At 38.7% G+C, this 144,179-nt stretch overlaps 1 protein-coding gene across 1 annotated transcript; it reads left to right on the top strand.

Annotated features, from left to right (window-relative positions):
- The first annotated feature begins 65,819 nt into the window (after nt 1–65,819).
- LOC762451 (D(1) dopamine receptor) lies at nt 65,820–121,420 on the top strand. The gene is made up of 3 exons (XM_030985798.1): nt 65,820–65,884; nt 95,110–95,186; nt 119,016–121,420. Exon 3 carries the CDS (start codon nt 119,405–119,407, stop codon nt 120,782–120,784), a length of 1,380 nt encoding a protein of 459 aa, XP_030841658.1. The 5' UTR covers nt 65,820–65,884; nt 95,110–95,186; nt 119,016–119,404; the 3' UTR covers nt 120,785–121,420.
- Nucleotides 121,421–144,179: the final 22,759 nt, after the last annotated feature.

Below are 144,179 nucleotides of genomic sequence, written 5' to 3'. Positions count from 1 at the left end.
ACATAGTACACCATACTGATGTCAGTAATACATGTATAAGCATAACATATTAGTTGTCACATCTATAGGTTTCGTAAATAATAAATTTCTATGGAGTATCATCATTCAGGATTATAAGTACATGGAAAGATGGTGCATTTTTAAACGCTTACAAAATGCGACTTCGTGTTATTCTATACAAAGAGGAGAGATAGAGCTATATACTACTAAATTGGATGTTACTCTTCGCATTCAATTTCAGCGTTACATTCGTGACCAAATTGGCACCCTCTGAGGAGGCGTTTACGAGCATGCAGGCAGACGCCGTTGCTTCAAACTCTCGACCTTTATAACCCACATTCGTTTCAACTGTTCAAGAGATCGAAAGCTAAAAACGAAACGCCGAATTCTTTTCAAATGTCACCAGGTCGTCGAAGTCCGAGATAAAAGTTGGTCCAATCAATTACGAATGTTTATCTGTGAAAGTTGCAGTGATTAACGCGCGAGGCTGTTGATGAGTCGGGCCCAGACGAACATACGTGTTCGCATTTTTGTTGGCGCCACTTTCTTCCATATTCGCACGTGATCGTAATGCTTTACGGCGACTTTTAGCAGGCGATTTGTGAGAGACTTGCTAGAGAGAAAGTATATGGTCTGGTGATGAATACACAAAGGATGATGAAAAGAGATATTTTAATGATTCACCACAGACGTCATCATGTCTCAAACATCGATTTTAAGCTTCATGACTTTTTATATGACTTTGAAAAAGGAGACAAATGCCACAACAAATGACAATAAAACAGAGTGATACATTACACTCTTAAGAAATGATTTATAGATGTATTATTACTTGATAATCAGAGACAATGTATTTCCTTTGTTCCCAAAGAAAATGAGCCAACTGTCTTGCATTCGTTCCTTGTATTTTTCACTCCCACAGTTTTCATTTCATTTTTTTTTTGTACGACGACAACTAAGTTCAGTGGTATATTTGTAAGTTCGATGACATTATCAGACGTATCAGATATCTTATTTGACGTGTCTTCTTAGAGAGAGATGGAAACAAGAGCTTCGGTTCCTTCTCACAATATTGAGGAAATGTCATTTTAATTGACCGAAACCATATCGCTATTATAGCCCGGCGTCTTGATTCAATACATATAATGAGACAGGGATGCTTTCAATAGAGATTCTAATTGTTTTCTGTCTCTTTCATGTATTTTTGTCTTTGGGCTTTCGTCTTTGCCATGTCATTGTATGCCTTTTCTTTGTCTGTCTCCGTGTGTTTATCTGTGTCTGTCTGTCTGTCTGTTCATCCCCTCGTTCTTTCTGTGTCTGTCTCTCTGTCTATCTCTCTCTCTCTCTGTTTCTCATTTGTAATACTACGTCACATATCCTATGTTTCTTCCTCTTCTGTCGCCTTAATTCTTATGTCTTTCTCCTTCTCTCTCTATATCTCTTTCTCTCTATCTCTCTTTCTCTTTCTCTCTTTCTCTCTCTATCTCCCTCTCTCTCTATCTCTCTCTCTCTCTGTCACTCCATAACCTCTCTACAATTTCGATCTTCTCCTTTGCCTCTTTCATACCCGTATATTATACATGTACATGAATACATACATAATGTGAGACGGGGACAGAACTATACTACATTATGTTCCTTTTTCATGCTTGACCTGTGAGACCTCCATCATTCCATTCCAATGGCGCCGGCGTTCATTCCAGCGCACCGCCATCATGAGCCAAACATCTGTTAAGACATTCGAAACACGTCGAATGTTTTCAACCGTTTGTACCCTGCTCAATTGAATGAGCATAATCATATATATATATATATATATACACAACTCTCACTCTGTCGAGAGATGTTGCTTGATTTCACCCAAAAGATATGATGAAAATTATCTTTTTCAAACCACTGCACTTCTTCGACAATAACGAAATGTGTACAAAAGTTGTAGGAAATCTTATATCTTTTCAGATGGTAGCAAACAATCATACTTTACCTATTACATTTCACACATGGAGATTGTTGTGAAATACAGATACAGATTCCTTTTACTCTTTTATGTTTGCGTTCCTCATTTGCTTACGTAGTCATGCTCATGTTTAATGCTCAAGCGAGAAAATGTTCTAAACAAAATCTTCATTTCTTCTCACATTATCTATTGCTGCATAATAATGATAATTATATTGATCACCACATTTTTCTTGGCAAGGCAATATTTTAATATATGTGATATTTTTAGCCATTCATACGTGACACCGGCATAGCAAGAGATAAGATACATGTATGCACAATGAGTATTTGCTATTTATTTGTTTAATACTGCTTTACATATTTATAATAATAATAATAATAATAATATTGGATTCTTATCTATCTTTTTCTTGAACGATCAAGTAAGATAGTAGTCCTACAAGTAGCAACCTATATGCACGAATCATTCTAATAATCAAGGTCCCTTGGAAGAGCAATATTCGTTATTGAAAGACCTACCCTGTTTAAAGAAGTCTAAAGATAATAAATAAACAGGGGGCTCTTGACGAAGGCACATGATGGGATACACGCAGTGTGCACCGCCTTTGTTTATCAATACCTTTGCGCCAGTGTACACGAAATTGTATATTTAATCGTTGATTACAAGTCGAACAAATATTTTTTCGAAATTGGAAAATAAAATATTTGCTCATTTATTCGTTATTTAATACTGTTCACACGTATTTGATATGAAATCTCGTATCCTTGATACTGTGATCTTGTAAAACAAAATACTGATATAAACCAATTCATTGAATTTTCATTATAAATACGTCAGGGGCATTACCCGACAAAACATTAAATATGAATTATCATTCTGCCGGCGTTCAAACGGCTGATGGTTCGGGGCAGGAAAGCATCCATCTCAATCCATGGAATCGTGAAACAAACAACATTTAATGGCAATGCAAATTATCCCCGAGACATCCGAGATCATCACCAATGCAATTATCATTCCTCGTGCCCGATGAAATGTCAGGGTTTAGGTCTGAGACGTGGACAGAGGGGGAGAGGAACAAATCTTTTATGATCTTGAGATTTATATGGGGCAATTATTGAGGCCGTTCGTCGTACAGCGACACCTGTCATTTGTTTATTCCGGTATTTTGAGGGAAGAATATTTCCTATTAGTATGTTCCGTTTTTGTTGTTGTCATGTTGCTGTTACAGTGGGAGATGAATTTCCTTTGCTTATTGAGTACTTAGACGAAATCATTTTTTTATTCCTGCTTTTTGGTCTTTTGAGGGGAGAATATTTCCTATTAATGTGTTCTGTTGTTGTTGTTGTTGCCATTGTTGTTACATGAAAGATGAATTTCCTCCGCCCATTGAGTACTTGGACGAAAAAAATTACAGGATTGCATAATTATTGTTCAGTTTTGGATCCGGGGTTTGTTGTTTGTGTTTACTTCCAGAATCATACGGTGCACGGATCGAATATCGATACCATTACCGACATCTACAGGCCTTTCATAGTACAACTCTGCTGTAGAATTCGTCTTCATACGAAGTTGACGATCACCATGGGTTTTTACTAGCACTAGTAAATCCAAAGCTTGATAAATCACTTTCGTATTTTCGTCTTTTCATCCCTCTATCATGCCCTAAATCTGCCATGCCTTTAAATAGTTCAGTATAAAATCCAGGCTAAATGTACATGTATATACCTTTTTTGTCGAGAGTGTATAATAGTCCGCAAAACATAGACTCATATTTGGTACCTTAACACAATTCCTCATGCCTTGTGCAGAGCCTATACCAAATATATATGTCGGTCTCTGACTGTGTGAAGAGCGACTGCAGTAGAGATGCTATTGTAGTCTCATAGTGCAGACACGGTTACACTGACTCAATGACCGACAAGGGTTAGTACCTGCAAACTAGGTGTTATACAGCACATGTAATATCAGATATCCGCCTATTACGTCACAATTGAATCGTCAATTGCATTTGAATGTACATCTGTGCTACTCATTGAGTAGCCTATTACGTCACAGGTGAATCGTCAATTACATTTGAATACACATCTGTGCTGCAATGATACCTGAGCCTCTGTGATTGAGTCAGGCATATTAAAGAAGGAGATGTACGAGACAATCTTGCCAAGTAATTCCCTGATCATAACGTAGCATATCCATGGTCACAGCAAGGACGTACTAGACAAATTCTCCATAGACAAGCGCGTGGATGGCGAGAGTTTCGTCGCTTGTTTCCTGATAGACCTGGTAAAATCTAATTAGGAGGAAGTTACTAGCGAAATACATGTACCTGGGAATAACTTTGCAGCTTTAGCCAACAATAACAAATTCAAAGAGTGAATACAATTGTCGTTAGGCCCTTATGTGTGTCTTTTCAGTGGATGTCCCATGTCTTGCTGATTAAGTAGTTGATTCACCTCATTGTGCTAACTGTATAACCCTATGAATATTACTGTGCTTTTTGTTTTGTTTACCAAGGAAGGACTGTATTGCCATAGCAACTCCTTAATTGATTTTTTTTTGCTATTTATTATCCAGGACTGTTAATAAAGCTCGGATTTAAGGACACGACATTTCAGAGATTGGACTCACTGCTTTAGGAATCATAACACATTGGATATAATCAGAAGAAGAGAAGTTTGAATCCGAATTGGAAAGGTAAGCTTGAGAGTAGGACTTGAGAGGATGATTTTTAGTACTAATTTTTTCTTGTGTTGAAATGGAATACTCAAATCTCAGTAAATACAAAACAAAACCAACAAACAAACAATACTGTAAAACATAATCAAATCGGGGACTTATCCCAATAATGTCGTTGGATATACGAACATTCTGATTCCCCCCCCCCAAAAAAAAAAAATGTCTTCGTCCTTAATTTAATGAACTGCTGTCCTTCGCAATTCGCATACCTGGACGTACAGTGAAATAAGTTAATCTAAGGTCTATAAATAACGTAAATCATTTTCATGAATATGTATCATTAAAAGGTTTATTGTGTACGTTTTGTTCTCACCCCACCCTACCTCACAGTCACGTAGCCCCTCCCCATCTGCCACCCCATTACATTGGTTGAAAATTACGAAGTACACTGATACAATGTGACATAATTATGTTAGCCAGCAGACAGCAGACGTTTTATGTAAGGTTGATCAAACAATTCGTGGCCCTGCGAACATTATATCGCTTCCTGTGTTCTTGAAAACAGCCATTAACATGGCTACGCCCAATAACTATTAATGTGATAGTTTACCCCCAAAATGAATGAATAAAAAAGGAAATGGGGGGAGGGGGTGAGGTCAACTGATTTTGAGTAGATCATCATCTTCCCGCGAAAGACGCTTAATTCCTCGAAAACACATTTGTGTCTATAAAGCATTGATACACTTCTACTCTACATTGTAGGTCCATCCTGAGTGTTGCAGTGATTTTTGTATAGTTGCATTCAGTTGGATATCCAAGGGGATTTAATTTTAAAGATAAAATTGCATCTTGAAAGAAATCGTCAAGAACTTGGTTTAGAGGGTTAATTGTTTAGTTCATAAGATTAAATATTTTGTGAGGTTTTTGGAATCGTGAAAATTAACTCAGTCTTGTTGAACATCACATTAAATAATCAAAAACCAAGACGATTTGTTACCTTCATTCGTGGTTTATAACTATATCACGATCATCTCTTGGAATTAGCATATTCCGAATCGTATAATTTGCATATTTATAACGTACTCCACATCGATAAGGGTACTTGGAATTATACACCAACACGTGATATCAAGATAATGCACCAGTTTTACTAGTACTACTACTACTAATACTACTACTACTACTACTACTACTACTACTACTACTACTACTACTACTACTACTACCACTTCTAGTACTGATACTAATGATGTATAGCGCTGATGCCTGTCATATCTAGTGTGGCAAATGTAGATTATAATGTCTTGCCAAAGGACTCGAACTGCGAACCATGTGATCCACAGTCAGGTGACGTGCCCACTATACCGCAACACCTCCACAAGTATTTAGAACTATTTCTACTTCAAAGCAAATTCGAGGTTATAAATGGGAAATGTGGTCATCGCAAGAGTTCTCTTTCCCACGTGTCATCGCCATATTAAAAATGTAGGAATAGAAAAGATTACAAGACACTCTACACTCTTTTCCAGTACTTTCTCTTTAAGAAGAACGGAGTAGGTGATGTGGCCATGATGGCGTGGTGTGAACATTAACTAACGCCAGTAACGGTGTCTTGTGAAAATGTATCAAGTAAGCAGCTGTGGCCCTATGAATTAATTTCAAAACATATGATAATGGAAGGGTTAGATGAAGGGCGGAATGTATTTTGACAAGACTATTAGAGCGAAAGGTCACGGGTCATGGATATGCTTTAAATGTAGTGCAGGTCTTCAATAAGAGATACTTTCATTTGTTTTGTTTGGTATTTTAACAAAATTTTGCATGTCTATGCAGCGTTCCGTTGGAATATGTCGCCTTTTATCTTGCGATTTTATGATAACATTTTATTTTAAGCTTCAGTCGCATTGTTAATTTCGCTTAAATCATATCCCTGTGAAGTATCGAATATTTATCTTGCATTATTAAAATCAGATTGGGGAAAATGGTCATAAAACAGCTATATTATATATAAAAACTTACAAGAGTACAGCCTAGCTAGTTTTTCGAAACTGTCATAAGTCTAAGTTCGCGGACGACCCATAGAACCGCGTGTTAATTCTATAACACCCGTTTCAATGGGATGTCCAAAAAGTTAGACTTATGACGGTTTTGAGAACGCCCTCGAGGTCTCAGAAAGTGCTGAAAAGCAAAAATAAATAATAGATAAATGAAAAATAGGTAGATAAATAAAGGAATGAATGAATATTTATTTTTTTAAATAATATGTGTCAATTTAGAAAATGACTGAATAAATAGATAAATAATGAATCAGTGAAAAAGAATGAATTAGTGAACAAATGCAAAAACAAATCTTTTGATTGGATCCGCCCAATAGGAATGAAGATTATTTTTTTAAAGACAGACAATAAAAACAACAACAGCAAAACAAAATCCCTCCTACGATGAAGGCGATAGTGATGGTTATTCCGGGTGTCCCGATTAATCGGAAATGGTTCAAATTAAGTCCGACATATTTTCGCAAATGACCACTTCATTGACCAAAATGGCCATGCCTCATTTGCCCCTCAAATGACAAACTGGCCTAGATCAATAACTCCTTGCCTAGATTAATAACAGGGGTACGATTGCTTGAGCTCCTAATGCACAGGAAATGGACCGTAATGTTTCTGGGTCTCTCGTATAGAGATGTTCTATTTGTATGAGATGATACGACTTGCTTTCATCTGGGCGACTTAACAAATCTGACCGCCATATACTATGGAACTGACCTATAAAGAGGATATTTTAGGAGTCAAACTGGACATAATTTTCAGATGATATTTGTACATTGACCTTCTATCGCCCTATGGAGAAGTAAGAGCCTCTACATGCCGTGACAAGGGAGATAGGAGGAATCATGCATCTTTTATCAATGTCATCGTGCCCTTTGTAATGTTGTAAGGAAAGAAAATCAGAGCTGCTGATTATGACTTATATTTAAAAATCTAATGTAGGCTATTTACAAGTTTTTATTTTAGTGTACATCCATGCCAATTTTTACATTTAATTATGTCTTCTGTTTTATTTATATAACTTAAGACATAATTAAATGTATAACTTGACATGGGTGTCCATTAATAAATGGGGTACGATTATTTGAGCTCTTAGCTCTTAATGCACATGAAATGGACCCTTTTCTTTTTGGGTCCGATACAGGGATGTTCTACTTATATGAAATGATACGACTTGCTTTCATCTGGGCGACTTAACAAATCTGACCGCCATATATATATATACAATTATGTATATGTACATTTTATATGTAACGTCTTGTATCACATTTAACGATTACAATTTACATAATATTTGACGAATAAATCTAATCAATAAAATCAGTATGATATATCATGTAAGATATGGCATTTTTACGAGATTTGTAATTAGGTAGACTCATAACGGACTGTAAAGGTCATTTTATCGCAACAATCATATCAAAATTGCTAGTTTCCCCCTGGTCTGCCATATTCTACGGCAACACAATTTTTGTTATAATTACTGCATGGTGAGCGTAATATGAATATAGTCACGAATTGATTTATTGATCTACTTCATATCTTGTGACGGCTTTTATTTTCATCTCATTCTTGAAGTTTCGACAGTTACCGCGCTCGGGATATAGTTGTATATTTTGTTTTGTTACCGCCCCTTCTTCAAAATACATACCCATTTCGGAGGGTAGGAGTAGGGAATTCCCTGGTAAGATATACACATCGCGGTGTTGTTATATTATTGCATAGATCCGGTGAGGCCTTTGACGTATATCACCTGGCTTCTGTTCTTCGTTGCCTCGGCGTGTACCCAATGGCGGCTTGGTGTATCTATCCCCGGACAAATAAACATGCCATGTATAGAGCGTATATTCTGACATATAAGACATCTCCAGTCGTGACGGAAGCATTGCTAGTTATTGGATGGTCGGTATATACAGCATGGTCGTAACTCGTCTTCAGAATTTGGACGTAAATCAGTGCGATTTATAGGTTAGGGACTATGCTAACCATGTTGAATGTCAAATTTCTCCTTAGGTTCGACAATGAATCTCGCTTCACTCCGCGCCTAATATTATCGATTGTCAGAAGCAATTTCCACATATTAAAATTTGATCGCGTTCTATTTCTCCTCTTTTCATCATTCTGCTTTATGACATGCCTCTACATCTTCCTTTAGCGAGTGACTTTTTCATGTTGTCTGGGCTGAAAATCTAGATTACCTAATGTATTCACAAATGTTATTCAAAGATTTATTAAATGCATTTTCATTTTGGACCGAAATAGCGAGTCACGATGCTGCTATTCGGTTTGCTCCATATCTTGTAAAACATTTCGTAGATCTGAGCTTTTGTATATCCAGTTGGTAGTTTCTGTATATTTTTCTTCTTTTCCTCATGTGTTAATGTCATTCGTTGCATTAATTAATCAAACGTATTTGGGAAAAATTATAGTGAATATTATTTTGTCAAAGTTCCTTGCTTGGCATGAGTTTCATAGTTGCACTGCCTATAGAAAAGGATACTTTAACTTATGGGTTCATGGAAATTATGTGATTTCGAAGATTAAATGGAAATTTTATGTTTTCCTTGTTGCTCTATCAAAGCTAAGCCGTTTTTTGTCATGCAACATAATAGACTTATTTCATTTTGGAAAAAAAGTATAATATACGACGGTCACAGTTAGATACGTAATTATATAAATCGGGTTGTGAATCCGATTCTAATTTTTGCCATCATTGATTAACAAGATGTGTTGGGAGGCCTACTATCCCTTCCGATCTCTATCTCTCTCTCCCTCCCTCTATCTCTTTCTCTCTATCTCTCTCTCTCTCTCTCTCTCTCTCTCTCCCTCTCTATCTCTCTCGCTGACAAATCATGACACAGATTCGAACCCCATGCGTACACTGATATCTTCACTGGTTAAATTAACCTCTAGACCACACCACCTCTTTTACGAATGTCAACTTGAGATTAATGTGAGAAAGCAGTTAGGCAATCTAAATCTATTTTGCGACCCTTGACAGAAAGATGTGAAGGTATGTCTCTCTCTTCCTCTTTTGATAGATAGCACAGCACACTGCATTCGCATTAATAAGATATAGGTTTGTCACTATGAATTAGACAGACGATCCGTTTATCTTGGCTATGAAAACAACAAGCCGTTGAGAGTACGTGGCTACTCCCTGGACGGTTGGGCCTATGGTGTAGATACAGGGGGAGGGGGCACGGGGGGAATGTGATATATAAAAAATAAAATGAAATAAAAAGAGGGAGGGAGAGGGAGAGATAGTGAGGGGAGGGAGAGAGAAAGAAAAAGGAAAGAATATGATCAGAACCCACTTCCACGCCTCCATTAAATCAACTGTGGCCGTGTTCATTGCCATTCCATGAACCCAATAACATCAGTGCTTCCCCCCCCCCCCCAAAAAAAAAAAAAAAAAATCGTGCCCCGAATATCTGAACTCATCCGATTGCACACGGAGAGAGCGCGCCAAAAATAATAGGACTAAAATGAAAATAAAACGAATGTTATAAAAGTCCCTCTCACCCCCCCCCCCCCATCAATGGCCACGTCAAGTATATTCTAAAATTCATCGCCTTAGTAAGACTAGTGTCCCCCCCCCCCCCCCATCCTCCCCTCCTGCTCCGGAAGGTAATTTTTCATAGTGCCTAAGTCATGCCCTTTGAGTAATCCAGTACCTGTTTCGCTGGTAATAGTACATATCATATAAATAGTTTAGGTTTTGATGGTAAGAGAAACTCTTACCGTTATAATTGTATTGCATTTTGATAGACGTTACTTGAAATGTTTTACGTATGAATGCGTTTGCTCCTTCTACAATTTACACTGTCACCATGCCATGCTTCCGTTTACGTCCCAGAAAAACTCCTTTGTGCGTATTGCTTACATGTACAACGCTTCTAATATTTCGATTATGTTATTTCCTGCGCCAATGGAGCCTGTGAAGGCAATTGGCATATACGCCAGCAATACGCCAGAACAGAATGCCGCATGCCGTGTCAAAAATCGTGCACCGTGCCTGTGGTACACGATGCGTCATTTATTGACGTAGGACTGCGTCAGTGGCTAGCACGGTTTATGACGCTCCATGTGAGAGTGAATGCAAAACCACATTGCAAATCTTGTTTCTGTTCTTGCTGGCGCATGTGCTGATTCACTTCATTGACCCGATTGGCGCAAGTAACAGCGGAATCAAAATGACGCCTCGTGTTCAACTAACATAGTAATTTGACGTGTTATGTGTTACGTGACAACAAGATCTTGCGCGTATATACTGAGCTCTGTGTTTTAAGATACAGAAATGTGACGCGTATTTTGATACACTGTATGTACGTCATCATGAAGGGGAAAACACCGCCGCGGTTTTATCGCGTCAAATCAGTGGTAAATCTACCACTGATCTCAACAAGGCAAAGTAACTATTCGTAAAGATCAGAGAAATCTACCCACTAAAATCCGTACTCAAGGTAGGGCGTTTTACGATTCTGACCAATGAGACCCGCTTTCAAAAGGGAAGTATTGCCAAAGCACGGAAACTATACGTAGTAGGTCCATGGTGAAATTGATCGTCACATGAAATGTGCAAGAAGCTCTGATACAAAGGATATGGCACACGTGCGGTTGTGGCGTAGTATGCTCTATTGATGACACACATACCATCAAGGCAGCGATGCGGTTGATACACAGTCTTTCGTGGCTAGGCCACCTGCTCCTTCGGAAGTTCATGTTCACGTGAGGGCCCATCCCTCATCCAACCACTCCTCATCTAAGGCCAAAGGGGGCAGATTCGGGGTGGAGTAGGATAGGGAAGATGACCAAGGAGGGTGGCGGTGAACGTCCAATATCTCTATCAAGCCTTGTACGCCCCGCGATTTTATCTCACGAATATGAATTGATTAATGAAGGTGGTGCTCGGAAAGTTTTCCCTGTTTCTGTCGGAATGTGTACACTGCTTAAAGCATCTTAAATGGTTGACAACGATTTCAGTAAATGTACTATGCAAAATACTATATCTCCATTTTTGTTAAATATCACAGCAATTAGTACATTATGCATTATCGCTATTAGTATTGCTGATGAAAATTCGTTCGATAATTCGTACCAAATGTACGATTTGGTTTATCAACATTTCAAACAGTTTTTTAAATTCTTACTTAACTTTTCTCCAAAATAGACATTAGCAGAAAAAAATTATGAAGTGTTGATATTTTACGCTAAAGAAGTGTTCGCTGTGTTATTTGCGATTTACCTTAATTAATTCAAATGTTATCAGTAACTCCTAGATAAGTCGTTACTAAAATAATCTGTTGATAATGTTCAGTAACATGAGTGAGGAGGTTCGGAATCCTTTCGTCATTTAAAATTAGTTTCTCCGTCCTTTGAAGATTGACGGTTTGCCTTCATTTTGTCAGTCAAGGTGATGATTTAATTCAGGATGGATAAATCCAAATCGAGCAGAAGCTATTCGAATGTTATCCATCAGCAGAGGATCTGAGAGCCCTATGCGGTCATTTGTAATCAATCATATTACATTGTAGTTCCAATGGTTATGTGGCATGACTTCTTTTTAAAACAAAACGCAATTTAAATTTGCAGTGAATGTCTTTAAAGAGTAAACTAACATAAGTCCATTATTTCTTTTAATATAAATGAAACACTAACATGGTTCCTTACGAGTTTTATTTTCCCCTGAAGCAAAACGAATAGTACAGTACCTCAAAAAGGAATAGTATTCCTCAACATTAATTCACAAATTTTCCAACAGAGTATTTCGGGCTTGACAGGAGATCGCCCAGAACGGCGCCCTCACATCTATGTTTCGGTCAATGTCTTTGATGGATTGAAATGTTTATCAAGTTGTCTTTTCTCTCATCCCCATCACTCACGGGAGCAGGTGTGCCATACTTCCCTTCAGATGCAACGATTTCGAAAGCAGGATGCGCACGCTCCATTGTTGTCAAATTGTCCTGACGAAGAAATCCTTCCGAATAATGCGTTTGCCCAATAGCCCCCCCCCCCCCCCATCCTCCCTCCCATTGCCTACAACTATATATATGCATACCTTCATTGGATACCCATTAGCAATTATCGTGTACAAAATGGGGAATGTCCCCTTAACACGATCGCAAAGACTTTCAAGAAATAAACACAATGTTGATTAAAATACGGTTTTGCATATAGCCTACAGAAATCATGTTCAAGAGGACAGGTCTTCGGCACAGGGAGATCGCAATTGCCGAACGTTGATTTCTTGAAGGTCTTTGCTTTTTGTGTTTCCTGTATTATTTGCTGTAAGAAATATAGCGTTACCGTCAAACCTCATTTAGCGGCCACCTGTCTAGAAAGACTATTTATCTCTAAATAGCACATTTTGTTTACCTTGATTTTTTTTTAATTGAAACATGTACTAAAGGAACCTGCACTTAATTAAGGACCACGTGCCGATAAAGACCACTTTTCCTGTCCCCCTTAAAGGTATAACAAAGTTTTGGGAAATTTTGAAAAATGGGTGGATAGTTATTCTTTACAATTTTGATATATTTGGATGCCCATGTGGATGTATTAAAAGCACTAGAAATTTTAGCCCCTAAAACATTTCTGCTTTCGAGAAAAATTGAATATAAAGATTTACCGGTGCTCCCGGTAAATTTTTTAAAAATTTCAAATGGCTCTTACGGCCGTATTATGGTAGATGCGACTATGAAAATCTCAGAATATGTAGTTTTGGTGTATACTTTGCGAACGGGAATAGCTCATCGGTCGATTTTAGTCAAGAAACATTGTTTTATAGCTTATTTGATATCTTGACCTTGAGAGGGAGCTATACAACATAAAGTGATTTTTAATTTCATAACTTAAGACTCGATTTCGACCGCGACGACGATCACTGAATATTGTCGCATATGCTTCCATTATGTTCATTTGAACCAAATTCATGACCCCATACCAGAACTTTGTATTACCTTTAAGCGGTCTTTATATACAGGTTACACTGTATTAAAACATACAGCATCGTCAGATGAAGACAGTACCCTTTAGAATGCCCCATCGTTGACTTCCGCAATATAATCCTCTCGTTTTGTCACCTGCAGATGGTGTATTATCTCTGTTCGTTTCTATTATGACATCATTATTGATCGGCAATTGTGATTCGAAAAGATGTGAATGTTCTGTTGTTTTGTTTGCTGTGAGGTGTTTGTAGAAGCGCCACATTCGGAAGCCGTTTATAGATGCGATATCACTGACTCTCCCGGCAACATTACATTTTCCCATGCTGATGGTCTGTTAGACCTTCGTATATCATCAGGGGAAGGATGATAGTCTGTTTGTTACACCTTGGCATAATTATGAAGAAAAGGATCGTCGACCTGACATAACTGTTTACATTCCATGACAACTTGGTGGGTGGACGAACGGAAAAGGGGTCAATCTACTTTCGGGGGCTTCTTCTTGTCTTCGCTGCTCGATTCATTGAGCATCCCGGCCCGTGCAATCAGCCGACAATGATTGTCTGGTCGATGACGAGGAAGGATGTAACACCCCTCCAATTGATCGAAGAGAGAGAGAGAGGGAGAGAGAGAGAGAGAGAGTGAGAACTAAAGGGGGCAACTGCCATGGTAGCATAGGAGGGCATCCCGATGAGATCACATAATCATAATAATAAACAGGAACAACTTATTTGAACCAGAAATCTCATTGCCAAACAGTATAGCCCCTATATTCATTAACTTTTACTGATTACTTGTTATTGTTACTTCTCAAACCCAAAACCTATTTTAAAAAAATTATAAAATAATAAATTTAAAAGATTTGGCTTAACGCGATTGACTGTCATAATTTTCACAAACTATGTAAATCGGCAAAGAGATTTATTTTCTTCCTTTTTGTTCTTCTTTTTTTTTTAGTGTATGTCACTTTAGATTCACCCATAGCGTCTGTTCACTTTTTAAATTCTATTCTTTAAAGTTGTGTTTGTTTTAGGTTTCTTTAAATTCTTTCACGTTTATTACACATTTACATTTAGGATATTTGTTTTCTTTTGTTGATTTTATTCTGGTCAAGACATAGTGGTGTAGCTTACTTTCGTTAAATTACTCATACTTATATTGTTTGATCAATTGTATTAGTATAGTCAAACATCTGTCTGAAGATGGTAAGGTCATAAACATTATTATTTTCAAATCATTTGTATGTTTTAAAGGAGCTACGATGAATGCTCGGTTACCGTTCGTATGTCCACCATAATTTTGATCGGTGTCGTTTCAATTAGGAGTGACGGAGCCAACGTAACTGCCCCACCCCCTCAACGAGAAGATCATTGCAGAAAATGCACTCTGAAGGCGAATTAAAACAACGGAATGGTTTCTTTTTTTCTCACTTTGTTTAACGTTTGAAATGCTTTATATTAGCCTTATATGCAAGCAAAACGTTTACAGAGGCCAGATCTGGTTTCATGCAGGGAAATCCATTTCATAGATAAAGTATCTAAATAGTGAGCATTTATTCATAATAATTTTTCATGTATAATACTGTAAAATTAATATGCATTGAACATTATGGTGTACTTCTCCAAAAGTGAAAGGATTATACTTTATGGTATGACAATTGCTTTGTTACCCTTTCCAGCATTTCATTATAAAGGACTTTCTTTTTATCTCACACATTTTCTAAGACAAATGTTCGATATACATAATAGAGATGGCTTCTTTCCAATGCATTTTTGAATTATGTAGTGTAATAGGGATCTCTAACTGATTAAACTCGTAGTAACGCACACTCGAGCTCTTTTATGTTTCCCATATTGTTCCCTTCTCTGTTGGTATGTTGATGTCGATCTATATTTCGTTTCGGAAAACCGAGTAGGGCCATCTGCCATCTCGAACTGCTAAAAGTGCAACCATTTCCTCGCCCCCCCCCCCGCCCCCTGCCACATCAAGTATGTCCTGTGGCGTCGCTACGGACGGCACAGAGGCTCGTGTACCTCCAGATAAAATGGCCAAAGTAATGAGAGAGAGGGAGAGAGAGAGAAAGAGAGAGAAGGAGGGAGAGAGGAGAGGGAGAGGGGGGACAACGACGATCGCAAAGTCAAATAAGGCAAATTTGCTTTAGAATTGTGCGTCACCTATTCAGATATGTGAACATGACTGTGACATATTACGTCATCCCAACAAGATTAAGCAATGCAATAAGGTATGGACATTACCTTTAATCATTACCATGCTTGTCCTGATTTCTTGAAAGTCTTTTCGATGGTGTTGTAAGAAGGGAAAGGGGAGAGGCAAGGTGAACAGAAATTGATACGACTCACTCCCACACGCTTCCCTCCTACACATGTAGCTCTATCACCTGGTTCTCTCACCTTTTTGTATTATATCCAAGTAGTATTTGGTGCCCCTCCCCCTGACGCCAGTGCCCCTTCGATGACTGGATTAACGCTACGCCACTACCCGTCCTCGTTCTTATATTTTAAACTTTCCATATCCCCCTTCCCTCTCGATCACCCCTCTTTCCGCATCTTTAATCCTATCCTTGTCCTTCCAAACCCCCTCATTATATCTGTCCTTCACTGTCTACTGGCTTACTCCCCTTCTTCTCTCTATCACGATTGGAGAGTCAAATAAATAGAAATCTATTCACGCTAGATCAATACCCATCACTCTGGCTTCATTTCGACTTTGTTTCATCCGTTTCATCCTCCTTTGTGAGACTTATGTGGCGAGACAAAGTGCTTAACAATGACCAAAAACAATTAGGGCGTCAGGCAGAAGTACTACTGGCTTAGATTGTATAGAGGTTCAGTTTCAGTTTAGTTTCTTCTTTTTTCCACCAAAAAACAAGACATTAAAGGTACTATGTCCCATTAACAACCAACATCAGATTCTGTAGAACTTTGCAGGAATTATGAATATGTCACGCATGTCCTATCTTTGAAATTCCAACGTTAGCAGTGTCCCAGTTTTCAAATTATGCAAGGAAACCCGTTTATCTTCTAGCCTTCACTGTCAGACACTATTACATGTAAGTGACTGACTGACTTTTTTTCTTTTTTTTTTTAAAATAACATACATAAAATGAGCTGCAAAGCAAGGAGGTATCCCCTCCCTGAATAACCCACTTCTTGTAATTGGAAATTTATGTTATCAATATGAAGATGCAGTGAGGCAATGATGTCACAGACTCATGAGTGAGTTGCCAAGTTGTCTTGTGGTTTCAAAGTTCTTCATGTCATTACAAATTAATAATGTTCCTATTAGTTATTCGATTTTGCTCAAACTTTTTTTGATTTTTTTTTTTTTTTTGATTTGTTTATCTGCTTCTATTTAAAGTAAGATTTTTTTTGGAGTGGACTTGGCCTTCAATTGTAGCACTTTGAAGAAGAAAAATTATATCACTAGTTTTGCTTTCGATCCTCATCTCTATAACAAAGAAGGAAACTCCGCCCCTTTAATACCAAAGGCGGATTCGAGATTGTGAGAAGGTTGTGGGAGGTGTTTGAAACAGGGAGAGGACCCTTTTGGTATAGGGGATTTTTGTCGTCGAGTGAGTTAACTTTTTGTCTCAAGAGAACGGCCGATTTGTCCTCAGCCTTGGATCCGCTATGCTATGTCCTGCTTCCATAAGGTGATTACTTAATGTAGCGTAATTACATTTTTAATAATCGATGAGTTTAACATTTTAAAGGTTGTCCCGAGTCGGCCAAAAGGGAATAGGTGAGGCGGAGAAAAAAATGTTATCCATCTTCAGTTCTTCACATCATGTTTTTTTTCAAATGTCACTAGATGATGTAGGGTCTACATTTACATAGATAAATAGAGAAGGGGCAATCCATTCATCAAACAAACAATACATATATACATCGACAGACTAGAGAACAAACGGTATTTATGAGGCTTCTTTCTTTAGTGTAGTCTCATATTACAGACCCAGTAGATATGATTGACATAATAATGGATCCTCCATAATCGCACCAACCACAAACCATTTACTTTGTGCCGAGTTTCCTTGTTTCGATTCCACTCTATTTTGGTCATGTCATCACTACGAATTAGATTTTTTTTTTTTATCGTTTTATGATATGATATGAATTTACATGGTTTGATCCAATAGACTAATCACCACGCCCCTGGACACCCTCGTGTTTGCTTAGACCATGTTTGTGCACCTGTAGCACGATACAGGTATGAGAAGCCTCTCCTAGTGTCCCTTGTAAACTAAAACTTGCTGTTGTTGTTGGAATTAATGGCGTTTCCATCGTCATTGGATGATTTTCGCCTCTCTTAAAGATAAACTCCAGTACTGGTAAAAAAAAAAAAAATAATAATTCTCACAGAATCAAACGAAACTTACACTAAATGTTCAAGATTACAAATAAATGACATGTGCCAAACAATTTTGGAAGAAAATGTATACTGGCTGAGTAATGAGCATAGAAAGACAAGGAAATCAAGGTAGTACTAGCCCCGACACCATGTGTGTTGTCCCATATATAGCTTTCTATGTGAGTGCTTGTTACTTTACCAAGACTCTGTCAAATTTATTATGATTTTGATGACTCCAGAACCTTGCAGTGCACACCAATACTTACATGCTACATGATCAACTGTTTCTGATCCTTTCACACGTTTTCTTTCACAATGCAATCGCATTACCAGTACTAAAGTTTATCTTTAATGCCCCCTTTCTATACTTCAGCCAGGAAATTGTAATATTGTTACGTTTGTAGATTGTTTGTTTGTTTGATTTAATGTCAGGATTGTTCAACTTAATGAAAAGAAATGTACAAACTAGGTACATACATATTATGAGCATAAGTCAAAATACGTATATAATCATATCATTATATAAACCAATTAAATAAAAAATACCTTTAAAAATAACATAGTTCAAAAATCATAACAACATTGGAAATGCAGGAGAACACCATCTCAAAGATGTTCATGCGTGGGTATATATTCGTTCGTGAAGTAGGCAAGTTGGCGATCACTACATAACACTGAATAAACGAGTATTACGCTCCCGTGCTTAAAAAGTTGTGCTGCCCTCTATATACCCACGCATGAGCGACTTTAAACTAGAGCTTGAACGGGACTGCGGCTTCAGGAAAGGAACCTATATAGGTGTCCAAATGTATAATATATGTAATGTGAATATGTGAGATGTAATATGTGAGTATGATCAATAATAAACAGCATAAACCTCACTTGATATTGACCAATATTAAGCAAGTATTAACAGATGCGAAGACGTGGAGACTAAATGGATGAGTGTCATTTTCCTACCCTACTATTAAAAAGATTGTACATTCTAGACAGTGAGGTCGTTCACACTACGATCCAAACATCACGATGTAACGGTGAAAGTTGCATTTCATCTGAGCCAAAATGGCGTAGTTGCTAAGCCACACAACAACAATGACTTCGTCTTTAAGCTTATCTGTACTAGTTTACAGGAGGGATTAGACCGCCCTGCAAGGTCACTGGACAGGTAGTTATCTCATCAACTCAGCTTTCAGTTAACATAAGAAAAAGAGGATCACGGGGGACCAATGGTCACCGATTAGGCATTGTATGGTATATAGAGGGCGCAAGTAGTTAATCACATCCATTCAAAGCGAAGGGGTTTGATAAACATAATCACCCCTCAAAATTACCAAAACACCGAAATCCATGCATCCGAATTTTTCCTTTTCAGATGAGATCCGAGTGTGGATCTAAATGGAGTGTTCAAGATGACTTGATAACTATTGATTAATAACTTAAAGACGCATTTAAGCAACTACATTACCCTTCAATATAAACCACATCCATTCCGTCTCCAAAACCTCATATTTACTCAGGCAGCACAGCATTCTTTTAACACACCAGATTCCGAAACGATTTTTTTTTCCCTAACGAGTTCGGCAACCTCCGTTTCGCAATTCACTTGTGGTTTAAGTAAAACATTTTAATATCCTCCAAAGGAAACTCTTAAATTGAAGGTGGTTCTTTACTTGTCGAACGCTGTTTTCTCTGAACAGTAAATGTCTTGTGGTTTCTATCGAAGCAAAATTTGTTCATCCATTGTTTGATAGTTCATGTATTTGTTTTTCATTACGACGCCTTAACGTACATGTAGTATATTTCTTGAGATATATAATGGAGCCTTCGGTTGTAGTTTACTGCTTGATATTATTCATACTACGATGTACATTTACACTTGCCAATTCCTCATTTAATATCCAAAGTTTGACAAAATAAGTACACAATTAAAAAAAGGCCTGCTTAAAAATTCCAGGCATTATATTATTACCTTTTATCGGAATTATTACAAACTTTTAGACCCATCCCTGTGGTTGTAATAATTTGTTTGTCACTACCACAATTTTTTAAAGGCTAAAGGCATCAAGCCGTTTGACTAATACTTTCATATCCCTCGTCTTAGTGCGAACAAAGGTGTTTTGTCAAGGGAAGCATTGGTTTTTACCACGACGAAGCCCTTTAAGTTGCGTTGTCGAATGGTGAAGTCTTAACTGTGATCAGTTAGCCGGTTGCGAAAGATGAGCTGATGCATTGTTCAATGAAGAGGCTCGAACAAAAGGTACGACGCCGAAAAACCCACCTCTTCATTGATAGACCGTTGCTTAATGCCTAGCACGACCCTTTTCATTGTTCTCATTTCTTACAGGAGTCCTACCGGTATTATCTCCTCTTCGATTGGCATCACCGACTATACAGGCCATTAATAAGGGAAGAGGTTTGTTGGAGTAAGTGAAAGAGCCGCCCCCCGCACTCACTCTCCCTCTCTCTGTATAGGCCGACAACCTCGAGGTTTTGTTTGTCAAACGCAACGCACGCCGTTTCATCATAACATCTATATGTCCTCGTGGAAACGCACACTTACTTCAAAGCGCGCGTCGGTCTGCAACGTTTTTCTTTAAATAATATAAAGTACCTGGAATCAAAGCGTAAAGACGTACCACGATGAGTTAGTACATTTGCGTTTAATCTGTTGACTTGTTAGTGCTATCTTCTGACATATCTTTGATTACATTGCCCTTGGTTGTTTTCCTACAGTACGGAACGTTTGGAATACCCCCGGATATCTGCCATCGCACAGCGACGACAAACAAAGTCGTATCAGTGGACTATACCTTTGCAGTGTAAACTAGAGCTGGTAAGTTTAAAATAAAAGCATTTTATTATTTGATTTTCCCTTTATTTCCTGAACATTGGAAGACGTGAAATCGAGATAGGGGGAGTCATTTAAGTAACCAGCATCTTAATAGTTTCAAAATCATCGCATGTTAATAATACTGCTTTTAAACATACAAATTACGTTTTGTATAACTATAAGCCTTGCTGAATGTTAACTCGATTTTCTTGAATACTTAGAGTTTTGGCTTTTTTAAGGATGTGTTTTTATTTACGGTTCATGAATTCTTAATATTTGTTATCGTCAGTCAGATCTCGCTTTCTTTCCTTTATGGGGATACATCGGCCATCTTCGGTTATATGTATAGGTATACCCAAGTAGTCATGAATATTGGTGACGGAGCACACGTGTATAGGAAAGTGATAATACGACCTTAACGACATGAGATGTGGAATATATATGTTTATGTTCTCATTTAATACTTGTTTCTTGCATGCAATGTAAAGTCATTATGTTAATTACTTCTAATGTATAACAACTGCGTGTAGTTGTCATGGTGATCATGATATGCAGACTGTTCTAATTAATTAGCGAACTGACGTATACTCTGGCATAAAAGTACTTTTAGTGAGAGAAAAGGGGGGGGTATATACACGTAGATGGGAGGGGGAGACAAGGGGGACCTGGATTTTTTCTTCTTCAGAAGAAGCATTTTACCCCCCAATTTTTTTAGCAGGTTGCCCCTAAATGCTAAATATTGATTTGAAACCTCCAACATTAAGAAAATAAATATTTATTAAGTCATGACTGTGGCCATTTTTTAATGAGCAATCTTCTGCTGAAACAGATTCGATAAACAGAAGTCAGGGGAAAGTGGGATTTCTGACTGTTGGCAGTTGTCATGAAAACTTCTGCGAATCCTTAGACCTGCTTAATACATGTACAATACAACACATGCTTACCTTTTTGAGTTATTAGCTACCTCTATTAACGTATTATACATGTATTCATGCGTAATGAAGAGGAAACTGAAGTGCAATATTCCGATGATTGTTGCGGTGTCTCAAAGCAACATTATATTGGCGTAGCGTGGATTCATCTTTCGAAGGGGCCCAAGTGTCAGGCAGGGGGAGGGGTGTATTAGAAATATACACTGTATTAGATGGATAACACGTGAGACACATGAGAGAATGAGTTCACAGAAGGAGTGTGCAAGAGGGGGCTGGATCATCTTCTGTTTACATTCTCCTATCCATGTATTTCTCTCGATATTTTTATTTATATTTTCGCAATTCGATGGATGGGGGGGGGGGTGCCCCCTTGCCCTCAAAATACGCCTCTGAACATGTACATGTAAACGCGATTCACCAAACTTATGTTAACAAAGGATAATCCTTTCGTCAAAAAGAGCGTTAAATGAGCTTTCAATCATTATTACATTTTACATGGAATTTCGTCGGATTTGACGTAATGCTGCGCTATGAGTATGTCCCCTGAGGTGGAACTGGGATTTAGATCCTGTAAGACCAAATTACTGAATGCCATCCCTAAAAATTTTTCCAGAAGTTGACGAGGCGATCGAGGCAAGGATTGAAAAGGTATTGTTGTGTTTCGCTCTGAGATGAACGAAATCATGCATTGCAACACCTTGCATCAGAGTTACCCAAAAAGGAAAATGGGCAGCCCCTAAAATGATAATTTTAGAGATTCTGTTAGCACATTCAATTGTATTTCTGTAAACAATTGTTTGGAATATTAGCTTTAGGTACTGTACTCCCATCCCCTGTTCCCCATGAAAACCTTGACACGCTATCGCCAGACTGAATTATATACATGTATGTGAAACTGAGACTTCCATTATCATGATTTGTATTTTTTCTCTCACAAGTGCACGGTTTATTTCCGGATTGTTTTTTAAGTACCCAGAGAGCAAATGAGCGGTTGAAGGCCAGTAGTACAGGGGGATCACCCCAATGGGTAAAATTACTAATCTAATAAAGTAGGAAACTAATACATGCTTAATGTTAGAAGGACGTGGTTTTGTATACATTTAAATGTACTTTTCCATGGAGTTAACGCCTTTCTGTTTCTAAGCACACTTCAACTCTCTAATTTATCAAATCACACTAAATTTATTAGCTCACGAATGGCGCCGAAATTCGACAGTCGATAACGTCCAGTAGTAGATTTTATGGCAGTTTTGTAGACATTTTGGACCCACTCGTATTAAGTGTTTGATTTACTATTAGACGGTTCATTATCTACAGTGTTTTATTGTAATGATGTTTACTAATGCTTTTCAGTGGGCTGCGGCCTTCAGATTCTCTAAAAATGTTCATCATGATTTGACAGAAATACGATTGGAATATTGGCTTGTCGCCTCGGGCGCGATTCTGGATATATATATATTTAAGGGAGAGGTTTGGGGGTGCTTCGGGGGCTTGGGGGCTTGTGGTTTCTTGCTTTCATTTTCTGCATGTGCTTCGCTTAACTCCGTTTTTGTTGTTGGGGGGGGGGGGGCTTGAGTTTGTGGAGCCCCCAGCCTAGAACCGCTACTGTGTCACCCCCATTGTACCCCTCAGAATAGCTCCACTTGACCCCAAGTTCTTGTATAGAGTGATGATGTCTTCAAGCCTCAAGGCATTATATACCCGTATCATAATTTTGATCTGAGCTTGTTTTGTGTCTTCCTTGAGGTACACATGTAATTTCAGTTCAGTATTTTCAACATCGCATTTTGCTCATAACTAAAATCAAGTACAGGTGTATACATGTATGCCTTTACTTGCAGAATAGTGAATTTGCTGACTTGTATGCATTTCACTCTCGTATACTTCAGTCACAACGCCAAACTGACTCCACACCAAACCCATAGCGACCGATTTTTGCTATTCAGGGTAATGTTATACAGTATTATGTTTGGTCTTAGTCGGTCTGGGGTCGGTCTCATCGGTGTAATTCCTCGATTACACCACAACACCGATCGATTTTAACCATTGGGGGTAATTTAACTGTTCATTGGGTCTCTAGTCGGTCTGATATCGGTATCGTGGGTGTGACTGAAGAATAACATGGTTATGTGAGCAGGGGGGTTGTAGCCTTCACTGCTACTCATTACGGATATGTGCCTACCGGGTATTGTAAATATCGCATTTAAAAAGATAAAAGGTATACCAAAAAAGTGTAGTATTAAACGTATGGTATGAAAATCCTCTCATCAAAGAGATGCAGAGGGAATAATTATCAGTGCAGGAGTGAAATATTCTCAATCCACTACCTAAACATGCAATCACGTCAAACGGCTTCGTATCCAGGCTCAAACCCTATTAGAAGCTCCAAAAGGGCCAGCATTTACAATCGGCTTCAAGACAGTCTTTCTCAGAACGCTAGGAGTCTGTATGAATATTTTTAATGAGGACCCTAGGCGGACCATGAACAGGGGTAGGGCTTCGTGACTGTGGATCGATTCGTTCCCCCCAGAAGCTTCCGGAGATGTGAGCAAGAAGTTGAGGTTGGGCGCACTACCAACAACAAAATCATGTACGTGGGACTGCAGGCTAAATTTCTCGAGGGCCATCATTATATGTAGTATGATGCTTGGCTGTGTGGATTGATGGTATATTAAATAAGCGGATTCTTAAAATAGGTGGAATATTAATGTCATTCTGAAGTGAGGTTAGTGACCGAGTCCTCTGCATTGTGAATCAATGGCCTAGATGTCAACGTATAGTTTACGAGATTAATGTACAGCCCGGGTCAATGTTCAGTTTATTTAATTCAGTCCAATTGGAGTACAAACATACATTGCGATTAAATGACAAGGCTAATACAATTAATGTTAGCCGCACATGTAGTTTGAATTGTGGATAGTCATAAGGTTCAACATAGATAGCCTCCAAACATTACTCACTGGCAGAGGGCGAAAAGGGCGTTACGCCCCCCCCCCCCCCAATCCCTGTTTGAATGTCTGAGGACGATTCAGTTTGCATGTCATTGCAATCAACACGAGCGGCTACACAGATACATTATACCCCCTCACAGCCCCCCCCCCCCCCCCCCCCCTCTGTTTAGGAAGGATCCCTCCTCCGAGGTCTCGGGTCTTTGGACTGGGTCATACTCCCGTTTCATCCTGTGCTGTATACATATACGCCATTGAAATTGGATTACTAGAGAGGATGGGGGAACACAAAATTCAGTAATCTATGAACTTACATTATCGATTCCTCGTTAGGCCACTGTAGCTTTGTCTAGTTATTATATAATCAATCGTCATAGCTCATAGAATTGTATTTACACAGTATTTACATAATTATCTAGGGCAATACGAAACCTCGTAGAGTATCAGACTGCAAGTCGATCGGAACAAATACATTAAAAAAAATTGATCATTCAAACAGATCATACAGATGTGATTCATGTAACACACGTTTTGTAACCATCCAGCCGACTTGCGCATGCTGTTGACTCTGAAGCAAGAATGCTTGTTTAAGTTGCTAAGTTGACGTCCAGAATACACCGGGCACAAATACGCCTCAAGATCTAACGGCAAAGACCCCCTTTCGTTGACTTAGCATCTATTTTGAGCGTGTATTCTTACTTAAACTGTTTGCCGAGGAACGGCTCGCTTGTAGCACCGTGCATGCAGGCAATCCCGGTGTAAGATACACACTTAAATTGCGGAGAGGTGAAAAGGTAAAAGGCTGTACCAACACTGTCGACGTGAAAGGTAATCTTCTCGTTCCTGGCGCTGCAAAAGGTGAAAAGTAGAAGAGACAAAAGGGGTGGAAATTCAATGATAGTTGTATTTAAAAAAAAACTGATTGGTTCGTATATAGTTCCATTATTGTCCAGACATGAAGCATTTTCTTGTACATGAAGCTATCAGTTTCACACCCCCCCCCCCCCCAATACCTACTTTGTAATAAATTAAGTGCTGAATGTTTTTACAAAATGTGCAGAACTCTGGGTACATGCGCGCCCTCCAAATCCCGGCAAAAATGTTTAGACCCGAGAACAGAAATGTTCTTCGCTTTGTTCAAATTTTCGTATGTGTGTTTGTTGTTGTTGCTGTGTCTTTTTAATTGTCAGATTGTTATACCTACTTTGTAATAAATTAAGTGCTGAATGTTTTTACAAAATGTGCAGAACTCTGGGTACATGCGCGCCCTCCAAATCCCGGCAAAAATGTTTAGACCCGAGAACAGAAATGTTCTTCGCTTTGTTCAAATTTTCGTATGTGTGTTTGTTGTTGTTGCTGTGTCTTTTTAATTGTCAGATTGTTTTTGGTGTGCACTTATTACCTCCAACCCCCCCCCCCCCCCCCTCCCCCGAAAACTGTACCCTCCAGTGAACTACATATACAAGGTACATGTACATACAAAAAGGAATGGGCCTATCATGTAATTACATTGACGAGTAAATGTCAAAATCCAAGTTTACAACAAATCACTTAAACACAATTTTCTCCAGATGTTATATTTAAAGGTACGATACGTCTCTCCTCCTCAAGAAAAGTATGCACCGCACGCACTCACCAGCGAGTTTGAGAAGCACTATATATATTGGCGTTCTTCAAAAATTCTCTGATTGGATTGTATCGAATTTGATCTTTAATATTGTCAGGTGAAAATTCAAGGTTCATAATGGTGATTATCAAACAAAAAAGCATGTGCTATTTTCGAATAATCATAGGAACGTAAGTAAAGCCGTTCCGATGAATCCCTAGGTATTTCTAGAGTACCCTTGAGTACCATGCCCAGACGACCGATCATGATTGAGTTTTCTTTTCCTGGTCGTTCAGACGTAGAATCGACGCGTGATGGAAGTCATCTATACCTTATTTAGATATCTTTTTTTGCTTTATAATACATTTATAATGTGTTTTCACGATCAAGATCGTCTGTACGCAGACATCGCATCCAGGGGCGAATCCAGGATACCGTGGAAAACCCAAGAGAGAGAGGGGAGGGTTATATCGAGAAAAAAAACACAATCGGGGGGGGGGGGGCGGGCACACACGTGTGCTTAAGGGAAATCAAATTAAATAAATTCATGTAAATAGAATCCACAATAAAATATTTGTTTATACACGTACGTTCGTTATGCTACTAGAGTTTTAAAATATTAAGGGACACGGGCCCGTTATACCCTTCCCCACCCGATATTGCTCACATTTTATGTGTCGATAACCTTTTATGGAGCTGTTCATGTTGAATAATTTGTGCGCTCCGTGCGAGGTGGCTTTTGGGAGTTATAGCTAGTTGGCGATTGTACTCATGTATTATGAATAATGACATCACAACGTTATAATTATACGCTTTTGGAGGGGTTGATAGTGGCGATGCATGGGAATTGAGAAACCTGAGGTAATTTTAATCACACATTCGATATTAGTCGCATAACATTATTTCTGAAGAATGACCTTCTATTAAACAACGATGCTTTCAAAGACATCGGTTAAACGGGCCCCGTTTTCTCACTTAGATTGTCAAGTTGAATTCCAGATTACAAGTGTTGGAGATGTTAACACTGTAGAGATTAAAGATGCTTTAAAGCCGATTTACACAAATTTGAAGAGTAATGATGATAGCATTAAAACATCGTAGCTTTCGAAACGACGTTTTGATTTGAGTTGTATATTCCACTACTGTACTTTAAGCTTTAGATTCTTACATGAACCATGGTAGGATTACTTGCACATGAATTAGTAAGATTTTGGCCGTGAAAAGTTTTGAGAACTATGAATCACACATAATTAAAATAAACCAAATTATCATTAAGTTTCCGTGACACTTGGAAAGGTTTTCCAGTGATATTAGCAAAATATATTACCATAAGAATCTGTTTTCGTCCATCTCGTACATAATGTTTAAAAATTATTACCCTGAAACGTACGTTTTACATAATCGATGTGATACAACTATTTTAATGGTATCTTGAGAGAGAAAAATGGATTATACAAAAAATGACATCAACAGCAGTCGACTGCATCATGGGAAGAAAGAAATAAAGAAGAGAAGGTAAAAAAAAAAACTGGGGGGGGGGGTGAGAAGAATGATGGTGAGACATGATATCATCGCAGTCTCTTCGGAACATCTCCTCGCTATAAATACAGAACTTCGTGTTCTTTTGACAAGGTATCCAAGTTCCATATTACATTCCGTCTCGAAGCCGAAAGTGCAAGTCTTCAAAGGCTTCGCCTGGGCAACTCTAAATACATCTCACTTTGATCTTTTCGAACCAAAAATACCTTGGTCGTGATCCCAAAGGAAACAACCCTTTGAACTCCATTTCTCTTAGCATAACACGGCTGCCTGATCGGCATGACCAAAGTAGCACGTATCCCGGCGATACCAAAGAGGATGCAATGAATTTTCTTCCTCTTTTTTCTTCTTCTTCTTATTTTAAGTGTTCAAGAAGTTTCGTTCAGATATCCATCAAAATTCTTTTAGGATGTCGTTCCTGGCATATTTTGGGGTCTGATAAATTGGAAGATAGATGTTTGAAAGATTTTTTTGGAATAAAAGACACTTCTTAATACCAGGTTAACATCCTACAGTCAAGTAGAAGATGAATACTCATCACACCTTGGTTGAAAGAGACACCTTTAGATAAAACGCCTCGTCAAATTATAAATACCTTACCCATGCAGGTGCGTCGGCAGTAGGAGTTAAGGTGTGACACCCCTTCACGGTATTTTGCAGCATCTGATCTTTTTTTGTTTATAGTCTGCCTTAGAATGTTGTCGATAAAATGTTTGGCCGATTTGGTTCATTAACCCCCGCCCAACAAGTTTTCTTGTCACACCCCTGGGTCGTGACCGTCGTGACCGTTTATTACGTGGGAATCTCGCCCACTGTCTTTATCGGAATAAACATGTTTACTACAATATCCTTGTAAACAACTTTATTTCATCAAAATAAATTTAAGTATACCACTATAAGGGAAAGGTAGATGTAGACGCTATTTTTTCACCGCTTCCCTTTGGATCATTCCTGTTCCTGCCCCCAGGTGTATCCTGGACCAATTCAAACACGAGACGTTTTTACACATGGAACTCATGAAACCGGAACTAAGAGGAGAATCTACCTGTCAATCAGACACTTCTCCAATGAACGTGAAGTAGGGCAAAGGTGTCTCCCACAAACCAGACACAAAATCGAATTTTCTATTTAAATTGAAAATGTAGTCTGCCACATTTCATCACTTTAAAGGTAGTGTATCCCTTTTGCAGCCAACATCGAATTCTGTAGAAATTTGCAGGAATTATGAATATGTCACATACATGTATGTCTTATCTGTGAGATTGAAACGGTATCAGTGTCCTAGTATTTAAATAATGCAAGGAAACCCGTTTACTTTCTAGACATCACTGTCAGACAATATTGAGAGACTGACTGATATCTTTTCCCTTTGGTAATAACATACATACAATGAGCTGTCAAGGGTGCAGAGCATTTGTCTACATCAATAACTCACTACTTGTAATGGCCAAAATTACACTGATTGAATATTTGCGAAGCATAAAACGTAAATGTGCGACCATTCGATGTGTTGTTTAGGGATAATAGCAGATTGTGTATTTTCGTTATGAAACCCTTTTCCTCCTAAACGTATCACCATAACTACTATATGTGTATTATCATCTACCCCGTGATGACAATTCCGAATAGGTTCTAGATAGCTCCCCCAAACAGCAATATCATTGTTGATTTACATAACCTCACCATGAACATGTATTTCTTTTGGGCTTGTCCTGTGTATACAGCCAAAGGTTGTTTCGATTTTTAGTTTACTTTCTAAACATGACCGAGTCAGAAGACAATTATTTGTGCATGTTGCAATAGAGACCGAGAATGAAAACATTCCATATATAGTTTCTTGTTGCACCTTTTTTTCCTTCTTTTTGATGGAAAGCGTGTCAAACATACAGCCTGACAAAATATATCCAACTGTCGCTATAACTATAGGTTGCGTATGCATTCAAGTGGCTAAAAGTTAAACGAGGGCAATTTAAAAAAAACTTTAGAATTACGAAACGGTTGCTGAAAAAAAGTTTAACGAAAAATCTGCATATCAGTTATATGGGTCGGCCGTTCAGCCAGTATATATATATTTTTTTAATCTCTTTTATTATTATATTCAATTTGTTTAAACTGAACCTAAACTTCGGACCCCGCATTCTCCTGTCCACCTCATTTTCTATTTATCATCAAGCCCTCAAAATTAATAATCATTTTGTCGGCCTGTCTGTGTCGGTCATTTGATAGGAACGGACAAAGCAGCAATAATACTTTCACCAATCTCCGCCCATCCAATTCCCTGGTGTAGATCCAATTATTCCCCGGATCGGATTGCTTCCTTTAATTACCTGAAACAAAAAGTCTCTTTTAATTAGAGATGGATCATTCGAAGTGCTATTCAAATACGAATGCAATCCATGCACTTTGCGGGAGAGTACATGTACACGTCGGCTAAAGCCATGGCTTTTCATATCTAGCCTTGCCTCTCGACATTACAGCGGTCAGTGCATTAGTGGATCTCCTGTCATTGGCTTCTGCTTATTTATCCTATGGAATGATAGCTTGATTCGTCGCTGTCATGCTCAATTCAATGGAAGTCGTTAGATATGTAGCATGATGGTGCATATGATTGCCATTTGTGTTGGTGTAGCGGCGTGTGTCCATCTATTGAGAGGACACCCCTTCCTCTTTCGTATGAAATTTTACAGGACAAAGTGACCCATCAAAGATGTAGATCTACAATGTCGGCAAAGACACTGACATTGGAGGGGGCTGATTGTGCTGACTAGGTGGATAAGTGTAAATAGAGAAAGACACCAAATACGGGAGAGTATAGGAGGGGTCATAACATTTTCTTTCACATTCCTTATCAACAGTCGCTCATTTTTTTTCTCTCTCTCTTGTTAAGATGATGACACAGACCCCCCCCCCCCGACAAATAATAATTAACCCAGGCAGTTCCAGTTACCTTTTGCTTTAGAATGTAACCCGAAAACTATTCATATAGGCAATACAATGGATATTGAAATTGCCCTTTTGCCCTAAATTATTATCTTGATAGTCTTTGTGATCTTGCTTTCTTTCCTCCGTTCGAAATGAGGGAGGGGCACATGCCCCCACGCCCCCGCCCCCCCCCCCCTCCCCCTTGAGCTCCTCCACTGCCCATCCTTCCTTTTCAAGTCATGAAATGAAGGTTGATATCTAGTATGGAATGGGTGGAGATTAAAACGTCTGTTTCGCGTCCGTGACATGTCCAACTGATTCAGCTATCGTTTGATCTCTATTACATAATGGATGATGTGTGATAAAGCAAAGATGTTCTGACATGATTATTTCGTACCATATTTCTTCATGCTATCAACAGCTGGTGAGTCATCAATTTGCTGACTATAGCATCATTGTTTCTAAGTATTATTCCGAACCCTTGTAGGTCAAAACCTATATACATGTAAGTATAAAATAAAACAAACGTAAAGAAAATCAAACTGAAAAAAAATCAATTCAATTCAATCTTTAATAGCACAAAAAGGAGATATATACGAGGAACATAGATGGAACTTGGAAAATAATGAATTACTCTTTCGTCATGGTAAACATGTCTGATGTCTAAGGATGAAGTTCAGAATGAAAATCTATATTGCACCTACCAATTTCCCATTACATGTACCCTATAAACCTGCGTGATGTCCACATACACTACATGTAGATTGTGAGCTGCAAAGAGCGCATCTACATGTACATGCATTTGCAACGGGTTTAACTACAGTTTTCACTCCCGATCGTCACTATGCTTTCATTAATGTCGCATTTCAGGGCAGAATAAATGTCTAATAATTGTGATATTTCCTGCTGACAGCTACAAGTACCCCCTTCAAACCATTCAAATTGGACTTGATTTCCTGCTTTTCATCGTACAAAGGATTGTACCAGGTTCTTACAATATATTTTTAAATAATGTTCTCTTTCAATTTCGTATCACATCACTGTGAAAATATTTAATTTTACATAATTTCCCATTGCACAAAAGGCCAGGAGATGACGGAGGGGGTGCTGGGCTGGGACTTGTCCCTCCCCATCGTCCCCCCTCTCATAATAATGTAGTAATCGATCAGGTTTGTTGAGACGCTAAAAAGTCAGTAGGATTATGTTCGCAATTTCTTTGATTCCATTGAGATAATTGGTGTGGTCAACACAGGGACCATAGTAACCTAATTAAGCTTGTCATTTGTAGAAATTGGTCCCATTTCAATACAGATGTCGGATGAAACCTGATAAACATCCATGCATGTTATATCCCATGAGCTACGACCATCAGATCGAAAGAGAGCGAATGATCAGTTCACAAATGTACTCAACATTCATGCATACCTATAATAATGTAATGATGTATCGTGACAGGACCAGTTTGTCTAAGGCTTTCCTAAATTGGAAACCAATTACATCAGCCCGTATCATGGCTAATGGCATGCAGAAACAGACCAGTGAAAGTAATAATTCGATAAAGGGTTTAGGGTAAGGTCAGAGCATTCGTGAAAAGTGCATGCATATATGAACGGACAAGTCGTCAAAGATTACATTGATTGTGATGCCTTCTGAGATGTGCTTTGGATCAATACATCTTATTACTGTATCACCAGGCCCATTGTAGCGCGTTGGGACGAACATTAAGTTAGCCTGTGAAGCGTTCTAAGAGGCTATTTTAAAAGGAGTCGGCAATGTTGAAGTGACAGTACAAAGGGTGTAACTTAAAAGATTGGATGTCGAGCGACAATGCGCAGAAAAGAATGACTATGGTAAATGAGTGAAGGAAATTTCTTCTAATGCCACTAAATGGATTGTAACTCTCCCTTGGCTAATAATGTTGAATCTATTCTTCTTTACACTAGGGGGATAATGAAAAGCTGCACGTATGGTGGGCTTTGCAGGAATAAACAAGATGAGTAGTATGACAATTGTATTGTCCATGGAACACAAAACGTCCTTTGGACATAGGTGAAAGTTCTAGTAGGGTTTTAACGTGGAGGTGTCATGGCATAATGGTTCATTTACGTGACTCTCAATCCAAGGGTCGAGGGTTCGAATCCCAGCCCGGCACTAATGCCTTTGACAAGACATCAATCCAAATATGCCATTCTCTACCCAGGTGTACAGATTAGGTACATGCCAATCGCTGGGGTAATGATAATTACAGTGCCTTCAGGAAGGACACCGTTGATACTGATGAGGCTTCCCTTGGTAAACAAAATCATTGTTATTATTTTCAACAATGTGTGCGTATGTCGGCCGTGTACAATACATGTATGTCTACAATTTTGTGTTTAAAAACCATTTCATTGTATTTCTAGTTGTGTAACATTATAAACTTCACGATTTCTAGTTAGTGTGCACCTGCTTTAAAATGGATCAATACAATTAATTCAAATTGATTGATGTGATTTGAAAAGGAAGAATCTTCTATTAACTTATAGTAATGATTTGATGAATTAATTCTACCATTGTAACTCCACATGATGTCGGACAAGGCCAGAATATTATCATACGTTTATACCTGCCCTTTCTCTGGCATTCATTTTTAAGTCGTCTACAAACCACAACGATTAAATCTTGGAGACAATCAATAAATTCACGTATACATTTTCCACAGCCGGATGATATTAATCCCATCATGTACAAATATATATTGACAAGATTTTTTTTAAGCCATTAAAATAGAAATCTTGATTAGAGGAAGACAAATATAGATTTAGTTTATCCTCTGATTAAATAGGAACAAATATAAGTAAAGACTTGCTGATGTCTGCAAGCTCGTGATGACGTCCAAAACGTACCGAAGTCCACTGACTGTAACGTCAAAATCAATGTCTCGATAATACTCCCTGCCCCACGGAAAGGTCGTATTATCCTATGGTATAAATACGCCAGTTGTTTTGTGCTTATATTGTTGATCCCAAAATCACTGCAAGAAATCGAAACTGTAATGCTCTGGATGGTGAATTACGGGAAATATTGAAGTTGATTGCTTTGCTAGTAATCCGCCTTTTTTTTCCTGTCGATATTCAATTATAATCATCATTTGGGGGGGGGGGTTCGGGGGAGGGTTAATAATTACAATAATTACAGTGCTTATATAGCGCCTAACACTTACTTTGTCAGAAGTCTCTAAGCGCTCTACAATAATGCAGCATAATTACCCTGGGTTAGGGGTCGAGCTTGTTAATGTCGGCTGGGTTCTGTATGTTTAGATGCATTCGAAATCACATTTTCTTCTTAATTGCAAATATGAGGAATTTAGAAGAAAAAAACAAAGTTAGAAAGAATCCTAGCCACGCAAAATTAATTTGTATTTCAATTGATTTATTTGTTATTTCCTTATCGTTCGGTTGATAATTCTAACACAGTAACAGCAAAAGCTGATTTCAATGGACGTCTACCAATTGAGATACCGCTGTCTCAGAATTGAAATTCGACCAATATTATCTCTGTGTGGAGACGTGAAAAGACATGTAAATGAACCATAATCAGTTAGATACACACGAGGCCTCTTCTTTTTCTAACGTAGGACTGCGCTACCGACTTGCGTTTGTCGCGCCATTTGGGGGTGCTAATTTACAAAAAGAGATTGCAAATTAATTGTTCACGTGTTTGCGTCGAATTAATGGCGCATGTACCAATTACCATTACAGGCTTAATTAGCGCAGATAATAGCGCAATCGAAATTACGCCTCGTGTGCAGCAGCGCATTCGGCACGGCGTCTGTTGTATATTTGAAGCAGCTATCACTGAGTTCACTTCAGTATACATGTATTATCTCGCTTTAAACCAAGGGTCCGGTGAAAGATTGTTGGTTGCACAATCGAAACAGGGTTGTAATACGTCGGACCGTCTGTCAACAGAAGCTTCTTGTAACGCATTCTCCCAGGTTCCTGTTACTGGGTTGGTGTATTAATAAACCACTCTCGGTTCTCAGACCGAATATCATCATGATCATGTCCGGTTATAAAACAAAGCTCAGGGCGTATCCAGCGGTAGTGGCAAATCAGGGGGAGGGGCTGGGGTTCACTTTTTTATTCCATGAGACGGAGCACTGATTTAGACAGTGATGGATCCAGGGTGCGAATCGGAACCCCCCCCCCCCCCCTCCCTTGGCTTTGGCGGCCAAAAATAGGGGAAATAGTAAAACAGAAAGCTACGGCAGAAAAAATGAAAAAGAATAGAGAAGAGAAGGAAAATAGGACAAGAATTCTAGTCGTCGATGTCTCATCATACTCTTTTTGTGTATTTCACAGTCTACGCAGCCAATGGTTGCAGTGGTCTTGAAATCCGTTGGGTGTCCTTTTTGTTGTTGTTAGAGTGCTTTCCATTTTAAATAATTACCTTCAGGACAGGGATGAGAAAATGATTCTCGCATATATGTAAGAAATGTAACTCTATCTTTGTTTTTACACTTCAAATGTCCACGCTTCGTGATTGTCTCACTCTGTGTCTCTACATATTTTATGACGCCAATGTTTTTTAAAATCCATCGTGTCTAGGACGTTGTCCTTTAGTTTGGGTTTTTTGAGGAGTTGTCTTCGAGGATGTATACCAAAGGAATTCCCGAAAACAAAGCGAAACTCTTGCGTTTACACTTCGAATATTATGTATGATGACGGCTCAAAATCGTCCCTCTCTGTGTCACTGCAGATGTTATGACGCCAATAATATTAAAGTCCACTGTGTGTGATAATGTCCTTTGGTTTGGGGTTTTAAGGAGTGGTCCTCAAGGGTACCAAAGGCATTCCAAAATACAAAACGAAACTCTTGCGTTAAACACTTTGAATATTGATGACGTCTCAAGATCATCCTCTTTGTATCGCTAAAGATGTTATTACACGAATGGTCTTGAAATCCACTATGTGTGAAATTGTCCATTGGTTTGTTGGATTCCTAGACAGTTGCCTTTTAGAAGGATTCCAGCATACAAAGTAAAACTCTTTCGTTCCAACACTTCGAATATTTTATGTGATGACGCCTCAGGATCACCCTCTCTATATGTCTCTACAGATCTGATGACGCCAATCTGCTATCGCATTGTTCAATGTCGTCACAGATTTGGGGAGCTGGTTCTGGAAGATGGTGCTGTCAATTCCCTGCCTTAATCATTGATTCATGTCAACATGATTGTAATTATTGTTTCTCAGATGTTCCTCCATCTGGGTCCAGGGTTGCCCTCGGCCCACAGACTCCAGTCAAGGACCCCAGTGGCCCGCGATTGACGTTGGTGTCGCTGATATACGTACCGCCTCTCCCATCTCTATCTTTCTCTCTCGCTCTAAATTTGTGTTCCTTCTTTTCTTTCTGTATTCTTCCAATTCTTCAGTTATGATGGTTGATTCTAGACCGATAAGTTAGCGCCCGGTCGGTTATTGAATGTAGCTATTTGAAAGACCCTCACGCATGTCATGCCTTCATGTACGTTGTATCCCTGTTCATCTCTGCCCCCTTCTTCTTCTTCTTCTCTTCCTGGACACTCTCTCTCTCTCTCTCTCTCTCTCTCTCTCTCTCTCCCTCTCTCTCTCTCTATTCCTCCGTTCTTTTCTATATATTCACATTCCCCTTTATACCCCTACCTTCATTATTCTCGTCATCCTCACCCTTCTCTCTCTCTCTCTCTCTCTCTCCCTCCCTCTATCTTGTCATCTCCCTCTCCCTCTCCAACTATTTCCCCTTTTTGTATTGTCATCTCCCTCTCCCTCGTTTCTCTCTCTCTATCTCTCTGTCTCTCTTTTACCTCTGTCCTCTTCGATTCAGTTTAGTAGTTCAAAAAGTTCAGCATGAAATAATTAATCGTGTCAACGCACAAATATCCAAAGTACGGACTCAGGTGAAAGCCCGCCTGATAACAATGTTCGCGTTCCAGAAATATTACGTGTACTGATCATTCGACCCCCAGGTGACAGGAAAGCTAGACCCGAGAGTTGATTAAGATACTTTTACAAATAGAGCGTTAGGCGAGTTTCTAGGCCGGACTAGTCCTCTGTGTATATCACTGCAAGGAAGAAAACAAATCTGCACATGGGCCTTTCTTCATTTGCAACATTTGGAAGGTAAAGCGAAATTCTCTTTTGTGGCAACTTGTATCAGACTAAGAGATGCTCTTTCTTCACTGTGTGATAAATGCATTACTTACAATGTACATGATTTATTGATCGAAAATCGAAATTTATTTGATAAGAAAAATGAGAAAATGGAAAAAAGAAAATTAAAGAATAGAATGAATCAAAATGGGGAATAAGTAGATTAGGAAATGAAAAAAGGTAGGGTATAGGAATTTTTAAAAAAATTAACGAGGGGAGGATAGAAAAAAAAATATATTCTTGTGTTTTTTAGACAAATACTTTCACTGCATGGACTTTTTGATGCCCTGAGATACGTTCTACTTTGAAAGTTCTGCATCGATGACCAGCGATCAAAACAACAACAAAAGAAAGCCAGTCAAGTGATAAGGTGACCGCCATCAATAATTATGACGTCACAATGTTCATTAACTGTCGTCTGCTAATCTTTTGGGTAATGATTACTGTGCCATAGTCTATTGTCACTCAACTGCCTTCAATTTTCTGTAACTAATCTCTTTTAATCTCTCTCTCTCTATCTCTATCTCTCTCTCTCTCTGTCTTCTCATATGTTTGTTGTGGTTTGACACTGGAATCACGTTATGTTTAGTTTCATTTCTGTCGTTGTTCTTTTTGGCTGGTGTGTATAACTTTAAAATAACACTAAGCACTGTACGACTGATGCGTTCTTTGACGCACCTTGTGAGAAATCGTTGTAAGCGTTGAAAATGTAACCATAAATGTTTTTTTTTTTAACCTTTCCCTCCTTTTTTATTACCCAATATCGGGTAAATTCTTACCCAACTGTGTTTGTAGTGTACTGATCTTTGCAAAATGTAACGTTTGTACAATTTTGCAGTAAAGATACGTTAAAGATTAAACGCTATGCAATCATTGGCACAAGCAATGATAAAAATTTTCCATATTCGACATAAATGCGGCTAATTGGACACTCGGTTATTACATTTGATCGATTTGGGTCGGCACTCGACACCAAACATAATTATTCAGTCGATGGTTGTATATTAGTATTGATATTTGAACAAATGTTATTGACCCATTTTCTGCCTGTCTTGATAAAGCGTAATTACGGGACGTATATAAGGCACGACTCCTGTTGGTTTTGGTGTCACCGTGGAATTTCTGAAAATCATGGGAAAGCTATAAAGTTGATTATGCAGTTCGTTTTCATTTTTTGAAGTATATATTTTTAGCGAGTAGATGAGAAGACCTCTGGCATTTAGAAACGCGAAAAAAAGTGTTTGAACCTGGTATATTATTGGTATCAAAGCTTTTATGCAAAATGTACATGAACTCGTTGCGAATTTTACCTGCCGGCTGAAGGGATATTCTCAATATACTTAAGGTAACATTATCATCATAACTGTTATCATAATAATAAGATAACAGCAAAACAAAAAGTGTAAATATCATAAGTGCATATCGAAAATGGATCGAGCATCTACCTGTCCAGAACATTAAGAACAATGTCATGCATACTTTTCGTTCACTTAGATATTTCTTTCAGAGTGCCAATGACTTTGTGAAGTACTTCAAGGAAGAAAGAAAAAGATCTCAAGATAGACAAATACGAAGATACAAGTTGAGCAGAATCATACGCAAAACAATGATCGGTAATTGAAAGCATTGTACTTTGAAAATGGGTTTGTTGCAGGGGCACTTTTAGAGAGTTCACCAGGTCACCGCAGAATGAGTGACATTTGAGAACGCATATATGTCTAATTGTTTCTCGATGACCTCAGGCAAATAGAACTTCCAACCTCTTCCCGCCTTCTTTCTTTTACCGTTTCACACCAAGAGGACGGTTGAGAAAGAAGAGGCGAGCCGTTATTTTGGCGTGAAAAGTAGATAATACGGTGGGTCTTCCTTCGGTGGTCTTCAAGTAGTTTACTCTCTCCTGCCGGTGAAGTGTCCGTCGATTGCATTGCATAAAGCCATTGGTCAACATCCCCGCCATGTATTTGCCAATCTATTTCGGTCACTGGACAACCGGCTTCCTCCAAGTGGCATATTAGTTCTGTTTGTTGGACAGCTTTCCCGCCTTTCATCCCCTTGCAGGATTACTAGACCGCGTCGTGTCCGCGGAGATTGGCTTACAAAGCAAAGAGGAGGGGGGCTGATGGGGATGTCAGGAGTGGGATTTAATCGAGGGTCGGTGTGAAGTGGTTCGATCCACCAGCTTCTTGAGTGGAGGTGGTTGATGGCGACACGCAGGATCGAGATGATAGCGGTGTGGGTTCTTAACCACTAGCCATGTTTTGATCTTGCATCTTGGTGTAATGGACTCTGTATATTGCAAGACAAATACCGATGAGTGTAGCGTAAGTAGGCTTTCGATCTTCAATGAAAGGTGCTTGAAATGGACTGTTTAACATGACTTCTGATATTTTCCATGTTTACTACAAAGTAAGAAGTTTTTAACTCCTGTTTATATTGAAAGTTACCAGAAAATAGTACTGAACCCCTCTAATATATTGAAAGTCACAGAGAAACTCCCCAAAATTTAAAGTTATTGATGTAATGTAAATGGTCGAATATATATTTGACTTTGATGATCAAGCTTTTTTTGTCTATAATTTTCCACACACATGATATATATCATCAGTACTGTCTTCCAATGAACAGTGATGTTTTGTCAAGTTCGTAGATCCTACAGTGTACCTGTAAATAGAATTGCCTATCATATACAAAAAAAACATAAACTGATATGAAACTTATAATATCACCAAAATGTCGACTTAGGATAATATTGTTTGATACAATCATGTCTGTTTGAAATGATAACGGATTTTTTTTTTTTTATAAAGGAAGCAAAAATATCGTTTCTCGAATACATATTGTCTTTCAGATCAATGTACATGTAGTCCTACAATCATAGGCTACATGTACACTGTACCTATATCATTTGTAATATCAGTTCAAATATATTTATGGCATAATTAATTACATTATTTTCTTAGACAGATAACACAGACATGAACATTACAATGCTTTATACATGTACTTTCTAACTCAAATAATATACAGTAAACTCTCTCTCGCTCCAGCCCCCGCCATATTGGTAACGGTTGGTCAGTGAACCGGTTAAGTCATTATTGGCTTCTGGCATTTTACGCCCGGATCACGCCGTGGCCGACGATTTAATACCAGTAGTAATGTTTTATGATCCATTAGTATCTCCCAATAACAAATATTAAAACGCATGTTTCTTCTCAAATATGTATTAAATGAGAGACTGCCCAAAATTGGAGGTAATGTTAAATGTCTGACCAATTTTGAGCATTTCTATGACCGACTCGGGTAATGTTACGCCAAATGACCATAACTGAACGAAAACAAGACAAATCCCTTTGTAATAGTTCACAACTTCACATTACCCACAATTGTAATCGATTTCAAACGTTTGATCTCCTAGTCTAGTAATCTTAAAGGGGCATGTTCCCCGTTTTCCAGAGGGCGCTCAAAATACGTACGCGCTGGCGGACGGTGCTATGTCTGCCTATTGACACCAACAGAATACGGCTTTTACGCAGATGGCATGTTTCTATAACTACACTGGTGGGAACGTGCCCCTTTAATTATCATGACAAGATATACATTCTGGCTGTCATATCACTTACCCCTTCATGTTTCCATTAATTTTCGTAACTTTGCTAAAGCTTGATCACAGTAGACTTTCTGGGAATTTTTTTCTTTTTTAGTTATTGGTATTCATCTGATAAACAGAATTCCATTGCATTTCCTTGTTCTTTTGATAGACGCCATTACAGAACATGAAATCGATATGAAGTGTGCGACATGATTCAATTGACTTTCTTGAAACCTTCGGGAAATAACAGTTTGTCAATAAAGTGCTTTGCGTTCGCTGGGGTTGAAAAATATGATACATTAATATAAATAAATTGTATTAACACATATTACATGAAGAACGTGTTCTTGGAAGGTAGACAAACAGCCTCGAAAGAACACAGGTCGGGTACTTAACTTACACTTTATTTTGAAAGAACGTTAGCAAGTTAAATGACAAATTGATCCTTTGTTAAGTGCTTTGGGATTTCAGTAACTTCATCTTCTTCTCCTGTTGTGCCCTGTTGATACAAGTATTTCAATGTTGCTTAAAGTTTGTCTGGCATTGCCGCTGGTTATCAGCCAGGTAACAATCTCTAGATGGATGAGAATAAACAATGGTTACCGGGTTGAATGGAACGAGTGCAACGCATTTACTTGATACCCACGTCCAGTGTCATATTTAGGGGGCCGCATCACCGCCATAGCCCCCTTTTTGATAAACCGAAGCTGTCATATCCTACATGTAATTCATTATTCGATATGGAACGAAACACTCTATTTCCACATAGATTGGAGTATACATGTATGTTACATACGTTTACATGTGACCAGAATCGATTGTGACAGTCCATTGCTTATTCGATATTAGTCTACCAAAGCCAATAGAAAAATATGTACACATAAAAATTGCCCTGTAACTGTTTTCTTGTGCTTCCTCGCCCCAAAGCACTTGTGAAATTATTTAAAAACTTGTTGCTGTTTAAGACTTATCAGAAGGGCCATTCCACCCCCCCCCCTCCCAAAAATTTAAAAAATACTTTCTACGTCCCTGTCAGAGTATCTTGAACCCACTTGCTTTCCAGACCTAGAAACACGTTGACGTTCCCTTGCGACTGGCAGTAATGGTTACCTTTCTCGCAAATCGAAAAAGGGCAAAGGGAAGTTCCTTGAAACTTTGTCCACGGGAAAAATCAGAAGAGTTAGAAGCGCCAAGGAGGAGCATAGGACAGCATAGATATATTAATAGGGGATGGAATGAGCCCTCACACCTCGGTCATACCTCCCAATACTCCAAATCGGCTGATTCTTGTGATGTAAATTCAAATACAGTCCGACGATGGTCTCGTGTCGGTCTTGTTGGTCTGACTGAGGTACAGTATTATCAAGGTATTGGATAGTCAATTTTGTTTCAAGATATAGCATGATATAGTCTAAATTTGCAAAATAGAGACCATTCTTGTTCAAAACAACCGTGTTTCTTCTCCATACTAGCTGATGTCCCATCTCATAAAGCTCAGTTTATCAAGTAATTTCCTTGAAAATGTCAAATGATTCTGTCCGATCATCATTGTACAGACAATCGACTTTTGCATTATACTGAGGAATCATTTCGACTTATCCGGAAATCACAAACGGCATGGTAATTTGACATTCCGCATTATATTGGTACGTTATTGTTGTTTACAAACTAAATGGTCTCTTAACGGTTGTTTATATGTTTTATATTGGCTTAGGAACCCGCTTGGGTCATTTGTTAAACTCTCATTCGCAAGTCAGTTTGGCTAAGGACGACACAGATAATTGCAGTAAATGATCTGCTGGCATCGATACAAAATTTTCAGTCAATCCAATCATTTTTCTTCTGCTAAAGAAAACTTTGGCCCTCTTAATTTCATCATCTATTTTCCTTAGTACATAAAATTAGTTTATTAGTGCTTTAATACCAAACTTGTTAGCATGTTTTGTATTTCGATCGAGGACGAAACACAAAGTGTGATATATGACTGTGTGTCCTCGCACGTATTGATATAGATTAAGCTTATAGACTGGTCGAATAAACGCCAGACTCTAAAGACACTGAGCATTGCTGAGAGTGTAAAACCTAATAATGAATTATTTCATCTTATTAAATATCGTCCTAGAACTATTCATCCCACTTACAGCACAGACGCGCCATGAATCTGAGGTATATCGGAATATTCATGATTATTGCGGGAAACAATCTGCGTGGATTACAGAAAGAGAAGAGCAGAATATTCGACACAACTAGAGAACAAATGGGTTTGGGGTGAAGCAGTTTCGACTTGAGCGACACAAATGCACTATATTCCACGCTTTACGGTTAACACAGGCTATTAGGCAATTAGCAAAGGCATTTTTAAAAGTCAGGGTCGCGCGCTCTCCTCCTCAATGTCAAAGTCACATTTTGTCCACCGCTTAACCCGTTTTGTCATTTGCATCTCGTGACTTAATATCGAATACGCACTGAGGGATAGTGAAAGTGACCTTGTACTTGGTTCTCATTAGCAAGCAATACTCGTCTACAACTGTACCTCTCATCATTATCATCAGATATAGCCCCACCCCCCCCCCCCCCGAACCCATCCCACCCCACGCCCATCCACCCCTCCTCCCTCAAGTGAATATGATTGGTGTATGAATCATCGTAAATATATTTCGGCGAGCCAGACGGAAAGAGCAACCTGTCTGCAAACTTGTTAACACGATCAAGGGGATTGTGAGTATATTTCTCATTAATAATTCATAACTTGGACACGTTACGGGAGGAATTAATCCAGCAAACAGTTCACGTCGGCGTTTACAGACGATCTGAATTTTGTTTCAAAGGCAACGCGATGAAGGCTGCGACTCACATTGATCATTTTAATAAGCATCATTGTAAATGAAACGTTTGTATTTTTCTCTGCTTGCATTCCCGTTTGAAAATATAATCATATTTTCTTCATTAGTCGTAACCCTCGATTTTCCTGGTAAACCGCGAACCATGGGAATAGTACTGTAGGCAGTTTGACAGTAATTTCACTTGTAATGACGCTTGATAGGATCTCCGCTTTGGTTATCTCTTTTCTCAAGGGCACTTCTTAAGGTGTTATCGACTACTGTCGCAAAACACGAGATGGTATTTCTTAGTAACGTCAAATTAATGGTATATTTAAAGGAATAGACAGGTGCGTGTCAGAAACGTTCTTGAATACAACGGAAAAGATGAAGTAAATTTCAATTTTTATTATTTAAAAAAAATGATTACCTGTACGTCATAATTAACATCATTTTCATTCTCGTTTCAAAAGTTAAGGTGAAAAATACATGTGATTGCTTTACAATTTCGATTCAAAATGGCAGACGACCAGTTCTATGGCAGGAAACTGTGATGAAAGGGATGAAATTATTGTGCTAAAATATATCATGTTCATTTGTATGCGTACATTTATAGACTACTTTTTTACAAATTAAATGATTACCGTATCGACAGCACAAATAATCTAATACTATCTCTTAAAAAAAAAAAAATTTTGATAGACATTGAATAGGTTGAGGAAAAAAATTATTAAAGCTATTGAAATGATACTGTCACTCTCGCTCACATTCATGCAACAGGAAAGAAGAATCTTATTAAGGGTTTAGGTTACAAAATGAATGATTACTTTGAAACACTTGTAATATCCCCATTTGAAATCAAAATCCAACGCATACTTTATATCGTATTCAGTAGGAATATGAGACGTAGAAATGCAATGCCCGGCCTTGGCGAGCATTCGTACCCGGTGTCAATGAGTGTGTGAGTGTATAGTATTCCCAAATCGCATGTTCCATCGCACTGAGGGTAATTAGGACAAATGCAACTCGCACTTATCCGCATCAGAAAGTAAGTCAGCAGACATTTCATGCCGTCAATCACGAAGGGGGGGGGGTATTATCGAGGGAGGGGTTTTCCATCGAAGAAGGGGCACACGAGATGGTGATGGGGGTGATGTTGTGTTTTCTGTCCATGTTGGTGTGGAAGTCACAACCTTAGGGGAATGTTTGAAATACATATGAAGTGTTTTGTAAAAGGTTGTTGCTGATGGATTCTAGTTGGGAGAATGTCATGCTGAGATCCATTAAGGTCAGCACCAACTCGATGAATATCGATTGATGTCGTTAGTAATCAAGAGTGCCGCTATTAATATGAATGACTTGATCTTCACTACCGTAATTAATAATATTACCATCATTAACATCATCATCATCATCATCATCATCATCATCATCATCATCTTCATGGGTGCGATCATTGACGCCATCGGTATCTAGTTGCAAACCTTTACTGACATTGAAAGAACTTCGACACTGATTAGAAAATACACATTTCATTCTGTCTGTTTTGATGAAGAGTGGTAGACGCACCCTCTTCCCCCCCCCCCCCCCCTTCGTTGTTACCCCTTCCGCAGAGATTCGTCCTAGTTTAAGAAGCTTGTGGCGCCAAAGCGAATCATCGTGAGCAGAAAAGCAGATTGCAGATGGATGCAGGCCAGATCACATGCATTCCCCATCGCCCCTGTCTCCAAACGTTTTATTAATGCGAGTTACATCCTAATTAACGCCAGGTCAGCGCTGCTTCAATCTCCATTTCCACACTATCCTGAAGTCAATGACTGAATAATCGGTTCTGTCATCACGTATGCCCGTTATCCACACAAGACGTCCATTACTGACGTAGTAATGCGTCAGAGACTACTGCGCCACGTGACAGTGGTATCTGTTTCAATGGGAATCCAAAATGAACAGTGCGGAAGGCATACCATATGATTGCAGGGCCGTCAGGGAGAACAGTATTCATCCTGATGAGGCTACCCTGAGTAAACAGGACATATTATTATTATTGTTATTATAACATATCTTTAAATTACTGACGTATTGATGTCTCCATCATTGGATTCAAACTATAACTGGTATTTGGTTTCGTCAATTTCGTCACTGTCACACAGTGTGACAGACAATTTCTGGTTTGTTGAATTTGTTCATTTGTTTTTATTGATGTTTCATACTCCGGAGTATTATTCATGAAACCATAGATGTACAACGGTAACTTGGGTTCATCAATATATATATTTTTCTTTTTTTGTTTGCAGTAAGTGTCTGGGCTTCAGTATGAATGAAATGTGGTACCTGAAGTACAAGCAACGCTTTACTTTTTAACTTTAAAAACAAACAAATTGGTCGAAACATTCGTGTGTTTGTTTGTTGTTGTTGTGTTTGTTTACCTTCCCTCTACTACCCATTGCCCATCAAGCCAATGAAACTAGAATGTTAGAACGGGCAGTAGTCACGTGCATCTCCATACTACGCTCCATTCCCAATACAAACAGCTGATCTATTCGACATTTAGGATATTTGGGTATTAAATCAAACCCTGCGATGTTGTCAACAACGTATCATGCACCGATGAGAGCCCCATTGATCACGTAATGTTCATTGGTCATTGCGGGTAATGCCAGGTTTTCGGGGCAGTGAATCGCTCCTTCCACATGTCCAGGGGCATCGTGAGACCGTTTCTATTAGGGATAAATGGGGATGATGGACCACATTTACCGACCAGTTAGCCAAACAATTTCCGACGATCGATGACAACAACAAAAAAATTCCGCAGACTCATGTGACGACAGTACTTGACAAGGATGAACACGGATATAGTAAAGCCCTCGCTTCTTCTGGTCTATTAAAGGCATCGAGGCCAATGACAGGTAAACAATAGTGATTGGTTTTTCTAATACTGGTTTCAAAAATGACCTAGAAAATTAAGAGATTACATAATCATTTTAAAGTTATGTAATTACCAATTTTGCCGTTATAACGACATCAAAATATGTTGTAATGATACAGCTGCTGCCTTGTTAGTATTTTACTATATGTTTTTCTATAACGCATTGTACATGTAGATATGTACATGTACTACAACTACTTCAACATCTTACTCTGATATTACCAACATAAATCAATGTAAATACAGCTGTAAATAATTTGATTATTGCGTCTTTCTATTTGGAGTAAAATGTATGTATAACTATTATTGCTTCTACTACATCGAATGTACTATAACCAAATAAAAAACAAGAACATATTAAATGGTTTATTTTCTGTACTATTTATGAACACCAATTAGATAGGGCATAACCGACGGCATTGTAAATAGTACGCTATTGCATCTGTGAAACAAACACAGTAAATTCACTGTGCTATGATATTGTGGATGCGTGTAAACCAGAGCCACTCACGCAGCTAGCAGGGTCTCATCTGGAGGGTTGCATTCTGACTTTGACCTTGTAGGATTCAATTAGCGCTCCCGAAATGACGCCGATCTATTTCCGTCAATACGGCCAGAGAATCACGATATAGTTTCTATCCCCCGACATCAGATGCTAAAAGTTATGGGCCGCTGCATCCGGGAGGCTGTCCCCACTGCCGTTTACCCGTGGCTGCATCCCGCTGACCTCTGTAAGAGTATGTTCGTCACTCAAACTCTTCATCTACATAGAGGTTGCAGGGACGTCAAGGGCATCCACAATCCATTAAACCCATTACCTCGCAGAAATGCGAAAACTGTTGCATGACCCGTGCGTCTTTTGACGGACCTTTTGCTCGACTGCCCATGCGAAGTGAAGGCAAATAGATAGAAACTCGGTTTGCTTGGCTAATTGACCACCTTCGCTCTACAGTATCAACCAGTGCGCCGCGCACGTTTGCATCTTGCACTTAATGTACCAAGTGCTTTGACCTAGGCGACATTCTGGGAGCACATGCGAGGCTGGACGAAGAGGAGAAGGTGATCATGGAGATGCCAAATTTGAAGAGCATTGAATAGTGTGAATACTCTTGATTCGTCGTGCGGTTAATATTGAAATATCACAGTAATACTGCAAAGACCGACAACAGCTCGCTAATAAAACAACACCCAATAACAATTGCTACAACAAATACATTGCCCCGAAAGGTCACGAATCGGACGGTTAAGAGTCGGTCTAGCGTCGGACTTGTCGGTGTGACTGGGATATAAACCAATCGTAAACATGGATGCACGCAATATTTGCACCATCTCCTTTTTCAAAGTGTCTTCACTGCTTGTAGTCAAAGGGCGTTCTATGGCAGGTGCCCGATTCTCTCAAGGATAATGGCACTCATAGATCAATAGAACATTACCCTGCTTTAAAAATGGTGCTGTTAGTGGAAAACAAGGAAGATCTCGATTCCGGTTACATTATTTTTTAAACTATGACACGAGGATTACTGACATGTTTAAAACAATACCGAAATATAATTGTTCTTTGATATCAAGGGGCATCGTCGTTAAAATATACATTGGCTACATCAAAATTCGTCACGCTAATAGCGCACTGATATGACTGACGCTAAGGTTTCAAGACATCGTTTAAAGTACTGATCTAAGCTCGTCATTCGTAGTTTTGGCACATATTCAACTCAATCCTTCCATTAACCTGTTTCGGTTTCATAGGGCAAAGTAAGAAACCGTGACGATAATATTGTGCTGAATTAATCCTCAGTGGACTAGCATAATCGTGCGCTAGATATAAATTAGCCCTAAGTATGCTAAGAGGCTCTGGTATCATTTAAAGTTCGGATTCTACTAAATTCGCATTAGCTGCAGCTTAAGTTATGAGTAGACTTTCATTGTCCCTTCAAGTCAGGAATACGTACAAATCCCCTTTTCAATATATCCACAAATCCAGGGCCTTATTAACCTCAAGCGCACTCAAACTGAAAGCGTGCTTAGTTGATTAAGGGTCCCATATACCTCCATAGTTTTGATACATGTTATATGCAGGGAAAGTACGCTGGGTAGGCTGTTTTGTTCAATTTCAATTCAGTAATTAAGGTGGTCAATTTGTGCCACCATTAGCGCTACAGCTATTTAGGTGATAATACATCTCCAGACGCTGTTCGTAATTGATCTGTGCTTAGAGTAACACGTATCGTGATCATCAGCTGCTGTAACTTTTGAAAAGTCGATACGACATACCCATTTTGTACTACAGGTAAAATGCAAAGTAGCACTATAACCGTTGTAAGCATATTAAGTGGGACATAAAATTGCCGATATGCGTCACTAGAAATACAGAAGCCAATCGGAGGCGGTGGTTTTCTGCTCTTTAGAAAAGGAAGCACTTTAGTAACGTTAATGAGGTGTATTCTGCCGCGAAGTCAATCAACGGACACGATTACCAAGTAAGTAATTTCAAACATATTTTTCGAGAAAGGGTGATACGGACCAAAATAGTTCGACTGTTCCTTTTAAACCATTACAGCAACGCGGCGGCAATTACTTCAAGCGAGTATTATGCATAATGATTTCCTATTTTTGTTCATAAAAAAGTCTTTATTTGATAGACGAGCACATCGTGAAAAGGAAATTTACTGAGTGATTGAAAGACATGGTTAATAACGTGCTCCCAAAATTGGAACCTCTTAATTTGTCCCCGATGTTGGTTTGAAATCGTGATGAAAGCTGGTCAGAAAAGAGAAGAACAAAATTTGAATTAAGGCGTAGGTGAATGGAACATCAGGGGGAACTAAAATACTTGTCATGCATGTGACGTGGAGCTCAATGACGATTGCGCCTTTTAATGTGTAAACACATTTTTACACCGATTACTAAGACTTTCACGAAATCGACTCAAGGGCCGTTTCAATAAATTATATCGCTTTTAGATATCTCACATGAATTACGTATATATTTAAAAACATGATGAACCGGTCTTTTGAAGTTGGGTTAGATTGATATTTCAAAAGTATTTGCGATCGTGTATCTTGAAGATTATTTTTGGAATATTGTATAGTAGATATGACATAAAGTGCAGAAATATTGTCAGTTTGGATGTCATTTCTTGCACTCTCTCTCTCTCTCTCTCTCTCTCCTGATGCATACTTTAGTCTCCCGAAACCGCAGATGTCCCGAGCCTGTTATGGTTCCGTCACGTTAAGCAATGTTTGTTGTTCTCCTGCCATGCGAAGTCTTTCTTGTCGATTCAATGGCCTCTGTCCTTCAATGATTCTTGACGTCTCTGTTTCCATGAATTACAGTTAATAGTTCAGACGTGACCCATTGAGTAGTCGAGGAGATATGGAGAATGACAAACTTCGGGCAGACAATATGACGAGGACGCTATAAGACACGCGTGTTGCTCCACGAGAGCGTCGAGCGCGAGTAGCCGAGAGCAAACCTGGAATAAGCTCAATTCACATGCAAACAGCGCTAGCGAAACGGACAAGCTTTCGCGGGGAATGTTGTTTCCTCTTCTCACACACTCTCTCTTTCTCTCTCTCTCTCTCTCTCTCCCTCTCTCTCCCTCTCTCTTTCTCTCTCTCTCTCTCTCTCTCTCTCTCTCTCTCACACACACTTTCGCTGTCTCTCGTGCTCTCTGTGAGCGAGCGCTCTTCGTCTAAAATCAGGAGAGCGGAATTTTGATTTTCCAACAGCTGTCTGCACTCGGTGCCAAACCAGCTGTTTATTTACACGTCGTGCCGATACCAACGGTGGCGTGCGACAGCCTCGTATCCCTCTCGCACACACAGTTCCAAGAACACACACGCGCGGGCACGCACACAACTTTCACTCTCCCTCCTTCCCTCCCTCCCTCTCTCTCGGTAAGTTTGGTCGCTACAGTGTTTTGGCGTCTTTGAGACTCTTTCATGGTGCGGACGGATCAGTGGGCAGAGGACGTAGTTTGACATCTAAAGTAGATAACGACGTCCTGGAATTTGGAATTAAGACATTTACTCGTGTTGTAATCGCTTTATGAGGTGAGTTTTGAGTTTTCTCGAGAAGAAGTAATGCATTTTAGTTACAACGACTGCCCCCTTTTCTTTTCGCAATCTTTCTATTTTACGACATCTGCTAATATTGGTTCTTCATTATTGCTAATTGCGCGAGATACATGTATAAACAATCTGTGAAAAGTATGAATGCATTTCCGTAGATAAATGGTTCGCATTAGTTCGTATTGAAACAATTTCATACGAAATTATTTGAAACTCTTGAATATTTTTTAGCCACGGACTTAAAGGAAAGCGAGGCAAAACAACATTTGTAGTATAACTCTGAGCCATGCATCCCGAGCAATGACAAACGTCGATATATAATATTTGATGATTTATTGTCTACAGCTGTATGTACAGAATTACCCCCGAAAATGTCTGCAATATTGAACACATTGTTTCATACTTGTTATTCAATAGCGCGTACAAAACAAGAAAACCTTCAAGTGCTAGATTGTGGTGTGTGTGTTTTTTACATTGTGTCGATTGGATGTTAGCTTGATATCATAATGTAAATATGAAGTCCTGATATAAAAGTAGAACACCATTCATCCCCTACAAACGAACTCGTCCCACGTCATGCAATGGTTTTGTTATGGAATGCCATGCAATGATCATCATCTTCATTCAATTTACCAAGCAGATTTAAACTGGGGGCTCGTCCCAAATGTGCTCCATACACCTGTAATTGATAGATTTACGAAGCCATCAATGTCAACTATATAGGAATGTCTGACTCACAGTACCACACAGCTGGCCTGTTTCACTGTGAACCTTATCCGATTGTACCACAATATGCCCTAGACGAACGGGTTAAATATTATCGAACAGCCGTCTAGGGAAAGTGCCAATCCATGCAAGCAACCCGTGAATATTGTTGGTCTTGCATGAGTTCATGCTGTATCCAAAAATAAACAAAACTGGCGTAGGCGCCTCCATTTTATCGTTTACCTTAATTAATTTGGTGTGTGTTTCTTTTTTCTTTTGTATTCAAATGATATTTCATGCAAAATATATATAGGATCACAAAAAAACAATCCCACCAAAATGTTAATAGCATAAACTGATATCGGTCAACGACATTTGTCTTTATTTAATTTTCTAAGATAGATAGCATACTTATGGGCAATTGTTGTCGTGTTTTGTAGTTACGATTGAGTCAGGTCTTGGATGTTAGTATGGAGTTTTCATTTAATCAGCGGAGAATCTTTAAATGATTAAAAGTCAATTATCATTTGGGTGCCAAGGCTCGATTAATTCTGTAGCAGTCCTGTCTGCGACAAACGAAGGCCATGTGTGTGGTCACTTATGCATCCTTAGATAGCTATCGTATGTGAAGATGATGCACTATTCTGTTTACGTGGTGTGGTGTTATGTAAGCTACATTGCAGAATTGTGTCTGTGAATGGGTCTTTAAAAATAGCGTTGAGTTCTGGGACCCGTTTCAAAAACCCTTTTTGCAATGACTAATTACAACAATCAGTGACAAATCTGCTGATAATCAATCAGAAGCAAGGATTTCACTAACTCATAACAAAAAAACAGTCATTTGTGACTGATGGCAAGTTTTGTGAAACGCCCCATGATCATGCTATTACATTGTGAAACAAATTATCTGGAAGCAATTGGGATAGGCCGATTATGTAGTACTAAATAATGTGAGGATTTGGAATCAGCAAAAGGATTAGAAAATGTACCCAATCTTGCTGGAAAAACACACACACTTTGGAACTACACTTGCATGTGGCGTGAAAGCATGGTCCAAACTATTCAGCTATTGTCAGAATTCAAATAAGAGAGAATTTGAAGATACTTATCAGCGGATATTTTTACCATTATACTTTTCTAAAGTGGCACAAACTGAATGTTTCAGTTTCTGTTTCTAGAATGTAAAAGCTCACCAACAAATGACTTTCAACTTTCTCAGACGGCTACCTTTATTTTAAAAGCTTAGCGAAGTGATAATCATAAGCAGCAATCAAGCCCTCGTTTTCTCGGCAATAATGTGTTCAAAAAAGTGCATTACTGATGTGATTATGCCAGAGGATGATGGGAAATGATCTAGAAAATGGGACTATAAGAGAGGACGAGTGTGTTTGTACTTTGAGAGAGAGTGAGCGGAAGAGAGAGAGAGAGAATTGATAGACAGAGATAGAAAGCGAAAAGAGAAAGAGAGAGGAGAGAGAGAATTTGAACGAAAAGAGAGAGGGGAGAGGGGAGGTACATGTATGTATGTAGAGGTCTGATGATAAGTTTAAGTTTTGTAATTATTGTAAAATAGTCTTAATATTCTTTAAATATTTCTTTTACACCCTGGCGGTGACTGTGAGCCACAGTCAATCTACACCATTTTCCGTTTTTCCCCTTCTTTTCTCATGCATTGTCGTCTGATATCATGCTTTAAACTTGTATTTCTTATGAATATTACGTTCCATGTTCTACACACTGTCTCAAGTGAAAGACAGAATCCATTCATCTTTGTAAACGATTTTTAATTCAGACTTACAAGCCATTATTATTTTCGTTCAATGTACTTACCTTGTTAGGCGCCTTGAGCATCTCTTGGGGTGGATATGTGCGCATTATAAATGTTGTTATTATTATTTTTATTATTATGCTTGCATACCCCTGTACGATCCAGTTTGTAAATTACGCAATTGCCTTTTGTATGTTGTAACCACTATTTGCATACCCATATGTTTTCACAGTAAATTAAGACCAGCTATTTCTATACAAATCACATGTCTCAACAAACCAGAGTTACTGCATTCTACCCCCAACTGTTCCATAGTTATCAATGAATGATCACTTACATTTACATGCTTTTGCAACCCTAAACGAGGATGAGTTGAACGACATTTTTTTAGTAAACAATGATCTTAGAAATTCTTCTCCCATGACCAGCAGAGAAGGTGCAGTCAACTTTGAATTCAATAGTATTAACTATCTTAATAATGAAATGCCTGAGCTCCAGCTTGATCTTGATGTAAACGATGTTTTTATAAATAATGTAACTTCTAAATATGTATTACCTACTCAAAAATCTAAGATTGCTCCACCAAATTCCAAAAATACATTAGAAAAAGACAGGGAGAGAGACAGACAGAGAGAATGGTAGAGAGAGCATGGATAGTGAGAGAGAGATAGAGAGAGAGGGGGACAAAGAAAGAGAGATAGAAATAGAGGGTGGATTATGAATTTGGTATTTGTTTTTCATACCTGGGTGTATGTATGTGAGTGTTCACAGCTACATGTATGCGAGTGTACACTTTTCGTGGAAGCATACATTCAATCATCGAGCGTTTAAAGACTTTGTTTATTACATTAGCGACTGTATATGCTGTTATTACGTAATCACTTTGGCGACGAGCTTATACCGGTGGTGCTATCAATCGTCAATCTACATTCATTTATTGGCAATCAGTGTTAGATGCCAACTCCTTTCTCGATAACGTCCTTAATGGTTGGAATGTGTAGCGTATGTTACGTAAAGGAGAAGAGAAAGGGACATGAGGTACTGTAGGAAGGACTGTAGGTGAAGGTTTCAGGGGCGTATCCAGGATTGTCAGAAAGAGGGGCCGTTTATTTTTTTCTCCCTCTTGTTTTCCCACTCTTATTGGAATACTAATTGTTTTACAAAATATCAGACAAGTCCTCTAATTCTGGGGAGGGGGTTGGGTTAACCCCTGTTAAATTATGTTAGTATTGTTTGCCCCCCCCCCCCAGGAGGGGGCGTAGCCTCTTCTTCCACTCCTGTTCCGTCTGTAGAATTTAAAGGGGGAATGAAAGCGAAGAGATTAAGTCAAAAGAGAAGATTTCAACATGTCCGCTGCGCCACCCCTTTAAAACATGCACTTCCCAATCTGGCATACCATTACTTCTTTTGTATTGAATGTAAATACACCCAGGTTTCAGCATACTTTCTAGTGACATATAATAATATTATTCCATTCTCACTTTATCTGAGCGGTGAGGGGATAATTGAATTAAATTAAAACGGCACAACTGCAATGAAAGAGCATTCAACCCACCCAAAACTGGTGCGAGTTTTAGGGTAACTTGTTAATATTCTTGAGAAAAGACATTTATCTGAGTATTATCATGACAATGTTGTTGTTGCGATATACTAAGGCGTTTAGGGCAAATAATTTATTGCTTTATATTTCAATAAAAAGCCCATTTTGCAGATGTCATCAATAAGAATAAAACTACTCTAAAATCCTAATCCTGGTGCGATCAATGAGAGTGCAACATAAGAAAGCATTAGTGGTTCAACGACTCAAACGAGCAAGATTATTTTTATCACCATGATTAGAGGATGAAAAGTTCCACAGGTCGATAGCACCGTATGTACAGACCCGGGGGCTGGCCGACGGCATGTTATCCATGTTGCACTTCAGCAAGTTCAACTTTCCGAAAGACATTGCTGGTTTTATATCTCCCATCCATCCGCGCGCGAAGAGTGAACTAATAATTCAATGACAGTAAGTTCAAATTTAGGAAACATATGGGGAATCTCCAACCAAGCCCCCATTCATTTCCTCCAGCCTCTGGGGTTTTAGACCTGAGCCGAGTGCATTTACAGTGCCTCATTTATAACTGAAAGACGGTGATTCCGCTCCGACAACTCAGCTCTGAAAATGGATCCCATAAAATACGTTGAGATCAGACTTAAGAAGATCGCCGAAATCGTCTAGACTTCTGAAAGGTACTCTGACGCATCCATCCCAACTTCCACGAGTCATTTCAGACCCGAATTTAGGGGATTTTCCTCCAAAAGTACACCCCTGTTCACAGGTCAGCCGTATTTTGTGTGTCTATGGCGGTCATTATTTGGGCATAATATTGGGCGCGGTGCAAATTTCCAAGATAAAGCCCCCACAATCCCAAAGAGGGGTATAGCGTTATCCGTTTCATTTTAATTGGCATGGTTTTAAAAACACCTGTCTGCCCGCGGTATGTTCCTATTTTAATTACTTAGAGCTGCTATATTAGATCAGTGGAGCTCGGGACGTTTATAGTCGAGGGTTAGGGAGATAGCCCTCAGCAACGAGAACCAATATATATCTGGTGACCGATTTGGATAAGATTCATATTCTATCGTCTTATAGTCTTGGCTCCAAGAACTAAACAAAATCTGAAGGAGGTCGCTTGCTGCTGGACCAGTTCTTCAATGTTTCTTCTGCTTTAGATTATTAGCATAATCCCCTTCATTTCAAATAGTGGTTTTCATCGACTAATCTTGCTTCCATCACAGTATGTTTTCTGTCATTGATTTAACACGGGTCTTCTTATCCAGCATCTAGCCATTTCCTCTAGTGTATTAATTTGATATCGCTTTAAATTGCTACATGATCCTCCTCCATTTTAAAGGTTATTTTAGATGTACACCTATCCTTCAAATCAATGTTGGCACATGATATGGCAATTACATTGAGGTAGAAATATAACGTATCACGCAAAAAATGACATCATTATTTCAAACTAATAAGGAGTCAGTTTAAAGGCACTGTCGAATATACACATTTCAAAGATCATGAATTTCTGTAAAATAATTGACAGAGGTAAATGTTCTGTATGAATTATGAAAAGTTTAACAATGAAGCTAACGACAAAGAGGAAGGGAACAAAGGAAAAAGAGGAGGAAAAAGAGGAAGAAGAAGGAGAATATGAAGAAGAGAGAAGGAGAAAGCTCCAAGTTTGACAAATCTTCACCTCTTCCTCGTTTAAAATCTGCAACAAATCAGCCATTTCCCTGCTAATTATATGTGTAAACGTTTCAGCTATTAAGATATAATGTTAACACGACACAGGTTATTCCATACGTGTAAGCTCCTCTTTTTTTCCAATCTTTTACATTAATATCTATCCTAAAAGTTGAAGTAGTCGTCGTAGCCTTCGGCATGCACCCTCTGGAACCATTATCCCTATAACCTAGTTCTTCTCAATCGTGTGCCGATTAAACGAGAAAAAAAATACAACCACTTAGCATGCTTAGTGCGAATCTTGTTGTAGAGTAGCCAGATTTGATAACATCATTTATTAGAATCTGGGTCAAAAGTTGACTTTCGTTAGTGCACTATGTTCATTTGTTGGATTAAGTGGGTTACATTGAATTACGGGATGCACACGTTCCTCGTGTTCGGTAACTGTAGCTCAATTTACGCATATTCTGCCCGCTAAGAGCCAGAAGGGCGTTACCTCCGTGTTTAAAGCTTATCTGCCGTAGTTTACAGGAGGGATTAGACCGCTCTGCAAGGTCACTGGACAGGTGGTTATCTCATCAACTCAGCTCTCAGTTAACATAAGAAAGAGAGGATCATGGGGGACCAATGGTCACCGATTAGGCATCGTTTGTTATATAGAGGGAGCAAGTAGCTACCAGTAGTGCAGTGGGCCTTTAAGGGATAGTTGAGTTCTTGTTTCAGACCGCAAATGCCTTAAAAGTGCATGGTTAATGCTCTTATTCTTATTAAGGACATTTCTAGTGCCCTTGTAGGACTTAAAATCGCTATAAAGGTGAATTTAGACCGTGTAATGTGTGAAATTAAGTTTAAATCTGATCATTCCAATTCAGTTTCACTTTTTTTTTTAAACACGGTGACCGTTAATTAAGTAATTACTTCATAATAACAATACACGGGTCAGCTGGTTGTGCGTATTATTATACCAACACTAAAAGCCATTAAAAAGCCAACATAGCTTTGGCTGGAATAAAACGTATAACGCGCTATTTCGTTTTTTCCAACGGCTGGTTCAAATTATCTACTATTTGTGGTGGTACACAAATATTAGAAATGGTTATATTTATGGATATTTTGGCCGTCTCTGAACCGACTTTGATCACACAAAGATGATTTTGTCATTTGAATTGTATGTTTTTTTCAAATTTGACACTCAGTTTTTCATTATCTCACCACCCCCCCCCCCCTCCCCCAACAACAACAAAAAAATAAAAAATAAAATAAAACAAAATTGTAGCGCCCTCTGCAACAGAACTCAACTATCCCTTTAATGCTGTGGGGTAACCCCCGCCTTTCCCCCTTTCTGGCGTTCAACAGACGATATATGAGTTTACTCATATTCAGATTCATTTACTGATTTTTTATGTCTACATGAATTGCTGTGTGTGCATGCTTGGTCGATTGCAAAGCGAGCAAACATTATTCTTTTAAAGGGGCATGCAACACGTGCGCCATCATTAGATTTGAGTTTGATAATGGGAAACAATTGCAGTCAATACGTGAAATGGTGTATTCACGATTAATTGCAAATAAGCATTATTTTACATCCCCAAAAAGGGGAAAATAAACTAATTAGAATTACTACATTGAAATCAATACAACACTAGCATGTACATAGGTGTTTTTTCTTCATATAGTACATGCTTCAATCGTTGATTGTTGTTTTGCTTCAGTTTTTTTTTTTTTTTTTTTTTGCTTTTGATATTCGGAGTACGTCCATTCGGAATTACAAGATATATATTACTAGATCAGGTTACTTTCGTGACCACTAATCAGATTTGCTTATTTGTTCAATTTCGTTGGTGGTAAATTTGTTGTTTGTTGTAAAAAATCAGAAGAAAATATTTTCTTTCATATTTGATCGTACAGTCCTTATTAATCATCTTTTGCAAAACTAGTTACCCCATTGTCACGCTGTGGTTTCGTTGAATTTGTCCCCTAGATGTCACCATAGCATCCGGCGATCGAATAACAGAAATCAAATACTTTAGTTCTATTTGATATCTCTCACTCTCATTCCTCGTGATGTACTTTGCCTAATGCATTAGCTCGACTTCTTCCTTATCGTTGATTCGGAAGGCATTAACAGATAAGCATATATGTTTTGTACGATACGTTGTTGCTCTAACGCTTTCAGCTGAAGAGGGGGAGAGATAGGGAGAGGACGGAAGGGATGGAGACAGGGATAGATAGAGATAGATAGAGAGATAGAGAGAGATATATATATATAGAGAGAGAGAGAGGGAGAGAGGAGGAGAGACAGACAGAGAAGGGAGAGAGAAAAAGAGAGGGTGTAGAGTGAGAGATGCGGTTTGAGAGACACCATTACCGAAAAACTAGTTTATCTCTTAGTCTCTGTCTTCATGTCCGAATCTTTTGAGTGATTTATTGCATTATATTTCCCAACAAAAACTGTTGATAACTTGATTCTTCCCTTGCACAGTGTTCTTATGCTGAGATTTGTTCCATGACACATGCTCCGCCGACGATTGCTCCGCCGACATTTACTCCGCAAAACGCGACAATTGCTCCGCGACATTTGCTCCGCGACATTTGCTCCGACGTCAAATGCTCCGCCGACAGTTGCTCCGCCGACAATTGCTCCGCCGACAGATGCTCCGCCGACAATTGCTCCTCCGACAATTGCTCCGCCGACAATTGCTCCGCCGTCAATTGCTCCGCAAAACGCGACAATTGCTCCGCCGACATTTGCTCCGCCGACATTTGCTCCGCCGACATTTGCTACGCCGTCAATTGCTCCGCCGACAATTGCTCCGCCTGAAGCGACAATTGCTCCGGTGACATATGCTCCGACGACATTTGCTCCGCCGACAATTGCTCCGCCGACAATTGCTCCGTCGACAATTGCTCCGCCTGAAGCGACAATTGCTCCGGTGACATTTGCTCCGCCGACATTTGCTCCGCCGACATTTGCTACGCCGTCAATTGCTCCGCCGACAATTGCTCCGCCTGAAGCGACAATTGCTCCGGTGACATATGCTCCGACGACATTTGCTCCGCCGACAATTGCTCCGCCGACAATTGCTCCGTCGACAATTGCTCCGCCTGAAGCGACAATTGCTCCGGTGACATTTGCTCCGCCGACAATTGCTCCGACGACATTTGCTCCGCATGAAGCGACACTTGCTCCGGTGACATTTGCTCCGACGACATTTGCTCCGACGACATTTGCTCCGCCCAAAAACTGTCCCATTAAATACAAATGCTACTAGTACTACGACAAATGCTTCGCCGACAATATTTTTTTTTCACGGGTTGTTTTTGTTTGTTTCTTTTTTTCTTCATTTTTTGAATGCATTTCATGACATTATGTAAATGAAATGAAATGAATGAATGTTGATAATGTGGGAGGAAAAAGCAGTTGCCTAAAAGTCATTTCGAATATACTGAAATAACTTTCCATCTATCACTGTACGTCCCACATAATGTACACTAAACACTCATTACATGTCATGGGAAGTTTTTTTTTTTTTAAAGTAGAGCAGCAAGCCACATTCCCCAATACGCGCATACCTCCTAGTTAATTCAAACAGCTCATCAATATGTAAGACCTGAAATTACCTCAATGGAAGAAGACTAATAACATGAGAGGAAAGAAAAGAGCAAAAAAGACAACCGTTTTTTGCTATTCCCCATAATGTTTGATTTAAAAAAATAAAAAATAAAATTATAGCTCCTTACGCAAGTTCTCCGGCGAAAGATAATTACTCCGCTCAAAATCTGTTTCATGTATTACTCATTAGCTGATCCAAAGCTCAAGGCTATCTCTCTCTCTCTCTCTCTCTCTCTCTTTCTCTCTCTCCCATGCTCCTCCTTTTCCTGTTTACACCGTTTTCTTGTCTTCTTTGCTCTTTTCTTTCCTCTCATGCTATTAGTCTTCTTTCATTTCCATCACTTCTTCTCTGCTCCCCCTCTCGAGTTCTATTTCTCTCGTGAAATTGAAACGTAAAGTAATACAATCATGTAGTACATTCTTGTTTAGAATAATATTTTCAATAATATCCAGTCCATTTTCTAAAGGTTTCTTTCCTTTAGTTAAGTGTATGTAGCTTTAATATATATATGTTAGTGTGCAAAACACTCCGTTTCATTCGAGTACTTTGTTTTCACTAAATAATTTAAGGGACTCACGAAGCCACCGGAAGAAGAGCAATTGGCTTATCATGAAGAACTAACATCAAACTGCAACAAAATGATTTGTATAAATGTGAATAAGCAGAAAGGCTGCCATCTCATTTTCCCGTCTGAATGGGTTCTCTTCCTTACGTATATAAGTGCCCTTATTTTCTAAACTTTTTTTTAATATTTGTGTGTTTATTAAATTTTCAATCATATAAAAATTACATATTTACAAGTCATTGGTAATAATTAGACAAACAAAAAAACCAATATGTATAAGAACAACTAACAATAATGAAAGAACAAGAAAGTTATAAAAAAAAAACATTATAGTAAAAAAAAAATACACTGTACACATATAAATCATAGTTTGAACTCCAGTGCATAAAGGGGAGTGAGGGGGCACAGGAATAAAAGTTAAATCAACATGAGTATCATAAGTCAAATCGCCATTTCTTAAAATGCGAAACAAGCTTGTTCCTTTTTTTCGCTGAGAAATATTCAATATCTTTTTGTTTCTTTATAAAACTCTTAAAAAGATCAACACTTGGTAAATCCCCCTTACTTATTTTCTAAACTTCCATGATGACCTATTACATTGTATAATGCTTTACCTAGTAAGATGCATTGATCGAGGTAATTTCAGGTATTACATATTGATGAGCTACTTGAAATTAACTAGGAGGTATGCGCGTATTGGGGAATGTGGCTTGCTGCTCTACTTTTTTTTAAAAACTTCCCACGACATGTAATGAGTGTTTAGTATACATTATATGGGATGTACAGTGATAGATGGAAAGTTATTTCAGTATATTCGAAATGACTTTTAGGTAACTCCTTTTTCCTCCCACTTCATCAACATTCATTCATTTCATTTCATCTACATTATTTCAAGAAATGCATTCAGAAAATGAAGAAGAAAAAAAGAAACGAAAAAAATAAGTGTAAAGAAAATATTGTCGGCGAAGCATTTGTCGTAGTACTAGTAGCATTTGTAGTTTATGGGACACTTTTTGGGCGGAGCAAATGTCGTCGGAGCAAATGTCGGCGGAGCAATTGTCGCTTCAGGCGGAGCAATTGTCGGCGGAGCAATTGTCGGCGGAGCAAATGTCGGTGGAGCAAATGTCGGCGGAGCAAATGTCGGCGGAGCAATTGTCGCTTCAGGCGGAGCAATTGTCGGCGGAGCAATTGTCGGCGGAGCAAATGTCGGCGGAGCAATTGTCGCTTCAGGCGGAGCAATTGTCGGCGGAGCAATTGTCGGCGGAGCAAATGTCGGCGGAGCAAGTGTCGCTTCAGGCGGAGCAAATGTCGGCGGAGCAAATGTCGGCGGAGCAATTGTCGCGTTTTGCGGAGCAATTGTCGCGTTTTGCGGAGCAATTGACGGTGGAGCAATTGTCGGCGGAGCAATTGTCGGCGGAGCAATTGTCGGCGGAGCATCTGTCGGCGGAGCAATTGTCGACGGAGCAACTGTCGGCGGAGCAACTGTCGGCGGAGCAACTGTCGGCGGAGCATTTGACGTCGGAGCAAATGTCGCGGAGCAAATGTCGCGGAGCAATTGTCGCGTTTTGCGGAGTAAATGTCGGCGGAGCAATCGTCGGCGGAGCATGTGTCGGGTTAACCGTTTTGACCATCTTGATGTACCATACGTATTGAATCAAATATAAATTACCTTCATTACTAATTTTACCTGGTTATTTTTTATAAAAACAACTTTAACTCTGTCGTGCATTTATCAAATTAGTTTTGACCATCTTGATGTACCATACGTATTGAATCAAATATATATTACCTTCATTACTAATTTTACCTGGTTATTTTTATAAAAAAAAACGACTTTAACTCCGTCGTGCGTGCTGACCTTTGTACAAACAGTTCATTTTTCTCGAGCTTGATACAACCAAATTAATCACAAGACAAAATTGGAAAATCAATAGTCATTAGAACTTGATATTCAGACTCAGCTGGGCAAATACACTTAGCGCAATGACGAATTACTCCAAATTTGTCCATTCTTATTTTTCGTGTGGAATATTTACGGAGCGATTAGGGATCCTAATTTAGACGTGTTTTAGTGATGGGTAAATTGGCAATGTATTTGTTTCCATAGAAGAAAAAATGAATGAAGCTTTGCAGAAAATGAAGGGCGATGATGTACATGTAGAATTTCTCTCTCATTGAAATAGATTCATTAGAATCTTTATTCTGAAAATGACAAACAGTATTACAAATTATTTTTGTGAACCATCATGGTAGTAAATTCGTGATTTCACACCGTAAATAGATCAAATGTTTGTGGGAGATTGATTATTCTAAATACATTGTTATTATTCAAAACTAGTATTTAGGCAACTAGTTACAGTTATTTTCATACTGCATAAAACGAGGCAATTCAAATGACCTCTTTTTTGTAGTTTCATCATTCTGAAGAAAAAAAAAGATCTTTTTAAGTATTACAAATTGTAGTTAATACGCCATTCACTTGCATTGTATACGCTGATGTACATTTCGGGAAAATAAGGCAATTTGATCTTGAACGCACGTTTACGTTTACGTGATTAATTTTAGAAATCTGTACACGCATTTTTCATATCACATACGCACATGTCATCTGTAGGCCTTGAAGAAAAAAACCTATTAGAGCGGAGATAATTCATATTCAATCAAAGAAGACATCATCAATCTGCCATTATGCCTCGATGAGTCATGTTTAATACATTTCTCAAACAGATTTGTGTAATGTGATAAGCACATATTATAAAAAAATATATATTAGTAATTTATATTTGACAGCATATTTAAACAATAATGTTAATATCTAACGAGTTATTCCGCCGTTCGTACTGATTATGATATCTTTCACAGATTGTTCATAATTTCTTTTTATAAAATTGCGAGACAATTTAGCATTTATAGAGATTCATATTGATTTTGACTCAATTTCTTTCTCTCTATTTCTCTCATTTTCTCTCTTCTGTCAGTCTCCTTTTTTTTTTTTCCTTCTTTCTCTTAGTTTCGTTCTTTCTCCTACTCTTTTTTCTTTCTCTCTCTCACTATTGATTTTTTCCCCCCTCTATCATTGGCTCTGTCTCCATCTTTTGCAGTTCGCATTCCTTTTTTCTCTCCATCTTTGTCCCCTCTCATTTTCTATCTCTCTATCCTTTTTTTCATCGCTTCTCCCATCCATGGTTGAATACCCGCTGAAAATCGTAATGAAATGGATAGTCACCAAAACATTTTTCTTGCAAGCTCCAAGGAAGAAGACAAAAATTCGGGTTATGAATATGGAAGAGTTGGGAATTCCCGTCGATATATTCCTTGCATGCAAGTCCTCTGGCGTGAAATCTGTCTCCCTCAGCCCACGCCTTGCCAGAAAATACACAAGAGAGAGAGGGAAAGAGAGAGAGAGAGAGCACTCGCCAATTATTGTTTTCCTATTTTCACATCGGCGCTACCGTCGCATCACTGCAATTCGTTCCCCCACGCGCACACTATTACTACTTTTCTTGTACGTAGGCCATGCATGCATTTTTCAGTGCCGCACTCGAAACAGGCTCGAAAAATTGGCGCCTGCTGAGAACATTTAACATTTAGACAATTATTGTCTCCTCGTCTTTACATCTTGGCAAACTCCTTACCACTTTGAACGTGAATAGGTCATTACCTTTAATTGCCATTTATATTTTAGTTTTGATATCACAAATATATTTTCTCAAGGACATCTATCTAAAAGGGTACGATAACAGAAAAAATGACACTACTGATTTCCCATCTGACGTTTTCGCTTCTAAAAATACACTTTCAAAATTATATTTGATTATGTAAAACTACTTGGTGGTCGTTGTGTAATACAATACTTAATTTCTTTAAAATTTCTCAATCATATCTGAGGAAAGACGTAAAAATGTTCATTTGTCAACTGCGAAATGTTAGTAGAATTGATGAGTCTGATATACTTCTCATATTACACCGACAATTCATTATCAGAAGTAGACGTACATGTATCTATTTAAGAGCAAATTCTGATTTCGTTGAACTGTTCTATTTTTGCCAACAAGAAACTTGTTTACCCTTGATAATTCCCTTAAAAATAGCTAATTGTCGTAAGTAATATCCTGAGGTGGTGTTTTGTTTTTGTAAAAAAAAAAAATCATGATTAGCGTCATCATGGGATTGAGAAAGGAAAATTATTCTAGTCATAAACAGCTGCATATTTGACCTTGTGAAATTAAGCAATAGAAAGAAAGCAAATATTACATTTACCTTAATCTATCATGATGTCACAACACTTCCTGTGCTATCTATTCGTATACTTCGCTCTACCATACTGTATTTGTTATATTTGTTTGTTTTTTAAGCATTTTGAGGACCCTGTACTTTCTCGTCAGTATTTTACAGGACAATTTGTAATGAAGTCACTTACACTCTAAGAAAAAAGGGTGCAAAAAAGGGTGCAAAATAAGAGTTTGCACCCTTTACATAAGAATGAACCCTATTGAAGGAAAAGGGGTTCAAAAAAGGGTGCAATATAAGATTTTGCACCCTTCCCACAAAATGAACCCTAACAACCCAAAAAGGTGCAAAATAAAAGTTTGCATATTGCATGCATATTCATGATTACTTTCCACGTGTTCACATAAAAATACATTTATCATATGATTTGTTAAGCAAATTATGACAATGCACATCAATTTTGTGATTTGTATTTTCCTTCGGCAATCATTAACCAATAGATTATTTTGTCTGATCATGTTACAATTACATTCACGTTTTAGCAATATATATATTGATTATATGATTACTAACCAAGAAACATCATGCATGTTTAATATGTATATCTGTACGAGCAAATATCAAGAGTATTCCTCGATGATGGGTGCAGGATTGCACCTTTTAAAGGGTGCAGGATTGAACCCCTTTAATAAGGTGCTGCTATTGCATCGGTTTGCACCCCTAAAGGAGCAGGATTGAACCATAAAGGGTACTAACATGTCTCTTAAAAGGTGCATTCTGGCACCCTCCTAAAGGGTGCAGGATTTAACCCCTAAAGGTGCTGCTATTGTTGCATCGGTTTGCACCCCTAAAGGTGCAGGATTGAACCATAAAGGGTACTAACATTTCCCCCAAAAGGTTCAATCTGGCACCCTTTTGAAGGGTGCAGGATTGCACCTTTAAAAAGGGTGCAGGATTTAACCCCTAAAGGTGCTGCTATTGTTGCATCGGTTTGAACCCCTAAAGGTGCATAGTTGCACCATTTTTTCTTAGTGTGTAGCAAGGGAGTAATTTCCAAAGCTATGCTTTTTCGTTGATATCCAAATCCTGATATTATTTTCTTTGTTTTAAGAAAGATGTGTCAGGTAAGTTACATAATTGAGTGATTCTTGCCTCCTCTGTATAACCACAATGATGATGGCGTTCTGAATATGTTTCCTACAAATTAACATATTGTGCAATTACGAATACTTCAGCTACTTCAGTTATCAACAGATAATTGTTGACAGCTGGTCACTCCAGCAGTCCTTCTAAGGAGAATATGACATAATGCATTCACTCTCCCATTCACTGTTCTTATTTCTCGTACAGGTGCAATCCTGATTGGCGTAAAACTCTCTTCCTCACCTTTCAAAGAACACATCAGGAAAACAAGGTAGGCAAATCCACCGCTCTTGATGTTCGTTTTGTTGTCGCTGTTTTGATTGAATCTAAGCTTAAAGGGAAAATTGGGTTCTGGTAAGAGTGAAAATCAGACGTACGAGATTTCTCATTCTATTTGCTCAATTTCATAGTGGCGATGTCACATTAAATTAAACTATCTTGAAACAATTGGAAAGCTTACAGTTGATTGTCATGATTATGTAATACATAGGAACTCATTGTGTACTGTGCGTTTTTATTGCTGTTCAAATGAAATGGAATGGACTCAGTCTTCCTAAAAGTCACTTGCACTACAAATAGAACGGGTTAATGGGGCTACATACACACATATGGCATAAATGTTTGATCCAAACGATTCAGCCATTTCTCATCATATTTGGAATATGTCGGTTTTTAAGTGCAGTCATTTTTCGGGGGACATCTCTACATGTACTATGGTATTTTGCCAAATTGACAACAAATAATGAAAAAGAAACCTTTTAAAAATCTCAATATTATCTTTAACCGTAAGATAGTTGTTAATAAAGTATCGCGTAAACATGGCATCAGGTGTAATAGATTCGTGTGGTAATTATGACCTTTTGTGCCGAGGACTTCAGAGACCGATGTAAGTGCGATCGGAAGGCACTGTGGTGACGTGGCTGAATGCATGGTTTGTTCTTTCAAGTATCTTGGGAGTTGTACATCTACATGATTTTGGTATCATCGAATAAATACGTTTTCTTGGGATTTTCAGCGAAAATGCCAGTAAAGTGTGAATTATGATAGTTGAATTCATAAGGTGCTTTTCCCAGAAGAGCCATTGAAAAGGTGTGTAGCCCCCAATTTTAGCCAAGTGGACATTATGATAGTTGTATTCATTAGGTGCTTTCCCCAGAAGATACAAAGCGTTGAAAAGGTTTGTTACCCCCAACTTTAGCCGAGCTAGTGTAAAAAGGGCGCAATTGCATTTACGGAACTCCTTTCTGTAGGAAACATATTTACCTTATCAGTTTCGAGAGTGGCATATATGAAGTGATGTCTCCACCCAGAGGACGTTAGATCCATGTGATACCTATTCAATTAACCTGGGTGGAGAGCGTCAGTTGTAGCTTTACTACTGTATGCCGAAAATGTTAGCGCTGTGCTATGGATACGAACCCCGTACCTTGTAATTCATAATTCGGTGACTTATCCACTTGACCACTGCACATCAAAATAGCGAGTTATAGAAAGTGCCACGCTATCTAGGAATATGGTATGGTTTTCTCCATCTACTCGCAGTGGATACCTAATTGTAAGCACATATATTTAGTATACCGTTTATACATTTGATATGATTAAAGGTAATACAAAGTTTTGGTATGGGGTCATGAATTTGGTTTAAATGAAAATATTTGAAGCATATGCGATCCTACAATATTCAGTGACCGTTGTTCCGGTTGAAATCGAGTCTAAAGTTATGAAATTGTAAATAATAAACTCTTTATGTTGTATAGCTCCCTCTCAAGGTCAATATATTCATTTAGCTAAGAAACAATGTTTCTTGACTTAAATCGACCAATTGGCTATTCTCATTTGGAAATTATATATCACAACTGCATATTCTGAGATTTTCATGGTCGCAACTACCATAGTACGGCCGTATGCGCTATTTGAAATTTATCAAAATTTACCGGGAGCACCGGTAAATTTTTATATTCAATTTTTCTCGAAAGCAGAAGTGTTTTAGGGGCTAAATTTTCTAGTGCTTATAATACATCCACAGGGGCATCCAAATATATAAAAATTGTAAAGAATCACTATCCACCCAATTTTCAAAATTTTCCAAAACTTTGTATTACCTTTAAAAGCTGTAACTGGAAATTAATTCATAATGGAGGTAATATTTCCCGTTTTCTCAGGAGACAACTTAAATAAAATCTGCATGGCTTGGGTCATCACAGGGACACCACAAGGTCATGTATGTAGTTATCATCCATTGCTGTTCAAACATGAATACGTTTGTCTTGTTAATAAATTTATGGAAAAAAATCACCTCCAGTGGAAGGCTTTCCAATACTGGCAGACATGATAAGTCAAAACATCAGTCTTTAATGATTCAAACGTGGGTTGTAATGTCTATAACATAATTTCATGGTAATATGCTAGATTGTGGAAGAGGAAACGTGCATTTCTTGAAAGACGGGGACAACAAAAAATGGTGCTTGTTTTGGAGGAAGAGGCGCCACCGTTCCAGCTGTAAGATCTATTAAGACGACGGCTCTCCTTCGGTCAGTTGCACTTCTAGCCTTTAACAGCATCTGCGCGAAATCAGGCTAATAGTGATGACGGTGTTCGCTTAATTAGCATAGATACATTCACTTCAATCACACGTGGAAGATGGAGACGGGGGAAACTCAAGGAGGATGGAGTTTTTTCTCGACGGGAGGAGAACTGTATTGCGGGGTGGCGACGCTGTTGCTCCAGCTGTCGACACCGAAACTCCTGGCGGCGAGAATACATCATTCATGTTCCATGCCATGTTATCCTGCAGGCAGGCTTGGATCAAATGGCATCAAAATCAATCCCTACCAACAACGCTGATGGTGCCCAAAATTTAGTTTCTTGGGAAGTGAGGAAAAAATTACGTTGTGAGAAATTTCAGGTACTACTAGCTGTATCCATTAGTGTATACTCTTGGTTGGCTGTATTGTTTGATTCAACAGAAGATAGGATAGCCGAAGCCAACTAATGTTAAATGTAAAAATAGAATGGCAATTAAAGAAGTATTAGTGCGAGCAGTATTATCTGTTTATTTGTAACCGAAGCAATCAAAATGAATTGAGTGTATAACAAGTTAGCAGCAGCATCAGCAGCAGCAGAAGTAGTATTATTAGTAGTAATAATAGTAGTAATAGCAACAGTAGCAGAAGTATTATTATAGTAGCAGCAGTAGTAGTAGTAGTAGTAGTAGTAGTAGTAGTAGTAGTAGTAGTAGTAGTAGTAGTAGTAAAAGCAGTAGTAGTAGTAATAATAGTAGTAGTAGTAGTAGTAGTAGTAGTAGTAGTAGTATTAGTAGTAGTAGTAGTAGTAATAGTATTAGTAGTAGAGGGACAGGAAGACTGAATATTTCATGGGATTATACGGTGAAGAAAGAAAGTAAGGTTGTCTAAATGAGGAAGATGCTCGAGACAATAAGAAGTGGAGGGAGTGTCATTTTGGCACGAAAATCAGCAAACCCTTGTAAGAGTGAAAATTCTTACTTCAATGAATGAATATGATGATGATAGTAGTAGCTGCAGCAGCAGCAGTTGTAACAGTGATATTAAAAGAGGTGGTGGTAATAGTAGAAGTAGTGTTATGAAAAGGAATGGTAGAACTGCATGTAGAACAGGTAATATTAGCAATAGAACAATGTAGAGCTGGGAAAGGCTGTCGTTATGTAACATTTATAACATTATGTAGAAGAACGAAATATTCTAGAAGTTGAAATGTATAGTTAAACACAGCGACATAAGAATAAATGATAAATAACACAAGAAAAAAGGAGTACATGATGCATCGTTGAAATTCTGAGAAATATACGGATTAACAAACTAGGTTTTTAAAAAAGGGGAAAACCAAAAGAACCTATGACGATCTAATAAAAACGAGTTGTAAGAAGCTAGCAGCAAAGGAGAAAAGACATGTCAGAGTCTTAGATTACATGTCTGACATATGGATTCGAACAGATGAAGACAAATTAAAGAGAAGTGTAACAGCTCTAAAATGATGGCCGATATTTGATGAAGATGGATGCGGGGGTGACCGATATCGCTGAAGAAAGAAAATTGGATTACTTTTGATGACGAAACCCAGAAATTAATCCTTGAGGAGTCGCTATGGTACATAGCTTTGCCTCGCCCGATGAGGATGATGAAGATGGAGGTCACCGGGAGCGTAAGGGGAGGAGGGGATGCCAAGGAGCGCATCAGCGGTACAGTCTACCATTACCAGCCAGGTAACTCACACCTCCGATTGGCTCAGCCAGGGGTAATGAGCCGACACGAGATATGGGGTAAAGACTTATGTAAAGGTAGGATCGGTTATGAAACGCTGCCAGGAGAAATCCAATGATTGAGTGGAGCCGGGAAATAAATCTTACCAACTTTAAGTGATAGCTATCGACATGATAAAGATGCGTTGCTAGCCTCTGCCCGGTGTTCATAAAACATGCAGGGTTAAACCACGACTAAGTGGGTAGAATTAGTCCACTGATGCCAAGTGCCAACCTATTCATCCAATTTAAATTATATTAGATCTTTGCCTAAATGAACAAACTAAAATCATGACCCCAAATAGACATGATGAAGTCTATTTCTCTATTTCATAGCTTTAATTATTTCGTCCAATCCTTCGATTAAAGAAGTATTATGCAATAATAGGCCTGTTTACTAATGATATGCGAGTGACGTCATAATCCCTCGCACCCTAGCGATTGTTACTACGTAGGGCAAGCTTTGCGTGGTGCGGCACGGTCGCCACATTGTTTTTCCATGCCCGCTACGCTATACACATACAAAGCCATTGCTAGCGACCGCGACGTTTTTTCACCCTAATTTCTACAATGGCATCGCCTTCGACATCGAGTTGTAGTTCCAGCAAGCCGTTTTCGCAGTGGACAGTGAAGGAGCTCACCGATTATTTAAGAAAGAGAGGAGTTACGACATCAGGGTACAACAAACAGAAACTAGTTCAACTTGCGACTGCTGTGGCCGATATCGCTTTGCCCCAAGACCCCGACCTTGCGAGCTTCGACTCCGCACGGTCGCTGCGGGAGAAGTTGGAGCGTGCGGGGTGCTCGTTCGACGACCCAATGAAAATCACCGGCTACACCGAGAACTTTGAAAGTATACCAGATTTCGGATTATACGACATTTTCAACTACCTGATAGTAAATAGAACTGACTACGACAGAAAGAAACTCAAAGCATATAAATCGTTTGAGGACTATCGTCTATTTGCTGACGGGAATGTGGAGCAAATGAAGTTCAATGAAGTCCATTCATATGGGGTCTGTCTGCGTACCGTGAATCGCTGTTACACGTGCCGTAACAGCAATGCTTACCTCCCATTTTTGCGATATTTCGTCGGATTTCGGAAAATAAAATCGAAGATTTGTCATGTACAACTGAGAAAAACTATATTTATTTTAATTATATACCCTAAGGTTGGAAAACAAACAGTTTTAAACGAAGTTTATTAGGACGATGATCAGCCTTTTTTTCCTCGCATTCCCCACATCGCCGTATACAAAGTGTGTGTAGCAGGGCCGTAGCAGACACTGCGCTCGGTTTGTTTGCCAGAGCTTACAACCGTGTGCAAATTTAAAGGTCCGTGAATACATTAGTAAACAGGCCTATTCGTTTGGAATAAAAAAAACTGACACTGTCTTGGTGCTGCATAAGATATTGGGCTAGGTTAACGATCTGGCGTTTGTGATTTAATGGCTGTTGAGCTTGTTGAAAATGAATGGTAAATTTGTTACTAGCTGAAAATGTCAGTACGAGTGAAAATAGCTTTCGGTTGTAGTCTTATGTCGTCTAAAATTCTAACTAGCTTATACCAAATATGTTTCCCAATTATGTTTCCCAATATTAATAGGAAAACTTCAACCAGCACTGGTCCCCCTTGCAGCCATCCGTGTCATTTAGACGAGTAAAGGTCACGCCAGGGCCATTTTTAATGAATTAATTTTAGGTGTAGGACGTCACTGGTGTACTAAGTGTGAGCTCAAGCCTGTGGGATGTATTGGGATAAGAACATTATAGCTGCGGGTGAGAGAGAGAGAGAGAGAGAGAGAGAGAGAGAGAGAGCAAGGGTGAGAGAGGGAGAGAAAGAAAGGGGAGAGAGACGAGGGAGAGAGGAGACAGAAAGTGGAGAGAAAGGTGATACAGAGGGAGGGAGAGAGAGATAGAAGGACAGAGAGAGAGAAAGAGGGAGAGAGAGAGAGAGAGAGAAAGAGAACAAGAGAGAGGGAAAGAGAGAGAGGGAGAGAGAGAGAGGGGGGGGGGTAGAGGAAGGGGGAAGTGTAAGGAGGGTCTGGGAAGAAAGTTAGAAAGAGCCATATCGAACTCTTTTTACCTCACAAATGGGAGATTTTTGGTTCGATACATCGATTTTGTCATCTATTCTGCAGAGATACCTAAACACTTCGTACATACCTGTATCTTATAAAATGATAGTTGCTCTGAAGCAGAGAGCAATTCCATGTTTGCCGTCGGGATGTAACAAACGTTGTATCCTCCCGATTAATTAAAGCATATAATGGAAAGAACTGAATGTTAAAAATTCAAACTCACTTAAAAAAATGCACTATATATGAGTCCTAATTTCTCTAAAATTCCATAACCATCATCCTTGAATTAGATAGACTACTTAGTCGCAGTCCATTTCTCCCAATTTTTAATAAACCTAAATTACATCGTACTATGTAGGTCAAGCAAGGCCATTTCTGCTCTGGTATTATGTGTATCATCGTTGTAATATTTACGTGTTCCCGCCTACAAAATATAAAATGAAAATGTTCCTGATTTCATCAGGTATAATATATCCGAGCCCCAGGCAAGTTGAATTATTCCCATTTTTGTGTAGATTTTGTTGTTGAAATGAACATTATATTCCACTTGCTGTCATGGCCAAAAGGGCATCCAATTACTCGTTTTAGCAAATCTAATACTACCGAGCACAATAACAATACATCGTTATCCGATGTAGTTCCCCATTTTATTTTGATACTCACTGTCTCCTCGTAGTCTGCAGGAACAGACGCTGAGTTGACACTTAGCCACAATTCCTAAAGCACTGAGCAGAGCCTAAATCGGTCAGTCTGTTGCGTGTCCGAAGCAGCTACAGTAAAGAGCCTATGCAGTTTGCTGTCAGCCTAGTCTCACTGTAAAGACACTGTTACGCACAGCTACTTTAAAACAAGGGTGTCTGTCTGCAAACTAGTCTCCTACACATTTTTGCGCGGGTGGCTCTTTTTTTAGCCGCCCTTTGAGCGGTACCGTTCCCTGGTTGACCCGGTGCATGGCGGATCATTTCGTGGCAATGAATGGTAAATCAGAGCCAGACACGAGCCGAAGGACGATTGAGACGGGGGTTATTCGATGTCAACCTGTAGGTCCGCTGTGTTTGTTTCCGTATATGTCTACATCAAACTTTCCTCTCTTTCTGTTTCTGTTTCCATCTCTTTTTCGGTGTAGCTCACCCACTGCTAACTCCCTCTCTTTCACAATCGTTCTTCTCTGTCTTGAGCCGCCCCCCTACCCCTACTCCCTCACATTGTCTCCACCCCCTCCCCCTCTCCCTCTCTCTCTCTCTCTCTCTCTCGTTTTCTCTCTCTCTCTTTCTGTCTTTGACTCTCTCACCATCTCTCTCTCTCTTTACACGGACTTTATACAAAGGCCCATACCTTTTCTCTTCTCCTCTCTCTCTCCCAATCTCACTTGTCACTTCTGCCCTCCTAAGCGCTCTATTCTTGAACTTCTGCTACCGCTAGACCGGAAATATTGCTAACTCATGGAAATCACAAAACGCCTTTATTTTGCTTTAATGGAGTCTGCTGGTATTTAAATGTTCTGCATGTATTTACTTTTGATGTCGTGATTGAATTTGTAAATAAACGTGTAGACTGATTTTGATCATGTTATATTTGGATAATGTATCAAATAGGAATCGTTATGTAGAATTTTTTTTGTAAACATTGTGGTCTTTAAAAGATTAGTCGAATTCAGCAATTACGAAAATCACAGACGCTGAAAAGAAATTTGAAATCTGAAATTTCCTCGAACGTGTAAACTGTTTTCAGTTACATTAGGATGTTAGGGGCCTACGAAAGACATATTTTTCTCATATTACATTAAATATAATTGCTGTGACGTTCTCCCAGGTGGGAATACCAATATCAGATATCCCACAAATCATTAATCATTATTATCTAATATGATGGTTTCCTTTAAGTACTAAATTTAGACCACATGAGAACATATCACAGAGAAACATGCAGGCTGGTGCTTAATTAATTTTGACCGCTGTTTGTTTGATACGCAGACGTGCCCCGTCAGTTCACGCTTGCAGTCCACATCGAACAGAGAAAAATGACTATTTGTCTCATAATTTATTTATCGTGGATATACGCTTAATTTCATTTTTGTTGTGAAATTTGGAATACTACTGGTATTTGACAGTCAACGCATACCACTACAATAGTTGACGGTTCGTTGCATTTTCATACGTTATATTTGCAAGAGTGCAACAACTCTTGCATGTTTACAAAACATGCCTTAAAAGGTCATCTCCCTCAAACTCGGGCGGATTTTATTTCTACCTGCAGAATTTGAAATGCCAAATATATTTATTGATATATTGCTTAAATGCTGAGTTGTGCAGTTGGTCATCTGCTGTGCTTCAGTCTCTTTGACCGTCTGTATCCAGTCAAACCTGTCAAGAACGACCGCCGAAGGGGATACAAAAAGGGTCTCTTGGGGCCGGTTTTGCTTTAATGAGACACACTGTTTAATGATAATGATTATGGTCGTTATAGACAGGTGTTCTTTCTATACAGGCGGTCGCTAAAGCAGGTATCTGTCTAGTAGTGGCTACTCTCTAGATCCGTTACAATCATAATAACTTATTAGGCCATTTACACTAGCACTAAGGAACCCGTCCAAACTTCGTGATTTGTATTGTAACATTGAGTTTTTTTTACCTAACATCGCATTGATTAGTCTCCAGTGTAAAAGATGCCTAATATTGGCAGTTAAATCCGGGACCATCTCTGGCTGCCGTATTTAAAATTCCACAGAGGGCCCATAATCATTTCAACCTTCCGACTCTTTTCTTCCCCTCCCATCTTCTTCTTCCATTAGACCCTTTGTCCGAAGCAATCACTATTGTTGAATGGGACAATTTTATTTGCGGTTCTAAGTATCTGTTGTAAAAGAACCGCCGCAGCGAGAAAGGGTGCTTAAGAAATAACAAGAAAAGATACCAATGTGTTCAGTATCGATTAGTATACATCCATCAATACGCTATTTAGTACGTGTCGCTTTATTCCAGTTTGAGCGTCTCTCATGGGCAAATTGGCAATGCTGTTTAAACACATAGTAGGTTTAGTATACATACATGTACCCTACCCACTGCACAAGTAACGGCTTTCTAAAATGTACGACGATTAAGGTAAGCAACATTTATTTGTTAGAACATGGAATTTATTATTTGTTGTATTCAGGACTTGATACTAACATGGCTAAAGTTATGTTGTACGTGGGAGCACCATGGTATTTTGTAAAGGATCTAGTTGCCTACCACAAGGGAGGTTCTGGTTTTATTCTTTGCTCGGTGTTGACGTCCTTTGACAAGGTGTTTATGTGCCCACGTTTGTCTTCCTCGACCCAGGTATACCAAATGGGTACGTTGATATTTCTGAGGTAAAAATGGTTACAGGGCCAAAGGGAAGAACAGTTTTCTTACTAGAAAGGTTTCCCTGGCTATACAATACCGTGAGTAGTAGTAGTAGTAGTAGTAGTAGTAGTAGTAGTAGTAGTAGTAGTAATAGTAGTAGTAGTAGTTGTAGTAGTACATGTAGTTGTAGTGATAGTAGTAGTAGTAGCAGTAGAAAAAGAAGAATTAGTAGTGGAAGTGGTAGTAGTAGTTGTAGTAGTAGTAGTAGAAGTAGCAGTAGAAGTATTAGTAGTAGTAGTAGTAGTAGTAGTAGTAGTAGTAGTAGTAGTAGTAGTAGTTATAGTTGTAGTAGTAGTAGTAATAGTTGTAATAGTAGTAGTAGTAGTAGTAGTAGTAGTAGTAGTAGTAGTAGTAGTAGTAGTAGTGGTAGTAGTGATAGTGGTAGTAATATTGTTGTTGTTATTAATTTTTTGTTGTTAATTATTATTTTCATCATTATCGTTATCATCATCATCATCAACAACAACACATAAAATATTCACCAGAGTCACGAGTACTTTGTGCTCTGATGCAGAGTGGAAAAGCGGCTAATGGGATGGAATCTTGTGTGTGAAATATTTCGCCCTTATTTATTTGGAATTCCAGGAAAATAAAATTTTGCTGAGATATAGTTTTATACTTTCAACGTCACATTCAATATTGAAGGCAATTCAAGGCATGTATGTAACATACAGCGTATCATTCTTATCGCATAATTTGAATGACGTCTTCCCAGCGTGAGGTTGTTCAAAGTTTCTCTCCAAATTGTATCATGCAGTTTCTGTTTGATAATCACCCTACTCCTTTCCTCACATTCTTTCCCTGTCTGGTTAAGGCTTTTCCCAATCCTTGTTAGATTCTGTTACTAATTTCCGATATCGTACGAGAACTTTGATTCTTTACACTCCACTTCGAACCCACCAAACAGTGTTCCCCTTTTGATAGTGAAGATACAGATTACATAATATTTGTACTTTGTACCTACCGTGTTATATTTCATTCATTGTTCCTACCCTCATGTCCATGCAGTATATTCCACTTTCGACATGTTATACCTCTTTATACACTATTATTTTATTTCTCTCCTCCTTTTTCTAATTCTCTCTCCCTGATTGCCCTGAGTCTCTCTTTCCGTGTGTGTATTTCTGTCGGTATGCGTGTGTGTGTGTCTCTATCTCTATTTCTCTCTCTCTCTTTCTCTCTCTCCCGCTCTCTCTCTCTCTCTCTCTCTCTTCTCTCCCTCTTTGTACATGTATATACATATCACGCACACACACACACACACTCTCTCTCTCTCTCTCTCTCTCTCTCCCTCCCTCCCTCCGTCGATCCCCCCCCCCCCTCTTTCCTCTCCTCTCTCTCTCTCTCTCTCTCTCCCCCTCTCTCTCTCCCGGGTATCTGTTGCTCTTTCGAGGGGGTGACCGGATCGATAAGGTTCGCAGACTACGGGTCTGCAGGCGCGTGTTCGTGCGTACGTTGCACGACGGCGAAACCCAACCCTCAACTTTAATAACATCACAACCCGTCTGTCCTGTCTTGCCCACCACATTATCTCTCCCGTCTTCGGTCATCATCTGCACTCTTGAGCCGTCGCCGTCCGCTCTAAGACCACTTTCCGACCAGTGCTCGTTGCCTCCAGAAACCTCATCCCTATTCCCATCGGCTAGACCCTTCATGTGGATGTGACAAATTTTAGTTTTTCAACCATGGATGTTAAATAGTGATTGTTCAACTCTTTCCCGCCGCGGCATTTCGTCCACTTGTTCCATGGTCCCACTAGGTTCGACGGGTGAATCGGTTGGCAGCGATCGACGCACTTTCTCGTGGTGACTATACAGTGAGAGATACAGTAGTTGGAATATCACACGGCGATCATCATGAGGCACTTGTTGCTTCTCTGATTCTGGTCTTGCTGTCTGCATGACTGAGGCCACTCCAAGCGTTTGATGGTGTCCGTATACCTGTTCTAGTTTTAAATCGGATTTTTCGGTTGATGTGCAGGGACAGCATGTTTTAAGGAGACACCCTCCATTACTTAAATTGTAAGTACCCATGCAGTTTTGTCTAGGGCATTCATTCGTTTATAATCAGTTCATTTGTGGGCAAGAGGTGAAATGAATCGCATTTAAAGACCTTCTGTACTAGTGTAGAGGAGGGGTTAGACCACCCTGCAAGATCACTGGACAGGTGGCTATCTCATCAACTCAGCTCTCAAATAACATAAGAAAAAGAGGATCATGGGGGACCAATGGTCACCGATTAAGCCTTGTTTGTTTTATAGAGGGCGCAAGTAGCTACAAGTAGTGCAGTGGGGCTTTAAAGGAATCCCATTGTGTAATGAGCCAAGTCGTATTTCTCTCTTCTCTTAGTAAAGCATATGAAACAACTCGGCCATTTACGCATATGATATAATATAGCGAGCATATAGAATATACCACATATTGTTCGGCATACTTGTCAAGTAGTTTATAAAGAACAACAAAACGTGTAAAGCAAAAGATGAAACACTAAGTAAGATAATAAGCCTTTGTCAATAAGGTATTAAGCTAGTCCACCTAAGTGTTCTTGATATTGTTTTAGAATAAGAATCATTACTCCATTACTGCAGCTATTATTTGACCCGTGGCCTCTTTTAAAATAATCAATAGGATTTGATTCGATCCATTCACTATTATTCGCATTTCATGTATGTAAACAATGTAAACTAGGTGATCGTGTACTTCATCGCATCATAATGTTTGATCAGATTCAAGCGGACAGCTGCATTTGACAATATGTGGAAGATAACATGACATGACAGATCAATAATATGATAAATCAGGATGGAAAGGGGGCAATCATGTTCCACTGCTATTGCTAATATTTCATAATCTTTCGGGTGATATGTGTGGCAGTTTGGCAGAAGTATATTATCTGCAATCGATCGTTTGTCGTCAAACGTGTAACAAGATATATGTTGCCTTCACGCATGTATATATATAAATCGATCGTCCCAATTTCGTTTCACGAAGTTATGCATCTGTGCTCAACGAGTTCTGCTTTCTGCGTGTGTATAATCCAATAAATGATTACACTATTTATTCAAAATGGAAATGAAAACAAAAAACAACAAGCTGGGACCTATTTCATAAAGGGATGATTAAAATGTAATTTCTGACAAAACGTTTTCGTCAACACGTCGATGGAGTCTTAATCTAAACGGTTCATCAAGTGAAAGAAGAATTAGGTGCTGGAAAGATGACCTTAAGCAGGCGATGCCGTGATAACACATCTTACATAGAACATCGTTTACCGCCGAAATAGGCAGAACTTTTTTCTGTCTCTCCTTTGGGTTTGTCTCCTCATTCATTTGTGACTGACTGCGGAGGGGAATGTGCTTAAATTGGTTGGCTTGACTTCCTTACCATGACTGGCAGTCTTTTCCTGCGACCTTATCAAACACAAGTCGTCGCTAATATAATTACCCTCAAGCGTCCATCTTTGAAGGGTAGAGCATATGACCACTTAACCTTGTCAGCAACATACGCAGAACAGGCCAGGTTTAAAATTCGATAGGAGTGTATAGGGAGGAAGAATGTTAACTCTTCCAGTATACCATGGCGAGATATTTGGGACCTTAACGGTTAATGTTTTCAGTAATGTACTGACAGCATCGTCAATTAGTGAAGTCAATTATGTTTTTGAATTAACAAGAATTTAGACACTTCCAAGGAATACGTTCTTTGTGGCTGTAACGGTTAAAGGCATCATTTAACAATGTTAAATCTTAGATGCATGGCCCTACGTGTTACCAGTGTTTGTGATATGGTGTAATATTGAAGCCCTAAACAAATTGCGCTTCAAAATGATCATGAAGTCCCTCAAAAAAGTAAAAAAAAACTTTTGAGTGACCGGCTTTACCATACTCATTTTCCCCAATAGACTGTAGTCTTATGAAAACCGTTAGGAAAACGGAAAATAAAATATCGATTTCCAATCATAAATATCTTGATAATCAGACAGGCGATCGGCTTATAAATTTCATGGGATTCATGTATGCCCTAAAGGTTTATAATTATGATTGCAGCATGAGCTAAATCAAGGATTTCAGTTTTTAAAGGATCTAAGACAAAGTTACCAGATTCCTTTAATATCTTGTCATAACTATGTACTCCATCAAAAATACCACATGCTGAAGTCAGTATTGCGTAATATCATTGGGTTGCAAGGAAAGGATGGGGGAGATAATTCCAATATCAAAAGTAGATGTATCACATATTGAGTCAGTGGCATTAGGGGTGTGTACGCTTAATCGTGTTAATACATGTACTATGCTCCGAATACTATACATTGAAGTCATTTTCGTGAACATATTCAAGGTTACCGATCGCGTGAGCAAGAAGTGTTTACAAATTTAACCAGTAAAAGTAGAAGAAACACGTATTAAAATTATCGATAATTTCTATTTCTAAGTCTTTTTAAATGAAACCGAAGTACCAAACGATTAGTATCTGCCGGTACTTCGCGCAGACGTACCACACATTGCAGTACATGAAATGCCCTTGACGGATCTCTGTCAAAGACGGAGTTCACCCGTTAAATGCTATAGACAGATGTCACTAAATGATCTATTTTGGGCTGCGATATTTGATTTAACGCTCAGTCTTGCAGGAAAAATAAGCATAACAAATGCTATGTATGTACATGTATATCAACATAATATCATTAAAGTCTGTTTCATAAAGAGCCTCTAAATCCCAAAAACAAAATGACTGCAGAAAAGGCTATAATATGAGACCTCATATAGCGGCGGGAATGTTTTCTTGTACAGTGTTTGTAAATGTTCGTGAAATGAAACGCGAAACGTTTCTACTGCATGTTCCATCAAATTTGAAATGTGTGATACTTGAACTTGATATCCCGTATTGATTTGGCGGCTTTGAAGCAATATCGGTCAAGTGGCGTATCCAGCAATGGAAAAAGAGGGGATGGAGTGCGATGCAAAATCCTCGTTAGACAGGGGGGGGGGGGGGGCACTTAAATGTACATTTTCAAACAGCCCCCTCCCCCCCCCCCTTATGTGTTGTATACAAAGAGCATTTGCATCTTTCCCTTGGGCCGGTTTCTACAATACGCTGGATACGCCATTGACGGTCCATTCACCTCCAGAGGAACAGCAGTTGTTACATATAGGCCTAGGCTGACAACTCATAATTATAAAGGGCCTTCCCCCCCCCCCGGGTTGTTCTCATTAGTCAGTACAAGGACGGTCAGGTAACCTTTCACCTTTCCGAGTCTGCCGACGTCTATAGCAGACCTGCCTACGTCTGCAGGGTTCAAAGCCAAGTTCGTGAGTCAACTTGCGTTCCGGATCGACCGCATGCGGTGCGGTAATTGCCCGATAAAACCGGAGAAGCAATGTTTGCGTGCAATGGGCAATACGAAACTTTGTATCAATTTCAATAAAACTGAGACGTGTTCATGATACAATGGTCTCAATAGGCTCAGGTGGAGAGAAGGGAATGTATTCATGTATGGCCAATATGGCTCAAGGCATGGGCACACAGAAACAAAATTATGTTGGGGACCGGGGGGGGGATTCAATGAATTATTGATAATTTATTGCATTTTCTTTGTTCTTTTTTATTTGTGGGAACTGCACCCTACCCTAGCCCCCGCTGCGTACAGTCGTGGTTCGGTGGCCAATCAATAGCCTCGTAACTGTGAGGCCCCATCATCAAAACCGTGTTGATGTGCCATATTAGTGCCCTTTTGTGGGGCATTAATCCTCATTACTGTCATTTATGAGGGCGTAGGTCCCCTAGTTGATAAGCATAGTAGCATACACATGCTTTAGGAGTCACGCAAAACAAATACTGGCAAATTAGTATTCAATAAAATCTGAGAATGTATACTATTATCTAGATCTATTAGAAATAAATCATTGTCAAAATAATTCCATAAATTGGGGTAAAAAAAATTATTCCAATTATATGAGCGACAGTGTATATATTGCCGTGACCGAGGATTATCCAATTTGCATTATTTATCTCTATTCTGCAACTCTAATTATCTCCGTCTCTAACTCTACCACTGTCTCTCATTGTCTCTCCCTCCCACATTCTTCGTCTCCCCCCCCCCCCCGTCTCTTTTCTGTATCCGATACAATCTACTACCTGCGTTCACCTATCAATCAAGCGCTGTTATCAAGAGAAACAGAATACAAGAAGCGCCCTATAGCTGGAAGACAAAAACACAAGTTTAGAATAGTCACGTGGCCAAACTGGAAACTCAAATTCTGCTCCCAAGTACGCTCTAAGTGTTTTAGCAATACACCGGTATCAGGTGTAGAGTGCACGGGTGTAACCCCATCAGGTTCTCTTGCTGGAGATTGTATAAATTCAAACCAAGTACCCATGGATACTTTGCTTTCAAGGTGATGTGGATGGAGGGGAAGTTATGGAGAGGGACACGAAAGCAAAAGAGTGAACCACTCACACCTGTAATTCAAGCTCCGCGTAGGCTCGCATGCTAAATCGCTGCGTTTTCTTTTTTTTTACAGAGATTGCCTTCGCCATCATTTTTGTTATGTAAATGTTTCGGAGAAGAGCTTTTTAACTGAGAAGAGATTCCTAGTTGATTTTACTGATCATTTGATCTTCGTAAGTTTTTATTTTATCGTTTGATTTCTATTGAGTTCATGAGGCCTTCTATTGTCGCATTGGTGTGACAACCTGTCCGCCTCTGTGGTGGGGATACTTATGATAGACTCCTTCTCAATCTTGTATAACTTCTCTAGAATACACCACACTGAGCATGTTCTGCTATCATTTGGTTGCCATTTAACTCAGTGGTTATGAAATCATCTCTGCTCTGGACCGCCTGATCGGCGTCATTGCAACATGATATGAGTCAAATAGTAATATGGAGAAGGCGTGGCTTGTTGCATGAGAAAATCAGAGCCGTCTGTAAACAGACTTTGGACAACGGTCATTTCAGTGGGTAGCAAGATGGTATCTGTTGCTGTGTCAGGCAAGCGTACACAAAGATGCTCCGTACATATTGCTGTACACTGTAAGCGAGTTGGTCAAAATATGATTGGTCCGGACGAAATATAGTCTTTTCTTTCTATATCTGGTTTATCATCTCTATCAGAAAGTATAGAATCTCATAGTGACGTAACATGATTCTATTGTTGTTTGGAGTGTATATTTCTAAATTTTGGACTGTTTCCATGGCCTGTGGCGCGGGCAGAGATATCAAGTGATGATAATAATGATATCTGAGTATCGCGATGGCCCATTTAGATGCGTGTATATGTTTCCGGAGACTGAGAGGGTATAATTGGATCATAGCAATATCACAGGCATTTTGAGATGATTTGGACAGTTCTGAAAACCCACGCATAAGTTCGAAAGTGCTTCGGATGGGAAGTCAAAACCTTTGGACAAAACCGGTTATAATTTTTGTGGAAACTAAACCTATTTTTGTTAACTATTCATGATAAAACTTTCTTTACCATTGATTTGATTTTCTAATTTGTTATTTAATTGAAATTGTTCTAAATATTTATTAATGAATCACTGGTTTCACATTGCTCCACATTTTTCTTTCTACTCTTCACTATCGGGACTTTGTTCCTGGTACTGCAAGTAAACCCATAGAAGAGGAATTCTCGTCATTATGATATTCATCATTACTTATACGATATTCAATAATTACTTAATAGTGGTGGCCATCATTACTAACATGACAGAGCGATCGGGATCGTTTTCATTGCAAAGAGACGGCCATAGATGAAGAGAGAGAAAGAGGTGGAGTGTGACAAAATTGTATAACAAAAAGGTATAAGAAGGGGGAAAACATCTGATAAACACTTGAAGGAAGAGAAGACAAAATGCGATACTATTTCTGAAAGGAAACAACTCAAAAGTGCATAAGTGGCATTGCGCTTGTCCATTCCATGGGAGACGTTGCGACAAATCTTACAGGTCGGTAATGGCACTTTCTGACAAAACAACGACCAAGGATAATGGGAGAAAAGATGATGATAATCGCAAAGGAGAAGATGTGGGAGGACATTGATGCCGACAGGATGAGGAAGGCATCTTCACTTTCTCCTTGATGATAACAACTTCACGACACGTATGATTTAGTTTCCAGGCTCAGACCCTTTTCAGTCGTATCGCCTAAATATGTAGAGTACCTGTAAGACCGTGTAAAGTAGACTGCTCGGTCTACTGCTCTCCATAGGCCATGTATTATAGCTAGCTGGTAAAGCCAGTGACTGACTGATTTGGGATAGAGGCTCGGAAGTTGACGACATTGTCTTTGAGCGTAAATAGATGTATCCTGTATCCGCAGACTACGTTTGACTGACAGTGACAAGCAGAGAACTTGTGTCCATTCCTCGAATAATCCATATATTTCTGGATTCTATCGCAGCGCGTTTCTTCCATGGTTTTCCCATCTTCTCTGCCACTGCCCTGGAAAAGATTAATTTTGACACACTCGTTGCTTGTCTCAATCTGATTCCATTAAGTGCCTTCTAGTCTTGGGAACCAGACCTTTTCGTTGCGAAGGCGCCACTTTGCGATCTTACGTAGATGTCGTGTCAATTGCCCTCCGTTTCGTTTAGATATATGATCAAGTCTAGCCACCGTTTCATTATACTTTACGATCGTAATATAAGGAGAACAATTACAAGCATTCCCGTCCCAGAGTATAAAGTAGTACAAATTGTTATGGGTATACGCAAATAAAGCAATGATAAATGATATGCGATGATTGGATTCGGAAGGTACAGTATACGAACATTGTTTTATAATTGTGGCCCAGGTGGCTTTTAGATTTACCTGAGACGTATTAAGTTCAATTTTGAGACGTTTGCAACGGAAATCACTCCAAGATATGTGATCTAACGATCATTTTAAGTGTTTCCATAAACGGTACTAGAACTTTTCTAATGGACATACACTTTATACGTTGCCTATAGCTTCACGGCTCCATTGCGCAACCAAATACTTGACAATGTCAGGATAGGTGGACAATGGTAGAATAAGGGGGAGGTGGCAGAGATGAATATTAAACGGGAAAGAATGAGAAAAAGGATGAAGTGGGATGGGGTCGGACAAAAATGGTGGCTGAGATATGAGATATGAGATATGAGAGAGAGAGAGCTACAGGTCGTTGATGGCAGGGACTGACAATGTCATCCTGGATAATGCACCAAGCCTGGCCCGAGGGCTCGAGATGCATTCTGCGGCGAATACATGCACTCGGCCACAAGTAAGTGCCTGCCTGCCCCGGGGTCATTTGGCGTTTTACGGAAAAAGCAGACAAATTAAAAAAGGAAAGAAGAGAGAGGACATAGAGAGACAAACTGTGAGACAAATTAAATGTCAGTGTGTACTTGACATTAGGATGGAGGATGAAGCATAACAATATAAAGTTGAACAAAAATGATCCTTTTAATTGGTAAATTGGATAAAAACTAGTTCAAGAACAGGCCAAAAAGGTGAAACTGACAAATGACATTCAAACAGATTCAGATAGGAAAATATTAAGCTGGAAAGCTTCGTTATGTGTGTCTTTTTTTACTCAGTAGTTTTCTACTGTCTTTCTTTGGAGGGGATGAATTATAATGCGATCAATTTTCAAACAGGCTTGCGTGCAGTTATATTATAATTTAATCCAATTAAACATACATTGATTTATCAAATGACAGTAAATATTGTGCTAACACGGGTTATCTTCTTATTTATAGCCCGACATTGTGTTTACTATAACATTTATGTTTCTATGTCCAATGTAGGCCAACGACCGTTTCTATTTGATTTGATTCCTCATCGAAACCCCATAAATGTTTCTTTTGACCTTGTCAAAATCTGTTTGCTAGTGATATTATAAAGAATGCCATGCCGTATATTATAATATAGTCCTATAAATCAATGGTAATGTATCTGTTGAGAGATATGACAATGGTAACACCGATTAAATTATATTTAATAGTCTTATACACTGTGATCTTAGAACATAATATGAATTTATGTCTTCTGAATATTTCATATGAAGACAAATTGTTGTTTCTATATACTTCATGTAAATACCTCATTAAAAACTGTAACATTAGAGCTCCTTAATCATGTTAATGTTTTCCAAATACCATTGATAGAACGAAACCTTGGTACTGATGTATCATGGTACCTCTTTTTATAAACATGTAGGTCTAATTGATTGGACTATTATAAGCAATAATTGTAAATGTCATTAGCCTGACCATAGTTTAATATAATATTATGTTTGCCTCGTTTGTATACGTCAAACGAAGGGGTACATGTAAATTTTATTTCATGCTGATACCTCATTTGAAACATCTTCATTGAAATTTGAAAATTATTACTTATTATGGTTTGTCAAATTCCGTTTGCAACTGATATTGTAAAGAGCTTGGTATTACAGGTAACGGTTCATTGTAATCTACTCCTTTTATTACCTACTATGATATTTTAGTTTTTACCGTTTTCAGTCAGAGCTATACTTACACTTTTTATAACATTATATATTTTATAACTTAAGCACAAAAAGGTAAAAGAAAATTGCAGTTTCTATTTCTCATTTATACCTCATCGAAACTGGGAAATATCACTTATGACCGTTGACCAAAGGTTATTTTAAAATTATCGTCACGCAATGTATGCGGTCATCGAGAGATGTTAGTGAAAAGTAGCTCTATTAATAGAGCTATCAAGTTCTGTGTACTTTAATTATTGTTTGCATATCTTCGAAGAGATGAGAGTATTTTTCTTGGTGATACTATGTAAACAAATCAGATTGGAAATAAAACTTAGGGTAGTAATGACGTTCTTGAGTGACATGTGTATATTGTGTTTAAAAAAGCAGATATACATTATATGACAGAGAGTGATAGGGGGTGGGTATAGTGTAGGCTATGAGAGACAGGCGAAAGATGTACAGACAAATAAAAAGAGAGAGGAATATAACAATTTAATAAAGATGGGAGATGCAAGAGGGGATATAAACAAAGAATAATTGACAGCATATGGAAAGGGAGCTAAGAGGCAAAATTTATAGAGGAGTATGAATCGAAACAAAACATAAATATAAGATTAGGTCAGTGACACCGCTTATCATATTGTTAGATAGATAATTATATCAGGAATAATAACAGTAACACTGTTAATGATAAGAATGATATTAATTATTATGATGTTTTTTATAATAATAATTTTAATGATAATGATGAAAATGATAACAACAATAATGATAATAATAATGATTATCACAGTTATGATAACGATACTAGTACTAATTATGAAGGAAATTAAAATATTTATAATGATAATAATTAGAAGAAGTAGAAGAAGACGACGACAAAGGAAAATAAATGTGTTTCGGTATGATTTTTATTGTATCAAGTTTGTAAACGATGTACCAGTAATAGTCCTACATAATTCCTACACTTAAAAATTGCATGACCGTTTGTTACGACAAAATCTTTGTGCGTATCTCAGCTTAAACTTAAGGTCAAGCGCATTAGCGAAAACTAATTTATTTCCTTGATACAGTGACAAGAAAAGCAATGACCGCGTCACAAGCTCGTCCATTAGAATAACTATTTTATTTCCTTGATACAGTGACAAGAAAAGCAATGACCGCGTCACAAGCTCGTCCATTAGAATAAAAGGTCACGTGACCCCCAAAGGACTTAAATAGGCAGATTATTTGTCCACCTAAATAATTCAGTTAAGTAAAATCAAATCATCCGGGATATCTTGACCTTATAAAATCTGGACACAGTTACGATTTTTGTAGCGAACGAAAAGTATAGGCGGAGAAGAAGAGGAGAGGTTGAGAAGAAATGGAGGAGATATATTGGGGCAGAGCTTGTGAGTCATTCAATAAAAATAATATTGCGTATAATTATTATTCATAGATAACTAAGTGGCCCTTAAGCTAGGTGAGTGTACAATCACTCATAGTTTTGTGAATCCTTAAAAGAAGAAATGAATATACGACAGCTTGCATGAGTATTTAAACGAACAACGACTGTTTTCATGACCTTAATTCTCGGTGGTCCAATTATTTATCAACTTGGAATTATATGAATCTTGTGAATATTCGCCTTTTTTTTAATTTGGTATTGTGCATATTGCAAGTTGTTTTCCATTTTATCTGGCGCATTTTCCCCTTTCCATTTATTTGTTTAATATTTTCCTGTACTTTCGTCATAGTAGTGCCTTTTTACGAAGCACCATACACAGTTACGTTGATCATTTTGGTTCAGGTGTTCGGAGATGCAATTTTGCATGCTGCGGAACTAACTAATACCAAAGTCACACCAATGAGACCGATACCCGACCGATAACAGACCGAGCAAGAGAGTACATATCCCCCACATGGCTAAGATTTGGCCTGTTATCGGTAGTTTAGTTCGCGATGTGCTGGTGTGACAGGGATGACGTCTCTGGGTGCAATCAATAATTACATTGACGCAATACGTGAACGGTGTCTAGATTGAGTTTTCCTGGAAATTGTTAACAGATTGCTTGTTTGTTCCTTACCGTTTGATCACATGTATTTCAATGTGTTCGTATTCATCACAACAACATATTTTTTTATGTTGCTTGACAATATTTAAGTGATGATAAAATCAATCTAAAGTTGTTTTTTGCAAAATGATAAACCCTTTATATTTTTTCTTTCTATAGGCAGCATCAATAATTGTCTATTTTAAACAAATTTGTTTGCGTCATCCACTGTTTTGCAAAGATTGATCAATGATGCAAACATGTCAACGTCCTTGTTCACTTTTCAAGGGTATACAAGGTACACACATAATTTACAGGGGAATGTCTCGTCCGACATTATCCCGACTCCGAGCCGACTATGGTCTTTTTCTCTAGTTGAACGTCCTTCCGCATTTTCAATTTAAGATTCATATGAACATTTTTGATCCCGAATCGAAAGATTTATCTTTCCTTGAGGATTGTTTTCCTTATTAGAGGTAGACTTGAGTTGCACCTGTTGTCTCGTCTGCTATGTATGCAGGAAGTCCCGTATTTTAAACCAAGTTGATGTGCCACTTTCAACCTGTTTAATCCACCATTACCAAGTCCCTCGACTATGGCCTGAATTGGTAGGTCCTCTGGTTGCTTATCTGCGAGCAGGTGCGTTTATTCTGAGCAGTTAACCCTTCGCTGACGGGAACCTGGTGGTCCCTGTGTTATACCAATGGGACCCAGACAATTCAGTAGTCGACGGCTTAAGTGAAATGGATGTTAACATCACTGAATTAATCCTAGTGCGATTATAACATTATTTCCTCAAAAATGTGATTGTAATTGCGTCATAGGGTGAACGATTGCCTGTATTTTAGAGGCAGCGTCCTTCCTGTACGAGTCGTGTCCCCCTGCAAACCCTCATCCCTCTTCCACCATTTTCCACCTAAACTCTGCCACTACATCATACCCTTCTTACCCCACTAATGTTCATTCTTAAAGATAAACTCCAGTAATGGTAACAAAAATAATAATTCTCACAGAATCAAACGAAACTTACACTGAATGTTCAAGATTACAAATAAATGACATGTGCCAAACAATTTTGGAAGAAAATGTATACTGGCTGAGTAATGAGCATAGAAAGACAAGGAAATCAAGGTAGTACTAGCCCCGACACCATGTGTGTTGTCCCATATATAGCTTTCTATGTGAGTGCTTGTTACTTTACCAAGACTTGGTCAAATTTATTATGATTTTGATGACTCCAGAACCTTGCAGTGCACACCAATACTTACATGCTACATGATCAACTGTTTCTGATCCTTTCACACCTTTTCTTTCACAATGCAATCGCATTACCAGTACTAAAGTTTATCTTTAAATCCCTTCACCTGTCCTCTTCAAACATTTGTCTTTTTTTTTCTCGTTCACACTGGGTACATAGGCCTTCTCCTACCCGATGCAGAATTCGAAAAATCCCGTGATTTCTGCTCTAAGGATAATTCAATAATATGCCCCAGGACAGAGCACTTCAAATTCAGCATCGGTCCAACAAGTGAACCCAAGCGAATATTTTCTCCCTTGAAAGAAGAAAGTGGGAACTGACATCCCGTCTGATGATTCGAGAAGATGGGGTGAAGGCCGCTAGACAAGTATTTTCCTTTTATTCCTGCTCTTGCTGTAGCTTTCTTTCCCTTTCCCTGATTGTGTTGACGATGTGACAAACTTGACACGACGAATCCTTTGACCTTGTCTCTAGTCAAAGGTATGCTTAAGTTTGGTCGTCGCCATGAGCTGTCTTGTTTTGACTGCATGCACCTTGTATGGGACGTTATGTAGAAGATCCATAGTGATGATTTCCCAAAGTTCACATTGTATACAATAATATTACATATAGCATTTTACATGAGTGACTAATATACATACATGTGATAAACAATACGAAATGTATTGTGCGTGTGTAGAGAGTTTCCTTTACAAGACGATTTAACCGAATGTTCAATTCCATTATGGATTGAGGAGAAACTTTGGTAGGTTAATAATATATTAATAATCATGAGAAGAAATTGGTCTTTGAATTTACCTGAATTATCTTTGCGAATTAGTCCATCTAACTGCCCGATGTTTGTCGTTGTCTTTTCTGTTATATGCATATAAGAATGAGCAATATTTAAGTTCGCGTTCGTTGAAGTGAAGTGAAAAAATATAAAATCTTCCTACAAAATAACTTTGTTATCAACAACGATCTCGTAAACACAATCCAAAATCTCATGAAAACGTTTTTTCGGGCTTCCATGAATCGACTGTTGTTTTTATCTCACAAAACTCTCTCTCGCCTCATGGGACGAAAATATTGCCATTTAATATCGGGCTTTTGTGGCAGTTAGGCGGAAAACAAACTGTCCAGGTTTCTATTTTGCTGGTGGATATTGGAACTTGGATCTCATGATAACATTTTCCGATCATCTCGAATGTTTTTGTTATCTAGCTGTGCCTAGAGTCTCAAATAAAAACTCGTTTGGATATCTCTTTTAGTGTAAATGATATGTCGTCATGGTCATGTATATAGGTAGCCTCCCACTACTTATATTGATGTATGCATTTTGTTAAGTGTGTTTGTTATTCAATATTTAAGCTCTTCGTAAAAACAAAACTCTTGCGATTGTTTTGTTTTCCCTCTGCTTCCACAACAACATGGTATATTGCTTTGAAGAAAGTTTGTGTGCTATTTTCATATTCAATGACAAACGAAAACGAGGTAAACTTTAAAACAAAAAGAAGGGTATGTGTTATTTCAGAGGGTGTGTGTGCGCGCGCGTGCGAATGTGAAAAAGAGAGAGTAAAAGAATAGAGAGAGTGAGGGAAATACAGAGGGAAAAGGAGGGTGGAAGAGAAAGAGAGTGTTAGATAGTGAGTGTGTCTTTTTGTGTGAGAGACACAGAGAGAGAGAGAGAGAGAGAGAGAGAGAGAGGGAGAGGGGGAGAGGGGGAGGGGGAGAGCAGAAGGGAGGCAGTCGCACAGAAATAAATGACAAACATGGAGAGGTGCAGAAAAAAATACAAGCGGACAGACAGCCAGGCAGACAAACAGGCATACTGACACAGACACCCAAGACAGACAAGACAAAGGCAAGAAGATAATGAATGCAAATGAGAAGACGTTAGTAAGCCCATCTTCAGACAGCCTCTGGTACCTAGGCAATAAGATCCTCAGCTCGTATTGTCTCTTCCAACCGCATCCCTCGTCACCGGCGTGGTTATTCACCCCTCGTCACACAAGTCATGATCGCTGTCATCATCGTCGTCGATTTCTTTCCCATCACATCCATCGAGCACGTCACTTGTTGGTGTGCGGTCAATCCCCCTTGCTTTATCTTGTGTAGCAAAACTTTGCAAACAACAGTCCCACCCTATCGTTTTCAATGACGGTCGGTTATTCACCTCTCGGCTCTTAGCTATGCCTACAGGTCCTTTCTTCCTCCCTCCTTCCCCATCCCTCCCCTCTATCTTTCTTTCTCTCTCTCTGCCTCTTTTCTTTTCTCTCTCCCCTACTCTATATGTCTCCCTATGTCTCTTTCTCTCTCTCTCTCTCTCTCTTTTTTTTCTCTCTCCCCTACTCTATATGTCTCCCTATGTCTCTTTCTCTCTCTCTCTCTCTCCCTATGTTTCTCTCTCTCTCTCTCTCTCTCTCTCTCTCTCTCTCTCTCTCTCTCTCTCTCTCTCTCTCTATCTATCTATATATCTATCTCTCTATCTATCTTTCTTCATGTCAAGGGTACCATTTCACAATTAAAAATGACGTACTTGATACGACGCGGCGCCAAATTTTTCCTCAGATTCAATATAGATATTGTTTCTCGCCAGATTGCCACGTTGGATTTGATTGAAATGAAATGTTGACAGGAAACTTTTCTCCAAGTCGTAATCTTTGTATCAAAACGTCTTTGTCCTGTTTAAGAAATTATTGTCAACCCACCGAATTCTTCTTTTCTCCATTATGTCCATGACCTTGTAACCACGCCCCCCCCCCCCCCCCCCCCCCCATCTTTCCCTTTCCAACTCGCATTAATCTCTCTCTTCACCCTTCTTCCTCGTCTTGTCATTTCCTCTTTACGTGTATATATTGTCCCCCCCCCCTCTCTCTCTCTCTCTCTCTCTCTCCCTCTCCCTCTCTTTCTTTTAATTCTCTCCCTCTCTCTTTTAATTGTATTCAATTTCAGTTTCAGTTTCAGTTTCAGTTTTATTTTTCATTTCCAACAGAACAGTAATTATGACAGGAAATCAGATATACAATACAACATTCAATAATATAATACATTTTATTAAGTCACTCTCTAAGTTTTGTGCGCAATGGCTTTTTGTTATCATTCTACTACTGTTATAATGATGCAATATACATGGTATGTCTAATGAAATTATTTCCCTTAAGTTTCAAATGTACCATTAACTTGATTAAAAAAATAAAATGGATAAACGTAGTTACAGCCACTCCGTTAAAATGAGTGACTATGTCCACAAGAAATGGGTGCATATATCTGTCCCCTTTGGACTTGCACGCAGACTGCCTTCAATAATGAAAAGGGGTCAAAGCCAATGACCGATGGGAACAAATGGAATAGCGTTATTTCTTTATCGATTGGTCTTGACTGCGGTTCAACAATTAATGTTTTCGCGAGGTTATTTTAAGAGAGCAACTGCGAAGCTATAGAGCAGTAAAATGATTGGTTTTTAGTCTTCTTCGACTTTTGTCTTTTACATATAAACACAAAAAACAAGAAAGGGGCACTACTCAAAATGTATTATGGATATTATATTATCACAGGTTCTATAAAGATAATAGACCCAGCACCTGACTCGTGACCTTTTGAAAAATTGGAATTTTAGATAGTTTGTGTGTTAGAACAAAAGAGGAAGTTGTCCGCCCAATACTACATTCAGCCAGTTTGAAGAGCCTATAGTGATTACAACTTTCAAAAAGTCGTAACTTTCTCATTTTTTGTCCGATTTCATTCGCACTTTCACCATTGTACTTCTTTGATTTTTCTGTTTTCCTCTAGAGTATTTTGCTATCAAGGTTGGATTTATCTTTAAGTTGTGCTCAGCCAACCTGTATCTCTCCCTCACTCTCTCTCTCTCTCTCTCGAATGAAAAATCGTAATCTACCTTAGATCTGAAATTATGATAACAAGTAATTATAATGTTCTTATCTCACTCGAAGTCAAATATAAGTTTTCTCTTTCTGTACCATGCCTATACATTCTTTCAAATCGTCATGTCTACGGAATACATTTTAAACGCTCCGAAAATGTAAAAGAGATTTCAGTGAATATACTGTGAACGAACTATTTTCGTGAATTAAACGACATCGCATATCTACGAATGTCATTAATAACATGTTTGTACGAGTAGACAGTTCTGATCTTTATGCCAATTATGTTAATGTAAATGTCCTGAATACCTTCTGTACGTTCAATGCCATTTCCAGAATTGTGAAATTGGTTTTGACCTGTCTCTTTCAATATTTCGATGACAATTCCACGTGTGATGAATTAAACAGCACCGGGAAGAAAAGAAATAATCCAGATTTTTTTTCATTTGGCGCATGTAATCAATCTTTCAATATCTTTGATTGCCTTAAAATTGCTTCCGATGAGGGGAGATAATTTTTGTTTTCATGATTCCGTCTGCTTGAAGAGAGACAAAACGTCATAGGGCCGCAATTTGTTCGCGTTTTTGGTGATGCATTTAAAGAGGTCAAGTTTTCAGGAATAGCGAAACAAAATAAGTGCTATTTATAATTTTTTTTTTCTTATCCATGTTGAAAAACATAGAATCATTGGTCATTGAAAAACATTGTTCTTAATATGTTGATTTTTGTTTCCAATGTGTATGGAAGCCGTTTACAACTTTATACCAAATATTGATACCACCTGTTTCTGTAGTCCCATATACCCATAACTCTTTCTGAGATTTTCATTGTGATTTCCAGAAGACTTTATCTGGTTGGAATAATTTTGATTACTTGAAAACTTATGTGTGTTTTTTTACTTCATGTAATCATCCATTCAGAACTAGTTGTAGTCTCTTTCAAAATATATTTTCGTTACCAGTACTCGACCTTATCTTTGACCTTTCGTAGGGCCTATATATATCCTATCCCCTTTTCTATTTTAAGCCTGAATCGTAGCCAACGAAGCCCTGAGGTAATCGAACACCTTCACATAACTTCACTATGTCTTCGCTCTATCTTTAACGCGAGTTCCGTCTCTGCTTGTATTTGAGCGCATAGCTATACAGGAAGCAGCGAAAGAATATCGGAACACGGCCGATCGTCGGAGAAAACATGCCTCTCACGTTCTTGCCAAAAGCCCAGAAAAAAAACACATCGGTAGGAAAATGTAGTTCAATGTAACCAGCTGACCTATTTTTGACGCAGAAATTTAATCGAATTCTTTTTATCTTGTCTCTGCCATCTCCGATTTCAGACAGCGTTTGTTATCTCAGTTTGTATGACGAGACAGTTTGCACTTTTTTTTCCCTGTTGCTTGCGCTTCGACGACACCGCAGCAAAGCTGGGGTGCAACGGTATTCAGAATGTGATACAGGGTGTACTCAAATTTACTGACTTTCGTGAACTTTGTGGTCGAGTTACATATTTTGATGGCCCGTGTTTGTCATATTACAGGGTGCCAATTTGCTGTATAGTTTAAGATAAGAATAAAGTTATATTGCAGCACCACCACTCCAAACGTCGATCAAAAAGTTTCCAGATACCTTAATTCATATCTAAAGTTTGTCACAGCTTTTGTTCGGTGTGAACAGGATCTGAACATCCATCAAGTCTAAAAAGTTTTAATAATTGCGTGTTAATGGGTAATATATTGTAAGAAACGAGATCCTTTATAATGGAGTGTAAGTGAGACATGCGGATCACCTGTAAGCCATTTTAACTCCTTTACTCTAGGCTTTGGCTGAATCCAACCTCGAAGAAGATTACAATTATATTTTTTAAGCTGATACGTGCGACAACTTATGCATTTGGAGAGTATATAATACACGTTAATATGCTTTTCAAGCCTTTGTTTTCAACCTACATCTTTTAATGGGTATTCTGATGGATTTTGGCATCCAGACCGGAAAGTCGGCTAATAATTCGTTATTATACGGTTAAATTTGGCGGCTTGATAAAACCCTTTGAAATTAGGATAAAACGAGCACAAAATTAGGACGCATAATAATAATCGCTATATACTTCATTTTCTTTCTTGCAGAAACATCTTTGGCTCGTTTTACATTTTCGAGAGGACTTATCGCATTTGTTTCGTCAAGAACTGCGGCTTTTTACATGGTAAGTAAAGGAAATTGTTGATAGTTTTCTAGGATATGTTTAATGTTCGATGAAATATACTTTTAAGGTTTTATTATTTCATGAAAAACGTATCCAATCATTGTAGGGATGGAAAGGAACCATGTGAACAGAACAATAATTTTTAATCAGAGATATATCGAGTTATCGACCCTTGTCCGAAATAGTCGGTTTTGGAGGCGTCTTCATACCCCAGTCACATCCCAAACCGACTCCACAACTACTCCAAAGCGACCGAGTCTTGGCCATTCAAGGGTTATGTGATCGTTTACTTTGTCTGTTGTCGGTCCGGATTCGTCCCATCGGTGTGACTGGATGACTATTAAACTCGCGCACCCTCAATTATCGCCCTGCCTATGCGTGTGCAGCAACATGGTGGCCAGTGAATGCCATACTAATCCCGAGGCAACAGGTAGTTCGGAAATTGGTCGCGAGGCAATACCAAAGATGACAAGAGAAGCCGACTCACTGATGAGTCGGAATTGAGAAAATGTCTTCGATGGGGATATTAGGGTCATAATAATCCATGAAAGGGGCAAAATAACAATGAGAGAAAATGTTCAATATTCCGAACATTAGAGATAATGTACATTTGCAGACCTGTATATTTGTCTGGCGCTTCGTTTTTAAGCGTATAATGTCCAACAGTAGTATGATTCAAAATCTTGAACCAATATTAATAATTCATCTTGAAATTAAATTAACAGTATTTCCTACCACGGACTATTTAAGAAACACGGATACAAATATGTTTGTATGATCTATTCTATCGTTATAGAATAAAAACACGGTCCTGTTACATGTATTCACTACGTCCAAAGCATACACAAGTCATGACTGTTGCTTCAAGACAGCTGGTTATTTCACTGTGCAGGGCGAGGTATTAGTCTGGAATTGCTTGGATTTCAATTTTCATGATATCCCAAATTGCGCTTATATACTTATATAACATACAAACCCCTTTACCATTTATAAGCAAGATTGGACATAGCGTACATTTTGTTTTCATGTGTAATAGACAATTGGGCATGGCGTCCGACTGGCGCGAATGCATACTCTAACAAAATTTCTGATAGATGTCCCACTGCATACAAATGTCACTGGCGCTCTACATGTTTTCTTGGCATAGATGCGGTGTTCTATTTCTTAGTTATCCACTCCACAAAAAAAATTATACACCCCCCCCCCCCCTTTCCCCATCTTCCCGGAAAAGTTTGAAATTCTACGGGGAATTTGTTTGCTGTGTTTCGCACACGCGCTAAAGTAAAATTATTTAAGTATTTTGGTCAGATGAAGCGAAGGAAGAAAAGTGATAATCTCCTGTGATTTCAAAGGAAGATGGCTTTCCAAATTGCTCGTTCATTTGGGAACCCAAAAGAATCAAGATTGTAGAAGATTTTCTAGCTAGGCTTTTAGGTCACATGTTGTAGACCATGGATAAATATCGATTGTGGTACGATGCATGGAGCCGACTTCCTTTGAGAAACGTCCAGAGGGGCTTAGCCATGTATCTTTATCAACGACCTTCCCTGCTAATCTGAAAAACTTGACTTTCCAAAGTTATCCTTTGTACCCAAAACTTTCCCCCAACTCTCCACCCCTCCCCTCTCCTTTTCTCTCTCTCCGTATTCGTGTATCACCTCTTATTTAGTGTTGAACAACAGGAAATGAAAATTGTTATTAAAGCGAATTACCATTAATCGAACATGAAAATGGATTGCCACTTTCAAAATGGACGAAATGCTTTGTACAGTTCATGATCTAGGACAAAGCGAACAATTAGACGGAAATGTTTCCCTATGTCCTTTTATTCAGTACTTTTGTGAGAAGCAAAACGGACCTCCATCCCTCGAACTGTAGAACACATTTCCTCCTCGAACCCAGTGCAACCCTTCTTCCAACTTTCAGCATGTTCAGCGTCCGTTATTTCCGTGTCTATGTTTGTCTGCCATATCAATCTAAGCTTGGAAATACTTCCAAATAATCTCCATCAACCAAGGTTGCTCTTCTTCAAATTGGCAATGAATTAAGGCGCATATGGAAATGTCGTCAGAATTGGAACACTCGTCATTATTTGAATCACTCGAATATAGAGCACTCCGCCAAGGTCAGGCTGAGATGAAGTCTGCTGTCAAGGGGTGAGGTGCGTTGTTCATGGTCAGATGGGAATCAAGAACGATTATGTTTTAAGAACAGGCTCGTTATAACCATGCTTCTAATTTAGGCACACTCTCTGCATTCTGGCTTTCTTTCTCTCACCTCTCCATCTCTATATATCTTGGTGACTCTTCCTTTGAGGAGCAGGGGTACGCTATGCCCCCCTGTCAACCCTTGTCCAAAGAGCGTGGGCCAGCTACCATGGGCATGCAGTGTTTCTTCCGACTTTCCATTTGACTCGCAAGGCACTCAGACAGTATTGGTTGGCATACAGACAGCTTCGTTCTGTCTCTCAAGAGAAAACCTCAATTTGAAGACCATCATTGGAAACAAATTCTCAAATTAAAGGTCAGGAAATTATAATTGCTGGCGGATAGTTTTATACTTCATCCATCGTAAGATGCACTTTTTCCTCCGGCATCTGATAAGGCTGCTTTTCGAGTGTGATTTCCGGGGCGAAAGTGTGTCATATGCATTTTCTCTATCACCGATTAGCAGTAATATTCTCCTTCCTTTCTCTTACTTATGTAAATTTGTGTTTCACCCATCTATATCTTTCCCTTCTCTCTCTCTCTCTCTCTCTCTCTCTCTCTCTTTCTCTTTCTCTTAGGTGTTTCTCTTTCTCCTTGTTTCACTTTTATTAATCCTTTTCAATTCCCATTCTTAATTTGAATCCCTTTTCCCTTTATTATTTTTGTTCCTGTTAAAATCCATCAAATCCGTCAGAAACGTGGAAATGTTTGGGGGGTATTAATTTGAATCCGAGAGTTATAGAGCACTTAGATAAAGTCGTTTCCATGGTTATAACACTTAGGGTTGATTTCCTATCCTTAGATGGAAAAGGAATAAGAGATTACCTCTATAATGTTTGTTCATTATCTCACTATCTCGCCATTTGAGGTGATGCTAGCTGATCAACGATACTTTGAGGAATATCAACTGAAAGTCAGGCTTAGTCTAAGGCCTATCACCTGGCAAATGCCTAACCGATTTAGAGGGATGATTTCTAAATGGAGCCATCGTAAATGACCTGCAATAAATTTTCCTCGTTTCGCGTTAACGTCTGATTATTGGTTCAGTGTACTTCAATGAAAATGGAAAGTGAGGCATAGACGTTTAAGAAAGCGTGGCTCTGTGTTGTTATAGGAAGTACATTTTGTTAAGGGATAGTTGGCTCAAAATCCGAGGTGATCTCCAAGGAAGGTATTACAGTTCTAACAGAAAAAATGTCCACATGATGTATCACAATACAAAAACAAAAGACGTAATATAACAAGCAGAAGATCAACCATTCTACCATTTTGTCATTGTCCATTTCGATACAAATGTCTATCCATTATATAGCACTTTAAAGTTCGTAAACTAGTCCCGAATTGTTCACGAGAAAAACACTTTTGTTCAAAAACATGAAATACATTATGAGCATGATGAAAACCAAGCCGGTTCAAAGCGTCTTTTCATTATCCGACGAGTCCTTAGAAAACATAGAGTCCATTTGCTGTCTTTTTATGGATGTGCTCACTCATTCTACACCGGGTTTCTATTTAATGAAGTATGTTCTCTTTCGTACCTTTCTCAATCGAAATTCAAAGTTGTCCTTAATTGCCCCTTGCCTGTTGATCGATGGCGACTTAGCATCTGCATGGAGAAGATTCCAAGCACCGCTCTCTTCCTTCAATCCCTCGGAGCAGAGATGAATCGAAAGCAATCTATGAGTAGCAGGACCTCCGACTTTTTACGACGTTTCGAGACCCATTCACGTTTCAAATGCACCGGTGTTTCTTTCGCCTTAAAGGCATCGTTTAACAATGTTAAATCTGGGATGCACGTGTTATCGGTGTCTGTGATATGGTGTAATATTGAAGCCCTAAAAAAATTGCGCTTCAAAATGATCATGAAGTGCCTCAAACAATTAAAATTCTTTGGAGTGGCCGGTGTTACCATACTCGTTTTCCCCAATAGACTGTAGTGTTATTAAAAAAAAAACCTTAGGAAAGCGCAAAATTTGATTCGATTTCCAATCATAAATATCTTGATAATCAGACAGGCGATTGGCTTGTAAAAGTCATGGGATTCCTGACTGACCTAAAAGTTTATAATTATGATCGCAGCATGAGCTAAATCACGGATTTTGTTTCAGAATCTGAGGCAATGTTACCGAGTCACTTTAATCAGCTTCCTGAGCGGGCCTGGTAAACGGCCATGGTAATGACGATAGGTCTTCGCCAGCTCCTCGATAGATGCTAGACTAATATTCATGAGAGTCAATGTCATGGTTCCTGAGGTACTTGTTCCCAACTAAAGGGCAATGTTCGACGAGATGGAGTGTTGATGACGGTTGGAACATTTAACTTTTTGTTTGTAGCATCTTCATGACTTCATGTCACCTTCTGATTTTGTCGGGACGATCGGTTCATTGATTTGGAATCCGTCTTCGATATTTTCTTCTATCCATCGACTTCTAGTCTTCAAGTAAAAAGGGTTTTGTGTTGCTCAAGATATTCGTAACCGTATTGCAAATCATTAAGCTGTTTCATATTCATTGTGTCGTGATGTTTAAGGTTTGCCAAAGTTTTGTTATACAAAATCAATAGAATCTTTGGCGTTACATGTTTGTGTTAATGCAATGATCATTGGCTGGTTGGTGGAACATATAAAGGAACCAGGGGCCTGTTACAACGAACACTAGTAAAATCCAATTTCGTCGACATCGTCATGAAACGTGTATTTACTAACACATATATATTGGCGACACTTGCAATTCGTTTCTTGCAACTGGGACTACATACCTTTACGACGCATTACAATGGGATGTCCGTGAAATTACACTTACTTGTAAACAGTTTCTTGCAACTCTCACTTCTCACTTCAGTCGAACATGAATTAGAATACAAGCACCCCGACCTCATTCATGCTCATAAGGAACTCAACATGCTAAATGACCCCCAATCTCCGAACCTCACCTAAACAACCACCGGTGTGTTATATCAGACTATCACCACACACGTGAACCTTGTCACCTTATACACCTACACTGAAAAGTGATATCTAAATGCAAACCGCTAGTTGAAATACACCTTGGACATATCCTGGGCAGAGCTAGGTTGGGTGTACGATTCCAATTGCCAGCTGACCAGTTAAAGGGTGAATCCCTACACTATGCCTAGTGTATATTTGCATCAATGGTGCTTCAAATTATGATGGTGGTTTTAGAAAACTTGCACACAGACGATACATGGTAACAACGTCGGTCTCCCACGGGTTTTCTCTATGGAGCTTACAGCGATACCCAATATAAGTATGAAGCTATTGACCGATATTCAGTAGCATAATCCATAACTTCGTATACATTATACTTATTCAACGAGTTCACATATTCGACTGGTATTCCCGCGTGACCACCCTCGATTTCGACCCTGCTGTTTAAAATACATATTAATGGCGCACCCCTCTGTTCATCCCGGCCGCCTTCCTCCCCCCCCCCCCCCCCCTCCCGTGTTTACTCCAGGGACATTTGTCACGCACAGTCTACCTCTTGTTGGTTGTTATATACTTATGATGCTGTGCTCATGCTCTCCAGTGGATGTGAGTGTATTGCTTTCTCACCATGCACCCTTGTCCGGCGCAACCTCCGGGTGCGGACTCCGTAGACCGAACTGACAAGAACGATGCGGGTAAACCGACACCCTCGGCTCGATATTAATCAACCGGACGCCTATTTTGAGGATGAGGTATTATCGGGCGTGAAGGGTCGAGCGTGAGGGTGAATTCATGCTCTCCTTCCTCTCGACTACCGATGATGGAGGGTGAGAGGAAGGGGAAGGGTGAAGGAATACGGGAAGAGAGAGAGAGATATAGTACATTTTAGGATCTACCGTAGATGTTAAAGTACCGCCGTGGAATATTAGAAAAGAAATGTCATTGAGATGAGGTGGGTTTGAAAGCGAACCTAGAGTTTAAAGACGATATGAAGACTTGTTCTGAACCCTGTACATGATACGAGAGGCCTCTGCCTCACAGCATAATACCACTTACATATCACTTGTTCACACATGTGTCTTTCTATTAGTAGTATTTGATATCCTCTGCTTTTGAACCTTATCTTCTCCGATAGTGCAGGATATATTTGGATGCTAGCCTCTCTATTCCTCTCTCTCTCTCTCTCTGTATATTTCTCCTTCTATCTATTCATCTCTCTCTCTCTCTCTCTCTTTCTCTTTCTCCCTTTCTGTCTGTCTCTCTTGCTTTGCTCTTTCTTTCTGTCTATGTCTGTCTCTCCCTCTAGGGCTATAATTTAAGTGTGATGTTGCCCAAACTTCTTCTCAACCTTCTTCAGGACCATCTCTCAAATTGCCCCCTGTATATTTATCTGAACTCTGCTCACACTCTGCCCCATACCTTCCTATCTACCCTCATCCCTTTTTCTTTCTCTCCCTCTCTCTCTCTCTCTCTCCCACACACACACACACACACACGATCTTCAATCCTCCCTTTCTCGCACATCTCCATTTCATTCCCTCCATCTTCCCCTTTTTCCTTTTCCATTATTGTGCACCTATAGCTTTGGCAGAGGTGCCCAATTCAAACAACTCCTTCAACATTTTTCCCAAGTGCCACAGGTTTGACTCACGCAAGGGTACCCCGATAGTGCATCCTCTCTTCCCTCCCTCCATCCCCATTTAGAAGCAATGGGAGAAACGGAAATAGGCAGACAGTTAGATGCACATGAATACTCGTGAATGTGCTAAATGACCCATTTTACTTCTTCGATTATTACGGTTTCCTAGAAGACAGATTTATCGCAACTGGCAACCGTATATTTTAGCACCTCTATCGGACTACGCTCTGTCTCTCTTTTTTTACCTCTCTCTTTACCTCACACCACCCCCCTCCCCTCTCTCTCTCTCTCTCTCTCTCTCTCGCTTTCTCTCTGTATTTCTATCTCATTCCTCTCTCCTCTCTTTATCTAATTCCCGCCGTCTCTGTCTACATCCATGTTCACGTCTCTCTCTCCATCTCTCTCTATCTCTCTCTCTCTCTCTCTATTTATCTCTCCATACTCTACCCTTCTTTGTGTTTTTCTTTTATCGATAGGACTTTTCATTAACCATTCACATTCTTACCCCCCCCCCTTCTCTCTCCCTCCCTCTCTCTCTCTCTATCTATCTCTCTCTCTCTCTTTCTCTTTATCTCCCAATACTCTCCCTTCTATGCGTTTTTTTTTATTGATAGGACTTTTCATTAACCATTCACATTCTTACCTCTCTCTCTCTCTCTCGTTCCCCTCTTTACTTAATCTCTTTACTTACTCTCTCTGTCTCTTTTCAATGTCATTCTCCTCATTTTCTACTACATTCTCTGTAAACATGAATCATGTACAGTATGTGAAGGTCTCATCTTTACTGCGGTACCGTGCCCTTTATTAATGACCTACATAAATCCGACACCAGACTCGCAACACAAACAGCTGATTTGGAATTTAAAATCAATTACGATTCATAACTGTTCCACATTGATTTTGTTTCATTGTGTCTCATTTCACAAAAACCGCGACACGCAGCTATAGAGCCTAACTCGTTGTGACAAATTCCACCCTTAATTAAATGGACCGGCCTTCCCGTATTGATTAATGTGTATGTAAAAAATGCATTGCACTGTACGAATGATATCCATCAGCCTGCAGGACACTTTGAAAGAGCCATGACCAAGAGATTTCAGGGCTTAAAATCAACGCCTTTGTTCCGATATAATGATTAAGACGATCGCAAATGCTTTCGAGAAATATGTACATCCTTTTGGGGGAACATTAGAAAGACATGTCACGTAATCCGAACATGATTCTTTGGGCAATAAGCAGATAGAGGAACTCATGGGAATTCCCCTGCAGGTGATTACTTGAAAGTCTTTGCGACCTGGTGTATTATTGTTGTTATTTTGAACATGTGTGGTCTGGATAAAACTCCCTACCAAATTGGACGATTCAAAGAATTGTCCGACTCCTACACTAGCTAGCCGGAAACACTGCCCCTTATTCAGATGAGCGCTCGACCACAGTATGTGATCGCACAAAATAATAATCTCATTGTTTTCACTTAATCCGGCACAATTTTCGTCGCTAGCAGATAATTGCTTTGCCCATTAACATGTTAATATCTTCATGAGATGACGACTGGTTGTACTTTAATTTACGTGAGTTTTAAGCCTTAAATCTACCATCCGTACCATTTCTAAAGAAGGATTTTAAGGATGTATTATCCTTTAATTGCAAATATCGGAATGTATTGAACTCTTGACTCCAATTAAGACTGCATGTATTAACACCTGAGTAATGCTAATTGCACTTGGTGAGTTTAACTAATGATGTGGCTTTGGCTCCAGCGAGAGTTGATCGGGGCTTTATTTTGTCAAGGGTAATAGGGCTAGGGTTGCGATTGGGTTTCAGGTTCAGCTTAGGGTTAGGTTCAGGTTTAGTTTTTGATCCAGGGTTGGAGTTAAGGACTAAATTTGTGTAGGAAGTTATCGCTGGGCATTTGTAGGAGGAGCAGGTATCGTACAAACCACGAACTAGCAATGGCTTCTACTTACATGTTATATCGAACAAGTGAAAAGAATGGCCATCTTCCTTTCTTCTTCTCCGTCCCCTTCTTCTTCTTCTTCTTCTTCTCCTTCTTCTACATCTTTTTGGCCGGAATTTCATTTTGAGATCGTCACGATGAATTAAGGATAGGCTACGTTGAAATTCGAGCAGTCTAGATTGGGAATTTGTCATTTGAGAAAATTGTTGCAATGTATGCATTGCCCTGTGTGCTCTCCTGTCGCAGATATTTCTCATCCATTTCGATCTTTTCCCACATCTACAAGCATTTAGGCGCCACCTTGGAAATCGCAATGCGGTATCTTTAAAGACGGCGATTTACACTGCATGTGTATTGTTCACATTTGTGTGGTAAAAGGAAGAAATGGACACCTTGTTATTAATATTAAATTCTATTTCCTTAATAAAAGTCAGTTTTCGGCGGTTATGGGAGATCTTTGAATTCGAAATGTCGTCTGTAAAGGAATAACTTAATTTCTGGACATGTCTTTTATCATACAGTCTTTAATCTGCATGGTTTAGAGTAGGACTATTTCTATAGCATAGCCGTGTGATGACCTTGTAATTGTATAGGGTTGAAGTCTCCTCTCCAAGTTGAGATGGGGATTAAAGATGGCACCCACACCTGTACCATTAGGCCCCGCCCAGATACGACGCCTCGTAACCGCGGCGAGTTTTTTTTTTTTTTTTTTTTTTTTTTTTTGAAGACGACGACGACTTTTAAGTAGAATACGCTTTAAAGATCAGTGAATACGCGCATGATCTTCGTTTTGCGCGGTTGCCGTTTATTTACAAGTTAACACACAATACGGCCAGTTTTTGCAGCGGTTTACCGCGGCATGTTTTAACACGCCTTTAGTGCCGTACATTTAGAGATTCGTCCAGGTGTATCACAAAAGAGTGAACTCCGTTTTTTGTTGAAGCGAATTTTCCCCTTGTAGGATAATCGGACGATGTTCCCTGGATTCGGGGAAAAGTGAAAAGAGAGAGAGAGGGAATAACATATCGCCGTCAGCGAAAAATTTCTCATCAGATTTGACATCGATGCCCCTCAATAATCAATAACACCGGAAATATGTCTCCGGGTTCATGAAGTTGAGTAATATGAATTGCACCCATCATTCGTGGGACCCTACATGCTAACATGTCAAAGTCTATGCTCGAATTCGATATTAATATTTAGAATTGCTGGTGGGTTACATCAGGGCAAAACACACATGAAATTCACTGTACATACCTTTCTTGCATTTCCCGTACATCTATAATAAAATCTTCGTCGCTTCATGATCAAAGGAGGGTTTCACTTTCTCCCTTGTTTCTGGAATTCCCCAATTACGTGGCCTCTCAATATTCTTCGGACATGTTCGACTTCCGCGTTATTACGCGTTATTACACGTCTGCTCTCTTAATTCCCGGCTGTCACCGCTTTACAAGTGACCCCCTTTCGTTATATTACCGCATCTGTTTGTTTAAGGCTAATGAAGATTTCATTAGTGAAGGCTATCACTGATGTATGTCTCTGAAACCTGGAGGCCAGTTGAGGGCGTTGGGGAATCAAAGATGAAGATGATTCAGGGTATTAGCTTGGTCAGTTGGTCAGGGTCTCCCTTAAAAGCTATCATCTTTTTTTTCCCCGCTAAGTACTTTTTATCTTTTTTTGTAATAAATGGTTAGCATGTGTGTACAAAATATGAACACAGAGTTAAGGCTGTGGTTGTTGTCGTTTTTTTTTATCACAGTAAGCTTCCTAAACCTTCACTGAGTAGCTATTTCTTGGCAATTTATGAAAGATTCAACAAGTCAAGTTGATTTATATCATAAACAATTTTTTTTTAAATACTATTTCCTTCAATATCATACCAGAAAGGTATAATTTGTGTATGGCCTACGAACAGATCAATAATTTTTGGCTCATGAATGTATTTTTATCTTTCACTTCGAGATTGTGAAGAAAAGTAGAACAATTTAGAGTATTTTGTATGTATCAGCTTTCTTTTCGCGTAGCATTTTGTCAACAATACCTCCACTTAAGGATGTGAAATTGACGAATACCCAAGAGATTTTTGATTTTGTTCAAAATAAATACAATAGCCTAATGTGGCCTGTCTTAGTCTACGTCAAGGTTGGAATTAAACGAGACACTTTTGAAGGATTTACTTCTCAAGGGCTTGCTTCTATTGCCATCCTTCCGCTGAACATAATAGGACCTAATATGGATGAATGATGCATGTCAATTCTCACTCAGGCAAAACAATCAAGCGCGCTGATAAATCATGTGTAGTCTATCAATTCTTTTGAAATTGTAAACATTTAGCTAGATTGTATCCCTGGAGCTATTTCTGTGTATATGTTTTTGAACAAATACGTTCGCATTCAAAACATGTTGACGTAATTTTCTTTACATTTGAAGAAATAATTTCTGTTTCAAAACATCAGGAACTTCTTGGCCAATAGGAGTAGACATTGTTGCTGAAGAACAGCTCCCATATTTACTAAGTACCTTTATGAATTGGTACTTTGTAATTGCATTGCAAACTCTATCGATTCATTAAACAGAAAGATAATGTAAACATAATCATACATGTTTTCTTTCCTGAATCCTAGAATTGTATTCAACTATTTCGTTTGATGTAGTTGAAGATAAATAATGATTGTACCAAGTTATACAGAACTCATTCTTAATACTCAACTATTTCTCTTTTAAATTGCTTGTAAACTAACTATACTTAATAGTGGATCATCTGCATAACTAAAAAGTATAAACAAATTACCGAGGGGTATGACAACTGCTTGCTATAACTGATAATTGAGCCCCTGTTGTCACAGTGTGCCCCTATACCCTGTCTTTACCCCAAACCTCAAAATGCCATTGTGTTTGTATTACCGGAGGAACTGGAGGGGTTAAATAAAAAGTGACTCGCAGCTGCCAACTTGTTTGGTGTGGAAAGTAATGTCATTTGACATGCTATGTTCTGGGCCAGGCGGGGCCCGTCGAGATGAACATGTCTGGCTTAATGAGAAGTGCATGTTGCATACGCCACGTCAAACTGATTCATAAACAACATACAAATCTTTGAAATATTTAGCCTCCATGTTGCAGCTGACTCCCTTATATCTTGCGTTATCCGAGAAGGCCTATGTGATCAAAGATCCATCTATTCAAGTACATGTATATCATTTGAATACAAACGATGAAGCTTGATAGATGTCTCCTTTCCAAAGATGCAAGGCGAACTTTGTAGGTTGTTTTGACTTATTTTGTTTGTCTCTCCAGGGACTTGTCCCTGGTCTCTCATTACGACTGGTGTTTTCAACTGCGATCCAAAGTTTTTTGTGTATTCTACACATTCAATACAAATGCTACTTCGGTAGAATGGCGGTTTCCATGAGCAAAAAAAAATCCTTTAATTTGTTTAAAGAATATAACCTTTCTCCCTGTCTTGACGCCCTTTTTGAAGAATATGTCACACGAAAGGAATTTCTCTTGAGATGCAATCATATTCTACATAGAACGCTTTGGATCATATTTTGACGCCACATGTATGTATGGTCCCACATAACAATTTTTTTGTTCAGTAGGTTTGACTGTAACTAATGTATAGTTATTTTTGAGCACGTTTTTGCAAACGCCCAGAAAGGAAGATTATCAGGTGAAGATGTGAACATGTTGGTGGTCGGTGCGAGACAGTCCCTAGAGTATCAGGACAAATATAGATCAAACAAGAGATAGGAACCCCACAACAAATGGGAGTCGTAGCAGCGAACTAACCATGTTTCACGCTGGGCCGATCAAGTCGGGTAGAGACTTGTAACCCGTTCAGACTCGAGGAATGTCAAACGATATATTTTAAAGGTATGTCGGTTTACAAAATCGTGTAGCGAAGGGGTGGATAAAAGCGTCTCAAGAAACGTAGCAACTAGTTTTGAAGAGGTCTGGTGATATGACAGCTGACCAATCACAAGTGCGTGCACAATAAGCCCCGCCTGGTCTTCTTACGATATACGACGATTAAGCAAGACCAGTACCCTGATTCTTTATCGCGTTTTCTTTCGAAACGTTAGTTAAACTTGCGTTTAGCTCTACGATGTCGTTCAGACTGGAAAATGTATTACTTTTCGGTTTTCGTTTCGGCATACGATTAATTTGGATAGTCTGAACGAGATTATGGGCCTCGTGGGACTCTGTCCTCCGCCTGGCGTCTATTTATCCTTTTGTCTAACAAGACATGGAATGTTTGATGCTGTGAAGACTGCAGGGTCATTGGCAACACGAACATAGGGGGCTCGATAGCCTTGACTTTATGATTAGACTAATGACTTCATGATATCCTCGTATGATATTCAAACAAAAATAGGTCATGAGTAGGGGACTGACTGTGTTGAATAGCCTAGACTAATTTACTTGACTATTTCTTACATGACACTACCGTATGATATCAAAACAAACTTTAACAGGGGACTTTCTGCGCTGAATAGCCTTGACTAATTGACTTGACAATTTCTTACATGACACTACCGTATGATATCAAAACAAACTTTAACAGGGGACTTTCTGCGCTGAATAGCCTTGACTAATTGACTTGACAATTTCTTACATGACACTACCGTATGATATCAAAACAAACTTTAACAGGGGACTTTCTGAGCTGAATAGCCTTGACTAATTGACTTGACAATTTCTTACATGACACTACCGTATGATATCAAAACAAATTTTAACAGGGGACTTTCTGCGCTGAATAGCCTTGACTAATTTTATCGACTTGACTATTCCTTACATGCCACTACCGTATGATATCCAATCAAACTTTAATAGGGGACTCATTTTGCTGAATAGCCTTGACTATATTACTTGACTATTGCCTGCATGCTACCATCGCATGATATTCAAACATATATAATGGACTCACTGTGCCGAATAGCCTTGACCATTTTACATAACTATTGTCTTCATGATAGAATCTAGTTGAAATCTTCATCATGTGGGATTTTACCGAATAGGATGTATTATACAACACCTAAGTAGATCCTTGTCATTTGATTGGAGGATTGTTGGTCACATGATATTCAAAAGATATACTATTGCACGAGCGTCCGTTTGTAGTACTATTCGCCGTAGTACTATTCAACAAGCGTGCAATTTTGGTTATTTGCAGACTGCTGACGCCTCGTTGAATAGAACGTTAATCTTTCAACTCACGAAATATTCACACTCTATTGAACTCATAAGCATTCATTATTCATTATTTGTATAATGTAATTTAACTACTTCTATGGTGCATCTAGTTGAAATGATGAACGCGTTTGATAGCCAGATGAACTTCATTATGTAATGTCATAAAAAGCAAATTCCTATTCAACAACTAATCCATAAGGATGAACTGAACATACAAACAGATTATGTAATGTAACATGATTTGTCTATTCACTTCTGCATGCAACGTTTTGTCAATACTTGACGGACTCCTTTAAAGAAGGTGACCTGCTTGAGATAGATTGGTGGCATTACGTCCTTCATATTCTATAAAAACGGAATACTTTTAAAATAATATTTCTTTATATTTGGAGATACAAACTGTTGGCATTAACAACAGTAGAAAACAAGATACAACAAGGTTGAAAAGAAATCAAGTTCTATTTTTCTTTCATCGTTGTCTGGATTCTCAACTCATATCCGGCACCTAAGTGTTTCAAAAAACGTCGAATTCGTTCGACCCTTTTTCTTGGTGTTTTTCTTTTAGCCCGCATGTTTGTTTTCCATTATTTACCTGTTTAAATAAGGTTACCTTCTTGGAATATATTTGTGTCATTGTCTGTTTGTACTTTAGATTGTGTAAAACGGAACACTTATACAAAATAACGTTTCTTTATAGTTGAAGAAGCATGTTTGGCAAAAAAAAATAGCGAAAATGTAATAGGAGTTTGAAAACAAACCAGGTTCTCTTTTTCCTTTCATCATTTGTCGGGACACTATAAATACCTCTCATATAAGATGCTAACATATCTCTTAAATCCGTGACTTAAGCATTCCAGGAACCGTCGAATTTGTTTAGCGTGAACAAAATTATTCTTTAGAACGCTTTTTCTTGATGCTTTCATTTTCGCCCGCAGGTATGTTTTCCATAATTTGCCTGTTCAATACTTGCATGTCACTTTCGTTGCCGTTAAGTTCTCGGGACAGTTTAGACTGATTCAGTGCTACCCCCCTCAGTAGCTACGGAGGAGCTAACGAAGTAGCGAATTTCTGGCTGGCATCAGAAACAACTCTCCCGAGATAAGATAAACAATATGCCTGGGCCCCCCAAGAGAATATATTCCCTAGTCCCTTCGATATGATTAAGATGGTAATTTCTGTCTGCGGATTGGCATTATGATACCTTGTAGAATTGAATCTTGTTTTCCAGCACGATCGTTCGCTCCGAGCGTCGGACTCAATTTACAAATCGATGAAGTGGAAAGCAGCAGCGGCAGAGAACGTGGAAAGGAACATTTTATCCAAACAATTAAATTACTTCAATCATGGTCATTGATAAAACGAGGCGAGCTCAGAAAGAAGAGGAAGTTAAGAATGCTATTCTTTAAGAAGTTTGGTATGTTACGCCGTTTACGTTCTTTGCAATATTTTAGCTGGAGAATAGACTGTCCTGAGTATAGGCCATTGTCCTTGGTCAACAAATGGCTGCCGCTAGTAGCGTGCTTTAGGTGCCAGTCTTTATTATGCAGTTTGACATATTGCATCTCTTCTAGTTTAAGGTACCATGAAACTGTTCGAAAACTTTTAAGTAATCAGTAATTGCTTTTTACAATATTCTTTTAAAGTTTCAATACAGTGAACAGTTGCGCGGTCGAAACCAGTGGCCCGTCTCTGCGGCATATTGTTCAAGGCATTTCGATTCCCGGCGGACACAGGTTTCAACAATTACAAAACAGATCATCACGGGAAAATGGGAAATGTGAAAGAGCTACGAACCATTATTGTCTCGTTTTCATCTCTCACAAATTATATTCGCATATTTATATATATATATATATATATAGGAGTTGGAAGGTTACACGAGTTATACAGACTGTTTCGCCAGAAGGCTCATCAGTAACTAAATACATTTGCTCCTACAGTTGAGCACTGTCAGAAATTGCAGTTTCACTAAACTTGCTTATATATATATATATATATATATATATATATATATATATACCTGGGAGTGTTTCACAAAGATCCTAAGTTGAACTTATCTCTAAGTTGGACTTAAACATTATGGAAAGCCGTTAGCATCTATACAAATATTTTGTTAAATTTATTTAAAAAGCATAAAATGTTGATTGAAATCATTCATATTTTCTATTATCAAGGAGAGTTCATGTTCTTGATGTGGAATTTAAAAAAAGTATGAAATACTTGATTTTTTGCTTTTGAATATATTTTATTCTTAGGCTACAAATGGCTCTCCATAATATTTAAGTCCAACTTAGAGCTAAGTTCGAATTGGAATATTCGGGAAACACCCCCCTGGTGTCAAACTCTATACACAACAGATGCAACAAGAGAAAGACGAACGTGATGAGCCGTGTTCATTGCATTACTCAGTGGCAGACAGTTCTTTCCCCAGCCATTTTAACTAAAGAGGCTTTCGAATGATAAGCTGTCTTTAAACTTGAAAACATGAACCCAAAACTATTCTTAGCATACCAAATTGTCTTACTCTTTTCGAGGAATCGTCTTAAAATGATCCATCGGGATGATTGGGTATTTACTGATATCTCTCATTTTACTGCCTAAAGTGTTTCAACCGTTCAGGGTAAACTTCCAAGAGTAGAATGAATCACGTTGATTTGGAGGCATTAACCTTCCACCATCAGAAGAGTATAAATGAAGAGGCTTTGAGAGGCTACGGGAGAAAGAGAGAGGGGAAGAGGGAGAATATGAGATGGGAATATAGGGGTGATACAAAAGAGGTCGTTTGCCACATTTGTTGAGAATTTCGAAATGTGTTGCAAAATAGTACATAGATGAAGTTAAAAGAGGATTCGCCCGTTTACTACTGTTCTCATATCTTAGTGATATGAGCTATTTAGAAAGGTCGTAACCACACAAGCCTTATCTTATCCAACTCCTAAACCATACCCCTATCCAGCTCCATCCAAGCTCACCAAATCTGGTGATGCCTTCCCCGGTCCCCGGAGAATGGACACGGAAAGATGTACACTCATCAGAGTTCGATCCTAAAACGAGCCGTTTCCTCTGCTCCCAAAATGTCATGTCCTGCACAGCATCCTGGCCGAGGACAGCCCCTCGAAATATTGCTATCGTCTGTAGACGTAGACCACTCCAGATGGGCGTTTTACAAAACTTGTCATCAGTGACAAATGACAGTCTTTGTTATAAGCTACCGAAATCCTTGCTTCTGATTGGTTATCAACAGATTTGTCACTGATTTTTGTCATTGAAAAATGGCTTTGTGAAACGGGTCCCTGGTCACGCTAAAGACGTGTGAGCACGTACTATGAGGCTGCGCATGAATCGCACTAAGAAATGGCATCCTCGTGGATGATCTTTTGACGCAGTGTGAACAGTTCCTTAGCACCCTAGGTTGGATTTATTAAGATCTGCGACGCGGCAAAAATCAATGCCCAGGCCAACTCGTGGCTTTCATTTTCTGCTTTGTTTTCAATCAGCTCAATCGCAATCTACAGGTTGCTTATATCTTTGCCTATGCAGCCAGGGAGCTAATTATGCATGTTGAAAAAAGAAAGAGAAGACAAAAGTAGTTCATGCATATTCGGGGAGTGTGTAACGCATTGATGAGAAGTGTATGAGAAATAGAGACTGAGTGCGATCATTCGAATGCTCTGCTCCAAGTTTACTAACCTTTTCAAGTGTGTTGTGCTGAAGTATCTTTCTTGAATCCTCCCCTGTATTAGATATATCACTCTTTGTGAGTTTCGGTGGAGAAGATTTAGAGCAAAGACTCCACTTTATAATATATGTTAAGTTGATTTACAGAAATAGACAAATTAAAACTGCAATTTTGGGAAGGGTGGGGCAACAACAGCCTCATTGATCCGCTGTTGTAGTTTTTTTCTCAATCATTTAAACTTTTTTAATTTCGATTTTATTTTATCGACACTGTAGACAACACGATAACTAGTTTCGAAAAATCAGCATAACGCAGTTTCAATAGCCTTGTGTGTTACCTATTGAAATATGTGAACATAACAATGACGAATCTGAACATGATTTCTTAAGGCAATAGAAAAGGGCATTGGAATTGCCCTTGAGTTGATTTTCGAAGATAGTTGTGATTGTGTTGTACAGTAAAGAAGGGCCTTTTTTTAGGTTTATATAACATATGCGTGGTCTTCAATTAAATATAAAGTAAGACATACATTACTCTACGGAACCTCATGACAAACCTGTGTAGTTGGCTCCATTTGCAGACAGGTAGAGGAGACAAAAACGTGTCGATTTTTTAATTTTAAAATATCATTGTCCGCTTGCTGAAACATGCATGCATCGTGAAAAAAAATGTCCCTTGCTTATGTGATAGGCAATTTGTTCTGCAGATGGTATAGAAATTGATGAGTGAGCGATGAACAAATCTATTTTGTCAACATTAATCGGCTCAATGTGCTGATGGTAATTACCCGAATTGAGGTTCCATCTAGCATGTTAATCACGAAGCGTTTAATCGCGTACCGAGTTATGGCACGTGACACTTGTCATCACGTGACACTTGTCATCACGGCACATAACTATTCACACCTCGCGTTCCGTCAATACAATCGATTGATTCGCATTCTCTCTCGCTCTGTATCTAACAAATGGTAATTTCCCGAGGGAAGAGTATTCAATTTGCTTGCCCGCGTGGCGCAAATCTGTCCAGAAGATACCTACATTATCCCGCTCCCTCGTGGGCTAGACCGGTTCAAATTTTAAAGAAAATATTAAACACAGCGGGTATGTTGTTACATTAATTATTGATTCATTCCGTATCAAAACTCATCAGCTGCGTTCTTACTGTCGTTGATTGAAATCAATTTAAACTTAATTGTTGACTGCCTAGAAGGTAAATTGAGTCTCCTGTTTAATGGGTAATCAGTCAGATTTGTTTTCCACCGTCAATTGATTATATCGAGGGCGAAATTGCTCTTTTAATGGCAGGATTTCCTTTCCAAAAATATACATTATCAAGTTAATATCAAGTAATTGTAGCAATTCACGTCAAATTATAGATCAATAAAACTCTGATTCAGTTAAGAGTATTTTAATGCGGCTGAATCATATACATGGTTTATCGGTTCAGAATAGTAATTTGTGTAGCTCTTATTTTTCTCATTTATTCAATTTAATTTGTTAACTGTTTCATTCAGCATGTCGAACATCCATTTTTCTTTAAGATTTGTTTAGATATTATATCCAACATTATTTTTTCCCGCAAATGGTTAGGTCTTATCCCAAATCATATCGTTTATATGTTCGTGTACGTATAGGCCTATCCATCATCATGTTTTAAGTTCGTCGACGCCATGCGTAAATTAAAATCAATTAAAATTATGTTTCGACCATGGCTGTACAGAGTGGAAAGGAGTGCGGGGTCACTTGGACTATCTTGTGAACATATCGGCCCGAATTCACGAAGGAGGTTTGTCGTCAAACCTTGGTTTTCGTACGTCATATGACGCGTTTTACGCGTTTTTTACAAACCTGGTTTGTAAAGAACAAAAGGAGGTTTGGCGAAACAAAAGGAGGTTTGAGCTCAAACCTTGCTTTGTGAATTCGGGCCGTTGAGCTGTGTGTTCATATCTGAAACTGAAATGTACCCACATGTGTTCTCACAAAGCTCCCGTCCTGCATGCACGGTGCTTCGTGCAGGCCAGGTGACCTTTACTGCGGATGTCATTCAACCTTCTAATATAGCCTATACCGGTGAACAATTCGAATCAATTGCCTCGTAACGAAGAGCTGCTTATCGAATCATTACTTGTAAATTATGGGGCACATGAAAATCAATGCGCAATGATAAATGAGCACCGTAGGTCGTAATTGCCCGAAATAACCCTTTAGAAATCGCCTCTGTGTGAATTCTTCATCAAATGGCTTCTCGCGTTACCAATTGAGGGTGTTTGGGATTATAGTACACGCTATAAGGGATATTCTCCCGCTGAAAAGTTTGTCGCGACAGAACTGAACACGCATAACTTATGCTGTTCTTTGCACTTAGGTCAACACAGAGAATCAAAGAACACGTGTCTCCCATAGATAGATAAATATACTTGAATTAGGCCCTCTTCGATTTGTCTTAGTCTTATGACAATCCTAAGGTGATACTGGACACCGTGTATATAAGAACAAACTTGTGTGCGTAGCACCATTCCAAGAGCGTAAACAGATTCATAAATTTGATGATATTCAAAGGCACTGTTTTATTTATTTTTAATTTTACGTATCTACTTATTCTGCTCGAGATAATTGAAAAGATGTAGGGACATATGCACTATTTCTGATTGATTAAACATTTACTGGACCATAGACATGCTAGAGAGTGTTCGAACAAACTTTGGTAAGCACGTATTATATGCCTTTGCTTCGTTCATTCGTTTAAACTAAACACTCGTGTCATATTGTTGTATGATGTTACCTCACGTGTCCGTTATTGCGGCCTGTGGCCAGTGTGTCAAATATGCCGCAAAGACATCACCAAGACCATTTAGTTGTTTCGTTGATCACAATAAATAGTATTGATCATGAACAACAAATATATATGGACAGAATATACTCTTTTTGAGTATCTTACCAGCTTACTCACGCCCTTCCCTACATCCACCCCTCCCCTCCCCCCCCCCCCCCCCCCCCATACACACACACAATAACCTCCAAAACACCTACTGACAACCTCAAAAACGCCACTCCACACTTCTCTCTTTCGTCCGTCCTTTGTTCCCCTGGGAAACTGAGGAGACCGTCACCAGACCGAACAAAAGATTTACACCAAATGTCATTTAAAATGACGAAAATTCGGTCGGTTTGGAGTTGGTTTGACGGTGTGACTAAGGTATTAGTCCCACCCTAGGCGCACACAATTTAATAAAGTGTCTCGATAGAACTGGCACTTACAAAAACTGGCTTAAGCACAAGGGTCGAGCTAATTATCTTGCCTGTCTTCGTGTGAATTCACATCCGTTCATATTGCATTTGAAAAATCGAGGCTCCTTTAGAGGTCTCTTCAAATACTGTATCTCTTGGCAAGACTGGGATAATTCGGTTTGGCCAACGATGTCCTGACCCATCTGCGTTATTAGATTTTTATCCCAAGGCCTCATGACTAGGGATCCTAAAATCGGATCAAGACTCTTCATACTCTTTCACACAACTCATTTCCGGTTGGAAAATAAATCATCGCTCAGTTTTCTTTGGTAATGGACGTTCTGATTGTAGTCATTGTCTCAATTCGCTTATTGATTGACCCTTTGCACTGCTCTTTATGAAATTATAAAGTCATCCTTGATCATAGGACTGCCCTTTCTGCCCAGCATTAAAACAAAATTCGATTTGGGTGTTATCTTTTGGCGTTTCGTTTGTTGGTATTCAATCGAGGTTTGATATTGCCCTTGGCTTAATATAACGAGTTTAAAGTTTAAACAAAACACAGAATGAATAGTTGAATAAATGAGAAAGAAAATAGAAGACATAAAGAGGAAGGGAAGCGGGTAATTAACCTATTTGTTTTTCTTTAATTGTTTCCATGAGCATATTCATTATTTTCGACAATTTGATAAACATTCCAAATCTCCCTCAGGGCATAGACAATGATGGCAGTTGTTTACAGCTTCAGTGGAAACGTTAGCACAATGACCCTAGTATTCCATTAATGACATTTTGTGCATTTTGTACAACATCGCAATGACATAAACATGGATGTGGAAGCAAGGAAATGTGCATCGAACGATTTCGTAGATAAAGATGTAGATTCACGAATGCGAGGTAGGAAAAACAATTACGGTTCGCATCGACTAAATCACTTAAAAATGTCGAATGTGTCATTCAAATTTGATTACTGCGAGTGTCTGCAACTAATATGAAGAGAGCGATTTGCATCACGATTTCATGAGCTGCCTACAATTCTTTTCAGACTTTGCTTTTCCTGTGTTTACAGGATTAAAACTACTACTTCGTTAATCCTTTTCTAAATTTATCTTTGCGTTTAGGATTCATATTGTATAACTAACATATCCATCAAAATGTATATATACATGTAAGAATGCTGTGTTGAGAATGTTGAGACTTTACATGTTCGAGGCAATACTTCTGAAATGGCTGCTTGAAAAATCGAAAATGACATTGCCTCCCCAAATGGTTGAATAATACAAGTGTGATACACTTCAGTATGTATTGAACTATAACTTGTGCTTTCATTTGTCAGTATGCATTTATTTGTATCTATTTCTATACGTTTTGTGCCTCTCAAAGCGGTGGAAAGAACTTGTTTCTGTCAGTGGAAATTGCTCTTATTAATTTGATTGACGCTTGTTGATTCATCTCTTCAGGCAACATGCGAATGTTCAACAGGATTAATCGATCAAGTGTGTCGCGAAGGGGGAAATAAATAATCAATTTTGGGATGTTTTCTTAAGAGTAGCAACACAAAGGCAAATACATTAAAGATTTGGTTAATTGTATCAAGCGTAGATTGGTTCCTTGACTCATACCGATCCAATTTACAAAATTACCTTAATTGTGACGTATGCATACTGGGATAATAAGAAGATTGGAAGAGAGTGTGAGAAATAAAAGACAGAATAACACAAAAAAAAAGATTGGCATTGAGATATAAAAAAGCAAATGAAGATGAAATATATGGAGTATATAGAGACTGGATGTAAGATGAATGTGAAATGTGTACGAATATAAGCGATACGTAAGCTCATACTTGTATATTCTACAGAAATTACTATTCTGAGAGAAACTCGTCGGATATCCAAAAATAGTAGAAGGTAGAGTTTTTGGAAACGGCAATCCTAAATGGTACATCGCTTATTGTTTTGAAGAGTTCAAAAACACGCTCAACTGAAGGTCTTTAGGAAAATGTTTTACAAAAAATCATGGTAAACAAGATTGTAAGTCTAAGCATTGTACTCACACATTTTAACCACCTTCCCCCCCCCCCCCCCCCAAAAAAAAAAAAAACTTTAACATTGCAATAGGATACGGAAAGTAAGTAGAAATATATTTATCGTAGGTAACACCAGATATATATGGATTTCTAGAGAGAGGTAAAAACAAGACGAAGAAGAAAGTGAAATGTACGAGAAGGATGCGAGAGAAGGAGAGAGGACGGGAATAGATGGGAGAGAAAGGGCTTTATGAATAGGCCTGGAGCGACTGCGCGTTAATAACACGGCTTAGCCAAACAGAATAGAAGCTTCCTGTCTTCTTGCATCTCCCCAAGTTGCCTCTCGCAATGAGCGTTTCTTTCACTTTGTTAAGGAAAGGGTTGTCGAAGTGCACCTAACTACTGCCACAATAGAGTAACACTCCGTGTGGTTCAGAACGGAACGTATACACTTGTCTTGTCTTCTTCATGGGGAACATGCTATAGGAAGGTAGATGATGTTGGCGATAAACTCTTTAGCTGTTTCATTTGATTTTCTAAAACATGAATTGATAACGAAATGTTGGTATTGTTTTGTTCACAGATTATCTTAAATATTCACAATGTTAAAGCTAATGATTAGGGTATAGCATTAAGCTTCGTGAAGTCGATAATGTACTCTTTTCTCACGATGCGTTTCCCTTGAGGTCATAGCAGGGCATCTGCCCGTATCATGGGAGCTATATTTCAGCTGTTTCCTTAATACAGAGGATACGAATGCCAAACAGAGCTGTCTATTTGAACGTTCTTTGCCAGCTCTCATCAGTTTCAATTCGCACTCTTCACAATAGCCGCAAGTAACACGCTCTATCTCATTACTGTCCCCGCGTCTAACATCGGTTTAACATTACACGGCAGATTTCAACTCACAACCTTCTCTTTTTTCTCCATTTTCCCCTTTTTCATCTGCAGGTCTGAGAAGGAGGTTCGTCCTTTTTAAAGAGTTCAGTTGGTGCCGCCTGTAGGACGATCTAGACGGTTGGCAACGCTCACTTTATACAAGCTCTTGAAACTGGAAAAGACTGGTAGATTTCACACTTCAACTGATACGTCGCTTATAAGTACACATTGAGACGTCTTTGCGGTAAAATCAACCAAGCTCTGATTGCGTTAACGGACAGCAAACATCAGTATTAACGAATTCAAACATCTGAAAGTGCTCGATCTGCTCGCTGACTTCTTCCATTTCACCCGAGAGCAGTCATACACCTGCTAGAAAGGGAAACGTCACGATGAATTGAATCGGCTATCTTCGCTGCTCGTCGTAGTGGATGATTAGCCTGATCAAGGAATAACCTGTAATGGGAGATCAACGCCTGGAGCTACATCTTTCAAGAAGTGCCTACGCAATGGATGATACCACCATGGATGGATCCACTGCATCCTACGGAGACTTTTTCGGGGACACCAATGACACCACAAACGAAACCATCGCCGTCAAAACCACGGAAATTGGGGCTGGCATGGCACTGGCTGTTGTCACCTTGGCAACGGCGTTCGGCAATATCCTGGTGATTGCGGCCGTGATGTCGTGGAGGCGCCTGCGCGTGAAGAAGACGAGTTGGTTTATTGTTTCATTAGCTGTGTCCGATGTCTCCGTCGCGTGTCTCGTCATGTCTTGGAATGCTGTCTCATACACGATCGGCTACTGGCCTTTCGGATTCTTTTGTAGGGTCCATACTGCATTGGACATCATGATATCGACAGCGTCTATTTTGAATCTATGTGTCATAGCCGTGGATCGGTACTGGGCCATCACGAAGCCTTTCGAGTACCAAGAGAAAATGACCAAACGAACCGCACTGATCATGATTGCTGTCGCTTGGATTCTTTCTTTCGTTCTTTCATTCTTACCAGTATTCAGTAACATCCACACCGTACCGGGTAGTCAAAACTCGCTAGAGATGGATCCTCCGCAGTGCGTATTTCTTCTCAACCCGTATTACGCTGTGATCAGCTCGTGCATTAGTTTCTACATCCCCTCCTCCATCATGATCGCGATTTATGCACGGATTTTTCGCGAGGCTCGGCGGCAGGAGAAGCTCATTAGGACCCACAACACCCCGATGGACTCCAATCAACGCGGTGAGCACAAAGCTGCAAAAACTCTAGGCACCATCCTGGGCGTATTCATCTGTTGTTGGTTGCCATTCTTTGTAGTCAATTGCATACTTCCATTCTGCCCTCATTGCGTAAGCGATAGTGTTTTCCAAACAGTTCTCTGGTTGGGCTGGATAAACAGTAGCCTTAACCCGCTGATCTACGCCACCAATCGCGAATTTCGAAACGCGTTCAAGCGGTTGATGTGCCGTCAGAGATTCCTGCGGGAAAGAACTCTCCAGTACAGTACAACAACCACCCTGCTGACTCACCTCGGCAATGGTAAAATAGACTCGAATGAGAACGAGCATCGGAAGAGCAATCACCTGGAGACGGATCTCAAAAGAGAGGAGGCCTGCAGGAGCGCTCCCCCTGCTCCACCTCCTGCTGAAGGCAGCGGTTCGGCATCTCCTTCCAACCCCGGAACCCCGCGGGTGCTACGAGTGGTCTCCGACGCTGCTGTTGAAGACACCACAGGGTCAGAGAGGGACCCACTGAGGCAACAAGATTATCCTGAGCGGAATGTTGGACATAGACTAGCACAGTACAAAAGACTTGGTTCGGAGCATCCAAATACGTAATGATGGCTGCATGATATCTATCTTTTAACTTTGTGTTTTTATACATAATTTATATCTCATAAATTAACTATCAAAGACGTTTTAGTTTTTGTAAGCAACTATGAAAATGAAAATGCTTCGTACATGACTTTCAAGTGTTCGTTCATCAATGACAAAACAGTATGTAAATGCAGTTAGCGAAATGTAATTTTATTGAAACCAAATATACACAGAGGGATGGCTTGATTGTTCTGTGACTTCGAGAGTAACTATCGGAGCTCGCCAAAAGATGCTGATTAACAAATACAAGAGACTTTGTTTCACTGTAGTATTTTTGTGGCGTCAGCTGATGACATCGAAGAATCTCACAGATGTATTTTTGATACCATTTTATATATTTATGTGAAAATTGTATATTATGCAAGCTAATTTATTGAATGTATTTCTCTCCTTCAGTAAATACGAGCCCGATTATCCTGTGTATAAATATGAATGCCTCTAAAAGTTCATGAGCTTGAATATTAAAGACCAAACTTTTTGCTCTCTTCCCTCTTTACACAGAGAAACGGGGTGTTCAAGTACGAGGTGCTAGTTCTTAAGTTGTTGTTATTCGATGCAAATTGAAACCTGTTTCCACTTATGTATTCACAATGAAAATAAAAATACTATGTCATGAGTATATACATACGAGCGCCATTGTAACAAATAGATAACTTTGTATTCTTGGTCCAATACATTGAAACCAGTAAGGCCGCTTTTTCTAGGCTTATGCTATTATCTTTACATCATTTATCATGATTTAAAAAAAACACTGGCTATTCTTCTATAGAAGTATGTGTCCTGCAGAGTCACTGATCAAAGTTTTACCGGAAAAAACTTGCATGTCGAACAAAGCGGTATATCTCTCCGAACCCATTATATTTTTTGAACTAGCAATTGAACCACGTGATTATTCATCTGGCTCTTTAAACCCAGGGAATGCAAATGCAACGTTATATAAACGTTCTTACGGCCTCGGGCGTTTTGCGAACGTATTGCGAACGTATTGCGAACGTTGTGGGTAGAGTGCTCAATACCAAATAATGAGAAACGTCGTTAAATACTTTTGCTCATAAAAGTTGGATTTTATTTTTTGTTTTCCTCTTTTAATGAGAGGATTGTGACAATTTGGTTTATCCTTGATATAAACAAAATTATTCTCAGAAGTTTAATGATAAATTTAAAGAGTCAAAGAAAGAGACTGGTCTTTGAGATTCTGAAAAGATATCTGTTATATTTAAATTCCATGAAAACGGGTGAGGAAATTTTAATTCAACTTTATAGGAAAAAGTGTATTTGACTGTAAAGATGAGGCCGGGCCCCTGAAATTGTATTGCTGTGAATATATGCAATGCAACTTAAATGATGTAACGTGTGGATAGGCTGAGTTTTATACTTCGTGAAAAGGTGGAAATCAATGCATGCTTCCAAATGTATACATGTACGTGAGTAAATAATGAGAAATTGTGTCTCATCTCTGTCATAATCACTGTTGATATAAACCATCGTATTCTGTATCTTGGCTGCATGTCAAACATTTGGAATATCAAAGACAAATCTTGTTGATAATCTTGTGATTGAAAATGACAAATACAGAAGAGTAACTTACCCTCCCCCTCCACTAAGCAGATATACAATCTTCTAAGGATGTAATTTTACTGTACTGTAGATATTAATTTTTGATTGATATCATTTGATTTATCTTCTATACGTCATTATCAGAAGACAATGCTACCTTAATACACGAGTCACATACGTGTCGTAACCTTTGTCAATGATTTGCAGATCATTCCCAGAATTCAATGCGATTAGCAAAGAATCACGTGCTTCCGCTCTCGAGATCAATCGCTCCATCATGAACTCGCACATTGCCTATGATTATGCTTTCAAAGCGAATATTTTCTTTGTTAAATTTAGTCGATGTTTACGATAAATTGGATCTCTTTTGTTTTACAGAAGTTTTTATTTTCATCCTCGTCTGGAATGAAGATGAAAATAGAAATTAAATGATGTAGGATGAGGTTATGAAAGAAAGGACTTGGAGCATTTCGATTGTACAAACTGTTTAACAGATAACCAAACACCAACGATGCTTTCAAAAATATTCAAGTTCATACGAGAAAATTTGGGGTTTTTTCTCCTAAAAAATGTAAATGTTTTACTGAATTTAACTATAGATATGCTTGATTATCATCAGAGTTTGGACCCCCAAAAATAATTTACTTTCAGCTCAAAGAATAAACTCATGCACTCTTACAGGAATCTAATAGAAAAGTGATTTCTCGTGATATTTCATCTTATACTGGAAGTAATTAAGGAAACTGATTGATTTTGTTGCTTGATTACCTTTTAAGAACAATCTATTTGATATTTTACGTTGAAGTATTCAGGGATTTAAGTTGGTATTGCGTAGCTTTAAATGCAATCCGGATAAAAGCTGAGGCATTTGGCGCATTCAGTTTAAGAAAAATTCGTAAACTCCCTCGAAGTCCCACACGTAACAAAGTGCGTTGGTGCTCCAACAGAGACCGCAAAAAGGTCAACCCGACATGACAGTACTTTCCAGATTTGACACATTCGAAATGAGCCCGGATTCAAGATTCAATTTGCGGTGGCATTGCTTTGAAATATCTCCTTTTTAGCCGCAGACAAGCTGGAGCTGCCCATTCATTACCACGGCCTTTTGCGGGGAGCTTCGGCGGGAGCTTGCAGGTGACAGCCCGCTAAATGGGAACTTGTCCAGAGCTAGAAATGAAAATTGATTTGTTTATAACAATGCGAGATTGGGCCTTGTCATGACCTAGACTTATGAAAAGCGATCGCGACATGTTTCCTATCCTCTCCTTTTATTATCAATCTTAGGGGAGCCTTTTTAGAGAAGTCCATGCGTCATATTATGAGCGCAAGGTCGGAATATAAAGCTATATTCATTTTTAGAATTGATTTAATCGTCATGATTATTTCCATGTCTCCTTTATGCAATCACATGTAATATCCTAATAGAACAAATATAAACAATGCTATACAAGATCAATCAATAGTTTAAACTGAACGTATTGACCGTGAACATGTTCTAAATGATCAAATTCATATTTACCGAAATGGTAAAAAGCGATGATGATTTCTGAAAGAATCAACAGAAAGAGTTGTTCAACCAAGATAATTAAATTAATGTTATTATTCATTTAGTACTTTAACTGATTTATTTCGCCAATTTAAAGAAGAAATGAGGAAGTACAACGTGTGCTCGAGCTAAATAACCTGTAAAATGTATCTTATTGGTTGCAATCGTTTAATTGACGAATCTTTAGTTATTTTATCATTACATAAAAGCAATTCTTTTTACGAGTGATATAAGGTACAGGATGCAGTTTCATTATAAAAGTATTAACCCAATAAGTAAGTATAGTTAAACCAGTTTAATTTTCATTTTAATTACCTTAGTGTTAACCTAATAACCACGTCATTAAACCAGATTATGTATGGGGGAAAGTACTAAACTATCGCATTGCAGTGTCGGTGCATCGTCTGATGTACTCGTAGATAGCAACTGAATTTCAACGAAGACTAAAAACGATCATTTAATGTCTGAAATTGTATTGTTAAGCTAATTCAAAACCTTCCATACGAGGTCAACCTTTGAGTGAAAAAATATGTAAATTGATGTAGTCTCTCGGTATAGCTTTATTTAGAATCAGTGCACTCGTAGTCTCTCTCCTAAACTGTTATTTTTCGGTTGTTTTCTTAATTAATATTTTCTGGATGAAGCAGTGTGAAGGAATGTCTAACCCTCCTGATGTGTGTGTTGTCAATTGTTCAATTTATTGTTTCAGTTTAAGTTTTCATTTTTACCACAACGGCAATAAATATTAACCTATTGGCTCGTTTTTGCCAAAAAAAGGAAAAGACAATGAACGTGTCCGTCGCCATTTATTGATGTCTGGTGTGATGTTAAGTTGTTGCAATCTTGATTTCAACCTAATATTAAAACTTCCTTTAGTGAATAATATCAACATCTAATATTATTCTATCCTTCTATTTCTCTCTCTCTCTCTCTCTCTCTCTCTCTCTATCTCTCTCTCTCTCTCTCTTTCCTCTTTTTTTTTGTCACCACTGCTTACTTTACATGTACATGTCAGATGTATGAATTTAAAATAAATGAATTATTGATGATGCTGTAAGCTGTATGGTCAGATTTATTTCGGAAATTGTTGATGGGATGGTACACTGGAGGAGTAAAAAAAAATTGCTGGATTGGTTCATTAATAATATCGGAAACGTTCGCGAAATAGGTTGACTAATTGACAGGTATATCGGTTAGGGGTTTACTGAAATTGGTCTAAAATGATTTTGTTCTAGATTAATCATAATTTATTGGGTTAATAATTCATTCCTGGCACGGCAACAGAACGTTTGAAAGATTGAAATACGGATTAAATAGAAATGTCCCGCCCTTTTATTATCATAAACATTTTAATTTTTTGTTCTGGTACAGCGATAGCTATAATGTTGGTGATGTAGGGGGTGATGATGATGATGATGATGATGATCACGATGACTGTGGTGATAATGATGATGGTGGTGATGATGATGATGATGATGAGTTACTAAAAAGCCAATTACCGTCATGGGCTCTCACTCTCCAGCTGATAATGCCCGCTTAAGTAAAACTCAACTGGTTACTGTTTTGAAAAATGAAGCGTCCATCACCCCCCCCCCCCCCCACACACACACACACACACACACACACACACACACACACACACCTCCAAATAACATTCTAACTATCATTTTACAATGATTTTACATTATTTGTTTCAACTTTCATTTGTGGTATGACGCCAGACATGTCAGAAGAGAGGGGATAGTTCCCTATCCACTGGGCATGTGGCTTTAAAATAAATAAAGCCCATGAGCATTGATAGATGGCGCTATTCAGACTCCCCTATAGAAGTTTGTCCACTATGCGCATCATTTCTTTTCCTATGCAGTTTAAACCTGTTTGCTCTAAAAATGAAAGAAAAAATACCATTTTGTTTAAGCAATAGCGGACGTCTATGTCAGACCTTAAGCTATGGTCACAAATCAGAGCGGTGACCGACCGATTAGTAGCCTGCTCGGTCGCCGCTGGAATTTAGGCATCGCCCAGCGATTTTTTTTTTTTTTGGAGAAGTCGAGCAGGCTGTAGAGCCCCAGCGATGCCTGGGCGGTGCCCTGTCGATTTCCCTTCGGTCGCCGGTCGATTTTAGGTCAAAACTGGGTGAAATCGCGGACCTTTTCCGCGCGGTGTCCCGGCAGTGACCGACCGGTGACCCACCGATTCCCGAGCAGTCTCCCACCGGCCGCCGGCTGATTTTAAAGATATTGCACGGCGGCCGGCCAGTGATCGGCGGGGCTCCAAAATACGCTCGGTGCCCGGCCGTTCGTCGCCCGGGCACCGAACAAATCGAGCATTCGCCGCCGAGCGATTTAGGTCAAAAATCAAAGCCGCTGGCTGCCGACCGATTTTGGACTCGCTGTCCAGTGACCGACTGATCTCCCAGCGGCGACCGGGCGGCGACCGCCCGGTCACCGAGCGTAGTCTGGGCGGCGAGTGAAAGTGAGCAGGCGCAGCCCGAATTTTAACTCCGCGCTAAAACTTCAGCAGTGACCGAGCGATGCCTTAAAAACAAGCGGTGCGTGGGCGGCCGCCGCCGCTCGGTGGCCAGGCAAAATTGGCTAAAAACTCGCCGGTCGGCCGCCGAGCAGGCTACTTTTGGGTAATGTGACCATAGCATTAGTGTTTCTCGCAGGAAGTGTTACGTATATGTTTGTTTTTCTGTAGAACGTTAATTTTCAGCTAAATTGTTAAACAATTTATCACTGACAGATGGCGCGATGATGACCGGAGTGTCATTTATTGTCAAAATATTTTCAAAGGCTTTATACAATCTAGCATTTATAGTAAATTCGAAAAGATGTTCTGTATTTACAAATCTGTGCAGATTTTGACGTTTGAACATCAAACCTTGATTTGATTCACAAAACCATCTGCACTTCAGATTTGTTAACCAAACTTTAAACGTTTTTTTTTTGTTAATCGAAACTTCATGATTTATCGAAGAATTACAAATGAATTGAATTGTCCATTTGCTGGTGCAGTCGTTCGGAAAGCGTATGCTACTGTAAATGCCTCGGTCAATTTGAATACAGATAAAGTAATTATAAATTCCCAGACTTTATTTTACTTGATTATAAAAATAGCCTTTGTTTAAGTAATCAAACTGTTTGACTTACTTAAATCATGCTTATGACTAAAATGGCGTGTTTCCCCTTCAATAGTGACGACCCCTGTCTATCTGTCCATCTGTCTCTCTCTCTCTCTCTCTCTCTTTCTCTCTCTCTCTCTCTCTCTCTCTTTCTTTTTCCCCCTCTCTCTCTCTCTCTCTCTCTTTTGTCGATCTGTCCGAAAGCACCCACACGCCAAGATGCAAACCTTTAAGGAACGTGGTACCATTGTTTAGATGTGAGAAAATGGTGCTAAGGTAGTGACTCCAATGCTAGATGTGCAATGAAAGATAATCTGACAATTTGAGTGAAAACAGACCATTATTAATGATAACAATTTGGAAAAAATGATCGGATCGTTACCTCAATTCTCCCAACTATATTATTACAATTCAATTACATTTTAGGTGAATGTAAATCGTCGCAAAGCAATGTATTGGCTCTATATACAATTCCAGACATTTGAGTGTTGAATCTTTTTTTAAAGCCTGTCTTATGTCTTATTTTTATGGAAAACGGTTGGGAAAGTTCAAAAATGGTATGGAGAATTAACTTTTAGAGGGACGCCTTTAAAGAAAACCATAAATATCTTTGTGATTTGAGAATTTTGTCAGGATTTTGCTGATGTTGGAGGGTTAGTACAGTGCAATGAATATAATAAGTAACATTTCATACAAAAATTACGCAGTTTTTTCATCAACATTCAACAATGTTACCGAGTCCCTTTAAACTCCCACTCTGCATTCGAACACTCGTGCAGGCGTGTGATGTTCAAATAGAAACATTCGCACATCGTCAACACCGTGCTATCAAACGTTTCCCAAGCGATTTCGCGAACTATCTAATCGCATAGCACTGATAATACGATTGTGCTCGTGAGAGGCACGTCTATTAGTATTCTGTCATAACCACAAGTCGAATGCTAAAGCATGAGGACATGGTCATGAGCTTAGCTTAAGGAGGCACGGTGCGATTGCCATTCCAATCAAATGGAGGAGATGAATAAGAGAGGAGGGAGTTGAGCAAACAATAGGGGTAGAAATGGAAAAAACGCTACACCCGCACAAACTCTTTCCAACCAATAACAATGTAAATGTCATACTTTTGTGATTTGATAATTTAAAAAATCTTTAATTTTACGAATTTTAATTTTTTTAGTTACAACCTTTTTTTCCTTTCTTGTGTTGGTATTTGAAATTTTGGATTCGAATCAGTATTTCGATTCGGTAAATTTGATTCAATTTGATCCATCGAGTAAGACCGGCGATGCCGATGTCCCCTTTAATATCTCTACCCCACTACACCACTGGACAGGATGATAGCCGCAGATGATGACCTAAGTTTGGAATGGGAGCAATGCTTGTACATCGATGATGAATGGTCACTTTGGGGAAATGGTTGTCCGATATCTTATTGAGATAGCCCTCTTGGGTAAGAGTTAGTTAGTTGGTGCACTTATCGAAACGAACAAGGTTATCATGCTATACCGTTTACATAGTTTAATCTTAAGTTTGGAATGGGAGCAATGCTTGTACGTCCATGATGAATGCTTGCTTTGGGGAAATGGTTGTTCGATATCTTATTGAGATAGCCCTCTTGGGTAAGAGTTAGTTAGTTGGTGCACTTATCAAAACGAACAAGGTTATCATGCTACCGTTTACACGGTTTAATCTATATTTAAATTCGATAGCGACCTGGGAGCGTATCTGCTGATAAAGGTGATGATGTTGCTGTCACGAAGTCGATGATGATGGATGGCGAGGAGGGGATGATTGTGTTTTGCTTTAAAAAAATCAGATGGTCACTTTGCGTTTAGAATCGCATACTTTCTACGACGTACATTTCGATATAAGATTGTGGAATTTTATATAGGCCTAATGTGAGAAATCTATTTGTAAATATTAAAGACTATAAACAAGCCGAAGATCCAACCAAGATGAAGGAAAAGAAGAATAAAAAGAAGAAGAAGAAGAAGTAGAAGAAGAAAAAGAAAAAGAGGAAGAAGAAGAAAGAAAGAAGAAGGAGAGTAAGGAGAAGGAGAAGAAGAAAAGAAAAGAAGAAGAAGAAGAAGAAGAAGAAGAAGAAGAAGAAGAAGAAGAAGAAGAAGAAGAAGAAGAAAAGGAAAAGGAAGAAGAGGATTAACGACAACAACTACAACAACACGGCGTCGAGATCACCACCAACAACAAAACAAAACCATAAGTTGAGTTAAAGAGAGAACTTTAAGAATAGATGATGAATTTTCCAAGTAGCAACGCCGGCAGATACGTAACATGATGATGATAATGCCTGACGGGAATACAAATTTAGATATCACCAAACGTAAAAGAAACAAAGAGAAATGACAGTGCAAGTCGGTAAAGCCCTTTTACAAGTAATTACCTGCTTTGTCCAATCCTGTCGTTGCAGTAAATAGAAGGGTCTGTTGTGTCGGCAAATCCCCGTCCCCTTTGGGATTGGTTAATCCTCTCCTACCGTCTACTCATCCACCAGATCACTCCTTGCAGGTGGATTTAACCCATATTACTGGTATTCTTGTACCCTAGGTCAGCCGATCTAGTTGATAAAGTGGCGTAGCTATTAGGAGTCTAGCTATAAGGGGCGTAGAGCTTATTAGGGGAAGGGATTAGGGGAGCCGGTCTTAAAAACGGTACGTGGGGTGCGAGGGAAAAAGGCCATGGAGTAATGGGAAGAGTGTGAGAAGGATGGTATCGTCTTCTTTTGACATTGTCCCTCCCCCCCCCCCCCCGTCTCCCCATTTATTCCTCTTTTTCTCTTTCACTCTGCCCCCACCATTCTATTGTGAAGGGGCATGTTGCCCCAGCCCCCTTCAGCTACGCTACTGAGGTGATGTCTGAAAAGTTTGTAAAGAAGAAATTGGATATTATACATGTGTCCTGTGGGGTGGTTTAACTCCCACGCACAAAATAAAAGAGACAAAAGAAAACATGTTTTTGCTCGCGGAGGAAAGCATGGATTCAGACTGCGAAGTCATGAAAAGTATAAAGAGGGGAGGGGATGAGACAGAAGGAAAGAGGGAGGGAGTGAAGCAGATATATAACTGAATATATAAACATAGAGGGAATGAAAGTGTTTTGGTTTTGAATTATTTGTTTCTTTGTTTCTTTCCTTCTTTGTTTAATTTGAATTAATATATAGATATATGGCAGAAGAATGTTTTACATTGCCTTGTTATTGCATTATGTAATACAGGGCTCTTTAGTACAACAGTTTTCATGTATTGAAGAGACTGCCTTGTTTAAAGAACACAAAATGAATGAATAAATAAATTAATTAATTAATTGACTGCGGAGCAAAATTCTCCAGTTCATATTGTCGCTTTACCTGAGAAAAAAAGAGTACAAGGACCTTTTAAAATTTTACATTTCATGAATTGGATGGAAGTCACTGTGCCTATGGATTCAATCTTTGCTACAGTCATTATTTAATTAAATGTTGTTACTTAAAGTGTTATTGACACTGTTTGAACTTATTACATGAGTTATTAAAAATTTAAATTTTCCCAGGCTGTTCGATCGCGTCTGAATATCATATTTTTTTATGAACAAAAAAGAAATCTAATTTTGAGCGCTTATTGTTCATCAAGCGTGTTTTTATTTAAGTGTATTTATTCGCTAGATTAGAACAAATGTGTTCGTCAATGAAGTTTGCAGATGCTAGTTCTTGGATGTCCCGTACAAAGAGCCGGAAACCCTTTGGATTTCACGGAAAGTATCTTCAACTGTAATTGTCTGTGAGTCTCTCTTGGGAGGGGTATTGGGAATCCGAGACTTTCCACGTTGAACAATGATAGATCCAAGGAGATTTAATGACGCGACTGTACCTCCAGGCGGCGCGCTTTTGGTTTCAAACAGGGGCGGGGGTTTTCCCCTTTTATTGTCTTAGGTAGGTGATTTAATGACGCGACTATATACCTCCAGGCTACCCGCTTTGTTTTTTTAGAGCAAGTGATGGGGGTTTTCCCCCTTTATTGTCGCAGGAAAGAAAAGTCCAAGATCCGTAACTAAATAGATCTAATGGTTTTTACATCTCCCGTATTCTCTCTCTATCCATCTCTCTCTCTTTCTCTCTCTCTCTCTCATTGTACCTGTCTCTTCGTCCCCTGCTCTCTGTCTCCCGCTTTGTGTCTGTAAAGGTCGATCTCTGTATCCCCTTTTCCCAAATATATTCCTTTCCCACTATGTTCCTCTAACTCGATCATTTTCTTCTCTCCCCCCCCCCCCTCCTCTTTTCCCCCATTCCTTCTCTCTCTCTCTCTCTCTCTCTCTCTCTCTTTCCCCCAAAATACCCCAAAACGTTGTATCTTTCCTAATCATAGAATTAATCATACATTCATATTGTTTTGCCACATGTGAAACTTTGCACTAATCAATGTGCAATGTTTGATGGTAGGATTGCTTTGTGCCACGCAATTGCTTTGCTTTTTGGGGGGTTAAATTACCCATTTCTGGTCATGATTAGCGCTCTGAAAACCATTTAAGTACTCGTATAGATTAATCTTGCACTTGAATCAGTTACTTATTAATAGTCATGAAACCTTTGTTATGTCTATCCCGTGAGATAGTAATGTGGCACAGCGAGATTATTTGTGTGGCATACAATTATAAAGAGTTAATAACTAATGATAAAAACATGGTATATGTATTACTAGCGCATAGGGACATGCTACCCTGTACTGTGTTATGCGCTATAAAAGAACTGAGTATTATTATTATTATTATTATTATTATTATTATTATTATTATTATTATTATTATTATTATTATTATTATTATTATTATTATTATTATTATTATTATTAATATTATTATTATTATCATTATTATTATTATTATTATTATTATTATTATTTTTTGTTATTATTACTATTTTGCGTGTTACTCAGACCATTACACGTAAAATGAGGTTTGTGTGAACATTGTTTATGTCTAGGCTAATAATATGCCGATCCCGTTCTACAACTTCGACCGAAACTCAAAGCAGATTAATTTTTCTTTGTGCACCATAAGAGGGAGACATTGTAGAATATCAAAGGTGCAGGATAAAGGAATTTGCCGTAAAGATGAAATCGGATGAAATTTCATTTTTCACGCAGGGTTTATGAATCCTTGTCTGACAAGGTGTGTTTTATCTAATAACATAAAAACCTGCATCTCAGTAACTGTGCTTTTAAGTATGATAATGGTAATTGAAAAGTCAAAATAATCCAATTGCAATTGCATTTTTCATGTTTTTGCGTGTCGTTTCATGTCATTAAAAGCGAAAATCAGCTTTAATTGTAGTTTGCGTTTATAGTAATATGAATGAATTATTTGTATGTGAATTGTTTTTAGTATAGGAAGCAATCGATAGTTCAAGATTGGTAAACTTCGCCTGTTCCTCTTAATTTGTTTATTGTTTAGGTGATTGGTTTCTGGCTAGATACGAATGTGAACCTGCATTGTGAGTGATGTGAATAGAATACCGAAATGCTAACATCATACTCGCTTTTCCAGGTCACTGGTTCTAAACAACAAAGCCTGCGCACGAGGTTCATCTCAAAATCATTCAAGCAACGGACTGGAGCTGGACAAATTCAGCATTTGGGGCAGGTGTGATCAGCACACCATTGTTTGAATGATTTTGAGGTAAACCTCATGCGCAGGCTCTGTTGTTCGGAACCAGTAACCTGGATGACGATCGAATGTGGCGTTAGCACTTCGGTACTCTGTAGACATTATGGCCCAAATTCACAAAGGAGGTTGTCGACAAACCTTGGGTTTCGTACGTCATATGACGCGTTTTTACGCGTTTTTTACAAACCTGGTTTGTAAAAAAAATAAAATAAAGGAGGTTTGGCGAAACAAAGGGAGGTTTGTCGACAAACCTCCTTTGTGAATTCGGGCCAAAGATTCCATGTACTTCATAATGCTAGTTATGCATTCATCGCTGATATGTCTGGTGAAATAAAGAATGCTTGGTGATGTCAAAGAGCCATTGAACAGGTGCGCATGTTGATTTCATTCTCTTTGTTTTCAAGTTATAGAACTAAACAGGTGAGGAAAGGAATGTGTGTTTATTTCGAGGGCTGAGCGAAGGGAATGATAACGAGATTGGGTTCACGTTCAATCAGTTATGTGGTTAATTGTTATGTAAATTAAATCTCACATAATGTGAAAGAGGTTGAAGTAAACCAAATGTCACCATCTTTAACTTTCGCTGAAATTGTATCTTATTTTGTGAATGTGTAATTGCGTTTTACAAGTGTTATACATTGATTTGTACATGTTTAATATGTATTGCTTTCTCATTTTCAAAATGGCGACTAGGGATACCTAATTTCCCTTGCGTGGTATTTTTCCACTTCGCCAGTTCCTTTGCAGACATGTTCAAACCGGTTCTGTCTGGTTCGTAATTATATTATTTTGTGATGTAGATTTGCTATTGTTACGTGCAGCGCGTATCCTTGCATATTAATTGGATACGTGTAATCAAAGTTATTTTCAACCAATCACGCTTTTGTGGTGATTGAGGCATCGGGCTCTTCTCACCAAGTGAGCACCAGTAGGTATTTTTGTAACGGCACATGTACAGACGGTTGACGTGCTTTATATTGTGCCGGTTTGATTTCTTCGTCCAACGAGGACGCGAACGACTTCGTTCCCGCACCGCTGGCGGGGGCGACTTGCTTGCACCACGTCTTGCATTTCATTAGATTTATTTTCGACTTTTTTTTTTTTTTACATCGTCTTTATATATGTGATAGCGCCATTTCTCTTCTCTCCGTGCAGTGAGAATAGAGTAATCTATTGGTCTTCTCACCCTGCATCATGGTTTTGACACCTTTTTATTCCGCATCGATCGACTCATTATTTTTGTCTTACAACTGCCTCTGTTATTGAGCCTACGGTCGTGGCAGTTCTATACGCATGGGCTAAATCCGATAAGGAAAAGTGCCCTTTCTGGAGGCCGTCATGATTCGACGGTCTATTTTGAACAAAACTGGAAAACTTGACCCCTTGGAGAAAAATGTGAACTTTTTTTTTTTTACTGCAAGAATTGTGATACTTTAAGCTAGTCATAATGAAATGACATATTCGAAGACAGAGATGATTGGACAATTATTTAGAAAACTTTTCACCTTATTGAGAAAAAGAAAGGAAACAAATTTGGACTGTTTCTACTTCTTCTTCTTCTTCTTCTACGTTGGTACTTGACATGAGCCAGAACGGATGCATTGTGATATTTGAACCATACGATGGATGTAAGTTGCCAATTGGGACCTCATCCCCTATCATGCTCATATCAACAGGCAGTTCCAGTCGTAACATGGATGTACATGAATGGATTAGTTGTAATCGTGATCGAGTCCATTGCCAGGGCTCTCTGTGTGTAATTTCAATAAAACTTGTTGTCAATGACAAGTGCTAATTTTCTTTTTAACCTGCCCCTGCCCGTTGCTGCAAAGGAGTGGATAACAACGTCTGCTTTTTGTTTTGTCGACTCTCTCCGATCGTGGCATAGAATGTCATCATCAAACCTGCTGATGGCGGTTTTCTAAGTCTGGAAATAGAAATGCATCAAGGTAGGCCGATTTTAACCATTATTTCACTATTTTGATTTTACAAGATGACAGTATTTTTCATTTCCGTTTAAATTCATTTCGGGTTCAGTTTTGTTTCAGTGTTACATAGTTTCGTTCTGTTTATTCATTTTTCAATATTGATAGATACAAGAGGAAAATGTGTAAGAACTTTATATTCCCTTTAAAAGAACAAACAAAAAGGATGTCGTTTATGGAATGACAATTTTTTTTTGAACGGTTCTATAAACTAAATATTATTCGGTTCCTATTTAGTATAGCGCCATCTACAGTCAAGATACGCTATTATTTTTCGTTGGACTTGAGATTCAACAACTCGGTGCGTTTTACGTTGATTTCTTTCAGTTTTTTTTATGTTGTTAACGATTAAAAAAGTGGTACTATATAGGGAAAATGTGTTGGTATTCATTTCAAATTTATATTTTATGTCATTTCTTTTGTAAATATGGATTTTGATTTTATGGCGTGTGTAGTAGAACAACCTTATCCACTTTTCAGTTTGAAACTGAATGCATTACACTTTGTCCATCTATTCATAGCATGAAACACAATTAACCATACCATGTGTGTTTGTGTATGAGGTGATTTTTGTGGCGCTGACATGACTTGATGGGAGTTATTATTTTATTATCTCGTTTTATTCTCTCGTCTCTTGACCTTGAAGGGGTGCCTTCTACAGCTCCTTTTGCATAGTTGCAGGGGCATGTCCCACCCCCTCCCCTCCCCCCCCCCCCCCCCCCCCGCCTACCTGGCTTTTTTTGAAGTCTCGTTACGGTAGCCTATGCATGGAAGTCCGCTTTTTTCCATTATTAAGCATTAATTTAAGAGTGATATGCGCAAGTAATATTAAAACAAAGTTTATTTAATTCGTTGCTCATTCCGTAGGGAGAAGCTACTGTATCATAATCCGTAGCTTTTTTGTGGTTATAGCGCCCTCATTAGTTTTCCGATTCGGCGTCTGTCAATGTTTTTCTTTTCTTTTTCTCCTTGTTCTTCTTCTTTTTTTCTTCTTCTTCTTCTTCTTCTTCTTCTTCTTTTTCTTCTCCTTCTTATTCTGCTTTTTCTAATACTTCTTATCTTGTTGATTTTTCTTCATTACCATTTTGAGGTAAACTCAATATATCTCTGTAACCCTTGTCAATAACTTTCAAATCAAAGCACCCTCTATATGATTACGCTTTTCGGGAGATAAAAATCCTGTTTGCAAACTTTCCGGCAAATTTAGTGCAATTTAGTGAAATTCCAGTACACCACCTTGGTGGTGCAGAATAGCTTCAACTTCATAGGAAAGCACTTTAATACAGAGCGACCCCGCCCCCTCCTTTCCTTTGTTAAGTATTCTATTACGCCCTGTTCGTGTGGAAGACCTTCTATTTGATATGGATCCCCTTATGATGCGACCTTTCCCCCTAAATGTATAGTACGCTATGGTGATGTGAAATAACATCCACTTTACAAAAGTGCACTTGTGAAATAACCTCCCCCCCCCCCCCTCTTCAAAATGTTTGAGATACGCCCTGGTCGAGTGCAATAGCTCATGTGACAGTGATGATTGTAGACATCAACTCAACCCCCCCCCCCCCCCCCCTCAACCAAAGTAATCTTGATATTAGCCCTGGTGCATGGTTTGGAGCAACTTCCTATTGATAAGGATGCCTTTAGAGAAAGTGCTCTCCCCCCCCCCTTTTTTTTGTTTTGTTGGAAGAATTGGTACGCCATGGTCATGCTTATTGTACGAAATAAACTCCAATTAACGTGAGGGCAAGTGCTCTCCCCCCTCCCCCCTTTTTTTTCGGAAGAATTGCTACGCCATGGTCATGCTTATTGTACGAAATAAACTCCAATTAACGTGAGGGCAAGTCGCCCCCCCCCCCTCCCCTCCCTCCCCTCTTCACATTCTGAGAGTTCTATCTACGCCCTGATGGTGAAGGGGATAACTTCCACTCGGTGAGGATGCACTTATGGAGCGACTCATTAACAAGATTACAAGACGACGCTTCAGCTAGCCCCACTGCCTTCCATTTCATTACGTCTTCCAATTCCGCCAGCCCCCGATACACCACCGTATGCTAGCTTCGGATACAGTAGGGTTGCAGATTATAAAATACAAAAATAAGAAGGTCAGTATCATTTCAGGCGTAAAGTTAAGGAGAAGGTCGACTTCAGGCAAATATGAAAAACAATTCGTGAAATATTGTATTCCCTCTCTGCCCGTTTATAAAAGAACTGGCACGGTGCAACGAATTAGCTCCTGAAAAGGATTGTTCATAAAAATGCCCTCATATTCTAAACTAATGACAAGGAGGCGCGATGGCTCAATGGTAGAGCAGTAGTCTCATAACCGGGAAATTTTACCCGGGTTCGAAACTACGTCGATGCACTACACACTAATAAGAAATAAGGGTGCAATTCTGCTACAGTAGCATCATCCTCTGCCAAGTACGCGTACATGTAGGTGGATGCAAATCTGCACCCCAGTTGCCACATTATTTCTTAGTTTGTAGTGCCCTTTGGTAAGGAATTAATCCTCACTACCAAGACACTCGGTGAGGACTTAAAGCCGTCGATCCCCTGGTTACTTGCTTACAAGCATACACATAGTTTCTTAGCAGTCAGGTAAAACAAAGAAATAAAAAATATCTGAAAAGCTTAATAGCTTAAACATTAATGTATACTCCCATTGACCGATGTCTATGTGCAGCGCATTTGGTCATCAGCAATATTGAGTAAATTTTTGTATCATTTTGTGATCATTACTAAATTTCGCATACGTCCAGTTTTCCTTATTGCTTCCACGCAACGTCTTTCACGATGTGAGTCTATGACCAGTACCAAAATGTATCTATTCACATCATTGCATCTTAACCGAAGCTGAAAATTCGAATTTTATTAAATGACGAGAATCATGCAATTTATGGTCATTAGTCATACGCCAGAAAACAAAGGTTAAAGACATCATGGAGACAGTCAGAGAATCAAAGTGGAGATGGGCTGGGCATGTAGCAAGACTTCAGGACAATAGATGGACAAATCGTTTAACAGAATGGCAACCAAGGATGAGAAAGAGAAGAAGAGGAAGGCAGAAGAGAAAATGGAGAGATGACCTAACATCATACATGGAAACGGCCGCTTGGACAAGGACAAGTAGAGACAAAAGAGAATGGAAATGTTATGTCGAGGGCTTTGTCCAACGTCTGGATGAACTATAGTCTGATAGATAGATAGATAGAAGGTGGTAGAAGAAAGAAACGAAGAATAACATAAGGAAAGACAGAAAGAGAAAGTAATATAATGATAAAAGAAAGAATAATATAAGAAGAGGCGATAGAAGGAAGAAACAAAAGATAGCGTAAGGAAAGAAAGGAAGAGAAAAAATGGAATGATAAAAACAAATAATAACATAAGAACAGGTTATAGAATGAAGGACAAATAATAACATAAGAGAAGGTGAAAGAAGGAAGAAACAAAGAATAACATTAAAAAAAGGTTATACATTGTAGGGGGAAGTAAAAAAAAAAAAAAAAAAAGGGGGGGGGATAGCAAAAGAAAATGTTATGGAACAAAAATAACGTAAATAAAGGTTATGGAAGGAAGAAATGAAGAGCTTGATTCCAAAAGGAGCTAAATCCATATTTTATCAAAATTCAGTTGTTTTTTTCTTAAAATAATAATGAAGACAAAATGCACTATATCACATTTTAAAATTTCACCAGGAAGTATGAACAAATTTAGATACAATATCATGTTTCATTCCAAAAGGAGCTAAATCCAAATCGGTTTCATTCTAGGAGCTAAATCTACTTTGGAAACTTCTGAGTAAATCGACTTTTTTATTTCCCCACTTTCCCTTTAGTCATGTACCTTCAAGTTGTTATATACCTTAAAGGTGTCGCCCTGGACCAATAATATATTATAAGAAAAAAAATCTACCACTTATTTCTGATTTTTATCAAATTTTTAGGTTTTTTGGATTTACCTCCTTTTAGAATGAAACATGGATTCAGCTCCTTTTGGAATTGAACGGATTTAGCTCCTTTTGGAACTTCTGTGATATGTTCTTTATTTTTTTCAAAAGGTTTTTTTTAGTTGTGATTTCACTATTATTATTTAAAAGGAAAGGTTTGCTGCTAAATTTAAATAAAAATTTAAGTGACTTTATTGAGCTAAATCCAAGAAAATAAAGAATCTAAAAATTTAGTAAAAATCAGAGAAAATGGTAGATTTTTTTCTTATCATATAATTTTGGTCCAGGGTGACACCTTTAACATATATAACAACATGAACATGTACATGGCTAAAGGGAAAGTAGAGAAATAACAAAAGTCGGTTTATTCAGAAGTACCCAAAGTGGATTTAGCTCCTTTTGGAATGAAACTCTTCAAATATAGAATAACTTAAGGAAAGCTTATAAAAGCAAGAAACAATGAATGACATAAGAAAAGGTTATAGAAGGGAGAAACAAAGGATAACATAAGAAAAAGTTATAGAAGTAAGAAACAAATGATAACATAAGAAAAGGTTATAGACGGAAGAAACAAAGGATAACATACGGAAAGGTTATACATTGAACAAGGAAGTAAAAAGGGATACCATAAGAAAAGGTTATAGCATAAAAATAACGTAAGGAACGGTTATAGAACGAAGAAATAAAGAATAACATAAGGAAAGCTTATGGAATGAAGAAACAAAGACTAACATAAGAAAAGGTTATAGAAGGAAGAAACAAAGAATAACATGAGGAAAGGTTATAGAAGGAAGTAAAAAAAAAATGGTAACATAAGAAAATTAATATTATCGATCCCCATCAAACTTGTTTTATCTTGTTGATATATTTACAATTTAAGGAAGTATCTATGTATTGTTCAAAGAAATAAATATAAATCTTCTACATGAGAAATATCAAGGAGACCCCACACCCTTTTAATAGTTGTTAGACGTAGATTAATAGTTCATAGATTAACTGGTATAATACCAAATCGAAAAACTAAGCTTCACTTTATTTTTATTCACTGCTAGTCTTATAAAGAGTTGATATTAATCGCAACTTGTTTGCGACTGAAAAGATCTTTAATAAGAAACATAATTATATCAACTTTAAATACGAGCGAGCGTAGGGAGCAAGATTAGGGTTAAAAGAAATAGTTGCTTTTTGTCGTTTCATATTAGGAGCACTTTTTTATGGGGAAAGGAAAAGAGGGCACATTCTCAAAGGGAAAATGACACTTAGTGTGGTGGTGGTGGTGGTAAGCATTTTATTACGGTCAGATGAGCATATTTTGATATATCATTTGTGACTCTGGCAGATCACTATAATTATGTTTGTTTAGTGACGTAAATCATAGTCTGAGTCATAACCACCACGTTTTAATATCTACTTCAACCATCACTTTGTTTTATACCATAAGAGCGCATCAAAAGAGACATACAGAGGACACAATAATATTTACTGGTAAATGCAGGGCTAAACGGACCCCTCGCATACATGTGTGTCAAAATAACCCTAACCCAATCTATTTGCAGTTGTTTGTTTGTTTATTTGTTTGTGTTTTTATCATACCATCGCATCATTTAGTGAGTGGGGATTATAGAGACATTCTTCCTCCTTACTCTTTCTCATCATTCACTCTTGTATTTTTACTAGCTTAACCACGCTTTCTTTAATATTTCACGGCATAAATCTACATGCAACATGGTATGACATCATGCATAGGGCTAGGTAAAACAAAAGAACACGGACAGCCGGGAGCAGACCACAAAATAACATCCGAGTGTTCTCAATCTATCTACATATTTCACGAGAATCTTTGATACAGCTCACACATGTATATCAGTCATTCTCGCATGATCGCATAATCACTCCATCAAAGACACTTTCTGGAAAAGCAAATGACATCCGAAAATGAACGCCTGTACATTATTCAAAAATGCCTTAACTTCAAACCATATAGTTTATAAGCAATATAAGCAATAGTAGTAACAGCAGCAGTATTAATAGTGGTGAGTTAGATATCAGTAATAGAAGCAGTCCTAAAAGCGGAAGCAGTAGTAGTTTCAGTGGTACAAGTTGAAATAGTAGTTGTATCAGTACCAGTAGCACAGCAGCAGCTACAATAGTAGTAGGAGTAGAAGAAGTAGTAGTAGTAGTAGTAGTAGTAGTAGTAGTAGAAGTAGTAGTAGTGGTTAGTAATAGTAGTGGATGTTTTAGTAGTAGTAGTCGATAGAAATTAACAATTTCAGTCGTATGTCTGACACGGAATTCATAACATTTCAAAAAAGTACATTTAGTATCTATAGTGTAATGGGGCTATAACATGTAGACTTGCAACGCAAACCACAAGATTTGCTAGGCTGAATTATGGACATATGACAACTACTGCTGCATAAAACTCTGGGATATTAAAAAAGCAATGATTTCTCTATAGACGTGTAATTTATCTGCACTGTTCTCAATTTCTCCATCATTCTGCAAAGCCTCATAATTGCCCGATGCCTCCATTAATTGGATTTGAGTTTGACCCTATTCTCGAGAAAGATAATGAGCCGCTTGATATGATAAGTCCAATATTTCATTACTAGAAAATGACCTACCTAGGAAGACTCAGGGGCGGCGTCCGAATTTTTCAGGGGACGGGGGTCTCAAGAGTAAAGTCTCTGATAAACAGACATAAATTAATCTTCCCAAAACAAATATGATGAAATAGATGACCCTTCTGGCGAAATGATGTTTATGTATAACTCCTTCCTGGAAGTAATCAAAATTTAATAAAGATATTTGGCATTTTGTTAAGTTTGACTTTCAAATTGGTCTTTGGGCCTACTTCATGATACAATTGCACATCAATACTTTTGATAAACTTTTAGATTACTATCAATAAACCTATCAAAATCGCAAAGTTAGTCCGATGCCCTTGTCGATTTGATATGGTTAGGGAAAGAATATTTAACTTTTTAGTACCTTTAATTCCATCAGAATATACTATGCATTCAAAACCCAAAACAGAAAGATTTCTTCTTTTCGTTTAAACTTTCAGCTAGACAGATATTACATTGACAAGGGAATAACATCTTTAAGAAGTAATGTATTCAGTGTTAAAGCAATGTCATCACCACATCCAAACATTCATCCTTATTACCCCGCCCCCCCCCCCCCAAAAAAAAAAAATGAAGGAGCGACAGTGACCCCAAAACTACGATTGATAAAATCCTATAAATGATTTCCGCACAGCCCAGTGACTCGACTAGGAACACGTACTTGGATGTGCAGGGGTAGAAGGGGACCGTGAAGGTTGATTTTGCGGGGGGGGGGGGGGGTTGGGAGTAAAATTGCGGCCGAAAGAAAAAAATGTGTAATCGGTTTGTAGGGGAAAAGGGGAGAGAAATGTAGATTAATAGGTGAGAAAGGGAGATCTGGGTGGATTTATGTTTCGAAAAAGATATTGAGGAAATTCAGGCCATTACGCAAGGAGGATTTGGGGAAATTTTTAAGGGAGTATGGGATACAACAGTGTTGTTTAGGAAAGGGAAAGGGAAACATGCTTGATGCTTCCGGGTGGATTTCCGCTCTCCGACAGACATTCTTAAACCTTTAGCATCAAGAGGCATCCCGTCTTTAGAAGGTTGCATGACAGGAGCAAACAAACTATGTGCTATTTAATAGGGGTAACAACATTTGATGTTTCTCCAGGGCTTACAAATCTACATCAGGATTAATTGTTGCAGCTGTCTGTAATTGTTTGTTCTGTCAATTCAGTTTGTTCACAGATGTTTCTACAACATGACATTGTCGAAGACTAAAACGAGCATTCATATTAATTCATGTTAAGTGCATATACTACATAGGAAGAATGAACGTGCAAGGTTTGGATGTGGGGTTCAAACTGTCGAGAAATGTTGAGGAAGCTAAAGGCTTGCACTAAATTTTTAGACGAATCAAATGATACAGAAACAACTGGGAAAAGGGCCACTGTGTCCTTCATAATTTGTTTGTTTAAATCTTAACAACATCCACATTCGAGCGCCTGACAATTTGACCGAACATCTTGTCCCGTCCACTCACACTTACCGACCCCCCCCCCCCCCCCGCCAAAAAAACACGAGAAGCATATCAACAAAAAGTGGCCTATGAAAATGGTAAAGTTTGTCATCAATTTCTTCTTGTTATCTACCCTCCCTCTCTTCCTGATCGGATTCACCCAACCAGTGAAGGTGTGTCACTGGTTCAAAGTTGAACGCACATGCCCGTGGCGTCTCCGCCAGGTGTTGATTAAATTGAACCGAGCTACCTTCAATCAATGAAAGCTTTCATCAATGGAATTGGGGGAATATTAGGAGGATAAATAAGAAATAAAGAAGAGTTTCATAACGGCACTTCCTCTCCCTCTGGCGTCATAATCCCACCTGTCGTATTGGGGTTATTGAGACATTCTTTAATTTCAGACCTTAACAAACTTAAGGTGACAAATAACGTATCGAGAGACTGTTTTCAACATTAGACGTTTTTAGTATCCAAATTGTGAGTTATCGGAGAGATAAAAGACTGAGTCCTCATTACATTTATACATTCGTTTACCTGTTTTATAGTCTTTTCTCATGAAATTTTTCTTCTTTCTTTATCACTTCTTAAAATTAAGTAGTTTCATTTTTTGTATTTTTTTTTTTTTACTTCATCTCGTCATATTATCATCATTGTCAATGACTTCAACAAAGTTTTGCATTTGATTATTGGCCTCGTTGGCGGATATCTAAGTTAGATGTGAACAAATCTTTGACACGACGCAAACCACGACAAATACATATGCACGAACGAGAAGAGAGAAGGGGAGATGAGACCTATACAGATGAATATAAAGGATAAATAAGTCATGTTAAGAAACAATGTTTTTTTTTGTCTACAACTTCTGTATTTGTGTTTCTCAAAACCTCTTTTCGTTGAAAATTAAAAGTAATTTTTCCCTCCCAGATATATAACCTTCAGTTACGATTTTTCTGATTACATGTAAGGCAGGCAATGGCATAATATCCTAATTTTCACGAATTATTTGTTCGCTATTTTCAATATAAAAAATGTCAGAATTCGAGAAATATACACTCCTTTTGTTTAGTGTTGATATTTCACTAATTCTAACTTTATGATTACATCCGGTACAAGTATCTCACTGCTTTTAACCAACTATCTTGGAGATTCTAATCTACTAGTTAATGGCAGCTTCTCAAAATGCTTGCCATTTTTATTTACAAAAAGAAATTTCACGAAAAATGCGTTTTTTATTTAAAATCAACACTTCTCATATTCCAAATTCACAATAGCATCAGTTACAAACATCCATACCTTTCTTATTTAAGTATCTTTGAAAGCGAGACTACTTGTTGATATGACAACTTATTAAAACTTTCCTTCAATCTATTGACAGGTTTGTCTTTAGGGCAAGCTACCAGATGCATAATATTGCCGAGCTCGTTCGGCTATTTCGATTAGAGGTTTCCAATTTTGAATCATGAGCAAAATCA

The sequence above is a fragment of the Strongylocentrotus purpuratus genome, unplaced genomic scaffold (assembly GCF_000002235.5).
Source record: "Strongylocentrotus purpuratus isolate Spur 01 unplaced genomic scaffold, Spur_5.0 spur5_scaffold_15, whole genome shotgun sequence".
Lineage (NCBI taxonomy): Eukaryota > Metazoa > Echinodermata > Echinoidea > Camarodonta > Strongylocentrotidae > Strongylocentrotus > Strongylocentrotus purpuratus.
The sequence above is the reverse complement of the archived record's forward strand: the minus strand, read 5'-3'. Positions and strand labels throughout refer to the sequence as shown.

Coding starts and splice junctions, on each gene's coding strand:
- LOC762451 (XM_030985798.1), top strand. CDS start 119,405: ATGGGAGATCAACGCCTGGAGCTACATCTTTCAAGAAGTGCCTACGCA.